Source organism: Physella acuta, unplaced genomic scaffold, assembly GCF_028476545.2.
Source record: "Physella acuta isolate Inbredline_101_S28 unplaced genomic scaffold, ASM2847654v3 ptg000986l, whole genome shotgun sequence".
NCBI classification, from domain to species: domain Eukaryota; kingdom Metazoa; phylum Mollusca; class Gastropoda; family Physidae; genus Physella; species Physella acuta.
Window position 1 is genome coordinate 1 of NW_026732503.1, and position 103,171 is coordinate 103,171.

Genomic DNA, 103,171 nt, shown 5'->3' on the forward strand with positions numbered 1-103,171 from the left:
ATACTCCCCCACATTCCCACACACACTCTCACGCATTCCTACACTCTCTTACACAATCACTCCACACTCACGTGATGGTATACACCCCCCACAAGCACGAGAATGCATATACACCCCACACACACAATCTCCTCACACAATCTCTTGCAAGCCTACAAAATCCCACACATAAAACCCCGCGCATACCCACACACTCCCTCCCCCCTCCCCTGTACGCGTGTCTGGCACACTCCACCTGAAATCGCAGCATGTACTGCTCACCACTCACGTGCCGTCGGTACGGCTCACGCTGGCTGTAAACCCCTGCTCCACCTGTCTATACCTCCGTCTCTTCACGGCCTAGTGTGAGTACAGCTTTCAAACGAGGGGGAGGGGGGGGGGGAATGCCCTTCTCCATCTCACCCCCCCCCCTCTTCACACACGCGTTCCAAGTTCCTAACAAGGGGGTCTCGTTTACTATAAGGTTCTTCCGCCCCCGCCCCTCCACACCTTCCCAGTCACTGTATACATGTGCTATTTATACCTTACGAGTGTGGGTTTTTTTTACCTTGAGGTTACTCACCCCCCCCCTCCCCTCTTTTTTTTCGCCACGCGACCTATTAAAAGAAAGATTTGTTCACTCCTGACATATTCGCTGATTCCGGAAACTTTTGTATTTGAATTGAAGGCAATTTTTTTTTAACTACCTGCATGATACATGCATACTTAAAAAAACAAAAAATGTGGAAAAATTCGTATTTTTTTCTTCTATGCCGTGATACATTTTTGTTTTAAAGAATGAACAGCTAGCATGAATAGATATGGGTGATTTTAAAACTACACACCGCGTGTTAACTACTGTAAGTTTGTTTCGATAAAAAACTCAACAGTCTTATCTTTGAAAGTGCGACTTTTTTCTTTCCCTTCTTCCTTTCGGAGAGCTTAGCTGATAGTTAATTAAGATAAATTACACTTGAACTGTTCGTTACCTGTACATTAAATTAAAAGACTCGATGCAAAAATACTATCAAACGCATTGATTGTTAAGGAAAAATCTTTGATTACCTTTAAATTCGCCTAAAAATCTCTATATTTAATTGAAAAAAAAATGGGCACAAAATGCTAAATAAAATTAAGACAAAAAATAAAGTAATATAACAAATATTAGCTATTTGGGTTTGTAAAGATGCGTACAATGCTTTAGGTGACATTGTCACAATTTTAAATAATGGGGTGTTTTAATTTTTCGTTTGAAAATGTAATAAATTTAAGTGTGTGTAATGGGGGGGGGGGTATAGTACGATTAATTTAAATCCCAACGGGTCATTTATTCAACGTACTTAAATCCCCTAAGATTGAATCTACCCCCCCCTCCCCCAAGCTTTGCAGATTTAACCGGCCTTAATCGTCCCCCCCCCCCCCCCCCCCCCCCAAGCATATTATCATTAACTGACCCAAACATTGTTCCATATTCACCAAGGCGACTGGTGCTGAAGCCACAACTGCTCTACATATTGATGAAGTCTGACGTAAGCGCATTAAATTTTTCCACCCCTCCACCCCCCCCCCCCCCTCCCTCCCTGTCAACTAGGCCACAGGACACGACACAGTCAACCAGAAGAGAAGAAAAAAAAAAGAAAACCGGGTCAGAAAGAAGAAAAAAAAACGCGCACCAAATCATGCACACATTTTGACACCACTACCGGTTTTATCTTTTATAATATTACCTTGTAGCACACCTCCATTAACTCCTGTCTTTAATCTTTGAGAGGGGAAAAAAAAATTTAATTGAAATTCTAATAAAACATGAAGACTGCACTACCCAAGATGGGGGAGGGGGGGGGGGGAATCCTTGTACGCCGGGGTGAAGGGGCGGGCAGTGAAGGAGCGAGACGGAAATAAAACGTAATAGCATGTTATCTGTGATGAGGGCTGAAGACAAAGGCGGCGAGGGTTACCCCGGTCACGTGCCTCTCCTTACACACACACACACGCGCCCCCCTTTCACTTCGGTACCCCCCGCACACACTAACATTGGACACCCAATTTTTGTTTTTTTATAACAAGAAAACAGGAAAAGCTTTAGACGTTTGGTGCGATGTGTGTGTGTATAATGTCTGTGTTAAAAACGAGGTCTTGATAATTTTTTTTTTATCTCAAGCAAAGTAGCCAGCGTCTAATTTGACAAGAGAGGCGAGACTTGATTTACACCGGCATGTCAGACGCCATAACGAAACCGAATACGTTGAAATGTATCCGCCGTGTTGTTTATGTTCCGGATGTGTTTCACGCTAGGATTGAGCCGTTTTCGTCCCCCCGCGGCGTACTTTTGCTGACGTCCTCGACACGGCTGGACAATACGGTGTGTAGGACACTTCGGGGGCTAGGCTTTAAAGATTGCGGTCAACCTAAAGCTAGTTTTGGCTAGACAGAACTCGCTTGAATATCGTGGTAGTCGCGTTTGGCATGTTTAATTAATTATGTTTATTGATATAATGTCTATGCTATATAAATAATGGAGTATTGGTATTACTGATGTCCTGTATGTGTGTCATGTTGTTAGTATCGTAAAATCAGCGTTAGGTAAGAAATTACAGTTATGAAATTTTAATTTATCCACAGTTGCCTAAAGATAACCGATTAGCTTATTATAACAGCAAAGGAAATTTTACGACAATTTATTTTCTTGGTGTGAATTTCTCTTTGTATAGCTATTTATCACGGCTATAAAAGGTCAGGATTTTAGTAATTCATTTTGTAGAGATATACTATCTCCAATGCTAGAAATATTATTTCGTTACCCACTGTTATAGGCGTATTATCTTTTTAGTATGTAGCAGAATAAACATTCTTACAGTAATGATATACACACTTGAATTTGATACAAGATGACCTGAGTTTAAATAAACAATATATTACTAATTTCGGGATGAGCTATCAAACCCCCCCCCCCCCACCCCTACAACGGAAGTGACGCATAGTGAATTTTGCATACCCACTGACACTGACGTTGTACCGTTGTCTTGTGTCAAGACAAACGATGTCGTTTATGGACATGACTCACCGGTCCCGTTACTTAGACGGGTATGAAGTGCTATTTATCAACATCACTGGACCACGATGAGATCAGTAATGTTGATCTACTACGTTCGAAAAATATTCGCCGCATGTTTAGGTGCAAAACAGAGGGCCGATAGAAATAGTTTTAGGTAGGCCCTGTATAACTTCACCGGTAGTAAAGGTTCATTCATAAATTTATAGTCTACATACATTTAGATTCTATAACGAGAAGTTCATTTCCGAACTCTGTTTAAATTATGATTTATTTATTAAATGGTTTGGGAAACAAACTCCGACTCGTCCATTGTCTTGTTGTGTCCCCACTCCCAGCCTCCCCTCCCCTGCCATCTGCTACTGGCTATTTTTAAGAGGTGTCAGTGCACGAGCTAGGCCGCGATGACCAGAGGTGAGATAAAAATAGTACCCGTACAGGAAGGGGGTGGGGGAGGTGGCGTGCATTGTGTGCATTCATAGAGCTGTCCAACGGTTGACCCCGGGTTGTGTGAATGGTTTAAAAATAGAACGTTAGTCATAGCTAGTGTAGGAGGCGGAGAGAAACAAAATATAAACAGCTATTGACATAAACATCTGATCCTCTATTCCTCAGAGAGAAGCCGAGTGACGTAACAACATATGAGAGAAAAAAATAACACATAACTTCAGGGGAGGTTGATGTGTTGTTTTTTTTTTTTTAAAGAGGAAAAAAAACTAATGAAATCCAAGGCTCAACGGTATAGCGGGTCGATGCCGGTTGGTTGAGGCGGCAGAACAACGGACGGCAACGAGCAGGCGGAGAGGAGAAACTCAACGGTGGAGAAGTTGTGCCTCGGGCGTCAATTCCATGACATTTTTTTTTACCACTATATGATATTTTTTCTCTCTCTCTTCTTCTTCTTCCTCCGATGGAATGTTTGACTAAAGCAGGTGAAGTTCGCGTGCCTGTTCGGTAGTACAACGGTAGCGGTCTACAACTACACTATTTGTCTTGGGTTCATCTTCACCCCTCCCTCCCCCCACTTTTTCGCCTGGCGGAGCAGTCGAGATAAAGCCAGACACGAGCGGGGCGAAGATTTTTCTCCCCCAGTCATTATCTCCCACCAGTGACCACAAGGACAGTAGCCACAGGGATATTAATAAACTACAACAACTGGCGGATTCTCAACGTCGTATTTAGCACACAGCGATACACCAGGATTACAACAGAGGGGGAGTTCTCGTTGACTCTACCGGTACAAGCGGCTAGTACAGCCCCGCAGATTTTCAAACATCTCACTACTTTTTTCGTTTGTTTTCTTGTGATTGGTCAGCTCACGATACGAGAGAGGGGCCTCGGCGTTATCAAACCAACGTTTCTCGTTATGTAACGTGAACTAAAACTGGATGTGGCCGCTGGTTTGATTTCACCGTAATCGTCTGCTGAGAGTATTATTTCCTTCTCGTTGAGAAAACAAAAAGTGGATTATGTGTCGCTTGATTCAGACTTGTGATTGGATTTCGTGAAACATTAGTGTGTTGGTGGTTTTTTTTTTCTTAAAAAAGTGTAAGTGCACAAACATTCTTTCAAGGATTATACAAATAAACGACGGACTATCCCGATTTTAGGATTAACTCCATTATTCATATGGGATATTTTAGCGACAGCTGATTTCTATTTATAACCACGAACAGCGGATGTGTATAGTTTATTTATAGATACACTGCGTATAGGAAAATACGTGTACACAGTCTTACTCAAAGCAACGGGAATTTTTTTTCTTTTCTTTTTAAAGTGAGCGAGAGACAAGATTTTCGTGAAATTTTTGTGCCGTTAATAAAATAAAAAACCCAAGGCTGACCAATGGAAGGAGAGAATAGGTGAGAGGCGGGCAATGACCGGACCGGCACCTGGTGAGGTTGTGTCAACAAAGGATGAGAGATAGGACGAGGGAATTCTTGTCGTCGGTTCATAGGAAAATATACTCAGTACTACGTGTAACCAGTGATGGTTTATGTGTGTTAACATACAACACAAACGTAACACTTGCTGTTTTTTTTTATTAAAGGACTGTATAAAACCGAAACTTATTAGTTGCTGTTTCGTAAAAGTACTGTTCAGATTATAATGCTACGTTGTTCGTTTCTCAAGTCAACAAATTAATCAATTACGACAAGAAACGCCCCGCGTGACGTGCCATGGTGACAGGATCAATAATGACAAGGTGCGTATAGCCGAGGAAGTACGGTACGTCCAGGAGAATGTCACCTCCCAGGCTCCACGCGAACGTGCCGGTCTACGTCCTTCTGCTGACCTGCTGGGCGCTGTCCAGCAGCCTGACGGACGGCAACAAACCCCTGTGCGAGTACAACCCCTCCCACACGGTGGCCAACTGCAGCGGCAACAAGCTGGAGACGGTGCCGTGGACGCTGCACAAGAACCTGCACCGGCTCGACCTGAGCAGCAACAGCTTCACCGTGGTCAAGAACGTGAGCTTCATCCACTACGAGTACCTGAAGCACCTGTACATGAAGAACAACAGCATCGTGGAGGTGGAGGCGCGGGCCTTCGAGAAGCTGATGCACCTGGAGCTGCTGGACCTCTCCAACAACAAGATGGTGCACATCCCGGCCACGGCCCTGGAGACCGTCAGCTCTTCTCTGGAGAGGTTGTATTTATCTGGCAACAAGATACACTCGGTCCCCAAAGGCTCGTTTCACAAACTCCTCAAACTAATAGAACTCGACTTAAGCGGGAATAGTATTAAAGTAATTGACTACGGTGCTTTGAAAGGGTTAGTTTCTCTTCAGATCTTTCGGATTCGTCACAATGCTTTAGAGACCTTACCATCTGATGCTTTTGATGATTTTTCCAAGAATGTCAAAGTACTGCAGATCTATGAAAACCCTTGGGTGTGCGACTGCAAGATGAGGTGGTTACGGACCTGGCTCAATGAAACAGACCCAACTGTTTGGACATCCTACGGCTACCAAATCAGGTGTGAGAGGCCCTCTATAGTCAGAGAAAAACCTCTAGACACCCTGCCCTTAGATGACTTGGCCTGCGACATCAGCATGAAAACCAGCGCCTTCTCCAACGAGAACTTGGCACCCGGGGAAAACACAACCCTGTGGTGTAAATACACCTCTATCCCTGATGCTGAGGCCAAGTGGTTGAAGAACTCTGTTGTCATTGACCCCAACAAGGAAGACCAGAAGTACAGCATAAGCGCCTGGAACCAGGACGGGTCCTTCGGAGAAAAGACTCAGTTTAGTGAACTCCAGATCCGCAACTTCCAATACTCCGACATAGCCAAGTATAAATGCTTTGTTCAAAACATCCGAGGCACTGCCTCCACAGAGTTCAAGCTTAGCCTGTCTGGAATCCCTTACGAGTCAGTGACCACGCCGGTGCCTGGGGTGGCACATGCCAGTGCCAGCGTGGACATCAGGAGTATTGTCATCTCTGTGGCGGTGGTGTGTGGGATCATCCTCATCATCGTCATCAGTGTGCTCATCTTCTGCACGGTGAATTATGTGCAGAGGAAGAAACAGGAGAAGAAAAATAAAATCATGGAGAATGTCAAGCAACACTTTATCAACAACAGGTACGTCATTTGTTTATACTCTTTACTGTTATGTATTATCAATGAGTACCCTTTACTGCTACATAACATTCTATTATCAAAGAGTATTTTTGTACTGTTACATAGCATTGTATTATTAAAAAGTATTCTTTACTGTGTGTCATCAGCATTGTATTCTAGCAAAGTATTTTTCACTACTCCATAACATTCTATTACTGCAAAGCATTCTTGGCTGCTACATGAAAATGATATAATGGTATGTTTTCTGATAAAACAGTCTGACAGTTATACAGTAACATAGTTCAACACTACAACAAAACAAATAATCTATAGCAAAATGCAAATGAGTACAATGAGACATAGTATTCTCTATGCACACTGTCTTTGAATATTAAAATGAATCAACCTCATTAAATCATTGAGTTACAGTAATGGATTCTTTTGTCCATGTTTTACTTGCACACTTGTTTGTATTGTATCAGTCACAACCTCCAGTAAATTTGGCCTAGTGGATTCATTTGACATCTTACATTTTCTATTTTCTAATGCATTGCCCACTTTGATTATTGGAAATATTTTTTACTGTAATTAACCTTTTTTTTCCAGTGAAAAGGCAAGCAACGGAGACATTTCAGGCTTGAACGACACCAAATTAAGTAGCAAATCAATGGAGGACAAGCTCAACAGCTGCCAGGAGGATGACCGGTCCACCTCGAACAACACCAACGATTCCAACACGACCACCGTCAGGCGGCCGCTCATTATCCAAGACACTGAACCCCCCTATGTGTTCCAGCAGCCCGGCTCCCCTTTCAACAACGGCAACACCTACGTCTCCTTCGGGAGCGAGCTGACTGACCCGGAGGAGTTCCCACCCCCGCTGCCTCAGTACGGCACCTCCCACGCCGGGTCGGCCACCCCCCTTCTAGACAGGTACACGCCAACTGTGTTTGACAGCGAGGAGATGGTGGAGGATTATTCCCAGTACCCCGTGTACGACTCCCTGACCAAATCACTGCAGCACCCTAATGCTCAACAAAACGATGTCATCTACGCCTCTAGAATAGACAGCACTAGCAGCTACGCTAGTATCCCATATCACAATGGTAATGGGGACGGGGCCAAGAGCCTCAGCAGCTTTAACACTTACTCACCAAACATTAACGGCTCCACCCCCAGGGCTGTTGGTAGCACCAGGTCCATAATAGCCTTGACGCCGAGGTACGCCGACTACAACGGGGACGGCAGCCCGCGCCAAGACTACCACCGCCAAACGCCCAACTCATCAGACTATCGAGATTACCGAGACCTGAGGTACCCGCCCCCGCACCGGATGACCCACACCACACCTAAGAGCATGTCCGTGGGTAACCTCGGTTACTCGCCCATGTCCACCGGCCCCAGGAAGCCGCCCCGCCTGTTCCAGTCCAGAGAGTACATGGAGCTGACGCCACAGGACAGCAGCGCGGACTACATCACATCGCCTGAAGCTCAACAGTACAGCCAGAGTTATGGTATAACTCCCGGCACGCCGGTGTGATTGCCATACGTGGATTATGTTACTTCAAACATCTCCATATCAGTGGGAGGACATGGAAAGAACAAAAAAAATCTATTCCCATTTCCTAGGGATATTACTATTGTATCATGCCAAGGGATTTTAAGTGCTACAACTACTTAATGTTTTAACACTTAGAAATGATGATTAAAGTAATTCTGCAATATAAAGAGGTTTTATATAAACAAGTATTTTAAATACAGTGGAAGTTGTGAGAAATGAAGGAATTATAAATTGATGATGCCATTTAATGGCTGGAGATTCATTAGCTTAATTAGATTTCATAAGCTTTTTTTTAAGTAATGAAAGATTTGAAAAGTAAAAATAATTTATGAGAAGGCAAATGACAAAGTTTGACACTCAGAGTGAATCAGTTTAAAGTTGTATAAAATTTCATGTCTATTTTATTCTTTGCCACAACAATGGCGCCTTTTCAGATTCTCAATTTTTTTTAATAAAAGAACCACAAATGGTATTTGTATAATATCAATCATAAATTTAAATTAATTACAGTTAATGCATTCCTAACTATGCTCTCAAGGCAACTATCAGTTTCAGCTTGGACTCAATGTGTTTATACTTGAGCGAAATAGCGGTGGTATTTTATAAGCACGTTCATGAACATTATTTTTTAAATAGCTGAGACCATTTTTGTTGGCTTGTGTGTGGAGAGAAAAAAAAAATCTGTGTTGTTACATGGCTTCAAAATGATGCTTTTAATTTATTATTGATGCTCTCAAAAGACAGTAAATTAAATTTGCTACTAGGAAAAATCAATACAAAAGCATTTAGGTTAAAGATGAAATATCAGCCAAGCACAGTCATGTTAGTAGTAGTGTTCTGTCCTGATCTTACACAGTACACAAGAAATTAAACAGTGCCTGGCGTTTGAATGTCTTTCACATAAACAATGGCGTTAGAAAAATAGTAGTCGGCCATGACATTTTAAATCAAGCTTAGTAATTCTGACTTGAGTGTTAGATGGTAAAAAAATAATTGTACAGTTTAAAAAAAAACTTTTTAAAGTCTTGACATAGCAGCAACTGCTTTTAATTATGAACATGGCTTTTAGTCGCTGAACATATTTGCTCTTAAGTTTAATTGTAAATATTTATTTATTGTAAAAAAAATAATTGGCAAAGATGTTTTTAAAATATTAATTAGGGATGTTATAGTTATGAATAAATAAATATCCCATTGGTTAAAATGTTAAAGAAGATAATGCAGCAAACTTCATAATAATGGCAGGCTTGTATGATACTGAAAGCTTAATTCAAGAATTTTTTTTTAAATACAAATTTGGGGTTTTATAATTTATTTGTACAAAACCTTAAAACTTTGAAAAAAAAAAAAAGGAATTCTAGATAACAGGACAGAAAATTTTGATTTAAAAGTTCCCAGTGGTGTAGAGGGATTAATGCAGTCATTAAAATTTCATTCACCTTAAACATTACCATACGCTGTATACTAAAGACATATTAGAGGGACCAGATTCACATGTAGCTCCATTAGTCTCAAATGACCAGATCAATTCATTTTTGTTTAAAGCCATTTTACTTTTTATGAGAGCAAGGGTGAGATTTGAATCCCAATGTTATTCCTATTATAAACCAGTTTTTTTTTCAATACAATATTATTGAATAATATTTGAATTGTTATGTAGGATATTTCAATTGCTAATATGAAAATATGTTAGAATTTTGTGAAAAACTCATTGTTTCTCATCATTGTTTTCTTGATTTTCTGTCTACTTCTATAAACCCTCTGTGCACAAACATCAGTTCTTCTTGAAAGGAGTTTATATTTTTCTTTAAATAAAATAAACTCTTTGAATATTTACATTAGAATAATATTCAGTAAACATTTTACTAAACTACTGTTCAAATGAAAGGGGAACATGGGAATTTTAATTAAACCAGGTGTCTGTTTATTTAGTTAATTTTATTTGTTTATTCAAGTTAACACAGGTACAATAAAATTTTAAGAAAGCCTAAACGAACCTGTAACAAAAACCTCAACTGTTTATACAGGGGGAGATGAAACATCAATTTTTATTTTCTTTCTCTCCAATAACAACACCCCACCCCTTCCGCAGTATTTTCTTCACACCGCATTATTTTCTTCACCCCCACACCTAATTGGTTTCTGTTCTAACCCCACCAGTTGCAAGCAGCTTCTAAATCTCCATCAGCTGATGAATCACCTGCTGCCCCCCCCCCCTTTTCTTATTGATTAAAAAATATTTGTTCAAACCATGTGTCTCCCAATAAACCCTATGTTTATATTGCCCCCCTCTGGTGTGTTCAGCCTGTGGCCAAACACAGTGCAGTGTAAGGAGGTCAGACCTGGATCACTGCATTACAAGGTAGCGGGGGCGTAACACACACCAGCAACGCAACATACATGTTAACGTATATGTTTAGGACAAGTGATACCTCTGTATGTGAACCAAAGATGTATGTGAATTGACAGACAAGAAAGTGTACACATAGTTTTAATGCTAGGTTAAGGACCAGTAATACATCTGTATGTGAATCATACATGTATATGATTGAGAGATCTGGTCAATGTATAGATCCAGAGTTTAATAATAGCCCAAAATAGTAGAGGAATTGGTTAATTATGTATAACAGTACTGTTGTCCAAGGGAGGTAAAGTGGAGAAAGGGGAGGCGAGCAAGTTGCACATACAACACAAGATCAATAATCAAAACTTTGGTCTCTATTTCATCATTACAGTAGGGAGAAAAATGTTAGCCATGAAGAAATGTTAAGTGCTAGGTAAATTTAGCTTACCAATACTGTTTCAATACAGGTCGTTTTCTCCCCATACATGTACTTTCTTAAAACTCATCACAAATCTTTTAACATGTATATCCAAGATACAATTATGCTCAATACAATCAGTATTTCATTTTGCAACCTTTAATAAGAAGGTAACATAAACATACACATTATGAAGTTTGTTCTAGAATATTATATAGGTATGTATGTTGCTAGGAACTTGCTCTCAACAAGTTTTTAAATACTTTAAAGTTGTTTTTTTTTTAACACTCCTGTTTATTTTGGTTGAAAATAAATTAGGTTTTATTATACTTTTTAAATAAAATGTTGGTTTAAGAACTATGTTCATTTTTCCTTTCAAAATAGCACATAAAAGTTCCAATTTAATTACTGTTTTATTTAAGATATCAAGAAAGCATTGAAAATTGTTTTTTTTTAAAAATAAAGCAATTTTAATGGATGTTACTTTTCTTTTGTTGTATGGTTGTTGTTTTTTTTAATTTGAAAAACAAAACTGCTGTTGTTAAAACTTTTTACAAAATTTTAAAAAATTCAATTTTTTTATTGTTAAAATGTGTGGAAAAAATGGAACTTCTTAAAAAGAATAACATAGAAAGTAATTATCAGCACTGTATTTGTTTATTATTATTACATTAATTTATATAATGCATTCACTTTTTGGGATGTGTTGTATAAGGAAGGAAATTCGTGGGTTATAATAAAACAACTGTTAGAGGATTAATTGTTTCATTATTATAATCGTCAAAACATTCATCATCAGACAAAGACTAATATAGAAGAAGAGAGATTTAACATGAATTGTTGCCTTGTAACAGGATACTAGAAACTGTCAACACTGAAGCTACTTAATAATTCATTCAGGGGAGAGAATGTGCTTGTTATTTGAAGCTGCTAAAAAGAATGTCTGTAATGAGTGCGTGCATCTATTTATTTTTGCTTGTTGATTGACAGATCAGAAGAGAAAAAAAAATGAATTCATACTATGTTGCTTTGTCATGTCTGCTTCTTCAAAAGTCAATTGAACAAGCTGATAATTTCATCATTGTTTGTCAGATCAATAAATTGTTTATATATTTCCATTATCATGTCAAGTTATTTACACTGTTGTCAAAGGGATGTAATCTATAAAAAGGGGAGGTAAAAAGCTACATATGTAACAGTGAATGCAAGTTTCCAGCTGGTATGGTTTGCTATGAATACTTGAATACTTTAGTATTCAATGACAGTAAGCTGGATGACACTTAGCCAGTTAGCAGCCTGTGGTTATTTAGCTCTGTAGCATTATGTACCCATGTGTAGCTATGTAGCCTCATGTGGCTTTATAGTTGTATGTCATTGGTAGCTTTGTATGGCTCTGTGGCTGTAAGTACTAGCCATATGTACAAACTTTACACACTGTGACCAACACACTGGGCCCTACACACTAAAACCCACACAAAGTGACCACTACCAGATTCCACAAACTGGACTCTACACATTGTGAACCACACACTACGACCTCAACATCCAAACCTACACAATGGCTACACACTAGAACCTACACACTGTGACCCACACACTAAAACATACACACTGTAACCCACACACTAAGACCTACACATCAAACAACTACACAGTGAGACAAGCACTAGAACACACACACACTGAAACCCACATGCTAGGACCTATACAATAAGATCAACACACTGGGTAATACACACTAGCCCACTCACTAAAACCCACACTAGATGACCTGCACTGGAGCTAACAAACTTGGACCTATACACTAAGACATACATAACTAAACATACAGAATGGGACAAGTACTTAAACCAATGTACTTGGACATACACACCAGGACATACACACTAGGACGTACACACTAGAACATACACACTAGGACGCACACACTAGAACATACACACTAGGATGCACACACTAGGACGTACACACTAGGACATACACACATGGACATACACACTAGGACATACACACATGGACATACACACTAGGACATACACACTAGGACATACACGCTAGGTCATAAACACCTAAACATACACTATGAGACCAGCACTAAAGCTTACACATTGTGACCTACACACTAGAACCTACCCACTGTGACCCACACACTAGAACCTACCCACTCTAACCCACACTAGAACCTACCCACTAAAACCCACACATGAAGTCCTGCACTGGAGCCAACAAGCTTAGGCCTATCCACTGGGCCCCCTAAACTTCTACCACCACCATCCCCACTAAGCAGATCAAATTGGCCATGACAGGCCAGATGAGAGCTCAGCCGTCCCCCAAAATGAATCCATCCACTGACATAACAAAGCTTCCACTACGCCGCCCACACCACTGTCAACAACTACCCAGAATACCTCACTGCTCTGGGATATCAAAAGGTTCCCAATTTTTTTTTAAGGCAGAGCAGCTTAGTGAGACAAGGGGAAGTAAAGCAAAACAAAGGGAGGTAAGCTAGCAAAAAAATGTTGGCACTGACAAGGTAGGTAGCGTGTTACGTAATAGAGGGGTAACACATAATGTCGAGAGCGCATTTTCCACCACCCTGTATTGTTATATCCACCACCACCCCACCCCATCCCCAACATACAAGAAAAAAATTGTCAAATTCTACATACAATAACAATTTCAGTTTCAACGAGAATTCTTCGTAATTTTTGCTCTAATCAATTACTAGACATATACTAATAGCTAAGTTAGGTATTTTTACTTCCACCCCCACCACACCCCAATCCCTTTGATAATATATCATCTGAACCATCTGAACACTTCCCCCACCCCACTTCACCTTCTTTCTTACAGTAGCGTAACGATGTATTATTTATTCATTCACAAATATGTATATATATATATTGTTACGATCCCAAGTGATCATTACCTGGGTTTGGTCCCATCGAGGAGGGCCAGGTAATTAAAATGAAATGCTTAGGCATGTTAATGCACTGGCCAGCATAGGCCGTGAGAGTCTGGGGGTCTTGACGGCCACACCACGGATTAGATTACGCTGTGGGCGGTGCATACCTGGTGTCTTGGGGGACTCGGCTATTAACGTGGCCAACAGCCCATAAATTACCTGGTGACACCACGGGCTGACCGTTGATGCTTGATCTAGGCTAGTGACGGTCCGTGTTTTACGGCTGGGAAAACCTTCCAGGTCGGAGGGGGCCAAGGGGACCGTCATGGACGGATATGACCTAGGGTCAGGCCTTAATTAAAATCGTTCCCACGGTGTAGGGCGGGGGACGAGTACTTTAGGAGGGTAGACCGGAGACTGGGGGACACTCTCTCGACGGACACTGGGGACAGACACACGGAGACGGACGGACGTCTCGGATAGCTAGGCTTAGAGGAGACAGACCTGGGTCGTTGCTGTGAGCTGGTGGAAAGCCACGACATGTTTTAGACTTAGGCTAGGCTAGACGGTTAGGGACAAGTAGGGTAGTCGTACTAAGTACTTTAGTTGTTGTAGATAGTTGTGTATTTTTCCTATTGTGTTCCATGTGGTGGCGGGTTAATGTTAGATGTTGTATTTTGTGGCGAATAAATAGAGATTACTGAAGTTGGCATTTATTTATTTTTATTTTTCTTCTTCTTGTTTACGATCCCCTGACTAGTTCGAAAGGATTAGAGAAGGGGGTACGTAACAATTGGCGGCTAGAGTCCGGGATAGGACAGACAACGAGTTGAATAGTTTCTTTTGATGCCATTTTCAGTTGGGGGCTCACGAGCTTGTGTTTTAGTTTTAAGTTTTATGAGTAATGAGAGTAAAGTTGTTCACGGAATCAGGAGAGTTTTCCAAACATTGAGTAAGTAGCGAGCTTATCACCTTTGTATTGACACTGAGTTTATTATGCTTGATTTTTTATGTTGGTCCAGTAGAGCTGGAATTTTTTTTGTTGATTCAGTATAGCTGGAGGGATTAATGCCCAGTATACTCGAATATTTTTGTGTGGTCCAGTGGAACTGGAGTGTTCGGGTTTATTCAGTACAGCTGGAGGGTCAATTCCCAGGTACGTGAATAAATTCGTAATTTTTGTTTGGTTTGCTCAGTATAGCTGGAGGGTCCATTCCCAGTATACGTGAGTAAATCGTTTGTGATCCAGTGTAGCTGGATATCTTAGTTTGGTTGGCCCAGTATAGCTGGTGTCTACCTATTTTAAGTGTCAAAGGTGATAGCCCTACTTTTAATGTTTAAGTTAAAGTTGTTTGTTGTGAGCCACATTTTTTGTTAGTTAACCGCCACCATTTAGCTGGATAAGTTCCGTAAGTGTGAATCATGGACGTAATGAGTTTTATTGAGTGTCCAACTCTAGAAGTTTTAGACAGGTTTTGTCGCGTAGAGTTGTTGCGTCTAGTTGAGGAGCTAGGACTAGAGGTTGATGTCTCGGATAGAGATAGAGTTCTACGAGATCATATTTGTGTTGAGTTGGTAAATACAGGTAGATTAGAGGAGGAGTGTCTAGACTCGATAGAATATTATGAGATAGGACGTATTAGAGTAGAAGAAATTGAGAGAAAGTTTCAAGCTAAGTTGTTAGAGATCGCGAGAGAAAAAGAGGATAAGTTGTTAGAGATCAGGAGGGATATATTCATGTCAGAATCTTGGAAGGAAATTAACATTAAAAGTTTAGAGAAACTGTTCGGACATGAAGTTAAACTATTAGAGATCAGGAGGGAACGGGATTTACTTAGGCTATGGGAGGAGGCGCAGCTTAGTGGGTTGTTTGACTTTCCAGAATCTGTCTCTGTTTTCTCTCAGGCTAGTGTAGTAGTTTCCGAGGATCGGTATAGAGATGAAGATAGTTTGTTGTCTGATAGAGTAGGTAGTGAGTTTTGTCAGTCTCAGACTAAGGCTGCCACTAGCTTTGGCTCAGTCCCCGAAGTCGACTCTAACCTAGCAGAACCAGCACAAACGTCAAAACGTGCTGATAGCTTACGAGTCGAGAGTTGTGTGCCGACAAGTACTGAAGACAGTCAGCAAGTTATTGGTTTAGATAAAATCACGGCGACCACTCTAATGTTGACCAGTCATGAAAAGGGGCTGTCAATATCTGACCCAGTGGATACAACCACCGATGATATCACGGCGACCACTCTGTTATTGGCCAGTCATGAAAAGGGGCTGTCAATATCTGACCCAGTGGATACAACCACCGATGATATAACGGCAACCACTCTGATGTTGACCAGTCATGAAAAGGGGCAGTCAATATCAGAACCAGTGGTTACAACCACCGCTGAAATCACGGTAACCACCGAGAGAGTGAATACCCATGAGAACAGGCTGTCCTCGTCTGAACCTGAACCAGTAACTGTATCTGATCAAGACCTTACTACTTGTGGTCTTGAAGGCGTCATGACCTTAACTGGAGGTCATGTGAATGGTGACCTACACCTTCAGTTAAACGAGTCAACGAATCTTCTGCCAGCCTCGGTAACAGACGAAATTGTTACCCATTGTCTTGGAGGTGAGCCTAACACGGGCTGTCCTCCCATTATCACAGCAGTGTTTAATTTCTCCCCGACCAAGTCCAGCAACCCAGAGGCCATGACCTCACCTGGAGGTCACGTGGATGGTGTTCTACATCCAGAGATAGACGAGTCAACGAATCTTTTGCCATCATCAGTAACGAACAAAATCGTTACCCTTTGTCTTGGAGGTGAGCCTAACACGGGCTGTCCTCCCATGATCCCAGCAGTATTTGATTTCTCCCCGACCAAGTCCAGCAACCTGGAGGCCATGACCTCACCTGGAGGTCACGCGGATGGTGTTCTACATCCCGAGTTTGAGGAGACGACGAATCTTTTGTCAACGTCGGTGACAAGCGTAGTTGTTACCTCTTGTTTAGGAGTTGAGCCTAACTCAGGCTTCCCTCCCCTTATCTCGGAGGTGATTTATTGTTCTCTGACCGACCCGGTCAAGACCAACACCCTGGAGACGGTGACCTCAGCGGGTCACGCTACTTCTATCAACCGAGGGTGCGTACAAGCGAGCGCACACCCCATTGCTTTCACGGAGACGGGGCGTGTACTCGTTCCCTTTTCGTGTGACTCGATGTTCAGGATAAACATCGTGTCAAAACATGGCTACACTGCAAGAAGTCCTGTGAAACCACGCCTTATGTGCGAGTTGTTGTTGTTGTGGACGGACAATAACTCTGTCACTAAAATTGTGCTGCGCCGGTATAAAGTTCGGCTAAAGTTTTATATTTACGAACTCATGATGACCCGCAAGACGGAAAAATAATTTGTGTTTCAAACCTATTAGAACTGTTCCAGAGTTTGAATTTTTACTTTCTCGTATATACGAAGTATAGAGAAAGTCTTGTAATCGTGCAAAAAAAAAAAATCGAGATTTTTGCAAATCTCGACGTTTTGCATCTCACTGATACGGAAAAACATAATTTTGCAATCTTGTCCGTATGTCTGTGTGTCTGTGTGTGTGTCTGTGTGTGTGTGTGTCCGTGTGTAAACACGATAACTTGAGTACCGTTACAGCTAGGTTGATGAAATTTCATATATAAGTATTTTATCAAAATCGTAGATCCGTATCAACTTTTGAGCGATTTCTGACAACCGGAAGTGGTACTTTTTCTACTTTGAATTTTTCAAAAGCCTATAACTTGAGTACTATTTCAGATAGATAAATTAAATTTCACATGTAAGTAAAAGATCTAATTCTCTACCTTCTGTTAAATTTTGAGTAATTTCCGTTGACCGGAAGTAGTAATTTACGCTACTTCCGATTTCTCAAAAAACTAATGTAAATTTTTAAAGTAATAATAATATTGCGCACTATTATGCGCTTTTTTATTTCGCGTTCACTTGGTGTGCAATTAATTTGTCTACGAGATTTTATTCTATTTTTAAAACTTTAAGTATTTAAAATGGATTAAAAATCATGTCTATAGCCCGAGTTCCCATCCCCTGTTATTTTATATAAGAATATTCGAGAAAGTTTAGGGGAGATCACTCCCGGTTTATTTTTTTCAGGTTTTCCCAAGGTGCAAGTGTTCTAATCAAAATGAACTGTTTTCAGGCATAAAGAATGTACCCTTTTACATGTCTTGTTTAAAAAAAAAAATGGGTAATTGATGTTTTACATGATGATGAATTTGTGACTGTTTTTAATTGTATTGACAGGTTTTGTTGTCTGATGACGTAACTATCAGTAAAACGAAGACTGTTGGTTTCAACATTAAGATTATTTGCGACAGTGACATATGTGTTGCAGATTTGCGGTTTCACTTACTTTGATGTCTATGTTTGATGACATTGTGTTTGGGGTATTTAGTCAAACTTGTTATTATGACTAGATCATCCACGTTTCTTATTTCTTTTTATAATGATGATGTTAAATTGTTTTAGTCCTATTTAGGTTTATTCTGGGACTTTTGAGGAATTGTGAGATTGGGATGGTTGTCTAGTAAGAGATGTTCAATTAATTCACCATGTGGTGGCGAATTAATTTCTTGAAGGGTGGGGGTGTTACGATCCCAAGTGATCATTACCTGGGTTTGGTCCCATCGAGGAGGGCCAGGTAATTAAAATGAAATGCTTAGGCATGTTAATGCACTGGCCAGCATAGGCCGTGAGAGTCTGGGGGTCTTGACGGCCACACCACGGATTAGATTACGCTGTGGGCGGTGCATACCTGGTGTCTTGGGGGACTCGGCTATTAACGTGGCCAACAGCCCATAAATTACCTGGTGACACCACGGGCTGACCGTTGATGCTTGATCTAGGCTAGTGACGGTCCGTGTTTTACGGCTGGGAAAACCTTCCAGGTCGGAGGGGGCCAAGGGGACCGTCATGGACGGATATGACCTAGGGTCAGGCCTTAATTAAAATCGTTCCCACGGTGTAGGGCGGGGGACGAGTACTTTAGGAGGGTAGACCGGAGACTGGGGGACACTCTCTCGACGGACACTGGGGACAGACACACGGAGACGGACGGACGTCTCGGATAGCTAGACTTAGAGGAGACAGACCTGGGTCGTTGCTGTGAGCTGGTGGAAAGCCACGACATGTTTTAGACTTAGGCTAGGCTAGACGGTTAGGGACAAGTAGGGTAGTCGTACTAAGTACTTTAGTTGTTGTAGATAGTTGTGTATTTTTCCTATTGTGTTCCATGTGGTGGCGGGTTAATGTTAGATGTTGTATTTTGTGGCGAATAAATAGAGATTACTGAAGTTGGCATTTATTTATTTTTATTTTTCTTCTTCTTGTTTACGATCCCCTGACTAGTTCGAAAGGATTAGAGAAGGGGGTACGTAACAATATATATATATATATATATATATATATATATATATATATATATATATATATATATATATATATATATATAATGTATATAAAATACCAGTTGTATAGATATTTGCCTATAGTAACCCACAAGTATACATTTTATTGTATGTACTAGAAACCCGCCCAAAAATTGGATGTTCTAAAAGTTTGGATGGACCAAAAAAATAAATAAATTCTAAACAAAGTTCTGTTACCGCTTCACCGACTTTCCAGATTTGTTTTCCCAAGTCACCGTCTGATATTTTAGAATGAGGTAAACAAGGCTGAAACACGATGACCGACCCAGTTCTGCCCACACCCTAGACCAGAGGTTCTTAATCTGGTCGCTACAGCGCCACCCTGTCACCCCCACTTGAGAAAACATCTTGGTATCTCCCATTTCCCCACCTATCACTATAAAATACATAACTTTAGCCAAATGGAGGAGAGTATAAGATTCGACAATGGGATAACTATTACATCATAAAGGTCAATTTCTACAGTTTTCATGTAGAAGTATGTCTGACTCAAATAAATAGATGTGGATTTTTTGGTATTTGTACAGACTGTTAGCGACTCAGCACTAATCCACACCTCCCCTAGCACTAGACCATACCTCCAATAGCACTAGACCACACATCCCACAGTACTAGCCCACACCTCCCATAATACAAGACCACACCTCCCCTAGTACTAGACCACACATCCCCTAGTACTAGCCCACACCTCCCATAATACTAGACCACACCTCCCCTAGTACTAGACCACACCTCCCCTAGTACTAGACCACAGATCCCCTAGTACTAGCCCACACCTCCCATAATACTAGACCACACCTCCCCTAGTACTATACCACACCTCCCCTAGTACTAGACCACACATCCCCTAGTACTAGCCCACACCTCCCATAATACTAGACCACACCTCCCCTAGCACTAGACCACACCTCCCCTAGTACTAGACCACACCTCCCATAATACTAGACCACACCTCCCCTACTACTGGACCACGCCTCCCCTAGCACTAGCCCACACCTTCCCTTGCACTAGTCCACACACCCCTAGCACTAGTCCACACCTCCCCTAGTACTAGTCCACACCTCCCTAACACTAATCCACACCTCCCTTAAAACTAATCCACACCTCCCAGTTTAAGAACCGCTGGCTTACACCTAACTCTATTACACAGTGAAAACAATAAGATGAGAAAAGCCCTACAATAAGGCTTTAGTCGGCTTAAAGCGCTGTTAAACTCTATTAGAGGAGTGTAATGTGAGTAATCCAAGACTAGGCAGCACACCCGTGCTATAGACTACAGAAGTGGTTGGTTGTACGAAGGAGAACAGCTAAAGACAAAATAGAACGACAACTTGGCAAGAATACAAAAAGGATTAAAAGACATTTGAATTGACATTGAATAACTTTAATCGGAAAGCATTTCATATTAGTCACTTGCATAAAAAATTGACGAGCTAGCATTATGAATATATTCAGTTTCTTCCAGGCATCTCTTCGACCCCCCCCCCCCCGAAAATTTCAAGTGCCCTTCCCCCCCCCCCCCCCTCGGAGAAAAAAGTCTGGAAGAAACACTGAATATATTCTTAGGCGGCTCTAGCCTTAAGTGGGGGGAGGGGGGCATGGGAGGTAAGAAAGTAGATATTTAAATAAGCCATATATATGCTTTGGAGTGGGGGGGGGGGGGGGCGGGCTAGGCCTTCATATCAATTCTCCCGGGAGACACACATAGCTATACAAATATACATAAAGAAGAGAAAAAATGATATTAATATAATTAAAAATTGTATAAATATGCACAAGATTAAAACAACTGATCGGATTATATTTTATCCGATTAATTTATCCTTTTCTTTCCCCGATATTTTAGAGTGTGTGTGTGGGGGGGGGGGGGGGGGGGGGTAAGCCCTCCTCTCCAGTCACCCTATATTCGCATCCAAGTCTGTTACAGTGTCTGTAAGGGCCAGTTAAGCCTCACTCTGTATTAAAAATGGCTTAGGCTTCAGTTTTAGGCACAACAACAAAAGCAGTTACAAAATCACTCCGCGGCACTAGTACCCCACTAAGCACACACAGAAAACACGGAGTTAACTAAACATTATTCTACGGACATTTGCACACCACCAAAACAATCAATTTACCAACCCGCTCTGGTGCAAAACATCAAATGTAACATATAAGCCCATTCTGTTGCCCACAAGGCGCCTAAATGGACCAAGTACTCACAAACATGGTTAGCACATGCACAGCATCATAATTGGCCACAAACTCCCTCTAGACCCCACACAAATTGGCCAACAACTCTCTCTACTACCCACACAAATTGGCCACAAAATCCCTCTACTACCCACACAAATTGGCCAACAACTCTCTCTATTCCCCACACAAATTGGCCACAAACTCCCTCTACTACCCACACAAATTGGCCACAAACTCCCTCTACTACCCACACAAATTGGCCACAAACTCCCTCTAGACCCCACACAAATTGGCCAACAACTCCCTCTATACCCCACACAAATTGGCCACAAACTCCCTCTACTACCCACACAAATTGGCCAACAACTCCCTCTAGACCCCACACAAATTGGCCACAAACTCCCTCTATTCCCCACACAAATTGGCCACAAACTGCCTCTACTACCCACACAAATTGGCCACAAACTCCCTCTACTACCCACACAAATTGGCCACAACTCATACCCTCTCCCACAAACTCATACCGCTGGCCGTAATTCGACAGCCCTGGCTAACAACCCATTCCTCTTCACGCATCTCACATCAGTTTAAAGCAGGCAGAAATTGGGGAAACTGTCTCAGATTAATTTCCACAATACAAGATAGAGCACTCTGGGTAACCAGCTCCTATTAGATACATTAGCACATCCGAATGCACGGCATTCGTGTGCAGGGATAATATAGATTTGTATTCACACAGCGATGCTGGGATAATATCTGACAAGATAACCAAATAGGCGGAACAATTTTCAGCGTCATTAGATTTGTTTCATTCTAACTAGATAATAATGATATTTATCGCCAATTAAAAACAAAAAATAAAAATAAATAAAACAAAGCCACTAATGATCTAAAGTTAAATAAACGCAGAAATTTTAAAACTCCGACATAACAAATCAAAAATTGTATCCAGGTTTTCTATCCTGATTGTAATAGCCTTAATGATAACATTAGGATTTGGATCTACGTTAGAGCATCCGATCTAAGCTAAATCATAGCTTCCATACGCTGACCGGAATTTTATAAGTATTAAAACAGCTGTTAAATTAGCTGATTTAAACAGCTGTTAAATTAGCTGATTTACGGAGCGAGATTCTATCTTAAGCCGATACTTCGCTACCACGATTAGAATTAATACTTCTTATAGGTTACCATTTCCCCATACTATATACTAAAGTGGGGAGGCGTATCTTCAATACACAAAAAAAGATACACATATCTTTTATATACCACAAAAAGGTAGGTAGATTTCTTACATATCAAAAATTGTATCCTCTATACAAAAAGCTCTTTATATGACAAAAGCGTTAAAACAGCAATGAGTTTTCGACTGATTTCAAAACTTCATACCGCAAACAGTATGAAATGGAGTTTACATCTGGCTATAATATTTGCAATGACCATACGACGTGAGTTTTTGTTTAAATAGACCGCCACCGTGATAGACCGTAGACAACACCACGATAGACCACAGACCACACCGAGATAGACCACAGACCACACACGATAGACCACAGACAACACTGCGATAGAAAATGGACAACACCGCGATAGACCACAGACCACACACGATAGACCACAGACCACATCGCGATAGACCACAGACCACATCGCGATAGACCACAGACCACGCCGCGATAGACCACACTGCGATAGACCACAGACAACACCAAGATAGACCACAGACCACACATGATAGACCACAGACAACACTGCGATAGAAAATGGACAACACCGCGATAGACCACAGACCACACACGATAGACCACAGACCACATCGCGATAGACCACAGACCACACACGATAGACCACAGACCACACACGATAGACCACAGACAACACTGCGATAGAAAATGGACAACACCGCGATAGAAAATGGACAACACCGCGATAGACCACAGACCACGCCGCGATAGACCACAGACCACACACGATAGACCACAGACCACGCCGCGATAGACCACAGACCACGCCGCGATAGACCACAGACCACACACGATAGACCACAGACCACACCGAGATAGACCACAGACCACACACGATAGACCACAGACCACATCGCGATAGACCACAGACCACACCGCGATAGACTACAGACCACACCGCGATAGACCACATTGCGATAGACCACACCGCGATAGACCACAAACCACACCGCGATAGACTACAGACCACACCGCGATAGACCACATTGCGATAGACCACACCGCGATAGACCACAAACCACACCGCGATAGACTACAGACCACACCGCGATAGACCACAGACCACACCGCGATAGACCACAGACCACACCGCGATAGACCACAGACCACATCGCGATAGACCACAGACCACACCACGATAGACCACAGACCACACCGCGATAGACCACAGACCACACCGAGATAGGCCACCGCTCCAATAGACCCAACCGGCCCTCACTCCACAATTAAAAATTCATAAACTACAACCCATCTACTACTCAACCCAGACACCGTACTCCCCACCCTTCAAACAGCTAATGTAAAAATCTGGCCATTGAAAAAACAAAATGTCTGATATCGCCTATAAAAGAATGAGGAAGCTGTTTACTTCTAACACAAGCTTCACACATTAAAAATAAAAATAAAAACTCTTTTGGTTTCATTTATTTAAATATGAAATTTAAAATGCTAAAGTAGCATAGTCAGTAGACCAGTAAATGAGGAAATGGGTTTTTTTTTTATAAGAAAAAAAAAGGCGGGAATATTCTAGATGGGCAGATGGCGGGAGATCCCGTGTGATGGACGTCACGTCGAGTGGCCAGAAATCTCCTCTGGTAATAGATGGCCATGTAGGGTAATGGCCTTTCTTCAGACGTGCTAAGGGCTTGTTTTTTCTTTCTTCCGAGACTATACGAAATTTCTTGTCTTTATTTTGAAAATAAACAAGCAAAAGAAAAATCACACGACTTTGAGAGTATCCGACGAAATTTGTTTAAGAATGTTTTTAGCTTAGTTTTGACAGTTGATAGGAGAGGTTATTTTTATTTTTCGAAAACATTCATAATGGTATTTGTTGACCAAAAAAAATGTTTTCATTTTTGTAGTTGCCCAAAAAAAAAAAAAAAAAAAACTACTGAGAACGATGACGATAACAGAATAAAATGTGCAGTAAATTGAATTTGGCCAACAAAAAGAAAATAATATTCAAAAGGTGGCTTGAACGAGTTTTTGTTTTACTAAAAGCAGCATAATGCAACACAGGCGTGTTAGAAATATAACAGAAAACTGAAGTTCCTTTTTTTCAAGACTTGGTCAGTCTTCGGGGGAGGGGGAGTTTCTTGGCTTGGTTCAGTTGAAGAGAATTCGGTGTGTGCGCTAAAATACATTTCGCTTTCTACAGGTCCCCGATCACCAAAATGCATTTAAACTGAAAACTGATGATAAGAGTTCACGAACTCAGTACCATTCGACAGGCACTAGATTGGAATCTCCAAGCAAGAAGGAAAGTAGGTAGGCCAAAACAAACTTGGAAAAGATCAGTTGTCAGTGAAACAGAAGCAGCCGGAATGTCGTGGACCAAACTTGGGTGATACGCTGAAAACCGAGTACAATGGATAAGTGTGGTTGCGTTTGTATGTTCCATAAAGAGTCCACATGAATGATGCTGCTGATGATGATGATGACATGTGGACAAGTGGTCACACGCTCTACACCATAACCACGCCATCACATTTTTTTTAAAAACAACAACAACAACAACCCATGTCACACGTAATCTTCCCAAAGCCGTAGGGAGGGATGAACATTTTGCCGGACAGACGGAGATTACGTTGTAAGAATGGAACAGCTCATTTTATCCACATAGCCGGATGCCATAGGCTGTTTTACAGGGCCCACAATATTCACGAAAGGGACGATAATCAGCTCAAAGGGACGATACTCTGTTCAAAAAGGGAAGAAACTCTGCTCAAGCGGAAACTCACTAAGTCGGAGATTTTAAAAAAAAAAAAGTATTGTACAAGAAACAAAATACAAAATATCGAAATACAATTTTCAACATAATCTATGAGTTTTTTTTTATTACACAATATTCACGTAAGGGACGATAATCCCCTCAAGCGAAAACTCACTGAATCGGAGATTTATTATTTCTTTTACTATTATTATAATACAAGAACTAAAACATTGCAACACAAATTTCAACAGAATGTGTGGGATATTTTTATTACTTAATGTATACAAAAAACAACTAAATTCTACACCAACGTGAACTTTTAAAAAGCATAACACGAACCCCCCCCCCCCCCCCTTTCCCCTCGTCATACAAAGGTGGCCATAGCACCAAGCTGGCTAAATGGATTTAGTAGCAATTTATTTCCTTATTCGCGCCGCTCTTCTCACCTTCCCATCAACCACTTCCGGTCGCCATTTTTTTTAACGACAACCGCGAAAGTAAAACAGCAATGTGACACCAGGACTGGGAATAATTCATGGTCATCAAACCCGGGGAGGTGTCAAACTACTTCACGTTTGGGACGTTGCTAGGATGGGGGACCACACCAGGGGGAAGGTTCATGGGGGTGGGGTTGTGGGGGGGGGGGGGGGCGTTAATATTTGAGTGTGGTCTAGTCATAGAGGCGAGATATTCATAGAGAGGATGGATAGGAAGAGAGAAATATACATGAAAATTTGGGCACACAGGGGGGAACTAAGTAGAGATTCATCAAAGAAAAACATCAAGACACGAGAATGTGGATATTGGGGACGGAGTGGTTGAATGGTAGAGTTTACGACTGCTAGCCTAAAAAGTCTAGAGTTCGGATCCCGGGACGGGAGTCTGTATGACGCCCTTGAGTCCACCCAACTCCGATAGGTACTTGAATAACGTTAGGGAAACAAAGGCGGCTGGGCATAGCGGTGGCCACACTATCCCTAAACAGATGAACTCTACTTCATCTGCATCTTTGTCACGAACGGGGGGAGATGATGACAATAAATGTGGATACATGGGGAGAAAGATCTATGGTAGTCTGGATATAGAGGAGTAAAATTTATGGAAAAATTAACTAACGAAAAACAAAATGTATACGAAATTATGGTTGTAAAGAAGAAATACTACAGGGATGTGGATCCACAAGAGAGGTACCATTGAGTAGGGGATACAAACAGGAAAAATATTATTGAAGAACAAGATAAATACCCAAGAATCTGGATAAATGAGTGGTGAGATCCAAGGGCCAGTGGATAGACTAGAGTAGTATCCATCGTTATCTGGATATACAATTAGTGAGATATTTGTTGATCTTTAACACACGGTAAACATTCATTAAAATAGATTTGGATGCATAATGGATATTAAGCTTCAAGGAAATATACCTTTATCACCTAAAAATTTGTAAAGACCAGTTCCAATTAATATTTTTTACGAAATATTAAGGAGATTGATAACAATATTTGTATGCAGAAACAAACCAGATATCGTTATTGAAATAGGTTTCTCCGCTACATAAATCACCAGACGCTTCTTTTCATTAGCTCTAAAATTATCCGATTCCAAAGTGGGCTTTTTTTTTCTTTTTCTTTTTTTTTTTTGGTGTAATTAGAGAGAATCGATAAACAGAGTGGAAAGTGCATCGATTTTTTCCAATGAGGAGATCGATATTCCTTGTGTGTGTATGCGTGTATCTGTGTGTGTGTTCAGTTATTCAAACGTCGGCGAATCTTTGTTCATGGTAATGCAAGCACAGTAGCCGAAGCGCGTCGGTATTCGCCCTGATAAAGACCTGGACTGACAGCTATTTCTTCAAGTGAAAAGGTGCCAAATCCTTATATTGTAAAGAGTAGAAACTCAAGTATACAAGGTGGGTGGGGGGGGGGTCTATCTTTGTTTAGCTGTTGCTTTAGTTCGATATTTAAAAAAAACTAAACAGTAAACTCATCAAAAACGAACAAGTATAAACAACAATGTGATATTTGAAAGAAAACGGTACTGTCAGCACCGAGGCTTAGATCCATTGTTTCATAATGTGTTTTTAGCTTTTTTAAAGCTGTGTTTTTATAGCTTAAGTAAAGTACGGAGATGTTTGTTTGATGTTTAAAGGTGTGGGAGGGGGCTACGTGCGTGCTTAGACAATAGGGCACCATAACTGTTGGTATCACCATAGCAACGCCTGGGTCTGTACCCACAATATGGTGCCATAACTATCACCATAGCAACGTCTGTACTCACAATATGGTACCACAACTATCACCATAGCAACGCCTCTACCCACAATATGGTACCACAACTATCACCATAGCAACGTCTGTACTCACAATATGGTACCACAACTATCACCATAGCAACGCCTCTACCCACAATATGGGACCACAACTATCACCATAGCAACGTATGTACCCACAATATGGTACCACAACTATCACCATAGCAACGCCTATACCCAAAATATGGTACCACAAATATCACCATAGCAACGTCTGGACCCTTACTAACAATATGATACCACAACTATCACGTTAGCAATGCCTGGTTCTGTGCCCATAATATTTGGCACCACAACAATCTTAGTCACCATCACCATAGCAACGCCTGGGGCACCCTAACTATTACGATGTTGAATTTAATTTGACTTCTAAACAAACATATTTTTTTTTTACATAAACGCGATCAAACAAAAACTAATCTAGCTGATGTTTTCTTCATTATGTTTAATGAGTAACCTGAAACCATTTTTAATTCCATTTTTATGGGCTCAAAATTAAATGCATCATTTTAATCTAAGTAAGCCAATTAGCATTTTTTTATAGAAAATAATTATTTACCGAGGGGATTTAATCTTGGAATATTTCTTCTAATTCTTATCCTTACAACAATGTATATATACAGATCTAGATATTACGCAGAATCAGATAGAATATTCTAACACAAAAACAGATAAATAAAAATAAAACCTGTTTCTCCTTCCCTCGGGTATATTTAATGTAAAAAAAAAAAAGAATTTAATTAGTCCTTACATTAGCCACGCCATTGGAGACAAGGATGCCTCGAGGCTTGAAAAAAAAAATGGCCGTATGTCGTAAAAAAAAGGATATATACCGGAAGTGCATCGCCATGAGAAAATCGCTAAGTTTAAGCTCAGCGTCTATTACCTAAATTGAACATAGCTTTACGGACGCCATAGCGGCCCCGTTGGCGACATTCAACATAGTGCATAGGACGGCCACAGAAGAATGTACACATTATACACACATTTTTTCTACAAGGATTTTTTTATTTAAATAACAAATTTTGCTCGCCGCCTTGCGTATAAACTTTTATCTTTTTTTTTTTGGAAAAAGGCAATCACAAATATCATTAGAACAGAAAATATTTTTTTCTCGAAAGGGCAATGAAACATATTACTAGATTGAAAACCATTTTTTTTACAAAACACGAAGGACGTGAAAAGAATAAACAAACGAAAGCAAACATAGACATCTAAATAATGATTAACTGGTTTCCACAATAGACGTCACTAATGCAGACAATATACATGAGCTAAAACGCAAGCATAACATACGATATTATGGTTTAGAATTTATGTGTTATGTTGGTTTTAGTTTTTGGAGGTAGAAAGAGAGTTAACTCGCAAATATATCATTATGTCCAATATACATTAATCTGGAATCGCTCGCGTTGAAAACGGAAAATTTAAAAAAAAAAAAACATATTTTCTCGTATTAAAAGCGCTAAGTTTAGGTTACCATGACAACGCTCGACTGGAAGCCGCCCACCCAGCAGTGAGAGAAGCTGCTGGGTGTCATGGCGACCAGCCTGTGACGCCATGAGCAGGTGAGCGACAGGTTACAAACGACATGGAGAAACCTGAGTCGGTCACGTCAGGTGGGTAGTCTAATGTGCAGGGTGGGGGGGGGGTGAGTGGGAGGGAGGATGGTGATGGATGAGGAGGAGGATGAAGGGAAGAGGATTGGTGGAATCAGGCCGGCAGAGAAAGTAATGTGGGGGGGGGGGGGGGGATGAGCATTTGATGAGCGAGGTGGGTGAGCTAAGATGGACGTGCATGCTGTAGGTTAATGAAGAGGCTGGAGTTAACATGTCGTCCATGCCTTGGGTTCATCCAGCGGTATTGACAGGCTATTTTTATTTTTTATTTTTTCCCGAATCCGAATACGGAATAGAGTGGGGCAGTATTGTAATCGTAGGCAAAATCGAAACAAAAATGTAGACATCTTGACGTTTTACACCTTTTTGAGTCGGTGAACCCAGTTTTGATATAGTGTCTGTATGTTGGTATCTGTGTGTGTGTGTTGACATAATAACTTCAATCATCTTGACGAAATTTCATAGAAATAGATTTATTTGATCTTTTGATCGATTTCCGGTAACCGGACGTGGTACTCTATTTCCGGTTTCTCAAAAACCTTTGGTTTTTATTAATTTATTCTCGTAGTCTCATATTCGAAAAACATTTCACCTCTAAGTGTTAAAAAAAAGAGCTGTTTTGCCACAAACGTACCTACAATTTCTACATCACGATTCTATTCGGCGGGAATAGTGTCACCCCAACCCTTACATCTACTGCTGTGTTACACACAGTATAGAGAAACTCACTTCCACTTTATTTCTTCTCTATCGAAAAACATTTGCTCGCAAGCTGAATTTAAACGCAATAACCATAATAAAATGTTAAATTAATTGAAAGTATTGATGCCAACAAAGCACTAGTCGTAAGTCTCATTATTTAAGTAGCTAAGAAGGCACGTGTAAGGGCATGTTGCCTCTAAGCCGCGCGGTCATTTTGTAGAAACATAATGTGCCTGTGTATAGGACTTTTAGAACACCACGCACAAAATATTCGTTGCACTCCAGCTTTCTCCTCTCAGATGGCGAGTATGGGAAGGGTTTGGGTAGATATGAGTGATTCAGACAAGTTTATTATGTTTACATGAATAACCTTACCCCGTCCCTAACCCTAGCCCTGACCCTAACGTTAGCCTTAACCCCCACAGCCACATCAGCTGTAGTGTCCTGTTGATGTTTTTATAAGAACTGCAAATGGGTATCACGAGAGAACGTAGCAAACAAGGCTGAACACAGGAAAGACTAAACAGTAATTACAGTAAAAGACTTTTATGATCAACAAATAACATGGACTAATTAATTATTTTTTCCCCCCACAGACATTCTCATAATTCAATTCCAGTGAATAGTTTCAAATTAAGCTCAACTTTTATTTTACTGTTTATCGCCGACTCAATTTTTATTTTTTTACATAAATTAATCACGAAGAAAATAAATCATGAAAGTATATTTTTAGTGAGCATAGAAAAGCAAAGAACGGTAACTCTGACCAAGTTAACTAACTCTAGCCAGAAGGTCATTGGCTGTTATTTCATTGAATGTCACAAATGACATTAACCACATCCGTTCCTCAGCGCTACTCAATGTTATTTCGGCACGAGAGGTTTCATCAAAGGAAGGCTGAAAGTTTTTTTTTTATTTCCTACGAAGGTAAGGGAAACCACTCAAGGTAGGGGAAACCACTCACGCATTAAAAAAACGTAACATAGCAAGAACCTTCACGCCGAAGGCAAAGTTGTGCAAGATCATCCCCCCTGATTGACGGATTAACAAATGTGTCACACTGTCTTATTAACGACTTATAACTTCTGCTATAACATAAATTCACCCTTTTGTGCAAGATGTATATTAAATTAAAAAAATACCATTAAAGCAGAACAGAGAAAAAATTTGTTAAATGAATGAATCTAATTAAATAATTATTTTTTTTTAAAAACCAGTGACATTAAACTTGAGAAGTTTAAAAATTCATCAATATATTCTATAGATTAGGTTATGTTAAATACTTGACAAAGGTTTTTGAACAGTAAAAATATTAGTGAAGAAAAATTAATATAAAGCCCACTCAAAAGATACTTGATATGGTTATAATTTATAATAGATTACAAAATTTCTCTTAAAATTAGTTCTAATTTGTTCTGCAATGTAAACGGTATGAGTGTACTATGTACCGCGCATGTAAAAAAATTAGTTCAATTACAATTAACAAATATTTTTTACTCACAGGGGAAATAGCCATGATAAAAAAATACAGTAACAAATGTATAGGTTAATTCCCTTTAACATACTAAATTTGTTGTTCGTTGCAAACTTGTATGTAAGCAGTATTAAAATGCTTGAGATAACTTTTCATGTAAGAGTGTTATTAGTTTATGACATAACGCTTATGAAATTTTATTTAATAAATTTAATTTGTTTATTTATTATTCAAAAGAGAAGGCGTGTGTTGTGGATATATACATAATTTAAGTTCAATCATTAGATGTTTGAAAAAGATGTGAGAGCAAAAGTATTGTATTCAAAGAAAAAAGTGAGTTTTCAATAACACAGGTAAATAAAATTAACTTACCTTTTGTACGATGTGGTCAAAGTTAACTCCTAATTCTAGGAAAAAAAACGAAATATTTTAAATTTTATTTTAAATATTTTAAATATACGTTTTCATAATTCACAAAAAATGACAACTTTGAAAGAAGTGCAGCAAACTCACCTTCTAGCAGTGGAGGTTCATCTTCTTCAGTGTCTCCACCTACTGTTTTATCTGTGTAAGCCATAGCGTTGGGGGTCAGGATAGACCCAGTGTATGAGCTTTGATCCGCTCCAAAACCAGCATCTCCGCCAAACGTAGAGCCTTTGGTATAGCCCTGATTGTAATCAAACTGCCCAAATTGTCTGAAAAGAAAACCCAACTTACTTTGATCAATATTTTAATAAAGAAAAAGAATTAAGTTTCTTTTTCAAAACTGACGGTCCATGGGGCAAATAAAGTAGAGTTCACCTGTTTCTGGGACCTCGGAATATGAAGGGATAGTGTGATCAGCACTTTTATATTCCCTAATGTGAGTTAGGTACCTTTCAGAGATGGTTGGACACAGGGACATGCTACTGATTTGAACCCGCATATGCTCTCTCGCTATGCCGTCCTCAATAATTTAAAGCAGTGCACAAAAATTATAATTTAAAATGAATAATAGCTGATAAATGTAGATGTAAAATATAAACACTTTCTGAAGATAAAAAAAACAATTATCTCAATTTAACAGAGAAGGTAACATAAATAGATACTTACGGTTCTTGACCAAATGGTGCCTGTGCATTGGGATCAAATCCGTAATTCTGGTTGTCATAGAAATTTGTCTGATAGAAACCTTCCTCTTCGTTGAATCCAGCCATTTTTTCCGCGATAATTTTCCTAAAGAAAATCATTCAGTGTAAGTTGCAAGCATGTTAAATTGTTATTATGATAGTATATATAGGCCTACGATATTTAGCCATTATAGTAGAATATACTATCCAAACTGTGTACCACCCTAGGTTAGGCAGAGCAAACACATATCCACAACTATTCTTTGCATATGACATTCAACTTTCTGACAATGTCATGCTTGTTCAGATGGTCAAAGTGGATGCGCATCAGGCATATATTGTTTTTGTGGCGTGGGTTCCATTCCTTTTTTTTTAGCACAGAATTTTTATTTTACTTTTTTCCTATTTTACTAGTTAGTTGAACTTTTTAGAAGTTTGACATTAGTGTAAGGGAAGTTTGACATTAGGGTTAGGCAATAGGGTTAGGTTTTAGGCATTAGGGTTAGGGAGGATTGGGTTTGTCATTAGGGTAAATATACATAGGCCTGCATTACTCATTACATAAAAAACACTAACATGAAGGGAGGCAATATTTTTTTCACTGCGAATGCATTGTTTTATTCTGGCAAGAATCAGCCTATATGAGGGAATTTTTATACCAGTGTCAAATAATAGAATCTTCTTAAAAAAAGGATGCAACATTACTGGTAATTAACTTAAATACACACATGGCTTGGTAATGTCAATGCTAACCCTAACCCTGGTCCTACCATAAGCCTAACCCAAATTTAATTTCATAGTAATTTCTAACCATAAAATTAGTCGAGACTACAATACTAACTAACTAGATAATAGATATCTATAGGGCATACTTATACTTAAGTTATATACTATCAACCCAACACAGACACACCTATTTTTTGGGAGAATCTATTTATTCTATTATATTATGATACTATTATTGGACATCAGTATCCAGTCTAATCCAGTATCTATTATCTAAAAAAAAATTAGTAAAATCATCCCTACTTTTAGTACTTTAGTTAATCGAGTGATCTAGTCTAGACCTAGAGAGGTGCACCCGTCCAGAGACGACAGAAAAAAGGGTCTACTAAGATTCTAGATCTAGGTCTAACTACTCGATCTAGACTAGTTTTCTAAATCTACTTTATACAATACAAAGTTACTGGTGAAGTTACTTAACTTTAGTTAGTTTTACTTTTATTTTACTAAACTAAAGTTTAGTTAGGTACTGTTACACTCTGTTAGTGACTCTGTTACACTGTTACAGATATTTGAATACAGTTCAATACAAAAACAGTGACTCTGAGCTCTCGTAGCTAGTCTAGATCTGGAATCTAGATCTAGATCTAGATCTAGACTTAGATCTAGATCTATTCTAGATTCTAGTTTTAAAAAAAAATTAAACAAGTTAGCTAGATCTAGATCTATATGTTTTAAAGCGGTGTAAGTAATAAAACAATATTGTACACAAGTTAATTAACGTTTTCTTTTACTTTTATTGAAGTTATATTCTAGATCTATTTCTTACCAGCCTGTTGGCTATCCTTATTTTGTTTCCTTAAAAAACGATACGAAAATGTTTTGTGTACGTAAGAAGCGAAAGGTAATTTTAATTACCGCAACAAAGCGAAACCCGTTTTGTGATTATTAAAAATATAGATCTAGATCTAGATTGATCTCGATTCTTAAATAAATTTTGTAATTTAAATGGTCGTCAAAGAAAAAAAAAAAGACGCACACATCAATAAATGGGGGGTGGGGGGGGGGGGGGGAAGTAAGATATTTTGGAATTATGAGGTATAACAGAAAATAAATTTAAATATAAATATTACGTTTCCATTGTTGTAATTAACAGAGCTTAACAACATCTACCCTCACTGTTTATCCTTGAAAGAATTATTAAGTTATGTCACTTTAATGCTTATAGATCTATATCCTAATCTCTTTATCCAAGTCTTGGACTAAATAATTATTTTTGTGTGTTGTTGCTGTTTACATGTTGACACTTTTTAAAATTTCGTTGTTTAAAGTAATTAAAAATAAAACTTTTTTGTTAGTCAGTAGAATAAATTCAACACTGATCTTGGCTGAGGGATTAAAAAAACTGAAAGGTTTGTGGTTTGAGATCCAGAGATCGGGACCTAACCCCTTTTCTACAGAGTTTCTTCCAGGCATCTCTTCGGGGGGGCGAAGCCCCCCCCCCCGAAATTTTTTTACCGCCCCCCCGAACGAAATGAAATTTATATAATTTATATAGAAAATATATACTTTTAACAGTGTCCGCCCCCCCGAAGAAAGTTTACCGCCCCCCCGGAAGATTTCAAGTGCCCCCCCCCGGAGAAAAAAGTCTGGAAGAAACACTGCTTTTCTAACACACACCCCACCCGTGCCCATAAACTAAAGTAGGACATTAACCGATTCGGTGTGTAATTTAATCTAATTTGATCTAATCATATTCTAATGACTATACGTTCTCATTACTAATAGGACAAAATACAGTAGGCAGAGTTTCTTCCAGGGCGGACTAAAATTTCCCGGGGTGGGGGGGGGGGGGGTGGGGGGGGTAGACGTTCTTGGGGGAGGGCGCCACGAAAAGATGTCTGGAAGAAACTCTGATCTTAGGTATTCTTGAAAAAGGGTAAATCACGGCTGGGGGGAAATTGGTCTTGGGCAGTGGCGTAGCGAGGTCGGGTGTCACCCGGTGCGGCACTTAATGGTGTCACCCCCCAGAGGCATAGCGACCCTTCCCGGGGACAAACTTTCAAATTTTCGATTTGCACCCCACCCCCTCAAACTTTTGATTTGCACCCCCCCTCAAGTTTTTCTCTATATATTTTGCTATTTTTTTTGCCTTGGTGTCACCCCCCCCCCCCTAAATGGTGTCACCCGGTGCGGTCCGCACTATCCGCCCCCCCCCCCCTCGCTACGCCTCTGGTCTTGGGACACCGCGTTTCTCAAAACTTAACCGAATGGTGGATCCAAGGGGAAGAGATGAATTGGCATACATACTAATTCTAAAGCCTGTTTAAAACAATGTTTAGCTGATAATGTACATTAGCTTTATCGACTCTGGTGATGTGTTTTATGATTATTTATAGCTCACAAGCGGGAAATTTGACATGTTCGACTCAATTACCCACCTCCAGAAAATGCTAGACTTCTACCCATATTTACTTACTGCTTTTTAGGTCAGAACAGCGCGTAAAAGATGTTCTTATCTCTGTTTAATGGGACTGCTAGTCGGGGTAGTTGAGTGCTCGACTGCTAGTCCGAGAGTTTACAGTTCGGATCTCGGTCCTAGATAAACACTGCAGGATGTCACTGAGTCTACTGAACTCTGATGGGTACCTGACTCAGGTTAGGGAAAGTAAATGTGACCACACCATCCCATATCAAGGTGAGTTCAAGAAAATAAAGTTCAGGAAACATAAAGCAGAGGTTAGGAAACATAAAGGTCAGGTAACACAAAGGTCAAGAAACATAAAGATCAGGAAACATAAAGGTCAGGAAACAAAAAGCCGATGTCAGGAAACATAAAGGTCAGGAAAAATAAGGGTCAGGAAACATAAAGCTCTGGAAACATAAAGGTCAGGAAACAAACCCGAGGTCAGGAAACATAAAGTCGAGGTCAGGAAACATAAAGTCGAGGTCAGGAAACATAAAGCCGAGGTCAGGAAACATAAAGTCGAGGTCAGGAAACATAAAGTCGAGGTCAGGAAACATAAAGCCGAGGTCAGGAAACATAAAGTCGAGGTCAGGAAACATAAAGCCGAGGTCAGGAAACATAAAGTCGAGGTCAGGAAACATAAAGCCAGGGTCAGGAAACATAAAGTCGAGGTCAGGAAACATAAAGCCAAGGTCAGGAAACATAAGGGTCAGGAAACATAAAGGTCAGGAAACATAAAGCCAGGTCAGGAAACATAAAGCCAAGTTCAGGAAACATAAAGGTCAGGAAACACAAAGGTCAAGAAACATAAAGATCAGGAAACATAAAGGTCAGGAAACATAAAGCCGAGGTCAGGAAACATAAAGGTCAGGAAACATAAAGGTCAGGAAACACAAAGCCGAGGTCAGGAAACATAAAGGTCAGGAAACATACAAACTATTCCATCTTCTCTATGGATTGTTAGGTCTGATTTTTCTAATAGTGTGCTATAGCTTTACCGTTTGGACTTAATATTTTCACCATATTTCCTAGCCTATTCCAATAATGTTTAGATAGTTTGCCGTTACTTATTTTAATTCTAAAAAAGGCTCAATCGTAGAAATATTGACACTTTAAGTGGTCAATACGAGTCAGTAGCGTAGCCAGGATCGTCTCATGGGGGGGGGGGGGGGGGGGGTTCAAATTTTTACCCGGGGACAAACTTTCGATTTGCACCCCCCCCCCTCAAACTTTCGATTTTTACCCCCCCCCCTTCAAACTTTCGATGTGCACCCCCCCCCCCCCCTCAAACTTTTGATTTGCACCCCTCCCCTCAAACTTTCGATTTAGACCCCCTAGTCATATTATGCCACGATTTTGTTCTTTTTTGAGTATTTTAATCAATGTCCATTACAATTTACAAAAACAGTCTTGTGAAACTTCTGAAATTTAATCACACTTTTTAAATCTCCCTCCCTCTTGTCACATGTCGTCACAATATTCACAACCCCTCTCCCCTTTGACTTTGTTTATGGATTATACTTATACAAAAGAGTATTCCAGCCTCAACCATAGAAACAATGCTTTAAAAAATTTGAAAGTGTTGAACTTGCTAAGATCGTGTGCTACCAGCTGGTTAAGGCCAGATTTTCTTCCAGGCATCTCTTCGGGGGCTCCGTCCCCCCCCCCCCCCCCACCCCCGAAAAATGTTGTCCGCCCCATCCCCCGGGGGGGGGGGGGAGAAAAACAAGTCTGGAAGAAACACTTATTAGGGCCAGATCTTTAGCTACATTCAGTAATTCTCAATAAATTTAACAAAACAAAACAAAAACAACCTAACTCATAAAGTGTCCGGTTTTTTTTCTAACTTAACCGTCATGTTAAGTAAGGTAGGGCTGGTCTAGCAATGACAAATTGAAATTATTTTGTAACACTTATGTTTTTTTTTTACATCTTTAAAATATCAATATAAGCCAAATAATAATTCTAAATCGAAAGTAATTTTTAAAAAATAAGGCTAGCACGTTTTTAAAAAAAAACTACATAAGATCATTTTAATTTTTCACGTTTTCGTTACACAGTGTTCCTAAATAAAGCATGGATATGTAATTTTTTTTTTTTATAAATATGAATGAAATGTACGTCAACAACGATGTTTTTATATTGACAATTGCTGGAATGAATATGGAATGAATGGACTCTGTACATTTCAAATATAAAATACGATGTGATGTTATTCAGGGGGTGGTTCTGTCTTCAGCCATTTTGGAAAACGTATGCGCGAACAAATGTAATCTTTCACCCGCATGAGTCGCCCACCTACGCGATGCCAGCGTGTTATTTCTTGCTGGTTGTTGTTTACGTTATTTTTCTTTGGGATGTTGCTTTGGGTAGTGGTTCGGGAGCCGGTTCGGTGGCTGGTTCGGTGGCTGGCTCGGTGGCTGGTTCGGGTGTAGGTTCGACGGCTGGTTCGGGCGCTGGTTCGGGCTCTGGCTCGGGGCTTAGCTCTGGTTTTCTTGCGCCGCGCAGGCTGTCTCTTCCTTTTGGCCCGATACATCGCCACATGTCTGCTGGTCGTGTTTGACTTCTTGGGCCTGGCCACAGGCTTCGGGGACGCAGGTGGGGAATCCGTTTGTAGGTTTACGTGTCTGCTGGACCGACGTGTGTTGGAAATGTCAGGGTCATTATCTTCGGGTTCATCGTTTGGTGCGGGTTCATCATCGTTGAGTGCGCAACGTGATTTCCTTGCGAGCTTTTTCACCTCTTTATTCCTGATGTTGATGTTTACATATTTCTTTCTCCTGGATGTTCTAGGTTTAGGTCGCCGTATAATTTTTCTCCCGCGCTTGCGATTTTTTTTCTGCCGACGTCGGTTGTTAGATGTGTTTTTGTATACCCGCCTTTTGCCTTTTTGGGTAACTCGTTTCTTGACGGGTTTCTCTTTCTTGTCGCGCTGTAGCTCTGGCTTATCGTCCTTGTCGTTTGTAGTTACGTCCCTGCTATCTGCTGGAACGCCGGGCATGCCTTTTACCAGTGTCCGCCACAGAGTGTAAACATTCAGGGGATCTTCCTTGACCTCATCATGCCCCTCGTCTAAATTACCAACGGTTATTTTTTTCTGCTCAGTAAGGTTTTGATCCTGAGCATGACCGTCGGCCGGCCCGTGGATGACTTCTCGGCGTTGCTGGTCGCTTTCTTCCGATTCGTTTCTTCGCCTACGTCTTCTTGTTTTCCGTGTAGTTTTTCGCCGCCGTCGAATAATTCTCCGCCTCTGCGCATTACGCCTGCGACGCACTCGTGTTCGTAATGAACGACGACGGCGATAAACCCTTTTTTTGACGCCCTTTCTCAGCGAAGCTCGTTTCCGGGGGCGGGATTTCTGGCTTTTTTTCCTGCGACGCTTGGAGCCCTTTTCGGGAGATTTCCGCCGAATAGGTTTAAACTTCACCAACTCAATCAAGCTACTTTTCAAGCGCTTGCTTGTCGTCGCTTCTTTTATACGAGCTTTTTTGCTTAAAGCCTGTTGGAAAATTTTAGAGTTCAAGTCCGCTCGCGACGGGCACCAGCGGGCTATCTTCTGCTGCGGGCTCATGCCGTCGCTCTCGTTCTCAGCGTTCATTTCTTTAGCACGGACCGTCGGTGCGAGCATGTTTCGATTTGGCCGAAATGTTTTCACCGCACGGTCTTCTGGAGATCTACGTCTCCCCAGCCACTGCTGAGGGTACTGGACAGGTCTTATTCTAGGCGTAGGGCCTCTTGTTCTCAGGCGTGTTCGTGAGCTAACGGGGCTTTGCCAAACCCGCTCTACTCTGCGTGGCCGTTTCTTCATGATGTCTCGAGAAGATTTTACGATTTATTCAGTCAAAGGAATGGAACTCACCTAACCCGCGGTTCTTGTGTGTTAGGCCATTCCAGTGTGTGTAAACAACTGCCTCCTAAACACATAAGATGGCGCCTGTGTAGAGTGGGAAGCTACACAGAGTTCCGCAGCGTCATCGAGTTGGATTCTTAACAAATGGTTTGAGTTAGAGGCTACATGCTTGAGAGGATGAAATAAAATGACGTAAAATTATGGTCCACGGAAAGGAAAATGTCATTGTATAAGTCTCTAAGTAGATTTAGATAATTGTATATGAATGCATGATTTTTAAATACACATAATGTATATGTGTAACTGTAAAGAAAGAGGGTGGACATGAACGTGTGTGTCAGGTCACAAAAACTGCCCTCCCCCCAAGGCATATGTCGAGCCTAAAAGAGAAGGGTTGCAATGAGATGATGCGATTATTTATGCCAATGAACAAACCATTTTATCGGAAATTTAATTATTTTATTTGGCCCTTAAAAGGGCCGTATAAAAAAAATAAAACAAATTTTGTCTTGAGAGTTGTTGAATCTCCGCTCACTTCTTTTTTCGAGTTGGGCGTTTCTTTGCCGCGGGGGCGGTGACGCTTCCGGTGCTGATTGCAGAAAACGTTTCTGAAAATTTCTTATGGACCGTCTCTGCCCTGCGTGCCCAAGCTGCCCGTGCCATCTCTATTGTCCGCAGTATAATTGACGTGCGGGGCTTACCTAAATCCGGTTTATTTTTATCCTTTCTTTGAAAAAATGGCGAGCGCGTGGTCAGAAGTTTGCCCGAAAGAAGATTCCTCAAACTGGGAATTCCCAGCATTCTCGCCGCGCTGTTCAGAATCCATTCTTTAGCAAGTTCTGGGATGACCTTCCCTCTAGGACTCTGGCTGTAGGGCGTCTTAAACACCGGCGGTAGCGCCGCAGCAACGGGTTTCCGTTTCTTTATCGTTGCTGATCTTGTTCTAGGGCTCAAGTTGTTCTGCCCGTAGCTCCGCTGTCTGGTGCGAGTCGTCAGGTTTCGGGCTGGCGCGGTCGTTGGACGATACCGACTGGCGGCATACCTCTTGGGAGCCGCGCGTAACGTTCGCCTCGGTTTTTGTGTCTGGGTTCCCGGAGATCTCGCCGACGTGGAGGCCCTGAGACACGGCATGGTTGAGAAGGAAAACGCCACGCCGGTGAAAGATCTACCACTGCCCAGCCGGAGGCGCCGCGCCCTTGTAAGAACTATTTCCAAACACCCGCGGACCTCCTGGGTGGCTTTTTTATATTCAATCCTAAAGAAAACCGGTCAATTTTTTTTTTTAAATTTAAGCCTCATTCAAATGTATTGTAAGGCCAATCTATTCTTAGCCTGATTATATTAAAACTTTTCTCATTATTTAAAAACAGCGAAAATATTTAGGCCTATTTTTTTCAAATTTACCATTCTGTAGAATGCTTACTAGTTCGTCCGCTTACACAATGAACCACCCAACCTCTCATGAATGACTCCGTTGCATTGCCAGCGTTTGTCAAACCCCTGCGTTTTCCCTCAGCTGACGTCATGGCTTTTCCGGAACCCAAACACCCAGACGCCGACTACCCGCCAACAGCTGTCGCCAAAATATCGAATGCAGCCGGAGGATCTTGGGACGAGAAAGAACCCGACATCTCCGTGGAGACGCTCGTCGACTACATCGTCGCGGCCTTGCGGACGATGAAGAATAAAGAAGGCTCCACGATGACCGCCATACGCCGCCTGCTGTGCTCTGAAGGATTTCTGACGCCCACCACAGACATCCGACCTGCGGTGATTCTAGCGCTGAAGCTGGGGAAGATAGAGCGCCCCCCTTGTGCCATCAAGGCCGGGCTCTACGGGCGGTACGTGGTCGTTGATGACAAACCCAAGATAAAAAAACAAGCCAAGAGGGGGGTCAAACGATGCAACTCGAGGAGTAGGCCTCTAGGGCTGTCGGACAACAGGCAACGCAGATAGAATTTTATGGCAATGTTACGAGCGGAATATCGACAGGTTCCGTAGCTTACTTTTTGTTTAAGGTCCTTTTCAGGACCAACTTAGTATTCAACTTGAGAAAAGGGCTTGAGTTCTTGTAGTTATAAATCCAGATTTTAATCGTCAGTAAGTGTATGTGTGTGTTAGAGGCGTAGCGACCCCTCCCGGAGACAACCTTTCAAATTTGCCCCCCCCCCCCCCATATATTTATAATTCAAAATAGCAGCTAAAATGAGCTTATTTTGTCGCCCCAGGACATATGTACTCCCCTCCCTACGCTTTGCAATGTGTGTGTTGGGAGTCGGTGTGTTCGTCACTGCTTTGAGTACTATGTAGCCTATACCGTGTGATTCAAAATTTAAAACTCCTTACCGTTTAGTTTTATTATTAGTTTGTCATGATACTTATTAGAAATTTTAAACCTACCTAGACCATAAACCTAAGAACATTATTCTTCTACAAGTAATCAGCAGAGAGTGGTAATGAAAATGCCGCTCCCCCCCCCCCCCAGCAAAACCCAGCGCTCAACCAATGCCTTTATCCCCCCTCCCCCATCTGAAAGTACAGCACAGATAGACACAACACAGCAAAAACACAACTCACACCACCACCAATTAACTTTTCATACCTCAGGCTAGCCTGGTGCTTCTCATCATGTAAAAAATACCCAATGATAATCTTTTAGTCTAAACAACTATCCTACACAACAATTTATATTTATAAATGTATGATGTATTCCCTCATAACATCCCATGTTTTTGAAAATGGCTGCAGAACTCATGAGAGAACCATTGCTTATATACAGATTAAGAATATATTAAAAAAAAGATTAAGATTAAATTAAGCCCGGTAAGTAACGAGGACTAAGTTATATACACAAAGATCAAACCACAAGTAAAATCATATACCAAAATAAAACAATATTCCAACAATTTTATTTTGGATCCAAAAGTAACCACTTGACCACTGTAGTTAAATGCATTTCAAAAAAATTCAGCGTTGAATTTTAAAGGCACACAACTCCGATCATATCACAGACCAAACAGGTGGCCTTAAATTTACATAATAAAAGTTTGGCATTTATTCATTATTGCAATTTTATAAATGTTAACACAAATAATGGCTTAGTTATGAAATAATAAAAGATTAACACAATGGTAAATAAAGCATCAGACAAAATACAACATGCTAGTCTTGTTCAATATGTGGAGTGATAAGCAATTTAACTGTATAAAACAAAACAATATTTTTTAAACAAAAGACGGTGACATTTATATAGTTTTAATACTAGTCACATAAACAATTAAAACAAGCTAAATAAAACGTAGATGGCCTATGCATATTTTTGAAGATCAGACAGATAATAAAAATATCTTTTTTTCCTTTTTAAAAGAACAATCTGGCAAGACTTGAGGAAAACTAAGGCAAAACAATCTAGAAAAGTTTTGGTATATAACAAAATGATAAAGTATTGAGTAGGTTACTGTAAAAAGAAACTAATATTACTAGATATCATATGTATCATCAACTGACGTACTTGACTTGGGTAAATAGTTTAAAAAAAAAATGTTACTTGGCATCAATTTTATTTTACTTAAAAAAAAAAAACACCACCTAATTTTTTGTAGAATACTTGAATATTAAGTGGGCCAAAATTTGTTTCATTATTTTAGTGTATGGGTCCAACATTAAGAAGTTTGGAGCAAAGAGAGACAAACCATGTGACATCATTTATGTACGTTTTAACAATCATAAGGTGTCTATAAACAAAAAAACGACTATAGTTGTTTTTTTAAAAAAACATCTTTCATATAGTAACTGGGTTTTTAAAAAGTGATTAATTAAATGTTATTAATGTTAAAATTAAAGACAATCACAAATAAAAAAGCACAATAAAATAAGTATTATGCTTATCTTACATAACCTTAAGAAACTGTATTAATAAATAAAAGATGTACATTTCATTATAGACATCTTGAAAAATGTATATCAATTTAAAATATCCAATGAGTGCTACAAGCCTCACTGATGATTTTACAAATTAGACAACAATATTTATAAACTTTGATAATACATTAGTGGAAAATTGGATGAAAAGAAAACCATCATATTAATAAATACCTTGTGTAAGTGTGTTTTACCCCAATTATACCATATACACAATTGTCACAAAACATTTTTTTAAATAGCTTAGTTGAATTTTCAATTTCACTTATTTTGAATTTTAAAAAATTGTAATTTTTGGTAAGTGTGGAAAAGGGGAGAGAATCTGGGATTTCTAAATAATCTTTTTTTCAAAACAAAATTGGTCATGGTTATTTCAAATATCAGTATAAAAAGTCAAATAAAAAAAGAAAATCAGGAATGTGTATGTGAGATGATTAACCAACTTATGACAAAATAGAATAAACACAATGGATACATGGCTAAAATTTTCCTTCCAGCTGGCTGACTCTCAGCAAGAAATGCAGTGGATGCTGGTAGAGAAAAAAAAATGAACATAAGTTTTTACATGATTTAAGGTTATAATTCTGCTTTGAAAAATTGCTAAATCTTGAAATGATTAAGTTTTTTCTATTAAAATGGAAAACCCACAAGAGGATGAAAAAAGGCTGTCCCAAACTACAGTGATGATAAAAACTGTGTTAAACAGAAAACAAGCTGGTGGGAATGGATCATCAAAACAGAGAATTTTGGAAAGCTGTAGTTGGTGGTCTGTATTGCAATGTCAAGAAATGATGATATAACTTGAATAAATAAAATAAAAATTATACATATCAAGTTCTTCTACAAAGTTAACTTACCAAATGTAGACCAGCCAAAGCCTAGCACAACACTGATGAATCTTACTATAAACATGGCTATAGAAGCACTGCTAATGCTCAGTAGAATGCGGCACACAATAAGGGAAATGGCAAGAGGGCAGACACAATAGCCTAATACACAGATGCTTTGGAAAAATGAGCTGAAAAATTAGAATAAATTTAAATCAGTTTTATTAACATAATTATTTTTCTAAGAATAAAAATAGTAGTATATACATAAATATAAATTAATTTTGAAGAAAATAGTTTTAACAAATAAAAAAGCTTGTATATAATTTATAAAATATTTAATTATAATAATATAAAATAAAATTTATGTATAATTATTTTACTTTAAATTTTTATTTAAGGACAAAAATTATGATAGAGAATTACATGTTTCCTCCAAGTAATTTAATGTTAAGTGTAACAACACTGGCCCCAAGCCAATAGATAACAAACACTTCAGCAAACTGAGGCCCTCCATCATTTTCTCCCATCATGTTCAGCTCGTCTGTTGATCCTTGCAGCATACTGTTTCCAAAAAAATGGTTCAAATCATTTATTCATATTAAAATTGTATGAATTAAGAACCTATTTTTTGCGCTAGATATTTAACTACCCCCCACCATTTAAATATAGTTGGCTTGTATAATAATATTTATTTTCTTGAATATAAAAACTTGTAGTTAATTTATAGAAGATTTGTCTACCTACATGGCTAAGAAAGTGCACAAAACAAGTGGCCCCCAGAGATCCCCTGTGGATGAAATTACAACAATCAATATAAAATTATTTAATATTATTTGTCAAAAATATTATTTTTAAATTTCTTTTTTAAAACTTTCTTTTTGTAAAACACAACTTATATTTGAGTACTTAAAAAAAATTTATAAGAAATCATACTAACATTCTTTTAGTAAAACTCTGCTTCTTTTGGGTACCAAAACATGTGCAAATTTATAACCAACTGCCTTAACATCTCTCAGCTAAAGAAAAAAAATAAAAAATTATTAGGCCCTAACTAAATTATAATAAGACATTTTAAGGTGATTATTGTACTGTTATGTTGTTAAAAGTTACAGAGAAATATGAAAAAAAAATTGGATTTTTTGCTTCAGATCTCTGTAAGTAAATGGTTTTAATCTGAATTTAGATTTAAGAGAACCGACTTTTTTTGTTTTAGGCTTTAAAATTTTAAAATAGCATCCTACAATAATCAAATAATAGCTGAAATATCACAAAAGGTTATTATTGATTACCCATACCTACATAATAGTAGAGCTGTGATTATAAATACTTTTTAAGCTTACAATTATGGCCATGAATAGAACTATCAGTATCAGGTATTACAATTAGAGTCCTTAATAAATTGTGGATAGGGCTAATTTACAAACATACTGAAAGTAAGAGAAAAATGTAGTGTTAATAAATGTATAAATGCTAATATTTAAATTATACAAACAATTGTCTCCTTGACAGGTTCATCTAATGTAGATAGCTCATCATCTGATTTAGCTATGCCAGGAACTTCAATTTCTCCTTCAAGTGGCACATCGACAACCTGAGGATTTTAAAGAGAAAAATTATAGTTTTTAAAAACTAACAATTCAGTTCCCAAACTCAATTGTTTTAGTTTTAGTGTCAACTTGGGTACACATTGCACATTCGCAGAAGAAAGGAATTTCAACAAACACATTTTAAGAGTATTTCATCAATGTAGTGCCAATTTTGTATTTTTAAAAGAGTGTCTTAGATTTTGCTAGAACTGATTTATTTAAATGTAAACAATGCTGCTGTTACATTTCTTAGATCCATAACACTGCCCAGAAGCCTTAGGATGTGCTGTGTGAAAACATCAAGTGTAAATCTATGGAACATCACGGGGCTAACTTAGACTACTGCAGGGGTGGCATAGATAGAGTCTATCTAGATTTGGACGATATTTTGATTCGTCCCTTTGAATTCCTGACATAATGCACTCTTTAAACTGATGAAGGTACCAATAGTGCTAATGGGGGAGCCCAGGGTCACACGAAAAGGCAGTCAGAACTAAAAAAAAAAACCTGACCTAGGGTGGATCAATCTACAGAACACAAATTGTCCAGACATTTAACATTAACATCATTTTAAAAAATTGCACTGTTCTCACTAAAACTAAGACCAGCGCATAAGAGATCGCAATTCCACAGCCACCACTTATAGATCTAGTCCTAGACTGTATGTTGTGCATTTAGAATTTTCTTCTCACATTTTTGTTTTTAAGCCTCGCCATTTCACATCTCGCCTTTCACCACAAGAGAGTCAAGTTAAATTTAGTTAAAAGTAAGACTAAGGATTAAGAATCTTAAACAAGATAATTATAATCATAAAGAAGACAAAACCCTCAGACAAGCACAAAGACAAGTAAAATAGTTTAGTTTCTAGTTAGATATCTACTATCTAGAGGCCCTAAGTCTAAGCCAGCCCTAAATTTAAATGACTAGATTCTAAGTCCAGGCCACTCTAGGCCTCTGGACCTACTACTCTAGATTTAGTAGATCTAATTAATAATTATTACTATAGTAATTAAGTTTCTAGTTCTAGAATAATAATCAGATCTAGATCTAGTTTTAGAATCTAGATGTGTAATCTGTGGTTTACTTTCTGACTTTCCTACCGCACTGATTGAAAAAGAAAAGTAAAGGCATGATTCATGATGTTCATGACGATTGACGACAACAGGACAGTGACACCGACATCATAATATCAAACAGTCTAAAACTCTAAAGTCTAACTAATTAATAATTACTAAAGTCTAAAGTTAGTCTAAAGGGTAATCTATCGTTTTAGGTACGTAAAATCGCCCGCGACTTGTAATGTGAAAAACAGGTGACTCCTTAAATTTTAATAATTATTTCACATTTTGAGGAGGATTTATGTTTTTTAAAATACAAAAATGTTTCCTTGTTTCATTTATGTATCTGTTTTTAAACAATTGAATTAAAACTTTTCATTAATAAATGAAGACTAGCGATGTTTCCAACAGATGCAACCATGCTCATTTACTATAGCACTACTATAGCAGCCATCTTGTTTAAGTTTTATTTTTATAAGATTCAGGGGGAAGTCACTCTATTTTACATGTCTGCTGTTTATATAGCAAATCTTGCTCGCAGACACTGCTGTTTAAAGTTAATTTCTGGCCTATTTGATATCCTATTTATTTACTAAATATTATTTAGCCATTGATTTAGGTTTATTATCCATTTATCTATAATATTTGACACAAACATATCACAATATACCTCTATTTAAGCCTTGACAATGAGGTAACATTTTCGTACATTAATAGCCGCGGGCGATTTTACGTACCCAAAACGATAGATTACCGTCTAAAGTCTAAAGTTTAGACTCTAAACACACTAAAGTTAAACATCATCATAGATCTAGTGTGCTAAGACATAGAATCTAAAGCTTATAAACTTTCTATCAATATTATAATAAACAGTTAAACATCTATTTAATTTAGTGCCCAAAATTGTATTTAAAAATTTAAAATGGATGTAACGTAACACCTCGTCGTGAAACTCCACGTCTGCCATGATAAGCAAAGATATTTGTTGTGGTTTAGGAATAAAGAGGAATCTAAAAACAAGGACGGTATTTTATGTGGAATGCGAAAATACTTGAGCAGCGCGATTTACGCCTAAACTAGATCTAGATCTAACTACTACCAGAGTTTCTTCCAGGCATCTCTTCGGGGGGGGGGGGGGGGGGGGCGGCAAAGCCCCCCGAAATTTTTTTACCGCCCCCCCCCCCCCCCCCCGAACGAAATGAAATTTATATAATTTATATAGAAAATATATACTTTTAACAGTGTCCGCCCCCCCCCCCCCCGAAGATTTCAAGTGCCCCCCCCCCCCGGAGAAAAAAGTCTGGAACAAACACTGACTACTACTAGCCTTATACTATACATATATTTAGGTCTATAGGCCAATAATGAGAAAAGACCTTATATATTTAAATAGGCTATATACGGAGGCCTACATGAAATTAATATGGGACCTAGTAGACCTTAATATCATAAGCAGAGTTTCTTCCATGCATCTCTTCGGAGGGGGGGGGGGCAAGCCTCCTAAATTTTTTTATCGCCCCCCCCCCCCCCGAACGAAATGAAATTTATATAATTTATATAGAAAACATATACTTTTAACAGTGTCCGCCCCCCCCCCCCCTCCCCGAAGAAAGTCTACCGCCCCCCACCCGAAAATTTCAAGTGCCCCCCCCCCGGAGAAAAAAAGTCTGGAAGAAACGCTGATAGCATATACTACCACGTTTAGGCATATAGGCATAGCTATAAGCATTAGCCTACTCTCGCCTTAATAACAATGAGATGAGACTACATTCATTTGACCTATAAAAACATATACGCCATTTAGATCTAGACTAGTGTTTTTAAAAACTGAATGTTTAAAGCCAACTTATTCATCTAATTATTCTAACTGCCTTAAAAGTGTCGCAAAAAAGGAGGGGGTGAGAATAAAGAAATCTAAGGGAGATTCGTTGGCCTATCGAACACTACTCTATGGGCCTACAACAAAATGAGGGTGTGGGGAAATTGCGAGACGCGAAAAGCGAAATGGCGAGGCGGGAAAATGCGAGAAGGGCGCGAAAACGGTCGGTCACGTGACTTTTTGTCTCGCATTTTACCACAACCCGATACTTACGCTGGGTGGTGTTGAAATGCGAAGATTTCTGCGAAAAATTTACCTAACCCGATTTTCAGTGGTATTTGGTCCAGACTTCAAAGACATTTCGTTTACATTGTTAAAACTTCCTATTTTTCCGTCGCTAGACATACTGATGATTTGTCAACTTCCCCCATCTTTTGTGTCGACTTAGAATACCACCTTGTTCGAAACCGACGGAAATACCGCCGACGATAGAGCAACTTCTGTCTTTTGTGTGGAACGCCGAGGCCGCCTGATTTACCGTCTTTGAAGATCACCGTGCCCGGATCCGCTGCCGCCGCAAACATATTTTCTATTGTTGCATAGAAATTTTGTATTATAGCCTTTTATACCCTTTATACGCTTTTTTCCTAGCTTTTTTTGCCATATAAATATAAACACAAGGAAATGCCTACATCATTTGGATACAAGTATTCCGGAGGTAAGAACTACTTACAGTGTGTTTTCTCTTCCAATGTTCCTTTACACTAATTTATATTAGATTTTATATCACGGTGGTGACTTTTCCGAATTTTCCCATAAATGTTATATTATTATTTATTAATTATTAATTTATTAAATAAAATTATTTATTAATTAATTGTAAAAATATATAAAAATGTATTATTTATTATTTCCATAAACAAGTCAGAAAAAATAACCTCAAATTAAGTATACGATTACTGCCCTATGTGAAGGTGAGGACTAGATTAACCCTCCCTTATGTGTTGCTTATTCCTAAGTTTTTATGAACTCTCAGTGCCCCCAGTTTTTTTCTCTTACTTGCTGTTTGGGGGGGGGGGGGGAAATAAAAGTGACGTCACCGATATTATCAGTTGCTCGTTCTATGTCGTAAGTTATGGGCCTACTTCAAATATTTTTTAAACCAATTTGAACTTATCTGAATTTTTTGGTTTTCGTGGTGGTGTTATTTGGGGTTTTCCATAAATGACGTCACACTCGTATGGGGGGAGAGAGGAGGGGGTCTGTAATTTTATGACGATGTGTGAAGAGGGGAAGGAGGGGGGTTAGACGTTGTGAAGTCACACTAAAAAAAAGAAATGTTGGAAAAAGAATTTTAGACGTTTTTTCGCGTTTTAGAAAACTGTTTTAATAAATTGTAATATAAATTGATTAAAATACTCTATTTTGACCGAAATTAGACAAGATTTTTGGGATCGATCTATCTTCTTAGTATCTATCTATCTATATAATAAATTCTAGATAAAAATTAACAACATACAACACTCGTGTTAAAGGGTATGGCTAAATGCTTGTTTATTTTAAAACATGAAGAAAAACTTTTTTTCGCAAAAGGTGTCTCGCTATTTACCCTTGATTCCGCAGGTATGTCTCGCATTATCTTCTCGCATTTTCCCGCCTCGCCATTTCGCTTTTCGCGTCTCGCAATTTCCAAACACCCACAAAATGATACACTACTCATTACCACTAGAATTAGCCTATACAATATGCTTATAATAATATATGCACAACAATAATTTACAATTTCTAATCACAATATATAATAAAAATGTTTTAGTAACACTGGCCTTAGGAAAAAGTCAATATTGTTAGGCTCACTGGGTTAATTTAGGCTATGTCGCTACGTTTTGCGTCAGTGGGTAGAACATTACAATAGCAGAATTAAACGCCGTTATGTAAATGAACTCGAGAATTAGCATGCTAATTTCTTTTTTTCCTTTTACTGTTTTCCCTCCCCTCCCCATTTTCTCGTTTTAGTAGCATCCGACGATGTAAATCTAGATTTTTATCTGTTTGTGTCAACCCATTGCAAAATTATTTAAATTAAGGAATGAACGATCACAGTATTGGTAATAAAAACAGCGTGTAAGACGATCTTAACATTAAAAAATATTTGCCGAGTGCTTTTGATCTAGATTTACATACAAACCAACACTTTTTCTAATAACAGATCACTGCGTTTCTTTTCTATAATTTGTGCACACACGAAGCGATAGCGGCAACAGCTGAGTAAATTAGGCTAAAAAAAAAAAAAAACTTGTCTTTCTAGGTTACGACACGTAGAGAAAATATTAATCGCATGGTTGGCTTATACTGAAGACTAGTGAAGACTGATAGGGCGCAATGCAGCATTAAAAACCACTTACATTTGGAGTTAGATAGTTTCAAACTGGGGAAAAATGAAGTTGTTTTTATTATTTAGTTTTGCAGTGTTACTATTCTATGTTCGAGGATGTCCACAATGTGGAGGAGAGGACCCGGCAGTTGTAGCCCAAATGGAAAGTGAAAGTAGCGCTCCGCCAAAACCTCAAACTCAAGAATCTACTTCGGACGAGCAGACACAGACTGACAATAAAGAAGAGGAATCGTCGACAGAAAATGAGGAGCCCACACCACCACCAGTTGAAACTTCGCCACAATTGGAAGAATGTATCCTTAACTATTTTTATTAACTAATCAAATCAATGACAATATTGATTGATTTAATTAATAATTAATAATTAATTAATTATTTATTAAATTATTAGTAGGGCCTAATTTTAAGTAGTAGATCTAATTTATTAATATTAGATAGATCTAGCACCTCGGCCACATAAACTTTAGACTTTAACTTTTAAACTTTAACTTTAAACTTAAACTATACTAAAAACACAAGCCTAGGCCTTAGGCCTAACAATTAACAAAACTAATCATTTCTAAGACTAGTCTAGTGACTAGACTAACAAAAAAAATTGATTTGTAACTTAATTTACTTAAATTTACTTAAGACTTAAAGTTTAAGTCTTAAGTTAAACTATAGTTTACTATAGGCCTAATTTTAATTTGTTAATTTTATTAATGATGTAATATTAATAGACATTGGTAGTACATCAAGTTAGTCTATAAATATAATATTTTAAATCAAATATGCAGTGAGTATATTACTAGATCTTATATTAGATTAGCCTAATAATAGGCTAATACTAATATAATTAATAATATATATTTATTAGGCCTAGTAATAGTATGAAGCATACTTTTAATTTATAATCCACCCTTACTAAGCCCAGCTACCTTTACCTTTTAACCAGCTATTTACTTAGTTAACTTAGTATATGTATTTTAAGCCTATTGGCCTATAATTTATCTTTTAACTTGGTTTGGGGGCTGCTTGATACTCTATTATTCTAGTATTTATAAGTACTGTCATTTTAAGCAAACTCGTAGATAGACCATACCAGAGTAACAGTGTTGTTTCATCCTTTCTCGTTCCTACCCAAGACACATGGGGAGATGAAGTAGAGTTTATCTGTGCCAATGATCTTGGCTTATGGGGGAGGGGAGCAGATAATGTGGTCAGCACTCTGTCCAGTTGTATTTGTTTCCTTAACTTGAGTCAGGTACCCATCTGAACTGGGTGGACTCAGGGACGTGCATTGTGTCATAGAAGAAAAAAAAAGTTTAGCTCGGATAGACATTGCTAATCTATTTAAATTTAAAAGGGTTAGAATAAATAGGATTAGCCGTATAATGTATAAAAATAAATGAATTCTCACCTCTTACCTTTTCAAAGTCTTAATTTGTCATTTTTTAACATAAAGTGATTACTTCATCATGCATTACAACTGATACGTTTTTCCTAAAATGAGTCTAACTTAGCAGTTTTGGTTATAAGCTTCTTAACCCATAACTGCAGATAAACGCCACTTCCTTTTACATCGAACGAAACAACTGGAAGCAGCCAAGGGTATAGCACAGTTTGAGAATAATGAGCAGAGATACCAATTAGTCAACATGATGCTTAAACAGTTATTTAAGGTGAGGTGATTCATTATTTTTACTAGTTAAATCTCAGAGAAAACTCAAAAGAAAAATGCTTTACATCTTACGAGCCTGTAAATTTACTTTATATGTTATTGCAATGGGAGGTCGGTGTGGTTGGGTCGGTAAAGCTCATGGCTAAATAAAGTTTGCATCCCTGGGCAGATGAGGCTTGACAGCAGGGACAGCAACCCATCTAGGAGAGAAAAACTCCATAATAAAACAACTGCTGCCTTGTAGTTTGTTCTTGGTTGGACAAAGGCTATGCAAATCCTATAGTATAAGAAAAAGTTGAAATTGGAGTCAACAGCCTGTATGTTGTATAACAGGTTCAAATGTAATACTCAATTGTTTTTGAGGAAATCCCTTCCAACATTACAATTAAAAACAAAGCAGAAGTATTGCTATGGTTTTAAAGTAAAAAATGGTTAAAATAAATTAAATTAATATTTTCATTAGATCTACCCACTAAATTGAACCATAAAAGTATTCATTTTTTTAAGGATTAGTAATCCTTTAAACTTTTTAATGCAGGTCCTTGCTGAAGCAAAGCAGAATTTAACATTACATGGCTTTTTACCAGGGGATCCATTCCCAGAAGATGAAAATGTTAAAGAAGGTAACAATGTTTGGTAAATTAAATAAAATATGGTATTAGGCCAAATGAAAAATACAAAATATAAAATTAATAAGCAAATTAAAGCATTTTTTAAATGAGCAGTATAAAAATTAAACAAGAAAAAAAACCCCTATCAAATGTTAAAATCTGAAAAATAGTTTTGTTTTCCCCCTTAATTTTTTATTTGTTCTGAGTATTTCTTTGACTGTTCACATTTGCTAATTGGAGTTACAGACAGACTAACTTCATCTTACTTTAAAATCTTAACCCCATGCCTAGGTTTAATGAACCAACAAAATTGAGACTCTCATTTGTCTTTGACTTTTGAGAAGCAGAAATACTACTCTTATCTATGGAGACAATGTATACATCATTTACTTCATGATTCACACATCTGCTTATTCCCATCTTATCTCTTCTATTTCTATAGGAGTTGGAGATAAAAAAACAACAAAGTAACTGTTTTTTTTTATCAGATAAGAAGTTAATTTTGGGCTAACTTTTAGAATGGACATGTTATATTTGAAAAATGATCCATGTAAATTTAAAACTTACTGCAACAGAGTTAAAAAAAATCTCTGAACCTTAAACAAATTTCAAGTGGAAATGCAATTTTTACAAATGTTATATTAAGCATCTGTTTTGCTTTTATCACTTTCCATTCAGTACTATAAATCTTCTACTGTCACTTAAATTTAGGAGTAAAGAAAATAGAAAATCTATTAAAATGAAAGTGTCCCTCCTATAAAATAAATACTTAAAACACATTTAGGGCATGGATGATTGATGGTAAAAAAACATTTCCAAGATAGCGCCATCACCATGGCAACAGCAGGAAATGTTCTGCCATTTTTTGCATTTTTAAACTTAACTCTTTGAGTTATAACTATATGCTAAATATGATAGCATTAGGTTTGGAAATAATCATTTTGGTTAATATGGTACTCATCACCTGTTAATGCCCTTAATGCCATTTATATATTATATATAGATCCATATGTTACTTGATGATTTAGAATTCATGTTTTCTTAAAGATGTGCATTTTGGGCAATTTAATAAAAGCATTTTGCACCCAATCAGTAATCACTCAAAAGGGTTGCTTGTACATTTAAGAATAATTTGGAGATGTTCCGAAAGAGTGATGTTAAGAATTACAGTAACTAATAATGACTTATAATCCTTAAGTTGAAACTTTACAATTTTTAATCTTGTTTAGACATTGAAAACGTTGATTGAAAAAATATTGGTGTTTGTTGACCTTAAGTTTCTGAGTCTCTGTTAGTTTAAAAATTACTCTTTTGTGTTCATGATCTTTTCCCTTCTTGTACCCAAAACACATAGGGTAGATGAAGTAGAGTTTATCTGTTTCAATTACCTCAGCATACAACGGGATAATGTGGTCAGCATTATGCCCGGCTTTTGTTTCCATAACTTGAGTCAGGTACCCATAAGAGCTGAGTGAACTCAGACGTCCTACAAACTTGAACCCATGATCCAAACTCGAGACTTTCGGGTTAACAATCAAGTGCTCTACCGTTAGGCCACACTATTCCAATACTTATGTGTTGGTTAGCCATTATTCTCTTTATAATCATATTGATTTGTAATCTCTATTTAAAAATCTCACATTAATTAAATTATTCTTCAGCCTTTTCTAAGGTGCTTGAAAACACAGCCATGTTTGGTGATCTTGTTCTTTTCATGCCTGAAGTTGTCCATAGCATGTACGACAAAGAAAAGGAATGGCAGGTGCTCCTGGCATGGTGCTATGGCTTCAGTACTCAGTCAGCTGTCTATTCCGGACAGTTCAAGGCAATCCTCAACATGGTAAAGATTATAGATTATTTCCAAATGTTTTGCTTTCTGATGATTAAATTAACGTAAGCACATTGCAAATTAAAAAAAAACATTATATAGCTTTACTTTAAACACATTATAAAATTGGGTTAAAAGCATTGGCTTCTATATTTTGTAAAGGTTTCTTGAATGGCTACAACTTTACTATTATTGTTAAACTAAAAATTATGTTTATATTCTTAGTTTAAATACATTTAAAACAAAGTTTTTACGCTGGTATTTTTTGTGGCAAATATGCTCTAGCGAATCATACCGCTTATAAATAGATATAGCCGCAACTACAGAATGACTTGTTTGGTCTAGGGTTTGTCTCGCTGGACAAGAGGTCCCTTAATAGTTAATATTGCGTTTATTAATGTTATGTTATTATTATTGACTGACTGCCGAATTTTGGCTCAGTGAAAAGGTTTAAAATTATGACTAAGTAATTAACTCAGTTTCACAATCATTTAACTTTTAATACATGAATTATTGGCATAGGAGTCATGATACAACTTAGAGTAGCCTGGAATGGGCGACTGGTCTTCAGGACGGCGTGGTCACACTTGCTCACACAGACCTCTGTACTGTCTAAGTTGTTTTAGCCCCAAGCTGGCCGGCTGTAAAGACATTTGACAATCTTCCTAACATATGCGTGCTATAAACATTCATTCAGACTTCAGACATACAATTTTATTATTGTAACAATGTTAATACTACATTTACGTTAGCCTGACATAGGGCCTACAAAAAACATTACTAGAAAATATGCTTTTCATTCATACATTGTTTTATACTCATTCCATATTTATTAATTAATATATATATATATATATATAACAGTACAGTTAATAAAAGTAAGTGTCCATTACCTTCCAAAGAAGCCACACAATCCTCTACACACATTGCCAAACGTACGTTTAATTTCTCCGTGGAGAACAAGTGCCGTAGCACCAAAATAAGTGTATTTTATAATGGCTAGTGCCTTGGCACCAAAAAACGTGTACCTCCGAAGAGGGGAGAAGGTAGAGTGACCGGACTGTAGCGTCCCTACCCTACATGTCACATGACTCAGGCTCTGCCCTCGTGACTGCAGTCCGGGGTCGAGGCCCGGTCAGCCTTACGATACCGCTGGACTCAGGTCCAGGTGTGTACCGTTACCTGTGGGGTAGTAGGAAGGGGGGAGAGGTGGAGACACCATGATAGATATTTATAATCTATCATAACATTTTTTTCTACTTACTAGTAGGCTTATTTAAAGATTGTAAAAATATAATATAATATCTACATTTTTTAAACAGTAAGACTACATTTATCCTTTCCAAGCCCATCATTTCTAAGTTTAGATCCCTTAAGAAAAAATGTTTGCTTTTAACCCGATGAAATTAATGTTGTATATTTTCCATATTAGAAATCACTCTAAATAAGTATTATCTGACCTTTGTTACTGTACACATGGGATAAATATTAATAAACAACATGCTTAAAAACCAGTCTTCTACAATCTAGTATCTCTATTTTTCAATTACAAATAATGTTTATTTTTTAAAGTACTAGTTAGAAAAAAAATAATTATAAAGATGCACTTTTCTGTAAAGTTTGTAACAAATTCAGTCATTAGAAATTGGTCAAAATTTAGTATAAGATTTAACTACAAACCTGTAATAAGCTAAAGTTCACTTGTATTGTTGAGCCATACAAAATATATGTTATAGGACTAGCTTTAGAGGTCTTTTTAAAATTTGACAAGGTAAACCTTTTGTATGCTTGCCATTTACTTATTTATTGACATAAATTTTAAAGCAAATTTTCAGTAGATATTTTTTAATAAATTGTATTATTATATTGTTTGTTTTACTTCTAAAAAAAACTTATTAAACTAATTTTTTTTTATTCATCTTGATAAGTACAAAGTCAAAATCCACTTTTATTTTCTTGAATATATTTCTGTTTAAAATTGTTGAAAAAAGTAAGATAGAATTTATGCACTAGAACATAGTACATTTTTATTAAAAGGTTTAAACTCTTTCTTCCTAGGAAGTAATTTATCTACTTTTATTTCAGATGGCGCAAGAAGCAAATATTATTCCAAAGGATAAATTCTTTATAAATCCTTATTTAGCATTAACTAAGGTAAGTAGTGTGAGCACTTAGTTAAAATAATTGTTTTATTAAAATATTGGGCTTTCACTTCCAATTAATGTTAACATTCAATTTTATTGGGGCGACTGCTAGTCTCTAGTGTTCTTCTTATTCTAAGGAATTATCTGTTATTACATAATTTCACTCCTTACTTTTCATTTAGGTATTGAATTAATAAATATTTATAACTTCAAATATCCACATTTAACTTCCCTTCTTTTTACCTTTTATTGAAATTTGGTTATTTTTGTTTTTAAAAATTTGGTTTTCTTTTTTAAGTAATTTTTTTTTTTCCAGCTCCAAAACGATCTCACAGATAAAATGAAAAAGAAACAAGAAAAAGAAAAGAAAGACGCAATCAAACTAAAAAAGAAGAAGGAAAGAGGACCAAAATTAAGAAAAACAGAACTTTAAGGTCCATTATAAAATGAACATTTGACTCTCTTTATGAAAAATTTTTTAAAATCTCAAAATAAATGATGAAATTTTCTATCATAAATTACTTTGACTTTACAGAAAGTCCTTAATTGACTTATTCTTTATTACAAAATAAGCAAGAAAAACCTCAAATGTTTAAAAATTTATTTACACATTTGTTTTCATTTTATGCAGATACTTTTACCCCAAAAATTTACTACTTCCTATTTATTTCAACAAATCTGACAAACATTGTAGAGCCTGTTCATTACAAGTCTTGCTATTTAGCTGGAAGTCACTCGGGAGTTCTTTAGACTTGAACCATGTAAAATCTTCTATGGAAAAGTACTCAATTTTTGTTTCAGTGTTTAGGAAGTATTCTTGTCATTTAAGATCTTCTAATGGAAAGTATTCTGTTCCTTTTTCAATGTTATATCAAAGACCAACAATAAATTTTAAAAGTTTTTTTTTGCTCTATAATTCAATTGTATCTTTTTATTCAAATATGAAAATCTCTTTATACTTCTCCCCTTTACAAACTTTAAATCATTTTTTATCAAGGTTCAAAAGTATTAACAAAATTAGCAGAGTTCAAATATAGATTCGTTTGACTTTGTACCGATGTCTTGGTTAAGATAAAATACGTCATAATAAAACGGTTTAAATGATCAAGAGAATTTGAGAACAATTTTAACATTCATTGATGTAGATTAAAATTTTGCATTCGTAAAATAATTATTTAAAAAAAAAAACATTTTAAAAAAAAGTTTAGATTTAAAACAAACAATCAAACATTTTTTTCAATTAGAAACTTAAAAAACAATTGAAATCCTTAGTTTCAAAATTAGAAAATGGTAATTACTGTTTTAATTTTATTTATACTTTTCCACACTGTATTGTTTAAAATACCTTGTACTTTTATGTAATCCACAAACCTTATATTACTTACCCGAACCTTTAACATATAAATATAATTAATCCATACCTGGCAAAAGTTAAGTGGAAAAGACAGTTGAGAATTTGAATCACTAAACTAGTGTTACAGGGGAATGTTTGGGTGAGATAAACACAAATAAACTTTACTTAACAAATCTTTATTTCCATCAAAACAAAAGCACTACATAATTTCAAACTCAAATTATTAATCCAAACAAAATATTTTACTGTTCCTGGAAGTTACTACTACATTACTAGAAAAAAAAACATTTAAAATACAATACAGGAGAAAATAATGGGTCAAAATATCAAAAGATTGTACATACAGATATTTACATATAGTAAAACTGATATAAAAGTATAAGTTCTGAGGTGTTGTTTATTGGTATAAACATGAGTATATCTGCCATTATAATATGAGTACAATTTGCAATGCATGTATAATGTTGATAATTGTTCGGTTTTTATTGTTGATACAAAAGAGGGTATGGTCTTAAAATGTTTGCTGCATTAATTATTAAACATGCTAATGCATTATGTGAATTTATATTTAAAAAAAATGCTGATGTATGGAAAAAAGTATTTTGAAAGTTGCAATGAAAAAAAAATGCCTATGCGTGTTAATGAGATATATAGTGATATTTTAAATTGTATCTTAATGAAGGTGAATTTGTATTAGAAGTTGAATTGTTTTGAATCAAAATTTTATGTCATTGTGAACTTTGTTAAAAGGTTCTTGTTAACTTCAGAATGTAGATAGAAGTTTAAAATGTAAATTTTTTTTTATTTTTCATAGAAATGTTGGTACAATTTTGATTTATTTAAAAAAAAAAACTTACTAAAGGCACAACATATTCCATATGAATTTTAAAATAATAAATTTTTGAAACCCTGTTTGTGGTCAGCTTCATTTATTAACATATTAAAAGCACAAATTTTTATTATTAATTAATACACATCCCTACATTATGGTTTAACTATTTTTTCAAAAGTAAATAATATTTATTAAGTTTGAATGTAGTTACTAAGTTTCAAAATCTCACAGTAGCTTGATTTAGTATAAAGACAGTTAAGTTAAATCATTCTTGCTCTAGATGGAATTCTTTAATTTAGAAAATGCTGTGCCTTGTCATAAGATGTTTGCATTTATTTGTTATAGGTCATTGTTTCTAGCTGACCTGGCAAGGTACATAATGTTTCTTTTCCTTGTTTCCTTTTTGTTGCATGTTGCCTATGCAAATAAATGATACAAAATTTACTTGTTTGCTGAATTTTATGTAACAATAGTTTTTCTTTTTTTGATCAATATGATAGAGCTTTTTAAACATCTGAAGTCTTAAAGTTATGCCATTAAAAACTTGAGGTAAAAATATTAAATATTGCAAGTATTGCATTATGTAACAGATCAACCAGGGCTAAAATGTTTTGTCAAAGTGAAAAGTTAAAATTCCAATACATTTTTATAATACAAACTATCAGTACATTTCTTGGGACTTGTATTTTCTTGAAATACATCTCAGAGAGTAAATACTGAAAAATTACACAATCGAAGGCAAAATGGATGAAAAGTTGTGATTAAATAAGCATAGCACCATGCAATTTTATATAACAGGAGGTTGAAAACATAAATTACAATGTAGAAGAAATAATAAATTATTACAAACATTTCTATAATAGTTTAGCTTTTTTAAGCACATGTTATTGAAATTTGTTTTGCAATTATTTTATCTAAAACCATACAATTTTCAATTGAAAATGTTAATAGCAAAAAAAAAAAAAAAATCAAAGTTTTTTTAATGCCCCTTTTATTTTTATATATAAAAAACCCCCCAACTAAACCTTGATACATAATTAAACAAATTGAGCACAACAACTAATACCGAAGTTAATCTTCTACTTGAGGAAAACATTTATAATTATGTCTACATTTAATTTCTTAATGAGTTATATATGTTTTTTTAATTCTGTTTGAGCAAAATGTGTAGAACACTTTAGGTCATCTCTTAAATAATAATTCCTTTAAACACTGAACATATGTAAAAAAAAAGTTGAAGCTGCCTTCCAAATATAAATTTTTTTTTTACACATTGACGATTAATTAAATGTAGCCAATTTCAAGTTTTACTTGGTGATTATTGTTTACTTTATGGATAAAAAGGGTAATAAAAAACTTAAAGTATTTAGAAAAAAGCTGATTTAAGTTGGTTAAAAGCTCTATGTAGAGAATATTTATTTAAGTTTACATAGCTATCTTTAAAAAAATAACAAATTACATATTAAATTAGTTTCAAATAATTAAAATTCCTTTGGAAACAGCACTTTTCTTTGTTAGGTAAACTGTACAGAGATAACAAAAAAAATGTTATATATATATATATATATAAACAGTATTCCCCTAGCACTTTTTTTTAAAAACTTTTAAGAAAACGTTTTTAAATTAAAGAAATGTATTTAAAATCTAAGGAGCATTTTTAACATTATTTTCATACTTCCATTTAAAAGAGCTATTCAATAAAAAGTACTTGAAGCATTGCACAAAGGCCTGACATGAAATGAATTTTCATTCAATAGTTTACATGAAATGTGAAGAAAATAAGCTTAAAATGTATATTACAACACCAGTGACATTTCTGCAGGTTGAATATATGTCAGCATTATGCACATGTATATTACTTGCACACAAGAAAATTTGTTGTAATGAACAAGTTTAAAAAAAAAATTAAGTACAGCTAAACTGCTGAGAGTAAAAGTTTAATTCTTACATAAAATTTTAATCATTAAAGTATCATCAAATCAAAATTATATAAAAAATGTACATATTTTAACTAAAATATATATTTGTTTTCTTATAGGATACTTTTAAGAATGAAAGCAAATTTCATAGTTTATTTGAGATTTAATTTTAAACATACAAAATTTTACTACATTTCTATTTGTTAGATTTTAAAACAACACTTTTTGATTAAAAAAGCTTTTCAGATTGAAAAATTATTTACAAAATTATTAGAAAAAAGGCATGCTTAAAAAGATACACACATTGTCAGAAGATAAGGCAAAATTAAAAAAAATTGAAGTTAGTTTGATTAAAAAAAACATTTTTAAAAATCTAATTTAAAACAAAAGTGTTTGGTCATTCGATTTGATTAGAAAATTAAAGCTCAAACCAAAGGGTCGGTTGTGGGTTTATTTTCCGACTAGTCCATCATTGTTAATTTACAGAAAAATTCTATTTTATGAGAAAAAAAAAGGAGCCATTTACTTATATTTTGAGTAGATGTGCCAAGATTTATAACTTTTGGGTTAAATCACCAGTATTGACAATTTAATTTTAATGAATAACAGTAGTTACTGCTTCTAGAAGTATTTAAAAAAAAAAACACTATTAAGATACTTTTAACCCTACTTAGATATAAATTACTCAGCATTTACAAATTATTTGCATTGAATAATATATTCAGAAAATATTTGCAGACAATCAAGGGCAGCTTACTCTGGCAATGTTTTATGTAACAGCTTATCCAAAAACCAATGACAATGATTGGGTGAAATTGAAATGATAATGACAAAATAAAAAGGACTACACTGATTAAATATTATTTACATTAAATACAAGTATTAACATTTAAATCTCATTAACATTAATTTAGTTCAACTAATTCTGGTACCATTTTAAAACTAGTCATTCAAAAATCTGACAAGGTCCATACGCTAAAAATATCTGCTGCCTTAATAATAGGTGATTTAAGTAAATACTTTTATGCTGTTGTACTCAGTATGTTATTCAGAATTTTGAAACTAGAATAACAGAAAATCATCTAGATTATTATCCTTTAGACAAGAGAATTCATAATAAAAGAATTACAAGATAATGTTTTTAATTTTACTATGCTATGCAGGTAATAGGTCCTCTGGAAAAGGTTTTTTAAAAATGTAACAAATTATTTATAATTAAAAATGGGTTGGGAATATAAATTTGGATACTTATTTAAAATTAACTGCCAAACTGATACAAAATGTATTGCATTTTAATTTAATGACTTTGCTTATTTTAAATACTTGCTCTTAACTTAGTGCAACACAAAACCATCATTTATACCATACAAAAATATTACAGAGCATTTATTTTCTCCAGTGGTTTCTAACATAAAAGTTTTTTAATTGATTTAAATTCCGTATTTCGTTGTGGTTAAAATTGTTTCTCAGGACCAAAAAAAAAATCGTTATTCCATTAGTGGTACCCACTGTCCATCCCTGACATCCACGTTTGCTAGTCATGGGTTGCGCTCTTTCTGGTAGGCGTGGTACCAGATCTTGGACAAACAAATGGCTGAGTGGAAGCGGAAGTAAATGAAGAGGGGAACACACAGATGGAGCATGATATTCCATGGCAGTATTCCATAAAACTCCAAGTGAAATGGCACAACCATGGTCTTCTTGATCTCAAACATGCTGACAACCCAGAGCGCCAGGTTGCAAACCAGCAAAAAGGTGACAATAGCACGGCCTGGTTTGCTCTCTACTTGTCCGTCATTATCTGCTCGACGGCAGAGACCATCCAGGATGAAAATTGCCTGTGAGTTAAAAAAAAGTTGCTTTTACTACTATTCAAACTAATAATAGAAATATTAGAAATTTCTTCTAGTTCTTTAAAATTATGGATAATTGCATGAAAAATAAAGTAACATTACATCTAGGTTTAATTCAACTTTGTTATTTAAAAAAAGTTAGTGATTTACCCTATTAAGAATTAAGGTATAAATAGAATATAGATCTAACTTATGACAAAAAAAAATTAATGCTGACAGGTTTTATTTCCATTGAAATTATTTAATATTTATCTGATAAAGGATAATAATATCAATTTTCTAAATTCAGTACATTTTTTTAGAAAGCAAACCCGTTACTTTCAAGAAAACTAAAACAAATTGTATTACTATAACTACATCAAGGGACAGAGTGGTCTAGCGGTAGAGAGCTGGACTACTAATCCGTAAGTCTCGAGTTCAAATCCGGGTTCAAGTTAGTAGACCGTCCTTGGTCCACCCAACTCTGATGGGCACCTAACTCAGGTTAGGGTAAGTAAAGGCGGCTGGTCATAGTGCTGACCACACTGTTTCTTCAAATGCTGAGGTCACAGAAACAAGTGAACTCTACTTCACTTGCCCCATAGACCGTCAGGTTTGAAAGGGACACTTTCCTTTATTTTAATAACTACATCACTTAAAAATATAAGAATATTGTTAAAAGAAAAAAATGAAGGTATTTATCCTACCTGAAGTGTTGACTCTAAAATTCCAACACAAATAACAGCAAGTGATAAAATGCTTATCACTCCATGCACCTCCACCATGGAGGCAGATGAGATAAGCATGAAGCTCAAATAGATGTAAGCACCACCAAGGGAAATCACCAGCAAGACAGCATCCAAAGAGAGGTAATTCTCCAGGAATCTGAGCTGCACAAAGCGCAACATCCCAAACAAGATGCAGCTTCCAGTGATGATGATTAAAGAGATCTCCATCACAAAGAAAATCTAAAAAAATAAAAATTTTTAAACTGTGCATAATCTATAGAAATTATTTTTAGCTCACTCTTATATAAAGAATGGGACAGCATGGCCTAAGCAGTAGAGCGCTAGGCTGTAACCTGAAAGTTTTGACTTCGAATCCGGGTCCAAATCAGTAGAACGTCCCTGAGTCCATCCAACTCTGATGGGTACCTAACTCATGTTAGGGAAAGTAAAGGTGGCAGGGCAAAGTGCTGACCACACCTTCCTTTTATATGCCATGGTAAAGAAACATATGAGCTATACTTCATGTGCCCAATGGATCGCTAAGTCTAAAGCGGAATCTTTACTTTTTTTCACTCATATAAAGACTATATTCTTATTTTATGATTAAAAATTTAATTTTTAAAAGCAAATCTTTAATAATAAAACTACAAATACACAACAAAAGGAAAGGAATATAAAACTGTCTATAACAAATTGAAAATCTGATTTACCTTAATTGCTGTGTGAGGGTGATTCAGTCGACTTTCAAAAACAAAGAACGTCGCAATGGCGATGAGAGTCACAACTGCAACCAGTAATCCAGTGAATAAACCTTTGTTGGCCTTCTCACAGTCCATGCCCACGGCACCTGCAGGCACACTGGAGGTCAAGGACGTGTGGCTCGGCCAGCGCTGGGTGACTTTTACCCCCACATACTGGTACATACGATAGATAATGCCTGAAGCAATAATGCTGAAAACAAACAGAAATCATCCAATCATCAGTTTTCAGCATGTGATAGAATCTTTGAAGAAAGTGAAAAGAATGTTTAAATTCTCTACACATTTTTATTAAATCATAAGGTCAATATGTGTATCAATACTGTTTGGTTAGGTTGCTTAAATTTGTTATCACATTAATAATATTATCACATTAATAATATTTCTATAGAAACTAAACGTTAATCTTTAGCTAAACTTAAGCTTTAAAATTAACCATAACACGAATTTGTTCAGTTAAATTTCATTTTTAAGGTATAAAGAAAATCATTGTGAGTTATCAATCAAACGGAGGAAAATTATTTTTAATAACATTCTAAAATAGATGAATATTTTAAAGTTTCAATGAATTGAGTATTTTGTTTATTTTGAAAAATAAAATGTCACCAGACCTGTATATGATGGTGCATGGGAACAAATAAGGGGAAGCAGTTCTGGCTAAAGTGACATCTTCATAGCAGCTTCTGGAGTTACCTTCCATACTTGTGTTTTCTAAAACATTTCAACACAAACTTTAGAAATTTATAAATATTTAGGAAAAACTAACTAATTAATTAAATGGGATGTTGGAAAACTTAAAGTAAATGATGGGAAATAGTCAAGATAATTATTTTTAATTGTAAGTAAAAATGACAACTCAAACAAATAATAGAGATGTGTGTACAATTGTTTTATGGTCGCTACTAACCATTTCGAATAGCAAAATAATTCTGTTGCTTAAAGTCCTCTGCTGTTTCAGTGATGGCTGTTACAAACCAGACTGCCAGATTGGTTGCTAGGAGATGCATCAGGCCAAACCTTACAGATGCCTTGTTTTTATCAATCACAAGCTGGAATCATACAAGTATTTTTATAGGTTTATAGTCCTTACAAATATATTACGCTATATAAAAGCAAACTTAAAAGACATTTTTTAATAACTCATTCCTACAGTCTTTTTGTTATAAAGTGTTATTCTTCCTTAAACAAAAAATAAGAAAAAATATGACTCACAAGAGAAAAACTATAGTTTAAACAAAAAAGGCAAGGAAATAAAGATTTTGAACTAACTTGTAAAACTATTATGAAGAATGCATAAATGCTTTACTTATGTATTTTACAACATTGATTGTGTTTGTGGTTAAATGCCATTTGCTAATGGAGTTTGATTTTTAAGGGATACAATTATGGGTCCCAAAAACATCAAAGAATGTATTTAAAGTATCCATGTATTAAGCTTAGAAAATATCTGTTATCTCCCTTGATTGAACAAAACAACATTATACTGGAGTTTAAATATTTGCTAGGTAAAGGATTTTCGTATTACATTTGAATTTGATAAGCGAAAACAAAAATTTTTGTCCTTAAATTTCTGATCAATAGCTAAGTTATGTTTTTTTTTAAAATTTTTTTTTATGTTTATTCCAAAAATGTTAACAAATTTAATGGGAGATAACACATCCCCATTACTTCAAAATACCCATTCCAATTTGTTTATAAAGTTTTAAAACTAGTGCAACCACAGAGAACTGATGTTTCACCTTGTGGTTCTTGAACAGGAAAAATGTCTGGATAAAGGTAAAAATCAAATGCAGGACATAGACCACTGTAAAGATGTAGCTCTCACAGGTAGTCGTGTTCTCTGTCTCAAAGTATGATGCAATGTGGAAACCATCCAGGGTAACACTGCCAATAGAAAATGCTGAAAAGACAAAGAAACAGATTTTAATAAAGATTTGTTTTAAAGTTTACTTTTATGATTTTTTTCTTCTGTTTCTTATTTTTACTTAACATTTCAGTGTTTTTAAAATGTTAGTTATAAGTTTACTCAAAAGGCTTATCCCAGAACTATCAGCCAAGAAATCAAGTATTGCTAACGTTTTCCCCTACTTTGAAAATAAAAATGCACACTTTCTCTAATGTAAGTGTCAAACTTTATACAGTTAATGAAATAGGCTTTATACTGGCCATAATTCATTATTAAAATGAGATTTTAAAAAGTTTACTGATTCATGAAATAAGACAATACAATGAATTTAATAATATATTCTCAGCCTTTATTCATCATGCTCAATGAGCTGAAATTAAACTTCTCAACTCCATTGGCCTGAATTTGGTAAAATGTAAGTAAATAACCACTTAACCTCCACCATATCAATATTTTTTAAGTTAGATTTCTTTATAAGATAATGGTTTTTATATTAATCTTGAATAATATTTTCATACAAAGTCATTATTATTAATTTTCACATCTGTCCCTCCTGGTCCGTTTTCATATTTATCAAAATTCTTTTTTTAAACAGAAAAAAAAGAAAATTAAAAATATTTAAGCACTTTTCATTTCACTTGTTATAGTTATAGCCCTCTTAAACTCTTAAGGCTGAGGAACTAGTTAAATTTTCACTTGGTTAAACTGTATTACTACCTCTATAGAAAACACCCACTCTGGATAACTCAATTATTTTACAGTTCAAGGAGAAATATCAGAAAGGGAGGTGAGAACAAGAAGAAAAGTTACCACGTTTTGAAAGATAGATCTAGTAAGGAAAAAAGATTTTACCTAGTGCACCAAGCCTTAGGTAAAAATTGATGCCCTCCCCAACATGAGCAACCTCTCCATCAGCAGGAACTGCCATTTGGGATCTACAATATACACAGAAAATTGAGATTAGATGTTTACTTTTTTACTAAAGGAAAGGGACTATGAAAATATTATTGGAGAAACAAAACAATAAAAATAATAGCTTTTTATAGCATGTCAGTAAAGGAGAAATTTTATATTATTATTATTAAACAAAGTTTAAGAAAAAATATAAATACATGAGTTTTGAGTAAACAAATGGCAAAATATTATTTGTTTATGAAAGCCGTTTTATTTATTTTAAAAACATTTTATAAGCTTTTTTAAAAAAAAAACTTAAAGTTTATAATTTTTTTTGTATTAAAAAGCTTAAGAAAACAACAGAAAAAATAATCAAGGTAAAAAAGTAAAATCAAATATGAAAGGTGACTGACCTAGTGGATAGAGTAGACATCTGGTCCATAGGCTCCTTCCTGGAGTCAAATGTCTCCTCTCCATCAACAATGATGTGCTGGTGTTCATTGTCTTGCTTTCTTGTGGGAGATGGGGTCAGTTGCAGATTATCCTGCAACAAAGCAGGAATTCCCAAGGTTTGTTAGCAAAATCAAATATAAATAATATTTATTATTTATGTTCTAATTAGTCCCCAATTAATCACAGATCTAATGTATATTTATACTACCGTACAGTATAGATCTATTTGACTACATACGTTTCATTTGTACAGTCTAAATTAATATGGTAAGTAATGTATACTATTTAACTAACTCAACAAGCCCAGATCCAGATCTAAAGCTAGAGTTAGATCTGTTACGAACATCCCTTCTGTCAGCCAGATAGGAAGACAGTTTTAATTGTAAGCAAATATTATATTTAAAATAAGATATTATATCTATATACTGTTGAATTGTGTAGGCTAAGTGTAGGGAATGGGTAAAACATGTGTTACAGTGTGTGAGCACAACCCCTCAAGGGTCAAAATAATGCACGTAACTTCTTAACCATAGGATAGAGAAAAACCTAAAAATAAAAATAAATCTACAAATGCAGAAAAACCGGTCAAGTGCCGGAAACTTTGGTGTAAATAACAAAACTCACCTGATCTCGCCGAATGACGACACGGATATTGTTGTCAAAGTAGTTGTTCCGGACTCGAACTCCTCTCAGGATGCAGATTTGGAAGTAAAGCAGAACACCGAGTGATCCCAGGTACAGGTAAATAAGGAACACCTGGGTAGCATATGGTAATAAAGCCTAGAAACAAATACTTCATCGACATCAACAGTATGCAAATAATTTTGTATTGACGCCAAAAATAAAACACGAATTAGGTAAGCATGATAATCATATTCATAAATATTGGGTTTAAAAATTAATTTAACTACGTCCTTACACTTTAATATATTCAAAGGCTTCAATGTAATTTTTTTTATTTAATAAGATATATTTCGCAATATAGTGAATATGTCCTTTTCAATAAAAATATATTCTTGCGATAACACAAAAATGTGCGTATTTTAAACACATGTTCATTATTTGCACGAAAATGGTTTCTATTTTCGAATTACTCACTACACGGACACCGCTTCAACTTGAACTCACACAGCATAAACAAACAAGATACGGAAGACGGGATATTCTGGACTATCTCATAGAATAACTCAGCTGAACAGGCTCGATGATAGGAAGACAAGACACCCCCCCCCTCCCAGATAATAAGGTAAATTGTAGGGGCTGGTGCGTGTTAACCGAGCGTAGCAATCTAATCACTTGTATTGATCAGTAAACATACATGGGTTTATCTACCGCGCTGGATGATGTCGTGCCTGGGATATGGGAGTACTTGAACTAGTATATTTACCCGTAGGCGAGTTGGCTATTGGTTAAATACTAATAGTGTATAAAAAGTCTCCTAAATTTTGTTTTTAGAGAGGGGTCGTCCGTAAGTGACGTCATGTTATTTATGACGATCTCTGAACCATTTTTAAAAAAAATATACATGATACATCAGGTACAGCACATTTCAAAATATCACATATACAAGCCACATATAACATCAATATTTCTCAATATACTACACTCATAAAACGTTACAGAACTTAATAAACTACATTATTTAACAAATACACTAATTTCTATAAATATTAATTAAAATTTGGGAACTCTGGTGTTAAAAAAATGTCTTTAAAAACCTACCTCTAAGTAGTAAAGGTGCTGTCTCTCTTTGACTGTCAGGGCATTAGCTACAGAGAAAACGATGCCAAATACTACAAGTAAGAGGGCGTAGAGGCCACACAGGAGCTTGGTCAAGGCAGATCTGTGGAAAGTTAGAACATAGAGCATATTAGGGTATGTGGTATAGTATTTATTTTGGTGCGTAAGCAGCGTAACGGTGTATTGGGGTTTATAAGGTTGTGTATATATTAGGGAGTATTTATTTGAGTGCAGTGAGGTTTACAAGTGTGTATTTATTAAGATGAATAAAGATGGATATAAGGGTGTATGTATTAGAGTGTATATCCGACGTCCAGCGTAGAAAGACAGTTTCTCATCCGTAAACCCTCCCCACCCTGGGCAAAGGAAAACTGGCAGGCGAGGAAAAACAGAGATGCTAATCGGGGAGAGCAACAAGAAAGTAGTAGTACAGGTACCAAAGGGATCAGCTGGAAAAATCAGTCCTCTTGTCTGGTAGGCTTTATGCACTTGTGGTGCGACTGACTAATTACTAGTGGTACTACAAGTAGTACTGTAGTAGTACTACTTCTTCCACTAATAATTCTACAGCCTAGGTGAGGTACATGTTCTAAAATAAAACACGTTGAAGCACTGCTTTTTAAAACATTTCTTGACATGGCTAATATACATTCTTTGTGATGGCAAATACATAGCTCATTATTGCGACAACCATACAGAACAGCTCTGATTGAGTATAATCACCACATCACGATGACAGTTATTTCCCCTGAATAATGATCGACTCCTATTAAAAATATGCTTACGTAAAGTAAATATGTACACTGAATGTAACTAAATTTCTGAAGTTTTTGTCAACAGCAGACAGGAGTATAATAAAATAATATATTATTCTAAATATAAACTCACTCTTAAAATTATACGTTGTTTTAATGGTATTAATAAAGGATGGAATACTCATATTTGAAAAAGGTTAGCATTTGCATATAAAATTCCGAAAGGTTAGTTTAGAATATTGATATGCGGGTCGAGTACTAGATAATGTGTGGGTATTTTTAGATTCACTAGCAACGCCTAGATGGTGAAGTAGGAAGGTACGGAGAAATGAGAGCATCGTTCACTGCACACCAGTACAAAGAGGGGACTAAAGGGAAGGGGGTGAGGGTGGGGGAGGGGGAGTGAGGATGGGGGTGGGTAGGGAAGGAGAGCGAGAGAAAGAAGAAGAAGAAGAAGTAGGGAGGAGGAATTTAAAAAAAAAAAATCCCCAACAAACCAAGGGAGACAAGCGTGGTGCAGAATGATAGCAGAAGCGCAGTGAGATGAAGGGAGATAACCAGGGGTTTCCAGCTTAAGAATCGTTAACATCTTTAACAATGAGGAAACCATTAGCGGCTCAGCAGGTTTTAATTAGATGTTGTCTGAATGAATAATAACACCGGGCGGCACATAAATAAGGTCATATAGGCCTATATATATTTATTTATTGTATTCATGTGCATAGACGTCTGTATATATCTTTGGTTAAACCGAATCTAAAGATTTTACTGATGTGCAGGGGCGGAACTACAGTGCCGCCAGACCCCGCAATGCGGGGGGGCCCACGACGTTTAGGGGCCCAATTCCGACCAAAAAAAAACAATGAATTTTCTTTTTATAAATAATATTTTTCGCGCACCTTGATAGTGGTTTTGTAAAAAACAAACAGGTCTACTATAGCAGTGATTGTTCTACAGTAACCAACACACACTGTTGTGTAGAAAAATATAAAATCTATAAGAGCTCTGCTTTGAAAGATAGGCAAACGTTCACACTACTTACATGACTTACTGCCCTTCTTTAAAATAAGGGTGCCCATGAAGCTCATTTAAATAGTTTTATACTGTGTAAGTTAAAAAGCAATTTATTCTCTTAATTATTATCTAAATAACGGATACTAAAGAATCCTAAAGGTATAAAAATGATTGTATTCAAAACGAATAATATAAATACAAAAAATCATAAAATTAAACATAACGCGAGAAACCATTGCACAAATCAAGCTTACGTATTTATATAAATTTGACCAGCTCGAAAATTATCAATATGCGGGTAAACATAAAAATTAATACTAATAGTTTCGCTGTCTGTCTATCTATCTATCTGACAAGAACGCTCTAGAGAAAACACAAGGAAAATAAAAACATGCATAGTATTTCGAAAAACGAAGTATGACGTCGACACATTTAGCACAGAGTTGAAAATAATCTCAAACCCAGAGAGTGCTCACAGTTATATGACGTCATTGATTTTCGCGTTTACATTGAATAAAAAGGAAATGTTGTCTAATCTTAATGGTTTGCGTGAAGAGTTTCTTGCATACAATTCTTCGGGTAGGGGCGAAGCCCCACCCCACGCGTAAGAACGTCTGAGCCCCCCCCCCCCCACCTCCCTCCCCAGCTCAAAAGAAATTTCTTCATCGATACTCTATAATAAAATTACCGCCTAATTAATGTGTCTAATCTAAAAAGTGGTTTTCTTGCAATTTCTTTAATGCAATTCTTCGGGTAGTGGCTAAGCGCGACACCAGTGTTTCTTTCAGACTTTTTCCTCCCCGGAGAGGGGTGGGGGTAATTGAAATTTTCGGGGACGGGGGTAGAATTTTCGGGAAGGGGGGCGGACACTGGAAAAAGTATATAATTATATTTCGTTGAATGGGACGGTAGACATGATTTTTTTGAGAGTGGGGGGTGGGGGGTGGCGGGGGGGTGTGGGGGGGGGTGTGTGGGGGGGGGGGTGGTGTGTGGGGGGTGGGGGTGGTGGGGGGGGGGTGGTGTGTGGAGGTGTGTGTGGGGGGGTGGGGGTGGGGTGGGGGGGTGGTGTGTGGGGGTGGGGGTGGTGGGGGGGGGGGTGGTGTGTGGAGGTGTGTGTGTGGGGGGGGGGGTGGGGTGGGGTGGTTTCCTCATCGATATTACTCTATAATAAAATTACCACCTAATTAATGTGTCTAATCTAAAAAGTGGTTTTCTCGCAATTTCTTTAATGCAATTCTTCGCGTAGTGGCTAAGCGCGACACCAGTGTTTCTTTCAGACTTTTTCCTCCCCGGAGAGGGGTGGGGGTACTTGAGGTTTTCGGGGGCGGGGGTAGAATTTTCGGGAAGGGGGCGGACACTGGAAAAAGTATATAATTATATTTCGTTGAATGGGACGGTAGACATGTTTTTTTTGGGGGGTGGGGGTGGGTGGGTGGGGGTGGGTGGGGGGTGGTGTGTGGGGGGTGGGGGGTGGTGTGTGTGGGGGTGGGGGTGGGTGGTGTGTGGGGGGTGGAGGTGTGTGGGGGGGTGGGGGGTGGGGGTGGTGTGTGTGGGGGTGGGGGTGGGGGTGTGTGTGTGGGGGGGGGGTGGGATGGTTTTAGTTTAGAGAAAAGAGACAGCACTATCAGCCTAGCGCCCGTTGTACCCTTCCTCAACGGGCCATTTATCTAGTGTAATAAAAACACTTGTAGAAAATAAAAGCATTACTGTTTAAATTAAAGCACTCCACACATAATCCATCGCTAAATAATTAAGTATTCAAATTCTCAAATGTTTTTTAAAAACCTAAGCGAAGCTAGGCAGTATGCCTAGTATTTACATAAACATTGGGAAATGTTTAGAAATGTGCTATGGCTATCCAAAATGCAGAATTATAGACTCTTGTTAAGGATGTATGCACAATGAAGCACGAAACATTACACAATGGCACAAGTTTAGTGGTTTCAGTATAACACCCCTTAGCCCACCCAGTTCTGAAGGGTACCTGGATCATGCAATAAAAACTTAGAGGGCAAAGAAACAAAAAGGAAAGTACCTTTTACTGAAAAGACTTGATTAAATGATCTCACAAAAAAAAAAAAAAAAAAAAAAAAAACACTTGTAAAAGGCGAAAGATTTACTCGATGTGAAGAGAAACCAGAGTTACGTGTCTGAGGCAAAAAAAAAAAAAAAAAGAAAAAAAAAAACAACACTTGTAAAACAGGGATTATTGCGGGCCCGAAATGAGTTCGGACTTATTGTTCTCTGGTTCGTTATCTCAGAGTGGTTATACATTGCAATGAAATAGATTAAAATAGACTATTTAAAAATTAGAGAAGCACGCTACTTATATATATATATATATATATATATATATATATATATATATATATATATATATATATATATATATATATACATATAGGGGGGCCCAAAATTTTTATTTGCGGGGGAGCCTTTTTTTTCTAGTTCCGCCACTGCTGATGTGTAGCTTATTTGACTTGTATAATATATATTTTTATATTTACAAAGTTAAAAAAAATATATATTTTAATTAAATGTTGTCTGAATGAATAATAGAAAATAAATAATAAGTAAATAATAATAATAAGGTAATAGTATTACCTAAACTAAAGTTTTAACGGATGTGTTGTTTATATTTTGGCTAAGGCTTAACACACACATATTGCCTGAAGGAAACAACGGGTAACATTAGACATGGCGAGAACCAAGCTGTTGGTGTCAGATATTTAGAGAGTTTGTAAACATCACTCAGTAAACAATAAATAAAACTAAAACCCCGCTTTGTGCTGCTGTGTTTTAAATAGAGGGTGGAAAAAATATGTTAGAGTGCTGACCTAACCCCATGACCGATAACTCTAGTACACAGTCGCTCTGTTTATGGCGGAGTTGTCGTCCATCGGTCAGAAAAAGATGTTTACGTTTGTAAATCTTCGCTCACGATACCCCCCTCACCCTCACAGTCTCGTAATCTCGGGCGGCGGCCAGTATATCTTAATTGCCGGCACGGACGAGGGGTAATTAGTGAAGAGGTGGTCTGTCCGACTGGTTGAGAGACATCGTGGTGCCAGAGAGGGTCTAACAGTAACAGGTGATTCTCCTTACAGCGTGTGTGAACGTGAGTGCATGCGTATATGTGTTTGTGTTTGTGTGTGTGTGTGTGTTAGAATGGACGCATGACGAGAACGTACTGAAGGTCTAGTAGGAGCAGTAACAGGTGATTCTCCTTACAGCGTGTATGTGTGTTTGTGTGTGTGTGTGTGTGCGTGTGTGTGTGTTCGGATGGACGCATGACGAGAACGTACTGAAGGTCTAGTAGAAGCAGTAACAGGTGATTCTCCTTACAGCGTGTGTGAGCGTGAGTGCATGCGTGCATGTGTGTGTTTGTGTGTGTTTGTGTGTGTTTGTGTGTGTGTGCGTGTGTTAGAATGGACGCATGACAAGAAAGTATTGAAGGTCTAGTTGAAGCAGTAACAAGTGATTCTCCTTACAGCGTGTATGTGGGTTTGTGTGTGTGTGTGTGTGTTAGAAGGGCTGCATAACAACTAAGAAGTGAAGCTGTCTTGTCGTTGTGAATGCGATACTGCATGTAAGGATGACCAAGAATTGCATATAATAATATATGAATGTGTTTAGTTGGCTGTTTAGTTTAGGCATATAAGCACACGCGCATGGCTATGCTTATAAACACACGATAAAATATAGACTCATAATCACATGATCAAGTATAGCCACATAAATATACACATACAAATATACAAATAAGTACACGATAAAGTATAGGGACACAAGCACGCGAGCAAGTACGGAACGGAGTGGTCGGATGGTAGAGCTAACCCAAAACTCTCGAGTTAGCAACACGGGCTCGAGTCCACCCAGCTCAAATAGGTACCTGGCGTACGTTGGTGAAAATAAAGATTACCGGGCCTAGTTCGAACAACACTACCCTTGGTCACAGAAACAAGTGAACTCTACTCCATCTGCTATATGGGCCGCCAGGCATGGAAGGGTAACTTTTTTGTTTTTGTTGTAAAGGGGTCATCCATAAATGACGTCACGCTTTTTTTTGACGATTTTTACCTCCCCCCTCCACTCCATCACACGTCGTCACAAAAAGCCAGACCCCCCCTCCTAAAATGACGTCACACCTCAGCCTACAACCCCCCACCCCCCTCAAAATTGCTGTTGAATTTTTCTTAAAACATCGATATTTTTCCAAAATCTTGTCAAAACTCTGTCAACAGAGTATTTTGCTAAATTCCTATTACAATTTATTAAAACCGTTTTCTGAATAGCGAAATAACGGCTAAAACTCATTTTCTAACATCACTTTTTTATAATGCAAAAAAAAGTGGCGTCACACCATCTGAACCCCTACCCCCTCCCCCTCATCACACACCGTCACAAAATTATGACCCCCCTCCCCCCTACGAGTGTGACGTCATTTATGGACTACCCCAAACGACAAAGTGTAAATACACGCACACATACATGCTCACCAGCATAAACACAATGCACCCAAGTGCACAGCGCGAGTAAACTATTTCCAAAGTTTACAGGCTAAACTCACGACACTACATACGCCAACAAAGACTTGAACCCTGAACCTATCTCACCACCCATCTGTCATCTAAACAGCACGTGACTCCCTACCCATGATGAAGTTCGCCTTGTGTGTTAACTATCAGCAGACCCCACGAAATAAACAACAAACAACCCCCCCCCCTCCATACCAACGCCGCTAGTTTACGTGATGAAGAATTAGCCACGAACGATAACCGCGTTTTAACAGACAACACTAAAAATAAATCTGTTTTAAAACTTTCCACCAGTCTTGTTAAGAGTTTTACTTCTTCTAGAATCAGCTCATACATTTTAATGCGCTAGTTCACGCAGACGTTAACCCTGGCTCCGACTGCTATTATGTTTTCAACAGTTGATCCATGCCAATTAGGAGATAAATGTTAGGATGAGATATCCGCCTCTACTGAACATGGAAGAAAATCAGATAAACTGTGTTTGTCTACAAGAGAGATAACTCCGAGAAAAAAAAAATTCTTTCAAAGAGCGATAACTCGGAGTTGACTAATGGGAGACAATCGCTGGGTATAGACTTAGTGTTTAGTTTAATAGAAATTTTTAGGATTCATGTATAAAAGCAAGGGCGGACTGGCCCATAGGTCTACCAAGAAAATTCCCAGTGGGTCCCTTGCAGTGGTGGTGTATTTATCCTATTAGTGCTTTATTTTTTAAAAAAGAAAATTGTAATTTTACTATTCCTTTGACCAAAGCGTAAAATTCAGCCCTTGATGGGTAAAAAAATGCATAATGAAAATATCAATCTGTGGTTGGGGAGGGGGGCTCTTTGAAAATTTTCCTGGCATCTTGTACACAGAGTTTCTTCCAGGCATCTCTTCGGGGGGGGGGGGGGGCTTGGCCCCCCCGAAAATCTTTTACCGCCCCCCGAACCAATTGAAATTTATATAATTTATATAGAAAATATATACTTTTAACAGTGTCCGCCCCCCCGAAGAAAGTTTACCGCCCCCCCCCCCCCGGAAAATTTCAAGTGCCCCCCCGGAGAAAAAAGTCTGGAAGAAACACTGAACTTGTACACAACCAGTCCACCCCCGTCAATAAACAGTTATATGGTTCATGCAGGTTTTATTGAGCCGTAGAAATGGTTGGTGACCCATTTACCAGCCCTATACCAGTGCCAATTTGACTTGCGTCAAGGCTGGGTGAAAAAAAAACCAACACATCCCAGGTGTCATTAAAGGTAAAGTTACCTTTTCGAACTTGACGGTCCATGGGGCAGGTGATGTAGAGTTTTCTGAGACCTCGGCAGGAACATGAAAAGATAATGTGGTCCGCACTATGCCTTTTACTTTCCCTAACGTGAGCCAGGTACCAATCAGGGCTGGGTGGACTCAGGGACGACGTACGGACTCGAGCCCGGGATCCGAACCCCAGACCACGCGTCCCCTGGGTGTCACTGTCAATAAAGGTGGTCAATAAACGTCATGCAACTTTTCCCACTAACAAGTGTTTCTTTCAGACATTTTTCTCCGGGGGTGGGGGCTTATATTTTTGCGGGAGGGGTCGGACAATGGTTAAAGTATATGTTTTCAATATAAATATATTTGATTCGATTTCGTTGGAGTGGGGGTTGAGGGTGGACGTGCTTAGGTGTGTGGGCGAGGGTGGAGGCACATCGCCAAGAAATGCTTGAAAGAAACTGCCACCAACCATCCCTTATCGACACACGTCACAATAACTCAGACACCTGTTCAAAAAATGACATCACGAAGGCCTCAACTCTCTACCGCCCCGCCCCGTCTGAAAGAAAAGCATAACATAACCCTTGCGAAAAGTAACCTTTAACCCGGGTTTTGTTTTCAACTTTTAGTAAAGAAAACTGCTGGATCACAACCCCCCCCCACCCCCACCTCCACGATATGCATATAACAAAAGCCATACATCTGTGTGACGTCATTTAATTTATGTATGTCCCCGAACAAGTCTACGTTGGATTGAGGATAGAGGTGGGCTTGTACTTTTGTATTGTGTTAGCTTTTATTATGTATATGTTAGAAAATCAAATTTTTCAAAATGTTTGGTAAATTGGATGCCTTTTACTACCCGCCCCCCCCCCCCCCCCCCCCCCCACTAGCTTCCTTCTTCGCTCCCCACTATTTATCAGTGCCGGTGTGTAACATAAAATCAGAAACGGGAATTCAAGTTCTAAAATTAGCCTAGTTGTGCCTCCCAACAGTAGCTCACCAAAACAGTGTTTTCATGGAATAAATCACATCGAGCTAATCTCTGCGTCTTCCGTTTGAACATAAACTTCCCGCGCTTTACCCCTCAGCTTATCTGCGCAGAACTACTGCGCAGTCATGTGACCGCGTCATCAGATGTATGATGGCGGTGGTAAGATAAGGTGAAAATTTTAATTCCCACCAGGTTTCAGTAACATTTCCGACAAAAATAGAGCATCTAGATCTACACTTTGATACACACGCACGCACGCAAACACAGAAATAGACCTATGTGAATGCTTACACCTACACACACACACTTAAACACACACACACTTACACACGACACATACACTTACACACAACACACTAACACACGACACACACACACTTACACACACACTTACACACGACATACAGACATGTAGACCACCTAAATACTTAAGGAATGGGACGGTCGAACGGTACAGCATTTGGCTGCTTGCCCGAAGGTCTGCCTTATATGTCGCCAGGTCTCAGGAGGAACTGTACTTAAATGAGTAATATCAGTTAAAGCGTCAAAACTTGTCACTTTGGAGTAGATATATTGTCCACCATCTGGCTATAAGATTCTCTCTATAACCAGAGGCGTAGCTAGGGGAGGGCGGGGAGGGCGGCCGCCCCGGGCGCCGACCCTAGGGGGGTGCCAAAAGGGGTAGGAAAAAAAATGACAAGCGCATTTTAAGCTGCAGTTTTGAAATATAAACAGTCAAAGTAAAGAAATTTAACGGCTGAGAGCCTTTGCATACTGATTTAACTGTTTTCTACCTTGATTAAGTAGCTGTAAAAGGTATCTCCCTAAGAAACAGTGACCGGAAAAACTGCCTTCCAGCTTTCCTAGATGGGAGGGGGGCGCTTTTTCGAAGACTAAAATCGGAAAAATTAAGGAATAAATAACCCATATCACCCAGAAAAGAACCTTGGAACTAAAGCGTATTTTACGATTGTGTAACATAAAAATAAGAATTAGTGACGTTTAAAATCCGCTCTACCATTTTTGTCCAAGGTGGTGGGGAGGGAGGGGGGGGGGGCGCTTTTTCACCAACAAAAGTCGCAGGACTTGTATTGGATCGGTTACTAGATAACTCTTTTAACACTTAGAAAAGAAATGTGTTTCCTCTAGCTCAGGGGTCGGCAACCTGCGGCTCGCGAGCCGCATGCGGCTCTTTTGATATCAAGATGCGGCTGTCCAGCTCCTTGAACAAATACTAATAATCTTCATAAAAAAATAAAATATTTGAAATAAAAAAATGTTAGTGGCTCTTTAAAACCAGGGAAATTTTGAAAATTGTAACTTTTGGCTCTTCCGCTTCAAAAGGTTGCCGACCCCTGCTCTAGCATGTTTCATTATACAATCAACCAGTCAACGAAATACTCATATCGTATTCCAGTGTGAACAATAATGTGTATGACCTTAATCTAACAAACTTATAATCCAAATATATACTATATCATAACAGCGACTGTTCCAAAGATAAAACATAAAAAGACTGTCCTAAACCATTTAGCACCGCTACAATTTTTTTCTCTGACATTACTAATCATCATCTTTAAAGGATAATGCATCTTAAGGGGAATTTAATTATCGTCGAGTAAAGTTTTAGGGAACGACAATCATACAGCGAAATTATTTTTTTTCAAGACTGTCGCACACACATACACACACACACACACACACACACACACATATATATATATATATATATATATATATATATATATATATATATATATATATATATATATATATATATATATATATATATATGGGAGGGGGGCGCCAAACTGAATGTTCGCCCCGGGCGCCTGGAGGGGTCGCTACGCCTCTGTCTATAACAACTGAAGTAACACCTGATGTCCAATATTGCTAATATATCTGTGCCCCAACGTTTGATTCCACACCGTTCTAATACCGCGTTTACACTCGCGACATGTATACTATACTTATCTGAAAAAAAAACAAACAACTCGCAACAAGTAAGTATACACATTCCGTGGAAAAAAAATGTTTTCATATAACATTGACTTGTTGCGAGTAGTTTTTTTTCCTAGACGTGTATAGTATACATGTCGCAAGTGTAAATGTGATGTAAAAGTTAAAATTCGGATTTAAAAAAAAAGGTATGTATACATTTTTATTTTTTTATTTTTTTACTCAACCTTTGAACATTCTTCTTATTTCGATGACAATTTTCGATAAATGCAGGTAAAAAAATAAAAGTTTAAAAACTTTTAAAAAGAGTGATCACGTTTACCCCTTAGCACCCCGAGTAAGCTCAGCACTATCTAAAACCTCCAACAGTCTTGTATTCAAGGCGAGCAGGCTACTAGGACCAGCAAGACTATGACGAGTGGGGCATGAAGATTCAAAGGGACGTTAGCCTGAAGGCATGGAAGGGGAGGTAACTGTGAGGTAGCGATAGACAGCTGGGTTATATCAAGATAGATCAGGAATAGCAGTTCAGAGATGAGAGACTTGTAAATGCAAACTTTTGAATATTTAACTCGGAGGCTTATGGGCCTTCTAAGCAAGGTTGATTTTATTAGAAAAATATTTTTTAATGCAAAATATCAAAGCTATACAGAGTAGCGGATCATATATGTCCTACAATTATAAATACTGAGACTTCCTTACTATCGATTCTCCCACGTTGTTAAAGTATATCTGTAACGTTTTTTTCAATATTTGCACCAATAAAATTTTAAACAAAAAAAAATATGGCTGATTAAAAATGAAAATAATTGCAGAAAAAAAAAAACAACAGTAAACACTTTGGAATGACAGCCAAGGTTTACTACGCCTGTGATTTAATACAATTTTCCAAGGTTCGAATCTTGATTACACGTAGTTTATGATTGTTGGTGAAACCATAACTAGATATAAAAACTGGGTCACGTATGGCTAAAGACATGTGTAGATAACAGTGAGTATACAATCAGACAACAGTGGGTAAACACTCAGACAACAGTGGGTATACAGACAACAGTGGGTATACAGACAACAGTGGGTATAGAGACAACAGTGGGTATACAGACAACAGTGGGTATACAATCAGACAATAGTGGGTATACAGACAACAGTGGGTATACAGACAACAGTGGGTATACAGACAACAGTGGGTATACAATCAGACAATAGTGGGTATACAGACAACAGAGGTTATACAATCAGACAACAGTGGGTATACATCAGACAACAGTGAGTATACAATCAGACAACAGTGAGTATACAGACAACAGTGGGTATACAATTAGACATGTGTAGACAACAGTGAGTATACAATCAGACAACAGTGGGTATATAATCAGACAACAGTGGGTATATAATCAGACAACAGTGAGTATACAATCAGACAACAGTGGGTATATAATCAGACAACAGTGGGTATACAATCAGACAGTAGTGAGAATACACTCAGACAACAGTGAGTATACAATCAGACAACAGTGAGTATACAGACAACAGTGGGTATACAATCAGACAACAGTGAGTATACAGACAACAGTGGGTATACAATCAGACAACAGTGGGTATACAATCAGACAATAGTGGGTATACAATCAGACAACAGTGAGTATACAGACAACAGTGGGTATACAATTAGACAACAGTGGGTATACAATCAGACAATAGTGGGTATACAATCAGACAACAGTGGGTATACAATCAGACAATAGTGGGTATACAATCAGACAATAGTGGGTATACAATCAGACAACAGAGACTACACAACAGCCGTGAGGGAAAGTCTACACAAGTTATGTAGGGATGCTTGTTACACTATAAATAAATGGGGGGAGGGGGAGTGGTACATTTTAAAATTAATTTTTACCCAGTTTTATGAAATAGGCGAGTCATTTATTAAGTTAATTTCCAGCTAGCGTTATGTTTACATTAGGTCAGAATAAGTGAAATTCTGTTAACTGTTGATGATAAGAATATTTTTCCATTATATCAAAGGTAGGTATTCCTATATCGCATTGAGATTTTCGTTTAGCCGATTTCACTGTCAGGATTAAGACAACAGACTGTTTTTTTTATCAGGGATAGGAATAGTACTAAGCTTTGGATTATGGTTAAGATAAGGATAAAGGCAGGATTAGTATTAGAGATACTAAATACAGTTTTTTATATCCCTTTTGGAGATCGTAGGAGTGAGGTTATTTTTTTTAACACTGAACAACGTATTCTCCCAAGCACTATCTTTCATTCATAAGACATTTACTCTACAACCGGAAAACGTAGTACGTACACAATCTACGGAATTAATCTGGCATGTCTGATTTATCCAACACCATTGCCAGATTGGCTTAGTGGTAGAATGTTATGAACTTTGACCTACTGAGGACAGTTGGAATACACAGGCAAGATATTTGCTAGGAGCAGGATGGCTGCAGATAGGGACTGCTCTACACGCAGATAATTTTGGTATTTTAGAACAAGGGGTAAAGGTTACTCGGGGTTAGATTAGGGGGTAGAACTGAAAGTATTCGACCTTGACCCACACCGTGTTAGTCTGCTGTGACGTTTATTTTCTCATACGGTTTGGGTGGATTTTTTTTTTACTGCCAGTATTTCTTTGATCACCGTCATGGCGTTTTGGGAGGTATTTTTTGCTGACTTTCATAACCCAACAATGACCCTGACCCTCTTCATGAAAAGAGATTCGGACTAAAAAAAACATTACCCATAATTCAATACTGTAAACGCACGCAAATGCCTCTTTGTTTATGTTTTTCAAATATGAATGAAATTAACATTTGTTATTTATTTAAAAAATTTTTGCCGGGCCGTTTGCGTATACAACACATGCCATTTTCCTATAAAAATAAAATCGACAAATTAAAATTTAACAGTGCTTTACGTATTTGCATCGAACATTAATACTGAAGTAAATGGAGACATTATTGGTTGTTAAAATCTAAACTTATCTTTTTAAAATGGTGTTAAAAAATGTGTTGATGGTAACTACATGGGGAAAACAGGACAAAAAAAACCCCGCACTGAACGACTCGGGGCATGATTGTTTACATTGACCGAGTGGGTGTTTAATATTGGTTGCTAGGAGACAAGGGAAGCAACAATTTACTGCAGTTTTAATTTTTAACAAATTTATTTTAAATTGAAGTTAGTACTAGGATTAGAAGCATTGGTTAGGGTTGGGAAAGGACTGGGGGTTAGGTTAACACTAGGGTTAGAATTGGTATAGGGTTAGAGTAGGGATAATACAAATTAAAAAAAAAATAACTAGACGAAAAAAAATTACGAAAATTGAAAAAAAAAATTCCCCAGTGTCCCTAGCAGTTTGACATCTATCACACTAGATACGTGTATTTAGGAGAGAAAAAAAATCTCGTTTCCTGTAATAAATTTCCCATCTATGTTAAAAAAAAAATTACCCTAAGGATCGGAAAGACCTTCACTCCCAAAAAAGCTAATGTCAAGCCGAAATAACAAGGGGAAAGCACACATGTTCAACGCGGTAAATAAGATTTATCTGCCCCTAATGGCATCGATCCTATTTAAACAGTGGTTTCTTCTGTAATCGATTCTAGCCCTAACGAAGAATAATTGATTAAAAGGGTGGGAAAAAAAATCAAATCAAACAGAAACTTAAAAAAAAATGGGAAAAGGGGAGGTAACTATAAAAGAAATAACGTTAATTCTTACCGGTGGACGGAGTGATTTCTCTTGGAGACGCTCAAGTGAGACGGCATCTCGCTGACCCCGTGGTCCATCTTGGTTAGGGGCACCTCCTGGTTGTTGTCATCCAGCATGGCGCCGTTATCCACGACCTTATCCTCGTCCTCCACTTCGTCCGCCATTTTGTGTTCGCTCTCGGCGTCCGACATGGTTTTGGGTTCGCTCACAACGTAGGTCCCAGAGCGCAGAGCGTTGAGCAGGGAAAATCGGGAAAGTCTCGCTGGGACTGTGTGGAGAGAATAAATAAATGAATGAAAAAATAAAAAAGTTGTAATGTCAGTCGATGGTGTTAGAGGTTATTTAAAAAAAAAAAAAAAAAAAAAAAAAAAAAAAAAAAAAAAAGACCTTCGTGAACTTTGGCCTTTTGCGCTTTCACTACTCGTGTTTATCTACTTTAGACCTGCCGTGAGCCGGTTTTCATAACTAATGTCACGCGTTTAGCGGGTGGGGGTGGGGTGTAGGCTGTGTATGGGATGAAGGGGGGAATGGATAAAATCTAGGGGGTAATTGATGTAATCGAGCTGGTGACGTCAAAACGGAAAGGGGGGAGGTTTTATTTTTCTAGATAATGACGACAAGAATTTAAAATTATTTAATTACTAAAGAAATTTAATTTAACTAGACCTCACAGCTAATCAAAACCAACGAGTAATTACTATTCGGCCTTCAGACATATTGGCCTGTGGGGGTGGAGGTGTTCATACCCAATTCAGATAAGACCATTATAATATATATCATCTAAAAGATGAGAAAAAAAGGGTGGAGGGGGTGTGGGGATGGATAGGTTGCTAGAAGTAGTTTAGGGGACGCCATGATGCAGAGATAGAGCGCGAACTTTCTAATTTAACAGTCATGAGTTCGGAACCTGGGCTGGAGATTGTCCCCTAATCGAACTACACCTCACGTTCAAGCTGGGTGGTTCGATGCCAGGAGGAACCCCCTCCCCTCCCCACACTCCTCCACCCTCAAGTTGTGAATCTTGATTCTTCACCCTGTTCTTGTATGCCATGCTCTAGTGCAATGGGAGAGTAAAATTTCAAAAAAACCTAATAACCTTTTTGTTTTTTAGTAGATTGACGAACAGTGTTAGAAACATATCACTACAGTTTATATAAGATGGAGGGGTGGGAGTGGGGGGTTGGAACAGTATCAATTCTACTATTAGGTAAAAAGAGGAATAATTTTTAAAAAAGTCTATTTTCGTTGCAGTAAAATGTGTGACATTTATCAGGTCAAGCCACTTTCAGTAAATGAAACAAGTTGCGCGTTATGTCCCCTTAATGAAATATTTACACCGTGTTTTCCCACTAATCTTAAGTAGACAGATGATTTAAGGACACGCGATGAACCCATAAGCGTAGTGGCTTTAAAGAAAAAAGAATCAAAGTTGTTGAAAAAAAAATAGTAGTTATTTTCGTCCTAACTTTCTTGGTAACCGAAAGCTTGTTTTGAAATTCTTTTATAATTAGTGAACTCCGAGTTATCCACCCCTGCCTCAGTAGACGTTTTTAGTTTGTGTGTAGTTTCAATGGCTATAATTAACGGCGGAATAGTAACCCTTCGTTTTCTGGGGAAAATACTGCTAATGCGATTTAGGGACTGAATAAGATGTTTCAGAAACACAGTTCTAGAAACACGCCTGAACATTTTTTTTAAAAAACATTAACAACATTCCACACGGTTTTCTCTTCAGCAAAAAATTAAGACCCCCCCCTGCCCCCTCCCACATGGGACTTTGATCGGACGGCGTGGTTGTAGAGAGTTCGATTGCCAAACCTATAGCCTCGAGTTTGGGTCCTCGGCTAGAGTCTTAGCACGTCCCTGAGTCCACCCAGCTCTGTTGAGTACCTGCCTCACGTTAGGGAAAGTAAAGGCAGCTAAGCATAGTGTTGATCACACCATCCCTTTATATGCCGGGGTCACAGAAACAGATGAACTCTACTTTACTTGACCCATGGACTGTCAGGTTTGAAAAGGGAACCTTACTTAACCCCTGCTCCCCATTTCTTGTCAGAAATAGCTTTGAACCCAGTCCATTAAGTTACGTTTTAATGTGGTATAAGACCTATTAGTCTACAACTAATAACTAGTTTTGATTCCCATCATCTTCCTGTTCTATATTTAACAAGCTGGTATGAATAACAAGCTGGTACTACATTTAGCGCCTATACTGCTAACCCGAAAGTCTCGAGTTCGAATTCGGGTCTAAGGCAGTAGGACGTCCCTGAGTCCACCCAGCTCTGATGGGTACCTAACACATGTTAGGAAAAAATTAAAGCGGCTGGGCATAGTGTGGCTTCCCCTTCATATACCAAGGTCAAGAAACATATGAACTCTACTTCATCTACCCAATGGATCGCTAGGTCTCAAGAGGATTCGTTACTTTCCATACAACATTTAACAAGCTGGTTTGAATAAATTACTACTGATTCTATAACTGTCATTTGAAAGATGCCTCAACAGCGGGAATATTATTTCGTAATGAAAAACTGTGTTATTGTTTTCTAAAATAATAAAGTTGGTAACTCTATGAGCATTGCCTTTATCAAAAAAAAAAACAACAACCGAGGATGATAACATATAATTTCAGTGCAACAAGGGGAAGCTAAAAATCGATTTTCTTTATGCCCAACACAACCAAATAAAGAAAATGTAACCACTTTCTAGGCAACTAACAGAGAATAAAACCAGAAATAATAGAGAATAAAAGGACGATAACTCTTTTTTTAAAAATACAAAAAGGAGAAGAAAGGCGGGTAACTCTAGTTGCAAGTATCTAGGACTATCTACAGGACAAGATCATTACACAATGTATTTCTGGTGAGAGGGCGGTAGTGAGTTTTTCAATAGCTTTGGAGGAGAGCTCTTCAGCATGTAGGTTCTCAGTTATAGTTTCATGCAGTGATTCTCAGACTGCCGGTACCAGGCACTAAATACACTGCTACAGTGGCGTAGTGAGGTCGGGTGTCACCCGGTGCGGCAACTAATGGAGTTACCCCCCCCCCCCCCCCCCCCCGTAAGAAAAAAATCTCTCTCTCTCTCTCTGTCTATATATATATATATATATATATATATATATATATATATATATACAATTTTAAGTATGTGTATACGAATGTGTTTATGTATTAACATTTTTTTTTCTTCTGGATGTATTTAATTTTTTTTACCCCCCCCCCCACACACACCCCCCATACATAGATTAACATATAGGTTATTACGATTCTCAACTAAACCGTTTTCATTAGGCATATATATTGCAACGTTGAGTTGATGTATCTTCCCCCCCCCTCTCCGTCACCCCCACGGTGATTGCTTTAAACGGTGCGCAGATAATACTAACGATTTGTATCTATATTCGGTTATAAATTCAACTGAACGTTGTATGTTTTATCATTAGCAGGTTTATGTCATGGTGTCACCCCCCTCCACCCGTGTCGGGTTTCTCAAATTTGCTCTTAAAAGACTATTTAATTCACTCTAATTAATAATTTAATGAAGTGAAATTATCATTTTTCTGTATATATTTTGCTACTTTTTGCCTTGGTGTCACCTCCTCCCTAAATGGTGTCACCGGGTGCGGTCCGCACCCCCCCCCCCCTCGCTGCGCCTTTGCACTGATATATATATATATATATATATATATATATATATATATATATATATATATATATATATATATATATATATATATATATATATGGTTTAAAATACTTTAAAAGCGTCAATTGTTATTGGAATAATATGATAATAATAGAAAAAGACATTAATTATGAAGTACGAAAAACGGAATTGATAATTTTCAATTCTTAAAGAAAAAAAGTTTGTTTCATTATAATTTGGGATACTTCTGTTTTAGAACCCCTGTTACGTATGATGAAGAAGGTTTTCGAGGTACCTTACGGTAAGAACCGATTCATCTTGAGCTGAGCTGACAATAATAATCATTAAAAAAGTTTTAAAAAACCCACGTTTTCTGATTGAACTAAAAAGTAGAAAATAAACGCTATACATCACAATAATGCAAGCGATCACTCTACTATAAGCGATCAAAAACGTGGGGCGCCGAAGTAAAAGTTATATTACTATTGATTAGATAATACTATTGACTTTTATTAGGGAGCTTGTAGAGAGTCAACAGTATTAGAAACTGTAAGAAAATCACGGCGCCCCACGTTTTTGATCGCTTATAGTAGAGTGATCGCTTGCATTATTGTGATGTATAGCGTTTATTTTCTACTTTTTAGTTCAATCAGAAAACGTGGGTTTTTTAAAACTTTTTTAATGATTATTATTTTCTACTTTTTAGTCTTTGTTTGCTTGCATTAAAATCTTGCTATCGATTTTATCTTTTCACTTTTTTTGGGTAAACGAAGACAACTCGTAAAAAGACAACTCGTAAAAAGACAACTCGTAAAAAGACAACTCGTTACTGACTAGAACACATAGATTTGAACCCGTGTCGAGTGGGATAGCAATCGTGTGCCCAACCACTCGACCATATCGTCTCCCCCAAACTGGCCTACCTCGTGTAAGTTTAAACTCGGTTCAAACTAAATTATCTGTCCCTAAGCCTGTGGCGAAGTGGGATCGTTCGCTTCACTGCGCGCGAGGTACGCGTCGCTCCTGTAAGTTTAAACTCGGTTCAAAGTTCAAGCTAAATTCTCTGCCCCTAAGCCTGTGGCGACATGTGATCGTTCGCTTCACTGCGCGCGAGGTACGCGTCGCTGGTTTTTTTTCTAATGGCTAGCAGAGGAGAATTATATATATAGATTATATAGCGGTCTAAAATGCTCAATAAAATGTTTCCATTGATCAATTTAGTAATAATAACAATTGAATATTCAATGGTCATCCAAAAGAAAGCTTCCCTGAAAATTTCAGCGCGCTAGCTAACTGGGAAGTGCCAGAAATTTCGATCGCAAGATTTGATTGGAAAGACAAACACACAAACAGAGAAAGCAAGTTAAAGAAAACGTGGGAAAATAATTAGCCTATCTACCGCTGATTTTTTTTTTGTTCGAGCGTGTGCTATGTGACTTGAATACAATCTCAAGCGGGAATTTCCGACGTGACTTGAATAAGGTGGGCAAGTAAAGTTTCGGGAAATTCCGATCTGGCGCTGTTGTATTTCTCACGACTTGAAACTATATATAATATGTGACCAGAGTTTCTTCCAGGCATCTCTTCGGGAGGGGGGGGGGGGCAAAGCCCCCCCCCGAAATTTTTTTACCACCCCCCCCCCCGAACGAAATGAAATTTATATAATTTATATAGAAAATATATACTTTTAACAGTGTCCGCCCCCCCGAAGAAAGTTTACCCCCCCCCCCCCCCCCCCCCCCCCGAAGATTTCAAGTGCCCCCCCGGAGAAAAAAGTCTGGTAGAAACACTGTATGTGACATACAGGCGTTTCAAGTATGGGTCGTCCTTAAATGACGTCACACTATAAGAATGGAGGAGTGGGGCGGATTTACTAAAATAAATTTATTAAACATTATTTTTGATGTTATTTCGCATTTCAAAATATTTTATTTGTAAACTGCAATACAAATGTACCAATATAACTAATTGTGACCTGACTTAGAAGAAATCGTTAAAATTGCAACTTGGATGGAGGTAGTGGTAGGCTAAGTATTACATCCTTATACATGCTTGGGGGGGGGGGGGGGGAGAGGATTTGGGGAGCAAAAGCCCTGCCTTTTTGTGGCGATGTTTTGGCTATGTCAACGTAAAGGCGGGAGGGTTTCAAGCGGTCAGAAAACACATGTCATTTATCAACACCCCCCCCCCCCCCATTTTCCCAAAGATGGAAAAAAAGGGGCTCCTAAGAACGATGGGGGTGGTCTTAACCTAACACACCTGCTAGTTCTAACGAGAGAGAGAGAGGGAGAGAGAGAGAGAGAGAGAGAGAGAGTTGATTAGGCCCGGCTTCTAGAATAAAAACGAATCAGAATCTTGTTCTATAAACCAGAGTCCACCAATTAGTTGCGAATTTATTTCACTCTGGACGGGCTTATCACTGACTTTCGTGTATTGTATTTCTCGTTAGGTCTGTTCTTTATATTTCATGTCTCTTTAGTTTATCAAATCTTGTAAGACTGCCTGCAAAACGTGTATGTCGGTTATAATATGTGTCTGTCATTCTAAACCCCGTTGTTAGTCTTTAACTCTAGTGGACTCAGTGTTTCTTTCAGACTTTTTTCTCCCGGGGGGGGGGGGGGGGGGGAGAAAGTCACTTCAAATTTTTGGAAAGGAGGGTGGGGGGTGGAACTGAATTTTTCGGGGGGCGGGGGGGCGCACTGGTAAAAGTAACAATTTTCTATATAAGTTCTATTTCGTTCCGTCCCCCCGTCCCCCACCCGAAGAAACTCTGAATGGACGTGGACTGGGATGCCGGGAGGGGGGGGGGGCGTTAAACCGCCAGTAAGGGTGGAGTATTATTAGAGAATTCAAATACGGCTAGTTTTAATTTTATTCCAGGTCCGCTGAGGACACTCCAGTCAGTAGTGTTACAAGGCGGGGGTGCGGCCAGCACCAGGTGACACCATATAGAGGGTGACACCAAATCGAAAAATTGTAACATTTACGGTCAAAATAGTGTTGGATCCATTTAAAACTTTTTTTCAAAAAAAAGTAGTTGTGGAGAGGGGTGACACCAAACCAAAAATGTTTAAATTGTTGTTGTCGTTGTTGTGTGTGTGTGTGTGGGGGGGGGGGGGGGGTGACACCAAAACGAAAATGTAAATATGTTTTAGGGGGGGGGGGGGCGGTGAAACCCTTACCCCACTGGTTGACACCCGACCCAGTGACGCCACTGACTCCAGTCTACCCCTCGTCTCTTGACATGGCGACCTTTAACCTTGCCTTAAACCTTAATCAAGCACTAATTAGCCTAAACGTCTATTACTAACCTCGTGAAAACGAGTTACTTTAAACCCAGGAGAAAGAGAACTCTAAACCATCGAGATTATAATAGCCTCAGGGTAAACCCGTTTCGAAATCGATTATCACGATACCGGTATCGATAATTAAAAATGGACGATACGATACACTCAAAGACTGGGGGAATATACATCTGTCAGCAGTTTTAAAATGACTACTATTGTTTTGTTTAATTTCAAATACGATTATCGATTAGATGGGTTGCGGTGGGAAATTGCTCTATAATTACAATATTGAAGTAGTCTAGATGTCTGAGAGCCGGTTGAAAAAAAATAACAATACGAAAAAAATAATCGATCCTTTTCACATGGGGGAATAAAAGTACAAGAAAACATTTTTATTAAAGATAATTACAAAGCAGATATTTTTACTTATTTTGTTATTCTTGGGATAGCTGGAAGGGATTTATCGAAGTTAATTTGTTTCTGATTTTATTACGCTTATCCCGACACTCGCTATAGCCTTTAATTTAATTAAAAGGTGATTGATCTTTAACTTAGTTGATGACAAGGCACCAACGTGGTCGAATGGTAGGGCTAACTCTGAAGTCTCGTGTTCGGATCCCGGGCTCGAGTCTGTAGGATATCCCTGAGTTCACCCGGCTCTAATGGGTACCCAACTCATGTTAGGGAAAGTAAAGTTTATTTCAGCATAGCGCTGAGCACACTATCAATTCACATAACTCACATAAGCTATGAAGAACGTCCCTGAGTTTCCTCAGCTCTAATGGGTTCCTGACTAACGTTAGAGAAAGTAAAGTTTGTTTGAGCATAGCGATGAACACACTATCAATTCACATAGGTCACAGCAATAGTGAAAAACGTCCCTGAACCCAACCAGCTCTGATGGGTACCTAACTCATGTTAGATTAAAGTAAAGGCTGCTGGGCAAACTACTGACCACACCTTCCCTTCATATGCCGAGGTCAAGAAACATTAACTCTACTTCATCTGCCCAAAAGATCGCTAGGTCTAAAGAGGATTCTTTAAATAGTGAACTCTACTTCACCCGTCCAATGGATTATCGAGTTCAAAAAGTCAACAGAATCACCTAATCTACATGTTATAAAACATCAGCTGTGTGCTTTGAGAAAGGATAATCCCGACCCCACCCCTGACGTAATAGTAACCCTAATCCTAGCCCTGACCAGTGGAAGAAAACCTCCATAATACACTCACTTTATTGCCCTGATTGCGATTATAAAGAAACCTTTCATTTATTTTATAATATAACACTCAAACTCTATATAATACAGCATTCTTCTTCAAATACGACTAGCCGGCTATCAAGGCAATAGTGGATTAAAAAACCGGTTATTTTTCTTGAAATTTCCGGTGTTTAGACTCAACAAGTTTCTTTAACTAACGGCTAAATAATAACATTAAAACGCGTTAAAAAAACGTACTTTTTTTTTTTTAGATAACTCCAAATGGAAGAGAATCATGTAGACCCAACCTCAATTATGAGGCGCTGTGTGGGGTTCGGCGTGAGGCGCTGACAAGGATATCCGCCGGCGCAGGTAGAGTGTTAGCAGACGATTGGTTGATAAAAAAACAATATGATGAAGAAACGGACAACAAATGAAAACCAGCTGCACGAACCATAACATAAAAAAAAAAAATATCTCCATTGTTTTTCCGGTTTGAGGGTATCACAAAAATATGACATGATTGCGCATGTGCGAGGGCGGAAGTTAACAGTGGATTGTGTGAGAATGGGAGATAAAGCGTAGACGGTATAATGGATGCTGAAATGTGATGGTAGACAGACATGCCGGGTCGCTGTGACCCAGCTGGTAACTGTCAAAGGCGAGCATTCCGTTCGTCAAGTGTCAGAGGGTTATCGAGACATTTTTCTGCACATGTTGGAGAGTTATCTAACATTATGTTGCAGATATAGGGAGAATACTAAGGCATTTTGGTGCGTTGTAGGAAAATTTTCAAGACAGTTTGATGCGCATGTAGGAAAAATATCAAAACATTTTGGTGCGGTTGTGAGAAAATTTTCAAGACAGTTTGATGCGCATGTTGGAAAAATATCAAAACATTTTGGTGCGGTTGTGAGAAAATTTTCAAGACAGTTTGATGCGCATGTTGGAAAAATATCAAAACATTTTGGTGCGGTTGTGAGAAAATTTTCAAGACAGTTTGATGCACATGTAGGAAAAATATCAAGACCCTCTTTTGAACATTTGGGAAAAACATCAACATTTTGTTGAGACTGTCTTAAAAATAGGTTTCAACTAAAATATCTGTCTTCAAACAACCTCTAGGTTTTAACTCAAACAAATGTTGGCCGTGACACAACCTCTAAAGTAGGTTGAACTCAAATATCTGACTTAGAATAGTCCCTAAAGTAGGTTCGACTCAAATATCTGACGTAAAATAGCCTCTAAAGTAGGTTGAACTCAAATATCTGACGTAAAATAGCCTCTAAAGTAGGTTGAACTCAAATATCTGACTTAGAATAGTCCCTAAAGTAGGTTTAAATTGAAATATCTGAAGTGAAATAGCCCCTAAAGTAGGTTTAACTCAAATATCTGACTTAAAATAGCCTCTAAATTAAGTTTGAACTCAAATGTTTGACGTAAAATAGCCCCTAATGTAGTTTTAAACTCAAATGATGGACTAACAGCTCATCAAATACCTCTACCCCTGAGGTCGTCGCTAAAAAAAAATCAGTCGCTCACTCAGGCATATAGTCTCATTACTTGATATCTTACACTTCGTCGGTGTTCATTTTTTAAATGTGCGAGTCACGTGACAAGATTTGGGGGTGGGGGAGGTATGGGGTGGGGAGGTGGGTCGATGAAGAAGATGGAGGTAGTGAAGATAAACGATTGGGTGGGGATTTGTAATAAAATAACCGTGCGCAGTTCGATTCAAGATCAGAGTGAGTTCATCGTTTGTTTTGGATGTAGGATAAATGTGTGTGTGTGTGAGGGTTGTGGGGAGGGATGAAAATGGTGATTAGGCGTACAAGGGGGGGGGGTGTTGAAACTAGCGGCTAAACAAAAAGGTTGCACACGCCCTGAAACTGGTGTAGATAGATAGGTTCATAGACCTTAGAGGGGTGGGGCGTGGCTGTGCACAGGGGGGGGGGGAGATGTTTCTCAGTTTATAAATAAAGTCAAGCTATGCACACGACGATGATTTATGACTGTATGGTTTTGATTTTTAAAATATTTAATATTATATGAGTGACTAAATATATCAGACTTCATATGTCTGTCCATAGCATTATTAGCATGACTCCGTAGTGTGACTCCATAGAATGACTCCATAGCCTGACTACATAGTCTGACTCCATAGCCTGACTCCATATCCTGACTCCATAGTCTGACTCCATAGCCTGACTCCATAGCCTGACTCCATAGCCTGACTCCATAGCCTGACTCCACACACCTCCCTATAACATTTGACCAAGCGACCACCGAAGAACCAACAAAGTCAGTAAAACAAACCCACCGTATGCTGCCTGCCCCTACCCCTCACGCCCCCACCCCTACCCACACCCACACGCCCACACGCCCACCCACCCACCCACACACTGACCCAATTTACTTAATTGGACCCAGCTTGAGGGTAGTCTTAAAAAAGAAACCTGACTTGGATTGTAAGAAACAAGTGGAACTTGTTATTTTCGGGAACTTGTTAGTTCTGGGGAACTAGCTAGTTCTCTATGTAGAAGGGAAAAATCCACATTCTAACTTATAGACCTCTACAGACTTACCGTGTGCATCATCTCACCTATTAAAAAGTCGCTTTAAGTTTTTTTCCCTTATATATTAATACCACCCAAATATTAAAAAAAAATTACACCTACAAAAATACATTTAAGAAATAAACCAAAGGAATGGTAAAAATATAACCAGTTGGAGTAGGCTCCCCTTATCTGCTTTTAAAAAAAAAACCTTCGGTTATTTATGTGCTGATAATTTTATCTTTTATCTTCCTGTGAAGTCACAGACTAGCAAGAGGCAGTAGACATAGACGAGGCATCATTTCGGTACGTTTCGAAACGGCAGCACAGTCTTAAACATATTCATAGTTTTCCTACAGGTTATAAAATTTTGTTAATAGACGTATATAAATGTAACTATCTGACATGAGTTATTATGTGCTTATAATATAATCCCCAAAATATTAGGCCAATGTTGTCCATGAATAGTTTAATACCTGAAGTGTTTTCTTTTAATTTTTTTTAACTATGCAAACAAAACCTAGATGAATCCGATAACCTACGGGAACTGAACAAAACCATTGGATAACTGACCTCTAGCGATAATTAAGACGATGATTGCAAAGCTCATTACGTGTCGCTAATTAGTTGGATTAAAAATTGATTTATTTAATGATTTAAAAAATGTAAAAGAAAATTGGGCCCTGTGTTATCTAATTACTTTCACAAGGAAAAGATTTTTGCCTTCTTTACGTAACTGTGCAGATTTTTGTTAAGGTCAAATATTAATACATAAAGAAAAATAGAAACATTTTTCAATGATGTGATTCTTCTGTGAAACCAAATATATTTAAAAAGAAGACTTTTTAAAAAAGATACATCTGTATTCTGTATAAATATTATACAGCTAAACGCGTCTTTAATGCTATCCTCACACAAACGTCTAACCATAAGTTTTTATACTAGAAATGAAGTATTAAAAATAACCAAAAAACAAAAAACAAAAAAAAAAACAAAAAAAAACAAAACAAAAACAACCTAACAAAACAAAATCATCGTCTGTAGAATCGGTGCCAGCCGACTGCCCATGTAAGTGTACGGATATCTGCCCCGTCAGACACGCCCACAATTCCATTCACAATACCACCCCTCCCCCTGTCCACAGTTGTAAGGGTGGGGTGAGTAGTAAACAATGCCTGGGAAGGTTTTTTCTTTGAGGTGCTAAATAGAATTTTGATTACAATGGATTGGCAGGTACGTGGTTATCCAAAGTGTGATACAAAATATCATTGGGTCGCCATGACATGAGTAAGAAACTTGTCAATTGATCAATGTGGCTTTGATATTGTTAAGACAATTTCTGTTTGCGTAGAGTCAAAACATATAGGATGATTCGATGTTCGAATGGTTTTATATGTCTATTTGTTTTTAAATTTTCGTACAGTTTTATAGCCTTCAGAGTTTAGAGGATTCGATGTTCATATGGGTTTATACGTTTATTTTTTTTTATTTTCGTATAGTTTTATAGCATTTAGAGTATTCGATATTCGTGTGGTTTTTATATGTTTATGTTCGTATGGTTTTATTGCATTTAGATGATTCGATGTTCGAATGGGTGCATACTATTTTGATGATTTGGTGTTCGAACAAACATTCTTGTACCAAGAATCTCATTAATGCTTGGACGTTTATTTACGAGAAAGAAACAATTATAATAAAATGTTTCCATTGTTTTATTGTTCTAGATATGAAAAAAAAAAATCAATATTTGTTATGTTAATTATTACGCAATTTTTTCTTGAATAGGGTTTCTTTGTCTGTGATGTCGTAGCTTCAAATGTTTTTCTATGGTTTCAAAGTGAACATGATCTAAAATACACAGACAAATCTACAAACCGATACGAAGCAAATGAAACTAGCATATGAAACTAGATCAAACTATGAGAAAAAAATGTGAATTTCGAGCTCCCAACTTTAAAATGTACTTTTAAATAGTGAGTTGACACATGAGTAGTAGACTGTCGCACGGTTTGCTAGCGGCTGGCCATTACTACGCTGCAGTGGCGTAGCGAGGTCGGGTGTCACCCGGTACGGCAACTAATGGTGCGGCAACTAATTCTATATACACTTGTAAGTATGTGTATACGTATGTGTATATGTATTCAATTTTTTTTCTTCTGGATGTATTTAACATATAGGTTATTACGATTCTTAACCAAACTGGTTTCCTCAGGCATATATATTGCAACGTTGAGTTGATGTAACTCCCCCCCCCCCATCCCGTCACCCCCACTGTGATTGCTTTAAACTGTACTCAGATAATACTAACGATTTGTAACTTTATACGGTTATAAATTCAGCTGGATGTTGCATATTTTCTTTATCATTAGCAGATTTACGTCATGGTGTCACCACCCCCCCCCTTTCCACCCGTGTCGGGATTTGTCCACTTTGCTCTTAAAAGACTATTTAATTCACTCCAATTAACCATTTAATTAAGTGAAATGATCGTTTTTCTGTATATTGTTTGCTATTTTTTCTTTGGTGTCACCCCCTAAATAGTGTCATCCGGTGTAGTCCGCACCCCCGCACCCCCCCCCCCCCCTCGTTACGCCTCTGCTACGCGGAACAATTACAAGTGGCGACTGTTCACACTTTCCCGATATTTTTTTCATGTGACAGCTAAAACCGTTGAAAGAAGAGAAGGCTATTGATTCATTCAACCGCTTTTGTTATGGTTCAATTTTTAAAAATAAAAGTTTAACGAATATTAATTGACAATTTTAATTACTCTTTATTTTGCGTAATCTAAGTTTAATTTTTTGAAACCAAGTTGTCTAGCCAGGGATAACTACTGTGGTTTGTCAAAGCTGAAAAGGTAATTCACTCCCTTTACAGTTACTACTAATCAAGCACTAAAAAAATAAAGAAAAACTAATGACATGGAACGGTCACAGAAAAAAAAATACCTGTAAAGAAAATATTTAAATAATAATAATTCCAATCCAGCGTTAATTAGCAGCGAAAACTTGAAAAATCTGGCAAAAGAAATACAAAATTCTGCAAGGCCGCAACATTCCAGTGGTTTGAAAAACAAACCACAAAACTCCGCCAGTGGGTGAACCACTAGCCACGCCCTAGCACCACCCAGTGGCGCAACCCAGCCTGCGTAAAACAAACCACTTCTCTTCGCTATTATGTATATATATGTATGTATATATTTATGTATAGATGCGACAGCTGGAAGCAGGAACATTTCTCTCAGAGATACGAATCTGAGATGGGTTTTTTTTCTCTCTCACAAGGACGCGTGGTGCCAGCCTTGGGGTAGGCTGAGTATGGGAGTGTCCCACTCCAGGCTAGGTTTAAAGGCTCTCTCTTACACAGGGGCTTTTGTGGTACAGGGTTCTGGGACGTGGAGATAGCCTTGATTCAAATGTTTCAATGGCGACATGTGTCGGGGACTGCAAGACATCTGCAACCAGAGTTTCTTCCAGGCATCTCTTCGGGGGGGGGGGGGGGGGGGGCAAAGCCCCCCCCCCCCCGAAAATTTTTTACCGACCCCCCGAACGAAATGAAATTTATATAATTTATATAGAAAATATATACTTTTAACAGTGTCCCCCCCCCCCCTCCCGAAGATTTTAAGTGCCCCCCCGGAGAAAAAAGTCTGGAAGAAACACTGTCTGCAACATACTAATTGTAGGGCCTAGTATATATATATATATATATATATATATATATATATATATATATATATATATATATATATATATATATATATATATATATATATGAATATATATATGTATATATATATATATATATATATATATATATATATATATATATATATATATATATATATATATATATATATATATATATATATATGAATATATATATGTATGTGTGTGTGAATAAAGTAAAGTAACCTTTCGAATCTGACGGTGCATGGTGCAGGTGAAGTAGAGTTCATCTGGTTGAGTGACCTCTGCATATTATGAAATGGATAGTGTGGTCAAAACTGTGCCTAGCTTCGTAACCTAGGCCAGGAACCCATCAGAGCTGGGTGGACTCTCTCTCTCTCTTTCTTATATATATATATATATATATATATATATATATATATATATATATATATATATATACACAACCTGTTCCTGGGGTAGAATGTGGATCGGCGTCTCCAGCTCAAGAGGTTTCCACAGGGGGTTCAGCGAACTAAGACCGATGTAAAAAAAATGTTATCTTTATTTTCCACATCCTCTGATAAGAAGATCCGGATTCTTAGCCTCAGAGGCGTAGAGCTGCTAAACTCAAAAATTTAAGAACCTCCGATTTCGACGTCTCAGTTAAGCTAAGGCTTAAACATTGGTGGTTTTTTTTTAAAATTCAGGATTATATGATACAAAAAATAACAGCAACGAATTAATGATTAAGTTTTTATGAAGTGGGAGAGCATATGAAAATAAACCGGGAGTGATCTCCCCAAAACTTTCTCGAATATTCTTATATAAAATAACAGGGGATGGGAACTCGGGCTATAGACATGATTTTTAATCCATTTTAAATACTTAAAGTTTTAAAAATAGAATAAAATCTCGTAGAAAAAACAATTGCACACCAAGTGAACTAGTGAACGCCAAATAAAAAAGTGCACAATAGCGCGCAATATTATTAGTACTTTAAAAATTTACATTAGTTTTTTGAGAAATCGGAAGTAGCGTAAATTACTACTTCCGGTCAACGGAAATTATTCAAAATTTAACAGCAGGTAGAGAATTAGATCTTTTACTTACGTGCGAAATTTCATTTATCTATCTGAAATAGTACTCAAGTTATAGGCTTTTGAAAAATTCAAAGTAGAAAAAGTACCACTTCCGGTTATCGGAAATCGCTCAAAAGTTGATACGGATCTACGATTTTGATAAAATACTTATATATTAAATTTCATCAACCTAGCTGTAACGGTACTCAAGTAATCGTGTTTACACACGGACACACACACACACAGACACACAGACATACGGACAGAATTGCAAAGGCCAGTTTTTCAGACTGGATTACGCATAAAACCTCTTAATTTTGATAAATCTGGATTGATAATTTTTGCCCGATTAAAATAAGTCCTCTATACTTCGGATGTGATGAAGGACTGAGGTGTAATACGGTGAAAATTGTTAAAATTTCAAGTGATTTTTGTGCACGATTACAATACTTTCTCTATACTTCGTATATACGAGAAAGTAAAAAGAGTATGAAAAGCTAAATCTTTACTGGGAATGTTCTTTACATTTGAGGAAAATACCCTTTACATTAGGAACTAGCCATCGGAGATAGACGTTTATCTCCCTTGCTCTTATACATTATGTAAACGTTGGTTGAATGGCTAGGGAAGGGAGGCAATACATGCGAGTATTGAATGGTTAGAAATGGGAAGATCTGTTAATGGGTTTTCAAACGTAATTAACTAATTGAGAAAGGGAACAAGATGAAAAAATTATTAGGCTCTAGGGTACGATGGGAAGGTAAATAGAAAAATTGAAAAAAAAGAAAAACAATTTCCAGCTGCGCGAATGTCCAAGAGATTCGATAAAAAAATAAGGAATAAAAAGGTTTATGTTTTTATAAGGACACAAGCACAGCAGAGAAAGAAATGGAATTGATTAATAAGATGTTTAATGTTTATAACCTTCGGAGAAATTTTTTCCTAATAAAAACAATATGCGACAGAAAGCTGTCCTTGATTCGAACCAGTGGATTTCAGCTTAACGACATGCATTCTCAGCCCCCCCCCCCCCCACCCAATCTTATTTAATAGGTAAAGTAAAGATCCCTGACTTTCCATGGGGCAAGTGAAGTAGAATTCACCTGTTTCTGTGACCTCGGCATATGAAGGGATAGTGTGGTCAACACTATGCCCAGCCGCCTTTACATTTCCCTAATGTGAGTTCGGTACCCATAAGAGCTAGGTGGAATTTATGATCCCTATATGTCTAAAGGAAATTTGTTAACCTATAAGAAGTGAAAATTTGTTGAGGTAAAATTTTGAATGTAACCCATGTTGCCATGTTGGTTTGACATGCGCAGAAGCAACACATATAGACTAAAACCATACGATAGCGAATACGTTATACGCTTTAAGGAATTAGTTCTTGCACATTCTGATATAATTATGGTGCTATAATATCGATTTTGCTGTTCATCTACCATAATTGCAGTTAAGATTGTGATAAGGTATAGAGTAAAGGTTAGAACCTGAGGGTATTGTTTTTACACTACAAATAGTGAAAATTTGTATTAGTAAAATTTTGTATGTAACCCCCATTACCTAAAATATATTCCATCAGATGTTGATTTATGTTTGGCTTTATCCCTTTCATACGATATTTTTTAATATCATGTTATATTGGAAATACACATTCTTATACATGGCATATGGAAGTTATACAAACTTGATGTCCCCATCTCATATGATGGCCCCTCACACAAACCTGATGTCCCCCACACACATCTGATGTCTCCCACACAAACCTGATGTCCCCGCACAAATCTGATTTCCTCTCACACATTATGACGCTCACACAAATCTGATGTCCCCCCCCCCCACAAACCTGATGTCCCCCCACACTCATGATGTCCCCCACACAAACCCGATGTCCCCCACACAAACCTGATGTCCCCCACACAAACTTGATGCCCCCCACACAAATCTTATGTCCCCTCCCCCCCCCCCCACACATGATGTCCCCCACATAAGCTTTCCGGTCCTAAAACTAACCGTATTCATAAAGAAACGCCAAGTCATCAAACCGCACGGGTTAATTACCTTGGCATTTAATTATCACCCCTGATTAGCCGGGTATTTACCCTAATTACCCCACTACAACAAACAAGCTGGGTGAATGAAACAACGTTACAAGACTCCCAGGCACCCAACACCTGGTCACGTGATATTGCGGGTGAGAATAATTCACCCGTGCAAATATCCATAGTCAAGGGATATAAATAATGTTTGCTATTCCGTGATATTGTTAGTTGTTTATCTTTTATGTTGGATTGTTTGTGGTTTGTGTTTTAAGTTTTGTCCGTTGTTTTTGTTGTTTGTGTTTTTACGTTTGTCAGTTGTTTTTGTTGTTTCTGTCATAGGTTGTATTGTTAGCTTAACGAAAGCCTGAGAAAATGGTCAGCCATTTCATAAATGTGATCAGGTGTATGACCATTTAGTCAATCCACATTCAAAAAGGACCATATATATATATATATATAAATATCTTTAAATATATATATATATATATATATATTATATATATATATATATATATATATATATATATATGTATATATATATATATATATATATATAATATATATATATATATATATATATATTATATATATATATATATATATATATATATATATCACGCACACATATATATATATATATATATATATATATACGCACATATATATATAATATATATAATATATATATATATATAATATATATATATATATATATATATAATATATACACAACACACACACAAATAACAAAAAAAATATATTTATATATAGGTCTTATATATAAATATATATGTAGGCATATATACAAAAACTATATATATATAATGTAAATACGGTTCAAATGTTGCCACATCGTATTCACAATATTTTAACACATAATTCTCCAGCAAAATCTAGCACAATGCATAATGCTGATGACACTAGGTAAAACAACTAGACTATAAACTATAGTAGACTGGACCTTACCTGATCGTCTTCTTCTGCCGAGAAATGTAGGTAAACAATTTAAGTTCCAGAACACAAAGTTTTTCACTTTTTCACTGTACCAGGTAATGACTGAATCCAATGGTGTTTTTTTTTTTCGTTCCCCGCGTGATCCGAGTTTTTAGATTTTTTTTTATACGGGTGAAGATTTCAACAATCGTCTGCAACCGGTAGCCATCGGGAGTTGAGTTGTGTGTGGGGGGACGCGAACTGTGGGGGGCCAGGGTAGAGGGAAAAAAATACTCCGGTGGCAGTCAGGTCTACTCACACCGTGCCGTGCATGCAATCAAATTATATCTTTAGGCGCGCGTGAGCCAGGGGTAGGGGGGGAGGGGGTGGGGCTGGCAGGGCGGTGTAGGAGGGGTGGGGGATGGTAGGTGCGGTGTAGTAGGGGATGGTAAGGGTAGTGTGAAGATGGGTTGGGGTAAGGGTAGATGTTGTGAGATACGGAGGAATAAAGTTAGGATATGAAGTTTGGATTTGGGGGGTGGAGTGGAAAATGGACGTTGGGGTGGGGGAG

General features: G+C 37.5%; 6 protein-coding genes across 7 annotated transcripts; 2 read left to right on the plus strand and 4 right to left on the minus strand.

Annotated features, from left to right (window-relative positions):
* Window positions 1-3,748: 3,748 nt before the first annotated feature.
* LOC131954249 (leucine-rich repeat-containing protein 24) lies at window positions 3,749-9,138 on the plus strand (the record flags this gene model as incomplete). The annotated part of the gene is given in 2 exon segments (XM_059317826.1): window positions 3,749-6,620; window positions 7,206-9,138. Coding segments are annotated over 2 exon segments (2,280 nt in total). The 3' UTR covers window positions 8,140-9,138.
* A 22,750-nt stretch (window positions 9,139-31,888) lies between these two features.
* Window positions 31,889-34,325, minus strand: LOC131954255 (protein YIPF5). Its single transcript, XM_059317832.1, has 4 exons — window positions 34,200-34,325; window positions 32,631-32,753; window positions 32,052-32,233; window positions 31,889-31,945 (listed from the first exon to the last, which is right to left on the minus strand). The coding sequence occupies exons 2-4, from the start codon at window positions 32,732-32,734 to the stop codon at window positions 31,902-31,904; spliced, it is 330 nt and encodes a 109-aa protein (XP_059173815.1). The 5' UTR covers window positions 32,735-32,753; window positions 34,200-34,325; the 3' UTR covers window positions 31,889-31,901.
* Window positions 34,326-38,049: 3,724 nt separating this feature from the next.
* Window positions 38,050-39,645, minus strand: LOC131954252 (NKAP family protein CG6066-like). The gene has a single exon (XM_059317830.1). The coding sequence runs from the start codon at window positions 39,643-39,645 to the stop codon at window positions 38,050-38,052; it is 1,596 nt and encodes a 531-aa protein (XP_059173813.1).
* A 2,935-nt stretch (window positions 39,646-42,580) lies between these two features.
* Window positions 42,581-48,076, minus strand: LOC131954253 (protein YIPF6). The gene is made up of 7 exons (XM_059317831.1): window positions 48,023-48,076; window positions 45,931-46,029; window positions 45,376-45,454; window positions 45,183-45,225; window positions 44,862-44,999; window positions 44,466-44,626; window positions 42,581-44,138 (listed from the first exon to the last, which is right to left on the minus strand). Exons 1-7 carry the CDS (start codon window positions 48,047-48,049, stop codon window positions 44,020-44,022), a joined length of 666 nt encoding a protein of 221 aa, XP_059173814.1. The 5' UTR covers window positions 48,050-48,076; the 3' UTR covers window positions 42,581-44,019.
* Window positions 48,077-51,197: 3,121 nt separating this feature from the next.
* LOC131954250 (coiled-coil domain-containing protein 134-like) lies at window positions 51,198-60,166 on the plus strand. The gene is made up of 6 exons (XM_059317827.1): window positions 51,198-51,589; window positions 52,836-52,957; window positions 53,495-53,579; window positions 55,229-55,407; window positions 57,481-57,549; window positions 57,856-60,166. The coding sequence occupies exons 1-6, from the start codon at window positions 51,340-51,342 to the stop codon at window positions 57,970-57,972; spliced, it is 822 nt and encodes a 273-aa protein (XP_059173810.1). The 5' UTR covers window positions 51,198-51,339; the 3' UTR covers window positions 57,973-60,166.
* A 2,114-nt stretch (window positions 60,167-62,280) lies between these two features.
* On the minus strand, window positions 62,281-84,451 carry LOC131954251 (proton channel OtopLc). Of its 2 annotated transcripts, none has more exons than XM_059317829.1 (11): window positions 84,196-84,451; window positions 69,938-70,058; window positions 68,840-68,971; window positions 68,176-68,270; window positions 67,721-67,803; window positions 66,702-66,862; window positions 65,870-66,011; window positions 65,574-65,673; window positions 64,915-65,155; window positions 64,184-64,444; window positions 62,281-63,482 (listed from the first exon to the last, which is right to left on the minus strand). In XM_059317829.1, exons 1-11 carry the CDS (start codon window positions 84,375-84,377, stop codon window positions 63,183-63,185), a joined length of 1,818 nt encoding a protein of 605 aa, XP_059173812.1. In that variant the 5' UTR covers window positions 84,378-84,451; the 3' UTR covers window positions 62,281-63,182. The 2 variants fall into 2 exon arrangements, with proteins under 2 accessions (XP_059173812.1, XP_059173811.1); XM_059317828.1 differs by having other exon boundaries at window positions 68,176-68,306.
* Between the last annotated feature and the right edge of the window lie 18,720 nt (window positions 84,452-103,171).

What these genes read in the sequence shown, in the direction of transcription:
- LOC131954252 (XM_059317830.1), bottom strand. Translation starts at nt 39,645, where the DNA reads ATGAAGAAACGGCCACGCAGAGTAGAGCGGGTTTGGCAAAGCCCCGTT.
- LOC131954253 (XM_059317831.1), bottom strand. Translation starts at nt 48,049, where the DNA reads ATGGCAGACGTGGAGTTTCACGACGAG. An exon ending in ACGTGGAGTTTCACGACGAG is followed by an intron (nt 46,030 to 48,022) that starts GTGTTACGTTAC and finishes TAAAATCCTCAG; the next exon opens with GTTGTCGATGTGCCACTTGA. An exon ending in CTTTGGCTGGTCTACATTTG is followed by an intron (nt 44,139 to 44,465) that starts GTAAGTTAACTT and finishes TTTCTCTACCAG; the next exon opens with CATCCACTGCATTTCTTGCT.
- LOC131954250 (XM_059317827.1), top strand. Translation starts at nt 51,340, where the DNA reads ATGAAGTTGTTTTTATTATTTAGTTTTGCAGTGTTACTATTCTATGTT. An exon ending in TTCGCCACAATTGGAAGAAT is followed by an intron (nt 51,590 to 52,835) that starts GTATCCTTAACT and finishes CCATAACTGCAG; the next exon opens with ATAAACGCCACTTCCTTTTA. An exon ending in AGATGAAAATGTTAAAGAAG is followed by an intron (nt 53,580 to 55,228) that starts GTAACAATGTTT and finishes ATTATTCTTCAG; the next exon opens with CCTTTTCTAAGGTGCTTGAA.
- LOC131954251 (XM_059317828.1), bottom strand. Translation starts at nt 84,377, where the DNA reads ATGTCGGACGCCGAGAGCGAACACAAAATGGCGGACGAAGTGGAGGAC. An exon ending in CCTAAGGCTTGGTGCACTAG is followed by an intron (nt 66,863 to 67,720) that starts GTAAAATCTTTT and finishes TTGTCTTTTCAG; the next exon opens with CATTTTCTATTGGCAGTGTT. An exon ending in TTATTTTGCTATTCGAAATG is followed by an intron (nt 65,674 to 65,869) that starts GTTAGTAGCGAC and finishes GAAATGTTTTAG; the next exon opens with AAAACACAAGTATGGAAGGT.
- LOC131954255 (XM_059317832.1), bottom strand. Translation starts at nt 32,734, where the DNA reads ATGGCTGGATTCAACGAAGAGGAAGGTTTCTATCAGACAAATTTCTAT. An exon ending in GCACCATTTGGTCAAGAACC is followed by an intron (nt 32,234 to 32,630) that starts GTAAGTATCTAT and finishes TTTTCTTTTCAG; the next exon opens with ACAATTTGGGCAGTTTGATT. An exon ending in TGAACCTCCACTGCTAGAAG is followed by an intron (nt 31,946 to 32,051) that starts GTGAGTTTGCTG and finishes TTTTTTTCCTAG; the next exon opens with AATTAGGAGTTAACTTTGAC.